General features: G+C 40.0%; 3 protein-coding genes across 7 annotated transcripts; 2 read left to right on the top strand and 1 right to left on the bottom strand.

Annotated features, from left to right (window-relative positions):
* Window positions 1–36801: 36801 nt before the first annotated feature.
* mthfr (methylenetetrahydrofolate reductase (NAD(P)H)) lies at window positions 36802–85365 on the bottom strand. Of its 5 annotated transcripts, XM_062392372.1 has the most exons (14): window positions 85216–85362; window positions 85019–85098; window positions 64601–65538; window positions 61575–61836; window positions 60976–61214; window positions 57822–57932; window positions 57541–57734; window positions 48821–49071; window positions 46912–47046; window positions 46525–46705; window positions 41534–41716; window positions 39495–39596; window positions 39294–39413; window positions 36802–39074 (listed from the first exon to the last, which is right to left on the bottom strand). In XM_062392372.1, the coding sequence occupies exons 4-14, from the start codon at window positions 61820–61822 to the stop codon at window positions 38859–38861; spliced, it is 1980 nt and encodes a 659-aa protein (XP_062248356.1). In that variant the 5' UTR covers window positions 61823–61836; window positions 64601–65538; window positions 85019–85098; window positions 85216–85362; the 3' UTR covers window positions 36802–38858. The 5 variants fall into 5 exon arrangements, with proteins under 5 accessions (XP_062248356.1, XP_062248352.1, XP_062248353.1 ...); XM_062392368.1 differs by lacking the exon at window positions 64601–65538 and having other exon boundaries at window positions 85019–85121; window positions 85216–85365; XM_062392369.1 differs by having other exon boundaries at window positions 85019–85362.
* Window positions 85366–87770: 2405 nt separating this feature from the next.
* On the top strand, window positions 87771–102637 carry efhd2 (EF-hand domain family, member D2). The gene is made up of 4 exons (XM_062391293.1): window positions 87771–88225; window positions 97004–97151; window positions 97245–97379; window positions 98578–102637. The coding sequence occupies exons 1-4, from the start codon at window positions 87939–87941 to the stop codon at window positions 98707–98709; spliced, it is 702 nt and encodes a 233-aa protein (XP_062247277.1). The 5' UTR covers window positions 87771–87938; the 3' UTR covers window positions 98710–102637.
* A 9054-nt stretch (window positions 102638–111691) lies between these two features.
* On the top strand, window positions 111692–120798 carry LOC133956278 (uncharacterized). The gene is made up of 15 exons (XM_062391194.1): window positions 111692–112876; window positions 112967–113189; window positions 113323–113350; window positions 113442–113524; window positions 113664–113840; window positions 113982–114089; window positions 114196–114252; window positions 114478–114585; window positions 114761–115006; window positions 115190–115258; window positions 115354–115448; window positions 119238–119364; window positions 119520–119637; window positions 119712–119788; window positions 120127–120798. The coding sequence occupies exons 1-15, from the start codon at window positions 112248–112250 to the stop codon at window positions 120238–120240; spliced, it is 2259 nt and encodes a 752-aa protein (XP_062247178.1). The 5' UTR covers window positions 111692–112247; the 3' UTR covers window positions 120241–120798.
* Window positions 120799–121896: the final 1098 nt, after the last annotated feature.

The following is a 121896-nucleotide window of genomic DNA, read 5'->3' on the forward strand; positions in this document are numbered from 1 at the left end:
ACATTGACAATGAAGACATAAGATTACCGTGACTTTTCGTCAAACGCCATATGAATGGCATGGCATTAAAGTTCATCAACTCGCCGTGAAACACGAAATTGCTGTAACTTCAGTGTTCATGATTCTATCTCTCTCAAACTACATGTGTGTAACATCAGCCCCCCCCTGAAGATATTCATATGGTTTTAAGAAATGGGCGTGGCAAAAAAACTGACCAGCGCCCCCTATAGGGCAACCCCGGCACTACGATGGCCGACATTTATACAAATCTATCGGGACATGTGTCGTTTCATAACAAACAAAAAAATATCTTGGATAGGTATGCTTGACCAAACAGGGAGGCCGCCATTTTGGATTAAGTGGCCATTTTTTTTCCATATTCCACATTTTTACTTGATGCACTTGTCCCAGGGCTTTCATCAGATTAACTTCAAATTAAGATCAGTGCCATCACAACAAGATGGAGATAAAAAGTGATTAAGAGATTGACCTTTCGTCACACCGTGTGACCGTGGCGTGGCGTCTTGAGTTTGATTAAACGCCATCAAAACACGAGGTTCTGTATCTCGGACATACATTGTCCAATCGAGTCCAAACTAGACATGTAAGACAAGGGTGCCATCCTGATGACATCTACACAGAAATTATGACTTGAAATTACAGCGCCCCCTGGTGGCTACAGGAAGTGACATGTTTTATACTTTGATGAACTGCTCCTGGCTGATTTACAATATACAGCTCAAATCAGATCAGTCAAGTCATTAGATCATGGTCAGAATTGTGACGTTTCCTCAAACCGTGTAAACATTGATGTGCGGCGAAGGATTTTCCTTCGCCAAAGGACACGATGTTATCATAACTCCACTGTGCATTGTCCTATCATTACAAAACTTCTGTCACATGGTCAGAGTCCAAGCCTGAACAGCTCTATGTGTCAATATTTCCTCAGTGTCATAGCGCCACCTACTGATTCGCCAGGAAACAGGAAGTACTTTGTTAATCCACTCTGCATTATCCAACCGGCTCCAAACTACTGACCTATGATCACAATCCTGAATAGAACAGCTCCATATATGAATATTAGTTCAGGATCATAGCGCCACCTATTGATCAGTGTGAAAATTAAGTTGCTGAAACATTGTCCAATTGACACAAAATTTCTCACGCTACATCAGAGCGCCTACTTGAACAGATCTATATGTCTGTGCGTAATAATAAATAAACATTGATGTTTGGCGAAGGATCATCCTTCGCCAAAGGACACGATGTTTTCATAATTACACTGTGCATTGTCCTATCACTACCAAACTTCTGTCACATGATAAGAGTACAAGCCTGAACAGCTCTATGTGTCAATATTTCCTCAGTGTCATAGCGCCACCTACTGATTCACCAGGAAACAGGAAGTACTTTGTTAATCCACTCTGCATTATCCAACCGGCTCCAAACTACTGACCTATGATCACAATACTGATCTGAACAGCTCCACATATAAATATTAGTTCAGGGTCATAGCGCCACCTACTGATCAGTGTGAAAATTAAGTTGTGTTAACATTGTCCAATTGACACAAAATTGCTCACGCTACATCAGAGCGCCTACATGAACAGATATATATGTCTGTGCGTAATAATAGTGATGCCGCCACCTACTGGCAAACCTACTGCCGCAGAGCGCAAAACGCATGCAACGTGGAGAAGTGCATGCTCGATCGATGATGTGCGCTTGGTCATCGATCGCTCTCTCCATCGACCGCAACAGGCTTCAACGTGCGGGTGCTCGGGCCCGCAAGTGCTACAACGTAGCCCTAGTTATTATTATTTTTCTTAGCTTAAATGAATTGGCTTTTTGAGGGCTTTAATGTGCTCAAAAAGTTGTAGGAGTTTGCAGTAAATTCGAAGGCGGCGTAAAATTACGTATTCTGGAGTATTTTGAAAAGGGCGTGGCAAAATGGCTCAAGAGCGCCACCTACGGAAAAGCCCCTCATTTAGCATTCACCGATCCTCAAAAAAAACAAAGATTATTGTGTATCATGACTAGATGCACAAAAAAGTCCATCAGTGCATTATGAATAACGCAACAGGAAGCCCGCCAGTTTGACTTTAGTGGCCATTTTGGTCATATTCCATATTTTTTCTTTGATGTACTTGTCGTACAGCTTTCATCAGATCAACTTCAAATTTAGACGATCGTCATCACAACAAATTGGAGATCTAAAGTTATTGAAGGATTACGTTTTAGCAAAACCGTCTGACCGTGGTGTGGCGTTAAAGTTTGATGAAACGCCATCAAAACACAAGCTTCCATATTTCATACATATTTTGTCCAATTGAGTCCAAACTAGACACATTCGACAAGAGTCGCCACCAGAAGACATGGGTGCAGAAATTGTGACTTACAATCACAGCGCCCCCTGGTGGTAACGCGAAATGTCTTGTTTTGGTACGTGTTATGTTTTTATGTACTACTCAGACAGCTTTCATCAGATCAACTTAAAAATTAGATGAGACTCTACAAAACAAGATGAAGATCTAAAGTTATCAGAATTTAAACTTTTCATCATACCGTGTGACCGTGGTGAGGTCTTAAAGTTCGACTAAACGCCAATATAAGCGAGCTTCTGTAACTTAGACATATTTTGTCCAATCGACTCCAAACTACACATATAAGACAAGAGTCGCGACCGGAAGACATCTACCTAGAAATCATGACTTAAAAGGAAAGCGCCCCCTGGTGGCATCAGGAAATGTCTTGTTTTGGTCATCTTACTCTTTGATGTATTTCCCTCCAGCCACTTTACTAAACCATGTCAAACTGTGTCAAATTGGTCTCAAGATATTGATAATGTAGGCATAACATTATTGTGACTTTTCATCATGCAGATTGTTAATGGCGTGGCATCAAAGTTCATCAGCTCACCATGACCAATGAATCCCATTTTAACAGAGTTACCCTGAACGCAGCATGAGACCGCTTTCGGTTTGTTACGTCTCACACTTGGATGAATTTCTCCTCATTCACTTTGCTAAACCATGTCAAACTGTGTCACATGGGTCTCAATATATTGATAATGTAGGCATAACATTGCTGTGAGTTTTCATCATGCGGATTATTCATAGCTTTGCAGCAGACTTCTTCAACTCGCCATGACAAACGAAGCTGCATTTAACACAGCTGCAAGTGAACGCCTCATGAGACTCTGAAAGAAGTTACGTCGTCACAAGCTGCGGAGCTGTGTATCACGAAGAACCGGAGAACGGTTGGCGAGTCTGGATGAGAGGACGGCGGCGGAGTCACTGTGGACGTTGTTCGCTCAGCAGGTTAGAGTGTGGGACTCAAAGGTTTTTGTCCCCTCTCCCGTTGTGTCTTTTCCTGTGTGAACTCTGCCGCTCTCAACAGCAGCACTGGCTATGAGCTAGCTCCTGCTAGCTCCAACGAAGCATCTCTCAACTGCTACGTAAGTTAAACGGACACTTCTGACTGACTGTGATGATAAGCAAAAGAGACACTGTGGATGTGTGATGTGTTGTACTGCATTTGTTTGATCTGTTTACTAATACTAGCTCTAATAAATACTGTATAAATTATATTTTGCTCCTGAATTGAACTGTGTTAAAGGGGTTCACATGGAAAATATATGTTCAATTATGTAAAGGGTGAATTTTGTTACTATTATACTAATGGAGATTTAGCACTTGCTACACATTGTAAGAGCAGCTGTTCAAAGGAGCACTACGTCTTTTAAGGCTCTTTATTCAGAGTCACGGTGTTGATGTCCTGTCACGTGTTACAGTGAAAAATAACCGTGTCTCCCACCTTCAGTATTTAAATCGTTAATCTCAGACTGACTTCACTGAATTCTTTTGTTAAATATGAGTAAGTCATAGCCTTGTACCTTTACTAGAACAGACAGTGTCATACAGAGTTGTGGGCTTATATGCACTACCTATTTCCTAATCTGAAATGATTATGCTCTGATTAACTTTGAACTAATATTTTATTTTTACCATTTAAAAGTCTGTTAATTACTTAACCTGGCCCATGTATGACTTTACATATCTGTGTATTGGTTTCATGTTCCTCTAGAAGGTCCAACTTGACACACAACTTGAATCCAACCAGACTGAACACTGACTCCAGGTACAGACCTGATTTCATTACTTAAAAACAATCAAAGTATTGCACATAATACATAATGTATTAAATTATAATGCAATACTTTTAATGTGAAATAGCTCCATTAAAAACATTCATTGTCATGGTAGTGCACGTTTTAATCCAAAAGCATATTCAAATACACAGTTGAATATCCACAGAAAATAAGATTACACACTTTGTTCATATGTAACTCTTCCTCTACAATAATGACGATCACTTTCATGTTCCCTATCATTTTATTAGGGACAGACGAGCCTGAAGGACACAGCTGTGATGACCATGTTCTGTCTCTTATGGCAAAGCAGAAATATAAAACACTGGGTTCTTATCTAAAGTGTTTCAAATCAGATCTCCACCATGTTGCTGCTGAGGACATCAGGTGCTGCAGTTCTTCATCTATGAAGAGAAAAAACGCACTGTTAAAGAATGTTTTGTGTTGTGTATAAAGCACAACAGATTTCAGATAGAACTGTTGTACTGTGGTCTTGGTTTATATCCTCATGGTGAAATGTACATATTTTAAGTCCCTTCTGATAAAAGTGCTGAAAGAAATACAACATTGTACAAATACATAAAATGTCTTTCTACCTCATCAGTACTATTCAAGGTGATAATCTCCCACAGACCTATTGATAACAGTCCAAATCAAGTCTTTCCACTTCTCTCAGTGTGAAAACATAATTCTATAATTAATTTGAGAACTGTTTACAACACTGATGTGTGGAGATTAAAATCATACCTAAACTGTCTAATTCACTGTAAAACTCCATGACATTCGCAGGCCATCTGTAGTTAAGGGAGCAACGCATGGAGTGATGTGTAGATTACTAGTTTGATGATGCATGAGGAGAGGCGGTGGTCGAGTGGCAGAAACTTGGACTATGGGCAGAGAAGGTCTCTGGTTCGTCTTTGGTTCGACTCCATGGAGAGACAACAAAAGTCGAACCTGGATTGATCTGTCCAAAAATCCAAGAGTCTCCCTACCCTCTCTAGTGCCCATGAGCAAGGCACCTCACTCCCCCAACATCTGCTCCCCCGAGCGCCGTACATGGTCGCTCACTGCTCTGTGTGTCCTGCACCAGATGGGTAAAAAGCAGCGATTAAATTTCCCTACCTGCATGAGTGTGCCTTTGCATGTCTGTGCATGTGTTTGGGATGAATAAATGGATTTTAATCTTAATCTTTTAATCTTAATCAGTTGTCTTCCAGTTGACCAGCATGAAGCTGCAGATCTCCACCATGTTGCTGCTGGGGACATCAGGAGCTGCATTAATGAGGAGCAGAAGCGTACTGTTATGAATGTTTTGTGTTGTTTATGAAGCACTACTTATTTCAGCTAGAACCGATGTACTAGGGTCTGGGTTTGTATCCTAATGGTTAAATGCACATACTTTAAATCGCTTTTGATAAAACGTGACAAAGAAATACAACATTGTACACATAGATAAAATGTCTTTCTACCTCATCTGTAATATTCAAGGTGATGATCTCCCACAGAGCTGTTGATAACAGTCCACATCAAGTCTCTCCACTTCCCTCAGTGTGAAAACATAATTATATAATTAATTGGAGAAGTGTTTACAACACTGATGTGTGGACATTATAATGTTATCACTACTGTCTAATTCACTCTACAACTCCATGACAGACTAAATAAACAATGTGAAAATAGTAATGGCGGATATACCATCCTGTATCAGAATATTGGTGAAACAGTTACTATCACATGAAACGTACACGTGTAGCGTATTGATAGTAACTCATTAAAAAAAATAATGTCACAACCAAAACAAGACTGTCGAGTTATCTTGCTTCAATCTGTTCATTAGACGTGATAAATAAACGGTAACTTTTATAACAATTACATATTACAAAAAACTTGAGGCATGTAAGCATATGATGATAGATAAAGCAATAGGTTATGTTGGATAGTTTCAAGGTTACTTACCTCTAGTTCAGCACCAGCGGCTGGCCAGAAGAAGTGGAGCGATCTTCCTTGCCGCACAGGGCAAACGCAGGCAATGTGGAGACGAGCGCTTGGTCATCGAACGTTCTCTCTTCCCCGACCGCAACAGACTTGAAATTGCCTGTGCTCGGGCCCGTTAGTGCTACAACGTAGCCCTAGTTAGGGCCCGAGCACCGAAATCGGTGGGAGGCCCTATTGAAATTGAAATGATTATTATTATTATTATTATTATTTTTCTTAGCTTAAATGAATTGGCTTTTTGAGGGCTTTAATGTGCTCAAAAAGTTGTAGGAGTTTGCAGTAAATTCGAAGGCGGCGTAAAATTACGTATTCTAGAGTATTTTGAAAAGGGCGTGGCAAAATGGCTCAAGAGCGCCACCTACGGAAAAGCCCCTCATTTAGCATTCACCGATCCTCAAAAAAAACAAAGATTATTGTGTATCATGACTAGATGCACAAAAAAGTCCATCAGTGCATTATGAATAACGCAACAGGAAGCCCGCCAGTTTGACTTTAGTGGCCATTTTGGTCATATTCCATATTTTTTCTTTGATGTACTTGTCGTACAGCTTTCATCAGATCAACTTCAAATTTAGACGATCGTCATCACAACAAATTGGAGATCTAAAGTTATTGAAGGATTACGTTTTAGCAAAACCGTCTGACCGTGGTGTGGCGTTAAAGTTTGATGAAACGCCATCAAAACACAAGCTTCCATATTTCAGACATATTTTGTCCAATTGAGTCCAAACTAGACACATTCGACAAGAGTCGCCACCAGAAGACATGGGTGCAGAAATTGTGACTTACAATCACAGCGCCCCCTGGTGGTAACGCGAAATGTCTTATTTTGGTACGTGTTATGTTTTTATGTACTACTCAGACAGCTTTCATCAGATCAACTTAAAAATTAGATGAGACTCTACAAAACAAGATGAAGATCTAAAGTTATCAGAATTTAAACTTTTCATCATACCGTGTGACCGTGGTGAGGTCTCAAAGTTCGACTAAACGCCAATATAAGCGAGCTTCTGTAACTTAGACATATTTTGTCCAATCGACTCCAAACTACACATATAAGACAAGAGTCGCGACCGGAAGACATCTACCTAGAAATCATGACTTAAAAGGAAAGCGCCCCCTGGTGGCATCAGGAAATGTCTTGTTTTGGTCATCTTACTCTTTGATGTATTTCCCTCCAGCCACTTTACTAAACCATGTCAAACTGTGTCAAATTGGTCTCAAGATATTGATAATGTAGGCATAACATTATTGTGACTTTTCATCATGCAGATTGTTAATGGCGTGGCATCAAAGTTCATCAGCTCACCATGACCAATGAAACCCATTTTAACAGAGTTACCCTGAACGCAGCATGAGACCGCTTTCGGTTTGTTACGTCTCACACTTGGATGTATTTCTCCTCATTCACTTTGCTAAACCATGTCAAACTGTGTCACATGGGTCTCAATATATTGATAATGTAGGCATAACATTGCTGTGAGTTTTCATCATGCGGATTATTCATAGCTTTGCAGCAGACTTCTTCAACTCGCCATGACAAACGAAGCTGCATTTAACACAGCTGCAAGTGAACGCCTCATGAGTTACGTCGTCACAAGCTGCGGAGCTGTGTATCACGAAGAACCGGAGAACGGTTGGCGAGTCTGGATGAGAGGACGGCGGCGGAGTCACTGTGGACGTTGTTCGCTCAGCAGGTTAGAGTGTGGGACTCAAAGCTTTTTTCCCCCGTCCGTCGTGTCTTTTCCTGTGTGAACTCTGCCGCTCTCAACAGCAGCACTGGCTATGAGCTAGCTCCTGCTACCTCCAACGAAGCATCTCTCAACTGCTACGTAAGTTAAACGGACACTTCTGACTGACTGTGATGATAAGCAAAAGAGACACTGTGGATGTGTGATGTGTTGTACTGCATTTGTTTGATCTGTTTACTAATACTAGCTCTAATAAATACTGTATAAATTATATTTTGCTCCTGAATTGAACTGTGTTAAAGGGGTTCACATGGAAAATATATGTTCAATTATGTAAAGGGTGATTTTTGTTACTATTATACTAATGGAGATTTAGCACTTGCTACACATTGTAAGAGCAGCTGTTCAAAGGAGCACTACGTCTTTTAAGGCTCTTTATTCAGAGTCACGGTGTTGATGTCCTGTCACGTGTTACAGTGAAAAATAACCGTGTCTCCCACCTTCAGTATTTAAATCGTTAATCTCAGACAGACTTCACTGAATTCTTTTGTTAAATATGAGTAAGTCATAGCCTTGTAACTTTACTAGAACAGACAGTGTCATACAGAGTTGTGGGTTTATATGCACTACCTATTTCCTAATCTGAAATGATTATGCTCTGATTAACTTTGAACTAATATTTTATTTTTACCATTTAAAAGTCTGTTAATTACTTAACCTGGCCCATGTATGACTTTACATATCTGTGTATTGGTTTCATGTTCCTCTAGAAGGTCCAACTTGACACACAACTTGAATCCAACCAGACTGAACACTGACTCCAGGTACAGACCTGATTTCATTACTTAAAAACAATCAAAGTATTGCACATAATACATAATGTATTAAATTATAATGCAATACTTTTAATGTGAAATAGCTCCATTAAAAACATTCATTGTCATGGTAGTGCACGTTTTAATCCAAAAGCATATTCAAATACACAGTTGAATATCCACAGAAAATAAGATTACACACTTTGTTCATATGTAACTCTTCCTCTACAATAATGACGATCACTTTCATGTTTCCTATCATTTTATTAGGGACAGACGAGCCTGAAGGACACAGCTGTGATGACCATGTTCTGTCTCTTATGGCAAAGCAGAAATATAAAACACTGGGTTCTTATCTAAAGTGTATCAAATCAGATCTCCACCATGTTGCTGCTGAGGACATCAGGTGCTGCAGTTCTTCATCTATGAAGAGAAAAAACGCACTGTTAAAGAATGTTTTGTGTTGTGTATAAAGCACAACAGATTTCAGATAGAACTGTTGTACTGTGGTCTTGGTTTATATCCTCATGGTGAAATGTACATATTTTAAGTCCCTTCTGATAAAAGTGCTGAAAGAAATACAACATTGTACAAATACATAAAATGTCTTTCTACCTCATCAGTACTATTCAAGGTGATAATCTCCCACAGACCTATTGATAACAGTCCAAATCAAGTCTTTCCACTTCTCTCAGTGTGAAAACATAATTCTATAATTAATTTGAGAACTGTTTACAACACTGATGTGTGGAGATTAAAATCATACCTAAACTGTCTAATTCACTGTAAAACTCCATGACATTCGCAGGCCATCTGTAGTTAAGGGAGCAACGCATGGAGTGATGTGTAGATTACTAGTTTGATGATGCATGAGGAGAGGCGGTGGTCGAGTGGCAGAAACTTGGACTATGGGCAGAGAAGGTCTCTGGTTCGTCTTTGGTTCGACTCCATGGAGAGACAACAAAAGTCGCACCTGGATTGATCTGTCCAAAAATCCAAGAGTCTCCCTACCCTCTCTAGTGCCCATGAGCAAGGCACCTCACTCCCCCAACATCTGCTCCCCCGAGTGCCGTACATGGTCGCTCACTGCTCTGTGTGTCCTGCACCAGATGGGTAAAAAGCAGCGATTAAATGTCCCTACCTGCATGAGTGTGCCTTTGCATGTCTGTGCATGTGTTTTGGATGAATACATGGATTTTAATCTTAATCTTTTAATCTTAATCAGTTGTCTTCCAGTTGACCAGCATGAAGCTGCAGATCTCCACCATGTTGCTGCTGGGGACATCAGGAGCTGCATTAATGAGGAGCAGAAGCGTACTGTTATGAATGTTTTGTGTTGTTTATGAAGCACTACTTATTTCAGCTAGAACCGATGTACTAGGGTCTGGGTTTGTATCCTAATGGTTAAATGCACATACTTTAAATCGCTTTTGATAAAACGTGACAAAGAAATACAACATTGTACACATAGATAAAATGTCTTTCTACCTCATCTGTAATATTCAAGGTGATGATCTCCCACAGAGCTGTTGATAACAGTCCACATCAAGTCTCTCCACTTCCCTCAGTGTGAAAACATAATTATATAATTAATTGGAGAAGTGTTTACAACACTGATGTGTGGACATTATAATGTTATCACTACTGTCTAATTCACTCTACAACTCCATGACAGACTAAATAAACGATGTGAAAATAGTAATGGCGGATATACCATCCTGTATCAGAATATTGGTGAAACAGTTACTATCACATGAAACGTACACGTGTAGCGTACTGATAGTAACTCATTAAAAAAAATAATGTCACAACCAAAACAAGACTGTCGAGTTATCTTGCTTCAATCTGTTCATTAGACGTGATAAATAAACGGTAACTTTTATAACAATTACATATTACAAAAAACTTGAGGCATGTAAGCATATGATGATAGATAAAGCAATATGTTGTGTTGGATAGTTTCAAGGTTACTTACCTCTAGTTCAGCACCAGCGGCTGGCCAGAAGAAGTGGAGCGATCTTCCTTGCCGCACAGGGCAAACGCAGGCAATGTGGAGACGAGCGCTTGGTCATCGAACGTTCTCTCTTCCCCGACCGCAACAGACTTGAAATTGCCTGTGCTCGGGCCCGTTAGTGCTACAACGTAGCCCTAGTTAGGGCCCGAGCACCGAAATCGGTGGGAGGCCCTATTGAAATTGAAATGATTATTATTATTATTATTATTATTATTTTTCTTAGCTTAAATGAATTGGCTTTTTGAGGGCTTTAATGTGCTCAAAAAGTTGTAGGAGTCTGCAGTAAATTCGAAGGCGGCGTAAAATTACGTATTCTGGAGTATTTTGAAAAGGGCGTGGCAAAATGGCTAAAGAGCGCCACCTACGGAAAAGCCCCTCATTTAGCATTCACCGATCCTCAAAAAAAACAAAGATTATTGTGTATCATGACTAGATGCACAAAAAAGTCCATCAGTGCATTATGAATAACGCAACAGGAAGCCCGCCAGTTTGACTTTAGTGGCCATTTTGGTCATATTCCATATTTTTTCTTTGATGTACTTGTCGTACAGCTTTCATCAGATCAACTTCAAATTTAGACGATCGTCATCACAACAAATTGGAGATCTAAAGTTATTGAAGGATTACGTTTTAGCAAAACCGTCTGACCGTGGTGTGGCGTTAAAGTTTGATTAAACGCCATCAAAACACGGGCTTCTATATCTCAGACTTATTTTGTCCTATCGAGTCCAAACTACACACATAAGACAAGAGTAGAGATATGAAGACATCTATACAGAAATCGTGACTTAAAGTGACAGCGCCCCCTGGTGACAGCAGGAAAAGTCTTGTTTTTGTCACGTTTTATGTTTTTATATACTAGTCGTACAGCTTTTATCAAATCAACTTAATATTTAGACGACTGTCATCACAACAAAATGAAGATCTAAAGTTATTGAAAGATCGACTTTTCGTCAAACCGTGTGATTGTGGCGTGGCGCTAAAGTTTGATGAGACTTCGGTGAAACGCACTAAAACACGAGCTTCTGTATCTTGGACATATTTTGTCTAATCAAGTCCAAACTAGACACATAAGACAATAGTTGCGATATGAAGACATCTATACAGAAATCGTGACTTAAAATGACAGCGCCCCCTGGTGGCAGCAGGAAATGTATAGCTGACACTCTGATGTATTCCTGCTCATCCAATATGCAAAACCATGTCAAACTTTGTTTAATGGGTCTCAAGACATTGATAATGTAGCCATAAGATTATTGTGACTTTTTATGATGCGGTTTATTAATGGCATGGCTTGAAAGTTCATCAGCTCGTCGGAGAGAGTCCCATTGAATCCCATGTTAAAATGCCCAATTTTAGAGTAGAATTAAACCTGTTTACAGCATTATTCAAACTTTGGTTTTAGTCTCAATCGCTATGTTCTTCCTTCATTAAAACTCTGAGGGGGTGAACTTTTTCGTAACTACCTCTATATCGCTATAATAAGCGATATAGTGGTTTGAAATTTACGTGACGTCACAGTGAGCTGCGCCCTCCCTTCTCCTTACTTTTTCCTGTGTCATTGAACACAACTCGAGACTTTCGAAACCTCCCACTCAGTATCGGATGAATAACACAGTTTGATGTTTTGCTTGTTCTGCTGACGGACACGTTAAAGACGTCTGCGCTCCCGTTTCTGTGGTAAGTCAAGCTCAGTATTTTATTTAGATGTGTAGAAGTGATTCGCAGGGTGTTTTAGTACCATGCATTCGAGCTAACGTCCGTTAGCATGGAGGCTAAATACGAACTCCGATCTGGGGCATTAACTCCTGTTTAATGCGAACGGCACTATTACCGACACACACCGATATGAACCGACATGAGTAGGTCCGCCCAGCAGTGGCATGCGTTAGTTTATGAGGTTAAATCTGAGACAGGAGACTGTGTGTGTCCGGTGAATTAGCTCCATCAGGATATCTATTGCTATAAAATGGTTTCACTCGCCAAGGCATTTGACTTGACAATGTTACACAGTTAGTTATTCTACTGAAACAGACTTACAGTGATCAATTGAAACGTGCGTATTTAAAGTCACATCTGTATTTTAAGAGCAGATGTTTAAAGGGGAATTCAACTTCCAAAGCTCTTTATTCAGAGTATTGTTATGATGTCTTACAGAGAAAGCTAAACGTTCTGCTGCCTGCACTGTTTACATTGTAATCTCAGGCAGATTTCACTGAATTGTTCTGTTAAATATAAATAAATTATAGCCTTGTATCTTTATTAGAACAGACAGTGTAATAGAGAATTTGATGCTGATGTACACTAACTATTTCCTAAGCTGAAATGATTATGATCTGTTTAACTTTGAAGTAATACACTTCCTTTTTTACCATTTAAAGTGTGTTAAGGACTTAACCTGGCACATGTATGACTTTACACATTTGTATATTTATGTTGAAATTTTCTCTAGCATGTCCAGCATGAGACAACTGGAATTCAACCACATTGAACACCGACTTCAGGTACAGACCTCTTTTCATTAATTACAAACAACCATGGCAAAGTACTGCACATAATACATTGTGTATTAAATAATATATGCAATACTTTGAATGTGAAATAACTCCATACTGTACATTCATTGTCATGGTAGTGCACGTTTTAATCCAAAAGCATATTCAAATACACAGTTGAATATCCACAGAAAATAAGATTACACACTTTGTTCATATGTAACTCTTCCTCTACAATAATGACTATCACTTTCATGTTTCCTATCATTTTATTAGGGACAGACGAGCCTGAAGGACACAGCTGTGATGACCATGTTCTGTCTCTTATGGCAAAGCAGAAATATAAAACACTGGGTTCTTATCTAAAGTGTATCAAATCAGATCTCCACCATGTTGCTGCTGAGGACATCAGGTGCTGCAGTTCTTCATCTATGAAGAGAAAAAACGCACTGTTAAAGAATGTTTTGTGTTGTGTATAAAGCACAACAGATTTCAGATAGAACTGTTGTACTGTGGTCTTGGTTTATATCCTCATGGTGAAATGTACATATTTTAAGTCCCTTCTGATAAAAGTGCTGAAAGAAATACAACATTGTACAAATACATAAAATGTCTTTCTACCTCATCAGTACTATTCAAGGTGATAATCTCCCACAGACCTATTGATAACAGTCCAAATCAAGTCTTTCCACTTCTCTCAGTGTGAAAACATAATTCTATAATTAATTTGAGAACTGTTTACAACACTGATGTGTGGAGATTAAAATCATACCTAAACTGTCTAATTCACTGTAAAACTCCATGACATTCGCAGGCCATCTGTAGTTAAGGGAGCAACGCATGGAATGATGTGTAGATTACTAGTTTGATGATGCATGAGGAGAGGCGGTGGTCGAGTGGCAGAAACTTGGACTATGGGCAGAGAAGGTCTCTGGTTCGTCTTTGGTTCGACTCCATGGAGAGACAACAAAAGTCGAACCTGGATTGATCTGTCCAAAAATCCAAGAGTCTCCCTACCCTCTCTAGTGCCCATGAGCAAGGCACCTCACTCCCCCAACATCTGCTCCCCCGAGCGCCGTACATGGTCGCTCACTGCTCTGTGTGTCCTGCACCAGATGGGTAAAAAGCAGCGATTAAATTTCCCTACCTGCATGAGTGTGCCTTTGCATGTCTGTGCATGTGTTTGGGATGAATAAATGGATTTTAATCTTAATCTTTTAATCTTAATCAGTTGTCTTCCAGTTGACCAGCATGAAGCTGCAGATCTCCACCATGTTGCTGCTGGGGACATCAGGAGCTGCATTAATGAGGAGCAGAAGCGTACTGTTATGAATGTTTTGTGTTGTTTATGAAGCACTACTTATTTCAGCTAGAACCGATGTACTAGGGTCTGGGTTTGTATCCTAATGGTTAAATGCACATACTTTAAATCGCTTTTGATAAAACGTGACAAAGAAATACAACATTGTACACATAGATAAAATGTCTTTCTACCTCATCTGTAATATTCAAGGTGATGATCTCCCACAGAGCTGTTGATAACAGTCCACATCAAGTCTCTCCACTTCCCTCAGTGTGAAAACATAATTATATAATTAATTGGAGAAGTGTTTACAACACTGATGTGTGGACATTATAATGTTATCACTACTGTCTAATTCACTCTACAACTCCATGACAGACTAAATAAACAATGTGAAAATAGTAATGGCGGATATACCATCCTGTATCAGAATATTGGTGAAACAGTTACTATCACATGAAACGTAAACGTGTAGCGTATTGATAGTAACTCATTAAAAAAAATAATGTCAAAACCAAAACAAGACTGTCGAGTTATCTTGCTTCAATCTGTTCATTAGACGTGATAAATAAACGGTAACTTTTATAACAATTACATATTACAAAAAACTTGAGGCATGTAAGCATATGATGATAGATAAAGCAATAGGTTATGTTGGATAGTTTCAAGGTTACTTACCTCTAGTTCAGCACCAGCGGCTGGCCAGAAGAAGTGGAGCGATCTTCCTTGCCGCACAGGGCAAACGCAGGCAATGTGGAGACGAGCGCTTGGTCATCGAACGTTCTCTCTTCCCCGACCGCAACAGACTTGAAATTGCCTGTGCTCGGGCCCGTTAGTGCTACAACGTAGCCCTAGTTAGGGCCCGAGCACCGAAATCGGTGAGAGGACCTATTGAAATTGAAAAGATTATTATTATTATTATTTTTCTTCGCTCAGTGAATTGGCTTTTTGAGGGCTTTAACGTGCTCAAAAAGTTTCTAAAGTGTACAGTAAATTACAAATGTGCGCAAGTTTACGTTTTCTGAAGTATTTTGAAAAGGGCGTGGCAAAATGGCTCAAGAGCGCCACCTACGGAAAAGCCCCTCATTTAGCATTCACCGATCCTCAAAAAAAACATAGACTATTGTGTCTCATGACAAGATACACAAAAAAGTCCATCAGTGCATTATGAATAACGCAGCAGGAAGCCCGCCAGTTTGACTTTAGTGGCCATTTCGGTCATATTCCATATTTTTTCTTTGATGTACTTGTCGTACAGCTTTCATCAGATCAACTTCAAATTTAGACGATCGTCATCACAACAAATTGGAGATCTAAAGTTATTGAAGGATTACGTTTTAGCAAAACCGTCTGACCGTGGTGTGGCGTTAAAGTTTGATGAAACGCCATCAAAACACAAGCTTCCATATTTCAGACATATTTTGTCCAATTGAGTCCAAACTAGACACATACGACAAGAATCGCGACCAGAAGACATCGGTGCAGAAATTGTGACTTACAATCACAGCGCCCCCTGGGGGCAACAGGAAATGTCTTGTTTTTAAGACGTGTTATGTTTTTATGTACTACTCGGAGAGCTTTCATCAGATCAACTTAAAAATTAGATGAGACTCTACAAAACAAGATGAAGATCTAAAGTTATCAATATTTAAACTTTTCATCACACCGTGTGACCGTGGTGAGGTCTCAAAGTTCGACTAAACGCCAATATAAGCAAGCTTCTGTAACTTAGACATATTTTGTCCAATCGACTCCAAACTACACATATAAGACAAGAGTCGCGACCGGAAGACATCTACCTAGAAATCATGACTTAAAAGGAAAGCGCCCCCTGGTGGCATCAGGAAATGTCTTGTTTTTGTACATCGTGCGCTTTGATTTATTTGTCGGAGAGCTTTCATCACATCAATTTAAAATTTAGACGGGTGGCATCACAACAAGATGGAGATCTAAAGTTATCAAAGAAACAACTTTTCGACACACCGTCTGACTGTGGCGGGGCGTCAAATCAGCTCACCATGACACACGAAACCGCTTAAAGGGGACATATTCGCTTTAAAGGGGACATATTATTTCCATTTCAACACAGTTGATATGGTTCCTTGGGGTCTTAATGAAATGTCTGTAAAATATTTTGGTAAAAATACCCCAAGGATAATTTAAAACAGCACCTTTTTACTCTGTCTAAAACAGACCTCCTCAGATCAACCCGCCCCCATCTTACCCCACCCCCTTTCACCCCTCTCATCCCTCCCCCTTCTCACCCCTCCCCCCTCTCATGGAGGTGTAGGACATGTGCTTGAATGTGTTCTCACTACAGAATGCATTCAACATCTATAGGGCAGATTATGGGCCTCGTGAAAATTTACGTAATCTGGGGTATTTGGAAATGGGTGTGGCAAAATGGCTCAACAGCGCCACCAACGGTGCTTTCCCTCATTTACGGAGAAACACCTCATTTAGCATTCACTGATCCGCACGAAATTGAAGACAGTTGTGTATCATCACCAGATGCACAAAAAACGCGCTCGGAGCAATATGAAAAACGCAACAGGAAGCACGCCATTTTCGATTTCGTGGCCATTTTGGTCATATTCCATAATCTTTTACTTTGATATACTTCTCGTACAGCTTTCATCACATCAACTGAAAATTTAGACGAGCGTCATCACAACAAGATGGAGATCTAAAACTATCAAAGAAACAACTTTTCGTCACACTGTCTGACTGTGGCGGGGCGTCACATCAGCTCGCCATGACACACGAAAACGCTTTAACTTCCGTGTTCATGGGTCCATCTCCCTCAAACTACATGTGTGTATCATCAGCCCCCCTCCCTTGAAGATATTCAGATGGTTTTAAAGAATGGGCGTGGCAAAATGGCTCAACAGCGCCACCAACGGAGCTTCCCCTCATTTATGGAGAAACACCTCATTTAGAATTCACTGATCCTCACGAAATTGAAGACAGTTGTGTATCATCACCAGATGCACAAAAAACGCGCTCGGAGCAATTGGAAAAACGCAACAGGAACCCCGCCATTTTCTATTTGGACCATATTCCATGTTTTTTATTTTCAAGTACTTCTTGGAGAGCTTTCATCAGATCAACTGAAAATTTAGAAGAGTGTCATCACAACAAGATGGAGATCTAAAGTTATTGAAAGATCAATTTTCCGCCACACCGTGTGACCGTGGCGAGGCGTCAAAATGTGACTAAACGCCATCAAAACACAAGCTTCTGTATCTTGGACATATTTGGTCCAATCGAGTTCAAACTACACATGTAAGACAAGAAGCGCGACCTGATGACATCAACAAAGACACCATGACTTAAAATCATAGCGCCACCTGCTGGCTACAGGAAGTGAAGCGTTTATATCGCAGCAGTGCGCAAATGCATGCAACGCTGAGACGAGCGCTTGGTCATCGAACGTTCTCTCTTCCCCGACCGCAACAGACTTGAAATTGCCTGTGCTCGGGCCCGTTAGTGCTACAACGTAGCCCTAGTTATTATTATTTTTCTTCGCTCAGTGAATTGGCTTTTTGAGGGCTTTAACGTGCTCAAAAAGTTTCTAAAGTGTACAGTAAATTACAAATGTGCGCAAGTTTACGTTTTCTGAAGTATTTTGAAAAGGGCGTGGCAAAATGGCTCAAGAGCGCCACCTACGGAAAAGCCCCTCATTTAGCATTCACCGATCCTCAAAAAAAACATAGACTATTGTGTATCATGAGTAGTTGCACAAAAAAGTCCATCAGTGCATTATGAATAACGCAACAGGAAGCCCGCCAGTTTGACTTTAGTGGCCATTTTGGTCATATTCCATATTTTTTCTTTGATGTACTTGTCGTACAGCTTTCATCAGATCAACTTCAAATTTAGACGATCGTCATCACAACAAATTGGAGATCTAAAGTTATTGAAGGATTACGTTTTAGCAAAACCGTCTGACCGTGGTGTGGCGTTAAAGTTTGATGAAACGCCATCAAAACACAAGCTTCCATATTTCAGACATATTTTGTCCAATTGAGTCCAAACTAAACACATACGACAAGAATCGCGACCAGAAGACATCGGTGCAGAAATTGTGACTTACAATCACAGCGCCCCCTGGGGGCAACAGGAAATGTCTTGTTTTTAAGACGTGTTATGTTTTTATGTACTACTCGGAGAGCTTTCATCAGATCAACTTAAAAATTAGATGAGACTCTACAAAACAAGATGAAGATCTAAAGTTATCAATATTTAAACTTTTCATCACACCGTGTGACCGTGGTGAGGTCTCAAAGTTCGACTAAACGCCAATATAAGCAAGCTTCTGTAACTTAGACATATTTTGTCCAATCGACTCCAAACTACACATATAAGACAAGAGTCGCGACCGGAAGACATCTACCTAGAAATCATGACTTAAAAGGAAAGCACCCCCTGGTGGCATCAGGAAATGTCTTGTTTTTGTACATCGTGCGCTTTGATTTATTTGTCGGAGAGCTTTCATCACATCAATTTAAAATTTAGATGGGTGGCATCACAACAAGATGGAGATCTAAAGTTATCAAAGAAACAACTTTTCGACACACCGTCTGACTGTGGCGGGGCGTCAAATCAGCTCACCATGACACACGAAACCGCTTAAAGGGGACATATTCGCTTTAAAGGGGACATATTATTTCCATTTCAACACAGTTGATATGGTTCCTTGGGGTCTTAATGAAATGTCTGTAAAATATTTTGGTAAAAATACCCCAAGGATAATTTAAAACAGCACCTTTTTACTCTGTCTAAAACAGACCTCCTCAGATCAACCTGCCCCCATCTTACCCCACCCCCTTTCACCCCTCTCATCCCTCCCCCTTCTCACCCCTCCCCCCTCTCATGGAGGTGTAGGACATGTGCTTGAATGTGTTCTCACTACAGAATGCATTCAACATCTATAGGGCAGATTATGGGCCTCGTGAAAATTTACGTAATCTGGGGTATTTGGAAATGGGTGTGGCAAAATGGCTCAACAGCGCCACCAACGGTGCTTTCCCTCATTTACGGAGAAACACCTCATTTAGCATTCACTGATCCGCACGAAATTGAAGACAGTTGTGTATCATCACCAGATGCACAAAAAACGCGCTCGGAGCAATATGAAAAACGCAACAGGAAGCACGCCATTTTCGATTTCGTGGCCATTTTGGTCATATTCCATAATCTTTTACTTTGATATACTTCTCGTACAGCTTTCATCACATCAACTGAAAATTTAGACGAGCGTCATCACAACAAGATGGAGATCTAAAGTTATCAAAGAAACAACTTTTCGTCACACTGTCTGACTGTGGCGGGGCGTCACATCAGCTCGCCATGACACACGAAAACGCTTTAACTTCCGTGTTCATGGGTCCATCTCCCTCAAACTACATGTGTGTATCATCAGCCCCCCTCCCTTGAAGATATTCAGATGGTTTTAAAGAATGGGCGTGGCAAAATGGCTCAACAGCGCAACCAACGGAGCTTCCCCTCATTTATGGAGAAACACCTCATTTAGAATTCACTGATCCTCACGAAATTGAAGACAGTTGTGTATCATCACCAGATGCACAAAAAACGCGCTCGGAGCAATTTGAAAAACGCAACAGGAACCCCGCCATTTTCTATTTGGACCATATTCCATGTTTTTTATTTTCAAGTACTTCTTGGAGAGCTTTCATCAGATCAACTGAAAATTTAGACGAGTGTCATCACAACAAGATGGAGATCTAAAGTTATTGAAAGATCAATTTTTCGCCACACCGTGTGACCGTGGCGAGGCGTCAAAATGTGACTAAACGCCATCAAAACACAAGCTTCTGTATCTTGGACATATTTGGTCCAATCGAGTTCAAACTACACATGTAAGACAAGAAGCGCGACCTGATGACATCAACAAAGACACCATGACTTAAAATCATAGCGCCACCTGCTGGCTACAGGAAGTGAAGCGTTTATATCGCAGCAGTGCGCAAATGCATGCAACGCTGAGACGAGCGCTTGGTCATCGAACGTTCTCTCTTCCCCGACCGCAACAGACTTGAAATTGCCTGTGCTCGGGCCCGTTAGTGCTACAACGTAGCCCTAGTTATTAGGGCCCGAGCACCGAAATCGGTGGGAGGCCCTATTGAAATTGAAATGATTATTAGGGCCCGAGCACCGAAATCGGTGGGAGGCCCTATTGAAATTGAAATGATTATTATTATTATTATTATTATTTTTCTTAGCTTAAATGAATTGGCTTTTTGAGGGCTTTAATGTGCTCAAAAAGTTGTAGGAGTTTGCAGTAAATTCGAAGGCGGCGTAAAATTACGTATTCTGGAGTATTTTGAAAAGGGCGTGGCAAAATGGCTCAAGAGCGCCACCTACGGAAAAGCCCCTCATTTAGCATTCACCGATCCTCAAAAAAAACAAAGATTATTGTGTATCATGACTAGATGCACAAAAGAGTCCATCAGTGCATTATGAATAACGCAACAGGAAGCCCGCCAGTTTGACTTTAGTGGCCATTTTGGTCATATTCCATATTTTTTCTTTGATGTACTTGTCGTACAGCTTTCATCAGATCAACTTCAAATTTAGACGATCGTCATCACAACAAATTGGAGATCTAAAGTTATTGAAGGATTACGTTTTAGCAAAACCGTCTGACCGTGGTGTGGCGTTAAAGTTTGATGAAACGCCATCAAAACACAAGCTTCCATATTTCAGACATATTTTGTCCAATTGAGTCCAAACTAGACACATTCGACAAGAGTCGCCACCAGAAGACATGGGTGCAGAAATTGTGACTTACAATCACAGTGCCCCCTGGTGGTAACACGAAATGTCTTGTTTTGGTACGTGTTATGTTTTTATGTACTACTCAGACAGCTTTCATCAGATCAACTTAAAAATTAGATGAGACTCTACAAAACAAGATGAAGATCTAAAGTTATCAGAATTTAAACTTTTCATCATACCGTGTGACCGTGGTGAGGTCTCAAAGTTCGACTAAACGCCAATATAAGCGAGCTTCTGTAACTTAGACATATTTTGTCCAATCGACTCCAAACTACACATATAAGACAAGAGTCGCGACCGGAAGACATCTACCTAGAAATCATGACTTAAAAGGAAAGCGCCCCCTGGTGGCATCAGGAAATGTCTTGTTTTGGTCATCTTACTCTTTGATGTATTTCCCTCCAGCCACTTTACTAAACCATGTCAAACTGTGTCAAATTGGTCTCAAGATATTGATAATGTAGGCATAACATTATTGTGACTTTTCATCATGCAGATTGTTAATGGCGTGGCATCAAAGTTCATCAGCTCACCATGACCAATGAAACCCATTTTAACAGAGTTACCCTGAACGCAGCATGAGACCGCTTTCGGTTTGTTACGTCTCACACTTGGATGTATTTCTCCTCATTCACTTTGCTAAACCATGTCAAACTGTGTCACATGGGTCTCAATATATTGATAATGTAGGCATAACATTGCTGTGAGTTTTCATCATGCGGATTATTCATAGCTTTGCAGCAGACTTCTTCAACTCGCCATGACAAACGAAGCTGCATTTAACACAGCTGCAAGTGAACGCCTCATGAGACTCTGAAAAAAGTTACGTCGTCACAAGCTGCGGAGCTGTGTATCACGAAGAACCGGAGAACGGTTGGCGAGTCTGGATGAGAGGACGGCGGCGGAGTCACTGTGGACGTTGTTCGCTCAGCAGGTTAGAGTGTGGGACGCACTCAAAGCTTTTTTCCCCTCTCCCGTTGTGTCTTTTCCTGTGTGAACTCTGCCGCTCTCAACAGCAGCACTGGCTATGAGCTAGCTCCTGCTAGCTCCAACGAAGCATCTCTCAACTGCTACGTAAGTTAAACGGACACTTCTGACTGACTGTGATGATAAGCAAAAGAGACACTGTGGATGTGTGATGTGTTGTACTGCATTTGTTTGATCTGTTTACTAATACTAGCTCTAATAAATACTGTATAAATTATATTTTGCTCCTGAATTGAACTGTGTTAAAGGGGTTCACATGGAAAATATATGTTCAATTATGTAAAGGGTGATTTTTGTTACTATTATACTAATGGAGATTTAGCACTTGCTACACATTGTAAGAGCAGCTGTTCAAAGGAGCACTACGTCTTTTAAGGCTCTTTATTCAGAGTCACGGTGTTGATGTCCTGTCACGTGTTACAGTGAAAAATAACCGTGTCTCCCACCTTCAGTATTTAAATCGTTAATCTCAGACAGACTTTACTGAATTCTTTTGTTAAATATGAGTAAGTCATAGCCTTGTAACTTTACTAGAACAGACAGTGTCATACAGAGTTGTGGGCTTATATGCACTACCTATTTCCTAATCTGAAATGATTATGCTCTGATTAACTTTGAACTAATATTTTATTTTTACCATTTAAAAGTCTGTTAATTACTTAACCTGGCCCATGTATGACTTTACATATCTGTGTATTGGTTTCATGTTCCTCTAGAAGGTCCAACTTGACACACAACTTGAATCCAACCAGACTGAACACTGACTCCAGGTACAGACCTGATTTCATTACTTAAAAACAATCAAAGTATTGCACATAATACATAATGTATTAAATTATAATGCAATACTTTTAATGTGAAATAGCTCCATTAAAAACATTCATTGTCATGGTAGTGCACGTTTTAATCCAAAAGCATATTCAAATACACAGTTGAATATCCACAGAAAATAAGATTACACACTTTGTTCATATGTAACTCTTCCTCTACAATAATGACGATCACTTTCATGTTTCCTATCATTTTATTAGGGACAGACGAGCCTGAAGGACACAGCTGTGATGACCATGTTCTGTCTCTTATGGCAAAGCAGAAATATAAAACACTGGGTTCTTATCTAAAGTGTATCAAATCAGATCTCCACCATGTTGCTGCTGAGGACATCAGGTGCTGCAGTTCTTCATCTATGAAGAGAAAAAACGCACTGTTAAAGAATGTTTTGTGTTGTGTATAAAGCACAACAGATTTCAGATAGAACTGTTGTACTGTGGTCTTGGTTTATATCCTCATGGTGAAATGTACATATTTTAAGTCCCTTCTGATAAAAGTGCTGAAAGAAATACAACATTGTACAAATACATAAAATGTCTTTCTACCTCATCAGTACTATTCAAGGTGATAATCTCCCACAGACCTATTGATAACAGTCCAAATCAAGTCTTTCCACTTCTCTCAGTGTGAAAACATAATTCTATAATTAATTTGAGAACTGTTTACAACACTGATGTGTGGAGATTAAAATCATACCTAAACTGTCTAATTCACTGTAAAACTCCATGACATTCGCAGGCCATCTGTAGTTAAGGGAGCAACGCATGGAGTGATGTGTAGATTACTAGTTTGATGATGCATGAGGAGAGGCGGTGGTCGAGTGGCAGAAACTTGGACTATGGGCAGAGAAGGTCTCTGGTTCGTCTTTGGTTCGACTCCATGGAGAGACAACAAAAGTCGAACCTGGATTGATCTGTCCAAAAATCCAAGAGTCTCCCTACCCTCTCTAGTGCCCATGAGCAAGGCACCTCACTCCCCCAACATCTGCTCCCCCGAGCGCCGTACATGGTCGCTCACTGCTCTGTGTGTCCTGCACCAGATGGGTAAAAAGCAGCGATTAAATTTCCCTACCTGCATGAGTGTGCCTTTGCATGTCTGTGCATGTGTTTGGGATGAATAAATGGATTTTAATCTTAATCTTTTAATCTTAATCAGTTGTCTTCCAGTTGACCAGCATGAAGCTGCAGATCTCCACCATGTTGCTGCTGGGGACATCAGGAGCTGCATTAATGAGGAGCAGAAGCGTACTGTTATGAATGTTTTGTGTTGTTTATGAAGCACTACTTATTTCAGCTAGAACCGATGTACTAGGGTCTGGGTTTGTATCCTAATGGTTAAATGCACATACTTTAAATCGCTTTTGATAAAACGTGACAAAGAAATACAACATTGTACACATAGATAAAATGTCTTTCTACCTCATCTGTAATATTCAAGGTGATGATCTCCCACAGAGCTGTTGATAACTGTCCACATCAAGTCTCTCCACTTCCCTCAGTGTGAAAACATAATTATATAATTAATTGGAGAAGTGTTTACAACACTGATGTGTGGACATTATAATGTTATCACTACTGTCTAATTCACTCTACAACTCCATGACAGACTAAATAAACAATGTGAAAATAGTAATGGCGGATATACCATCCTGTATCAGAATATTGGTGAAACAGTTACTATCACATGAAACGTACACGTGTAGCATATTGATAGTAACTCATTAAAAAAAATAATGTCACAACCAAAACAAGACTGTTGAGTTATCTTGCTTCAATCTGTTCATTAGACGTGATAAATAAACGGTAACTTTTATAACAATTACATATTACAAAAAACTTGAGGCATGTAAGCATATGATGATAGATAAAGCAATAGGTTATGTTGGATAGTTTCAAGGTTACTTACCTCTAGTTCAGCACCAGCGGCTGGCCAGAAGAAGTGGAGCGATCTTCCTTGCCGCACAGGGCAAACGCAGGCAATGTGGAGACGAGCGCTTGGTCATCGAACGTTCTCTCTTCCCCGACCGCAACAGACTTGAAATTGCCTGTGCTCGGGCCCGTTAGTGCTACAACGTAGCCCTAGTTATTATTATTTTTCTTAGCTTAAATGAATTGGCTTTTTGACGGCTTTAATGTGCTCAAAAAGTTGTAGGAGTTTGCAGTAAATTCGAAGGCGGCGAAAAATTTCGTATTCTGGAGTATTTTGAAAAGGGCGTGGCAAAATGGCTCAAGAGCACCATCTACGGAAAATCCCCTCATTTAGCATTCACCGATCCTCAAAAAAAACAAAGACTATTGTGTATCATGAGTAGATGCACAAAAAAGTCCATCAGTGCATTATGAATAACGCAACAGGAAGCCCGCCAGTTTAACTTTAGTGGCCATTTTGGTCATATTCCATATTTTTTCTTTGATGTACTTGTCGTACAGCTTTCATCAGATCAACTTCAAATTTAGACGATCGTCATCACAACAAATTGGAGATCTAAAGTTATTGAAGGATTACGTTTTAGCAAAACCGTCTGACCGTGGTGTGGCGTTAAAGTTTGATGAAACGCCATCAAAACACAAGCTTCCATATTTCAGACATATTTTGTCCAATTGAGTCCAAACTAGACACATACGACAAGAGTCGCCACCAGAAGACATCGGTGCAGAAATTGTGACTTACAATCACAGCGCCCCCTGGTGGCAACAGGAAATGTCTTGTTTTTGGTACGTGTTATGTTTTTATGTACTACTCAGACAGCTTTCATCAGATCAACTTAAAAATTAGATGAGACTCTGCAAAACAAGATGAAGATCTAAAGTTATCAATATTTAAACTTTTCATCATACCGTGTGACCGTGGTGAGGTCTCAAAGTTCGACTAAACGCCAATATAAGCAAGCTTCTGTAACTTAGACATATTTTGTCCAATCGACTCCAAACTACACATATAAGACAAGAGTCGCGACCGGAAGACATCTACCTAGAAATCATGACTTAAAAGGAAAGCGCCCCCTGGTGGCATCAGGAAATGTCTTGTTTTGGTCATCTTACTCTTTGATGTATTTCCCTCCAGCCACTTTACTAAACCATGTCAAACTGTGTCAAATTGGTCTCAAGATATTGATAATGTAGGCATAACATTATTGTGACTTTTCATCATGCAGATTGTTAATGGCGTGGCATCAAAGTTCATCAGCTCACCATGACCAATGAAACCCATTTTAACAGAGTTACCATGAACGCAGCATGAGACCGCTTTCGGTTTGTTACGTCTCACACTTGGATGTATTTCTCCTCATTCACTTTGCTAAACCATGTCAAACTGTGTCACATGGGTCTCAATATATTGATAATGTAGGCATAACATTGCTGTGAGTTTTCATCATGCGGATTATTCATAGCTTTGCAGCAGACTTCTTCAACTCGCCATGACAAACAAAGCTGCATTTAACACAGCTGCAAGTGAACGCCTCATGAGACTCTGAAAAAAGTTACGTCGTCACAAGCTGCGGAGCTGTGTATCACGAAGAACCGGAGAACGGTTGGCGAGTCTGGATGAGAGGACGGCGGCGGAGTCACTGTGGACGTTGTTCGCTCAGCAGGTTAGAGTGTGGGACGCACTCAAAGCTTTTTTCCCCTCTCCCGTTGTGTCTTTTCCTGTGTGAACTCTGCCGCTCTCAACAGCAGCACTGCCTATGAGCTAGCTCCTGCTAGCTCCAACGAAGCATCTCTCAACTGCTACGTAAGTTAAACGGACACTTCTGACTGACTGTGACGATAAGCAAAAGAGACACTGTGGACTGACTTTGCAGAGTCAATTCCGTAGCGACATTGAGACTGCATGCTGGTGCACGTGTGATGTGTTGTACTGCATTTGTTTGATCTGTTTACTAATACTAGCTCTAATAAATACTGTATAAATTATATTTTGCTCCTGAATTGAACTGTGTTAAAGGGGTTCACATGGAAAATATATGTTCAATTATGTAAAGGGTGATTTTTGTTACTATTATACTAATGGAGATTTAGCACTTGCTACACATTGTAAGAGCAGCTGTTCAAAGGAGCACTACGTCTTTTAAGGCTCTTTATTCAGAGTCACGGTGTTGATGTCCTGTCACGTGTTACAGTGAAAAATAACCGTGTCTCCCACCTTCAGTATTTAAATCGTTAATCTCAGACAGACTTCACTGAATTCTTTTGTTAAATATGAGTAAGTCATAGCCTTGTAACTTTACTATAACAGACAGTGTCATACAGAGTTGTAGGCTTATATGCACTACCTATTTCCTAATCTGAAATGATTATGCTCTGATTAACTTTGAACTAATATTTTATTTTTACCATTTAAAAGTCTGTTAATTACTTAACCTGGCCCATGTATGACTTTACATATCTGTGTATTGGTTTCATGTTCCTCTAGAAGGTCCAACTTGACACACAACTTGAATCCAACCAGACTGAACACTGACTCCAGGTACAGACCTGATTTCATTACTTAAAAACAATCAAAGTATTGCACATAATACATAATGTATTAAATTATAATGCAATACTTTTAATGTGAAATAGCTCCATTAAAAACATTCATTGTCATGGTAGTGCACGTTTTAATCCAAAAGCATATTCAAATACACAGTTGAATATCCACAGAAAATAAGATTACACACTTTGTTCATATGTAACTCTTCCTCTACAATAATGACGATCACTTTCATGTTTCCTATCATTTTATTAGGGACAGACGAGCCTGAAGGACACAGCTGTGATGACCATGTTCTGTCTCTTATGGCAAAGCAGAAATATAAAACACTGGGTTCTTATCTAAAGTGTATCAAATCAGATCTCCACCATGTTGCTGCTGAGGACATCAGGTGCTGCAGTTCTTCATCTATGAAGAGAAAAAACGCACTGTTAAAGAATGTTTTGTGTTGTGTATAAAGCACAACAGATTTCAGATAGAACTGTTGTACTCTGGTCTTGGTTTATATCCTCATGGTGAAATGTACATATTTTAAGTCCCTTCTGATAAAAGTGCTGAAAGAAATACAACATTGTACAAATACATAAAATGTCTTTCTACCTCATCAGTACTATTCAAGGTGATAATCTCCCACAGACCTATTGATAACAGTCCAAATCAAGTTTTTCCACTTCTCTCAGTGTGAAAACATAATTATACAATTAATTGAAGAACTGTGTTTACACTGGTTGTCACATTAGTTATTTGTGGGATATTAAAATATTATCCCAATATATGTACAAAAATCAAACTAACCATGTCATTTGTCTAAATGGTTGCATTTAATGGACAAGTACTTCAACATTACATATGTAGTCTGCGATTGGTATGAATTAGTTCAGTGGTGTTTCTACATTTGGAACACCAGATGTAGATGGCGCTGTTGTGAAGAAAGTCCAATACATCTGTCCTTTGTGGAAAACTATATTTATTGGATTTTATATGCAATATAGCATGAATGTGTGTGTGAATAAACTTGACTTACAAGCTTTACAGTCTTGTTTTGGAGTCTAATATTTTGTGTGGTTTCAATCAGTGTTCTTGCTCTGGGAAATGAGCATCTCTCTTGCCGTCCGTCTCTGCTCTGTCCCTCTCTATTCTGGGCGCAACTGCACAAACTCAAGCGTTTTGTCATGTAACCACAACTAGGCATGAATCACATTGTCCAAAGTGAACTTTGGCTTAGGGGGCAGAGCTGAGACACCTTCAAATTGCCGCATGAAATCTGCCTAGCAACTACAGTGCCATGATGGAAATGGGACTCCATCTGCGAGCCTATTGACTGCTGGGTTTCATCTGTGTCAACAGGCTAACACCAGTGAACAGTCAGCTGGTGTTGTCATCATAATGTCCACTTCATTAAGATGGCACTGAGTCCTGACATCAGAAGTTGTCAGATCCATTGACAACATCAGGAGCCACTATCAGGATGTATGGCATACACAAATATGAGAGCAAGGACAACGCTGTATTGTTTTAATGCATAAAACATTTAATTTGAAGAGATTACATATATGACATTATAGGCACTTTGTATTTGCAATAATAAAAATCAGATGACACATGTCTTCGGATGTTGTAGTGAATGGACAAACGATTAATATGTCTATGTAATATCATGGTGCTTGTTTATTGAAAAGTCATTTATGTCTATAGAAATCAATTACATTTACTTGAATAACAGTGTGATTGAAATGATATGACCGGTACACTGGGGTCATCATCATCAAGTTCTCTACAGTAAAATGCCATTGCGTTACCACAACATTGTAAGATCCACTGTCGGCATCTGAGAACACCATCTTGACAAGACAAAGAATATATGATTAAAAAACACTTCAATATAGTTATTGATCGTACAGAGTTATTTTGCAATGCATAGAATTACAACATTGTACAGTGTTGTGTAGTAAATTAACTATTATGCCAGTTGAGTGACCGTGGTGAGGCTTATAAGTTTGATAAACAAAATGAAAACACCATGTCTGTATTTCATTGTGTTACATTCTCAAAACTGTCTCGTTACTTGAGCAGCACAGGTTGGCGCAACGCGAGCCTGTATGCACGGCGCACCTCTCTCTCTTGCTCACTCGCGTGCCCGCTGCCTCGGGAGATGTGCAGGTCCAACGGCGTGGGGGGGGGGGGGGGCGCGAGACCCCCCTCGCGCGAGACCCCAGCGTCCACAGGTTGGTCGTGCTGCCTTGGTCGACTGGGGTCAAGCAGGCTGTACCGGTCATGATCCCTCTGCAGGTTCACCATCAGGAACCCTGTTACGAGATTGACTTCCTCTAGATTCCAGTTTGATCGTCTTCTCGACGCTCCGACTCTGGCAGGGCCGATCCGAGGACCTCACTAAACCATCCAATGAGGAATAGCGATGTGTGTACAAAGAGGAGGGACTTAATCAACACCAGCACATTCCCCATCCATTTATTCCCTTTATAATGATTCAGGTTCTCCTGCAGGAGCTCGGTTCAGTTCAGCTTTTATTATTCGGTCTGAAATTTGGCAGCAAAACGAGACTGTCCAGTGAGTTTTTCTTATTTGTACTAGCAAAGTGCAGCTGTTAACAAAAGAGAAACTATCTTAATTTGTGTGCCTAGAACTTGTTTCCGGTTACTGAGTTATCAGAAGGGGCATTGTGTATCACTCCTGCTACTGATGAAAGATCCAGGTTTTGTGATATTTACAGAATGTTTTAGTTGTTATACTGTGGTTTATTAATGTTCTTAGGCAGACACAAGAGGCACTTGTTTATTCTGTTGTGTTGATTCTTTGTTGTCTCTAGAAGTTCAGATGCACTGGTCCATTACTATTTGAACCTCAGTATCTAGGGTTCAAAATTTGTAAAATTATAGATTATATGCATATTGTTATAATTTTTCAGTCAGTTGAAATAAATCTTGAGGAGAAACATTTTTGGTAGTTTTCTGTCTGTATAGACTATAAAAAGTACTTTAGATTTGTAATTTTGGTACTTGTACTTTTGATACTTAAGTAAATTTCAACACCAGATACTTTTAATACTTAAGTACATTTAATATGAGCTAATTTAAGACTTTTACTCAAGTCATTTTCTGACGGGTGACTTTTACTTTTACCAAGGTCACTTTCAAGTAAGATATCTGTACTTTTACTCAAGTATGGCTTTCAAGAACTTTATACACTGGTTTTAAGGTTACTTACCTCTAGTTCATAGAGCCACCTGCTGACTACAGGAAGTGAAGCGATATTGCCGCAATTCACAATCACAGGCAACGTGGAGACGAGCGCCATTTTTGATTTAGTGGCCATTTAGGACATATTACATGTTTTTTACTTTGATATACTTCTCGTACAGCTTTTATAAGATCAACTAAAAATTTAGACGAGTGTAATCACAACAAGATGAAGATCTAAAGTTATCAAAGAATTAACTTTTAGACACACTATCTGACCGTGGCGTTGCATCAAAGTGTGACGAAACGGCATGAAAACACGAGCGTCTGTATCTCAGACATATTTGGTCCAATCGACTCCAAACTAAACGTAAGACAAGAGTCCCGTAAGACAAGAGTCCCGACCTGAAGACATCAACACAGCAGTCATGACATAAAATCACAGCGCCCCCTGGTGGCAACAGGAAATGTCTATTTTTTGGTACTAGTTATATTTTGATGTACTTCTCAGAGAGCTTTCATCAGATCAACTACAAATTTTGATGACTGTCATCACAACAAGATGGAGATAAAAAGTTATCAAAGAAACAACTTTCTGACACACCATCTGAATGTAGCGGGGTGGCAAAGTGTGATGAACGCCATGAAAACACAAGCTTCTGTACCTTGGACATATTTTGTCCAATCGACTCCAAACTACACATATAAGACAAGAGTCGCGACCGGAAGACATCTACCTAGAAATCATGACTTAAAAGGAAAGCGCCCCCTGGTGGCATCAGGAAATGTCTTGTTTTTGTACATCGTGCGCTTTGATTTATTTGTCGGAGAGCTTTCATCACATCAATTTAAAATTTAGACGGGTGGTATCACAACAAGATGGATATCTAAAGTTATCAAAGAAACAACTTTTCGACACACCGTCTGACTGTGGCGGGGCGTCAAATCAGCTCACCATGACACACGAAAATGCTTAAAGGGGACATATTCGCTTTAAAGGGGACATATTATTTCCATTTCACCACAGTTGATATGGTTCCTTGGGGTCTAATGAAATGTCTGTAAAATATTTTGGTAAAAATACCCCAAGGATAATTTAAAACAGCACCTTTTTACTCTGTCTAAAACAGACCTCCTCAGATCAACCTGTTTTGAAGGCCCCGCCCCCCTCTCACCCCGCCCCCATCTTACCCCACCCCCTTTCCCCCCTCTCATCCCTCCCCCTTCTCACCCCGTGGCAAAATGCCTCAAGAGCGCCACCTATGGAAAAGCCCGTCATTTAGCATTCACCGATCCTCAAAAAAAACAAAGACTATTGTGTATCATGAGTAGATGCACAAAAAAGTCCATCAGTGCATTATGAATAACGCAACAGGAAGCCCGCCAGTTTGACTTTAGTGGCCATTTTGGTCATATTCCATATTTTTTCTTTGATGTACTTGTCGTACAGCTTTCATCAGATCAACTTCAAATTTAGACGATCGTCATCACAACAAATTGGAGATCTAAAGTTATTGAAGGATTACGTTTTAGCAAAACCATCTGACCGTGGTGTGGCGTTAAAGTTTGATGAAACGCCATCAAAACACAAGCTTCCATATTTCAGACATATTTTGTCCAATTGAGTCCAAACTAGACACATACGACAAGAGTCGCCACCAGAAGACATCGGTGCAGAAATTGTGACTTACAATCACAGCGCCCCCTGGTGGCAACAGGAAATGTCTTGTTTTTGGTACGTGTTATGTTTTTATGTACTACTCAGAGAGCTTTCATCAGATCAACTTAAAAATTAGATGAGACTCTACAAAACAAGATGAAGATCTTAAGTTATCAAAATTTAAACTTTTCATCATACCGTGTGACCGTGGTGAGGCTTAAAAGCTTGATGTGCAAAATGAAAAGACTTATTTTCATTTCAACCATGTCTGTGTTTCATGGTCTTATACTGACCTCTAGTGGCTTTATATTGCCGGCACACCTACTTGTACTGCAATATTTAGTCACTAGATGGCAGTGTCAGACCACGGTTTGTACTGGCAGATGTGCTGCAATATCTAGTCCTTAGATGACAGTGTAACCCCATGTATTGCTCACACACCAAAACTTCCTTCCCAAGGCTTAATAATGTCATTCACATACTTCCATATGATTGTCTGAACTGTACAATATACAGCTCAAATAAACACACTCAACTCATTGAATCAAAGTCATATTTACGCCATTTCCTCAAACCATGTAACCAATTAGATTTGCCCATGGATCATCATTCACCAGACAAACATTGTTTACATAAGTCCACAATGCATTATCCTATCACTACCAAAATTCTGTCACATCATTACATTACACGCCTGAACAGCTCTATGTGCCAATAAAACAAAAAATAATTTGTTATTCCACTGTGCCTAATCCAACAACCTCCAAACTACTGGCCTCTAATCATAATCATCACCTGAACAGATCCATATCAACATACTACAGTTCAACTCACAGCACAGCCAATTACTCAGTGTAAACATTACATTGTGGTAACATTTACAATTATCTGCAAAATTACTCACGCTACATAAGAGCGCCTACATTAGCAAATCACATCTGTGTAATAATCATAATTCCAAGACCTACTGCCAACATAACATACAATTACTTACTTATTTGTGGATTATTCATATATTATCCCAATACATTTCCTCACATCAAACTAACCATCTCGCTGGACTCAATAAATGCATTTAACTGACAGGTAATTCAACACTACATGTAAGGTCAACAATAGGTGTGAAACCGTTCAACAACATGTCTTTATTAGGGACTCCACATGTAGATGGCGCTGTTGTGCAGAACGTTCATTACATCTGTCCTTTGTGTACTAATATATTTGATTTGCTTTTATATGCAAAGTACCATGAATGTTTCTTCGCATAACCTTGCCTCACAAGCATTATACTCTTGATTTGAAGTCACTTGATTTGCATGCATTTCTGTCTGTGTTCTTGTTCTATGAAACAAGCTTCTCTCTTGCCATCCGTCTCTGCTCTGTCCCTCTCTACTCTGGGCTCAACTGCCCAAGCTTATACTGTTCACATGGACACACCACTTGCATGTCACATTTGCATTTTACAAACAGCTGTTTCCAGTAGCACTACGTCTCCTAAACCTCTTTATTCACAGTATTGATGTTGACATTGATGTGAAGCTTTGTGTCTGTCTAATCTTTTCACTTTGTTGCAATCATTTTACTTTAATGCTGTATTAAAACACGTGCATTGTCAATGACATTGGATTTCTGCTCCCTGCTGGCACTCAAAATGCAGCCCATAGTATATCTTACTGGTCTATATAGGCCTACTGCTTATAATAATCAGCTACCTCTATTTTTCTGATAGTGACATGATATCATACAAAATTCCCACACCCGAAATTTCAGGGCAAAATCGCCACTTTAGTAAATGCAACCAGCATCACGCGTCACATATTCACAATCCAACATCTGAAATCATTGTTTGTTGTTACCTATATCTATTGACAACATTAGGACTCACCATCACAAACACTGCGATACAATGAATATGAGCGCAACAACACTGCTGTAATACATCACTGCTTAAAACACTGCACTTATTGAACGACCAAAAAAAAAATCACATAATAAAGCTTGTCACACAAATTCAGCTTTAGAAGTTATTGTCATTTGTCTATTACAGACGAAAATGTGCTGCCTGCAAATGAAACTGATTGCCCCCAACCACTTGCCAACACAAGCATGATTTAATACATGACATCAAGTCATCAAAAAAAATCAACTTTTCGTCATACTGTCTCACCCTGGCGTGGCTTCAAAGTCTGATCACACGCCATCAATCACAACAACTGTATCTTGGACATATTTGGTCCAACCAACTCCAAACTAGACATGTAAGACAATACTTGCGACCTGATGACATCTACAAAGACACCATGACTTAAAATCATAGCGCCACCTGCTGGCTACAGGAAGTGACGCGTTTATTCTTGCTGCACAGCTTAAAACGCACGCAAGGCAAAGACATTCGCTTGTTCATCAATCGCTCTCTCTTCCCCGACCGCAACAGACTTGAAATTGCCTGTGCTCGGGCCCGTTAGTGCTACAACGTAGCCCTAGTTATTATTTTTTTAAATCTATATATATGAACACCAGAGTTGATGATGGTTACTAGACTATCATCCTCTTAGCCAAGGAGTAGTCGGAAGAGATGTGTCTTCAGCCTGCAGCAGAAGATGTGTAGACTTTCTGCTGTTCTGATGTCAATAGGGAGCTCATTTCACCATTTAGGAGCCAGGACGGCAAACAGTCCTGATTTTGTCGAGTTGTCCCTCGCAGTGAGGGAGCACCAAGCCGATTGGCAATGCAGAGCGGAGTGGACTCGCTGGGTTGTAATTTTTAGGGCCCGAGCACCTCTGGTGAGAGGCCCTATTGAAATTGAAAGGATTATTCTGAGAATTTTTAACATGCTCAAAAAGTTGTAAAAGTTTGCAGTAAATTAGAAGGTGGTGTAAATTTACGTATTCTAGAGTATTTGGAAATGGGCGTGGCAAAATGGCTCCACAGCGCCACCTATGGAAAAGCCCCTCATTTAGCATTCACTGATCCTCACGAAAATGAGGATAGTTGTGTATCATGACAAGATGCACAAAAAAGCCTCAATGACCATTATGAAAAAATTAACAGGAAGCCCGCCATTTTGGATTAAGTGGCCATATTCCATATTTTTACTTTGATGTACTTCTCGTAGAGTTTTTACCATATCAACTTAAAATTTAGACAAGTGTCATCACAACAAAATGGAGATCAAAAGTTATTGAAAGATAAACTTTTCGTCACACCGTCTGACCGTGGCGTGGCGTCAAAGTTTGATGAAACGCCATCAAAACACGAGCTTCTCTATCTCAGACATATTTGGTCCAATCGACTCCGAACTACACATGTACGAGAATAGTCGCGACCTGAAGACATCTACAACATATTGTGACTTAAAATCACAGCGCCTCCTGGTGGCAGCAGGAAATGTCTTGTTTTTGGTACATTTTACACTTGGATGTATTTCTCCTCATTCACTTTGTGAAACCATGTCAAACTGTGTCTAATGGGTCTCAAGACATTTGTAATGTAGGCTTACGATTACTATGACTTTTCATCATGCGGATTATGAATGGCGTGTCATCAAAGTTCAACTCGCCATGACACACGAAATTGCTGTAACTTCTGTGTTCATGGGTCCAGCTCCCTAAAAATACATGTGTGTATTAACAGCCCACCCCTGAAGATATACAGACAGTTTTAAGGAATGGGCGTGTCAAAATAACTGACTAGCGCCCCCTAAAGGGCAGCCCCGGCACTACGATTGGTCTACATCTACAAAAATCAATAGGGACATGTGTCTTTTAATGACAGAGAAATAAGTCTCTTGGACAGATATGTTAAACCACACAGGAAGCCCGCCATTTTGGAATTGGTAGCCATTTTGGCCATATTCCAAACTTTTACTTTGATGTACTTGTTGTAGAGCTTTCATCAGATCAACGTGAAATTTAGTTGAGTGTCATCACAACAAGATGGAGATGAAAAGTTATAAAAAGATTGATTTCTTGTCTCACGGTGTGACCTTGGCGTGACGTCAAAGTTTGATTACACGCCATTAAAACATGAGCTTCTGTATCTTGGACATATTTGGTCCAATCCAGTCCAAACCAGACATGTAAGACAAGAGTTGCGACCTGATGACATCTACAAAGACACCATGATTTAAAACGATAGCACCACCTGCTGGCTACAGAAAGTGAGGCGTTTATCCTTGCTGCAGTGCTCAAACGCATGTAACACGGAGACGAGAGCTTGGTCATCGAACGCTCTTTCTTCACCGCCCGCAAAAGACTTGAAAACGCCTGTGCTCGGGCCCGTTAGTGCTACAACGTAGCCCTAGTTTTATTTGAATTGTCTAATTTTTATTCAAATAGAACATTCTTGTCAGCTCGATCTGTTTTTAAACAATGAGTGTCAAAACAAAGCTGGTTTATTAATCATTTCTTTATTCTTGCATTTATTTGAATTTACAGGTTAAGCAAGCATTGATGAGACCATCTCCAGCCATTTTTCCCCTGAATCTTATCACTCTCAAAAAAACCATGAAACCCTGATAATACAGCTCGATTAGATACATTGACTGAAGATGCAAGAGGAGCCTTTAGAGATGATAAGCAATGAAGAAGAAATGGAAAAGCAAAGATCCAGGTAGAGCCCTAAAAAAAAAGGAAAGGCCAAGGAGGAAGAACGTCAAGGGCAGGCGGGGTCCTTGAAAAATAAAGTGTGGAATAAAAAGATTTTGATGCTGGAAACAAAACGTTTTTATTGAAATGTTCAGTTAGTAGGCACCAAAAAATATACCATTATGGGGATTTTGTCTCTCACCTATAGCTCAACACAGGCTTGACCTATAGAGGTTTGTGTAGATATAAGATGTAATCTTGACCAGATTCTAGGTATCCCTTGGTCCAACATCCACCAACTACTTTTAAGTATTTTCTATGTAAAAAATTTTGAAGAAAACGTTTTTATAAACTCTTGTAGAACCTGACCTTGTCAGACAAAGCTGTGGCGTGCTCCAACCTGATTGCAGATTCTGTGGCTAGAAAGTAATAATTCCCTCATTGTCTACTCGCCACTATGCAGATGGAGGGGTGGGTGAAGTGTGTCTTAGTCCACAGAATACCTCTGGAGTTTCAGGGGTAGACAGTTTTGCAGCCAAATCCAATACATTTGATGTAAATTGTGGTTTCCAGGATTTCCACAGGCCAGAGCAGTCTCATGCCCTTACGTGTCCATAAGCCATGCTAATTGGGAATTACTGGCAAGCACTTTCAATTTACGGAGATTCATCAACAGGGGCAATGGAGGGTCAATAGCAGGAAAACCCCCCTGCCTTAACTTTTTTGATCAGTGTATTTTGTAGGAATGCCACAGGATACCAGGGACAGGAACAGTTGTCGACCAGAATTCTGATGGGAAACCAGGGACAGGTGATGACCGGACTGTCAATGGGTAACCAGGCCGGACTGCTGACTGGAGGAGAGTGGCAAGTGTCGGCCAAACTATCGACTGGGGACAAGGTGCAAAAAAAGGCCACACCGCTTACTGAAGATTAGGGGGATGCATCACATCACATGGTTGCCAAATATTTCACTAGTAACAAACTTTGCTAAAAGGCAGTAAGTTTTCAGCAATTCATTTTTGTGTGTCTGAAACTGCTAAGTGGATTGCGTAGTTATATTTGGCAAAGCTATCTAGGTGATCTATATTATTTCAAAGTAAGGCGTCTGATATGTGTAGTGGTTGGAAAATTTGACAGAGGGGCCGGGGCCAGGACCAGATGGATGGAGTATTTTTGTGAACTAATATAAATGACATTGAAAAATCATTACATGAAAGGATTTGACCTTTAACAAGTAGCAAAGCATTTATTTATTTAGCAAAGTGACGGCTGATGTTGTACTCCTTGAAAACTGCGACAGTTTCTCGGCATATCAGGCATGCAGCCTTCGATTAGATTTCATGGACAAAATATTTTGTTGTTCACTCCGTGTTAAACACTCGGCACTCATTGTCCACTTCTCGTTTCCGGATTAAAAGTTCGGTGAGCTGGATTAAAAAGATAAACGGGCCGTATATGGCCCGCAGGCCGTATTTTGCCCATATCTGTTCTATATACATCTATATTATAGTATTATTCAGCAGCGCCCTCATCTGAATATTTGTCAAACTATAGAGTATTTCCGGTCAAGCATGGGCGGTCTGGTTGACACGCGTTCCTGGTTTCCGGTCAATAGTCTGGCCAACACCTGTACCTGTCCCTGGCTTCCAGTCTCGTTTAGGGAAGAAAGAAGAATTTAATTCATCATATTTCCGTTCACTCAAATGTTAAAAAAATATTTAGAAAAAGTCTTTAAAAGTACTGTTAAGTACACCTACTCCATGCTCTACACTGTAAATAGCAACTTTCAGACAATGCATAAACAATTGACGGTTCCATAGTGCTCCTACTTTCCTTAAAAGTAGTTTATATTTTTTTTTCAGGATGTTCCGTCGTTGAGTGGATCTGGAGGAGCATCAAGCATTTCAAACATATCTTCAATGACCCGCCACAGACAGTTCTCTAGAGGAAAATCATTGTCCACAAGAGTGACCAGGAAGTAGTTGTTGTGAATATACTTGATGATCATCCGTGAAGGAGACTCTTCTTCATAGAGTTTTGCCCACTGCTCAATCCACAGGGCAAAAGCCTCATCCTAAGGAAAACATGAAAAGAAGTTTGTAAACTTCAGCAGTCACAGGGATCATTGACTAGCATTCAGGGTAATTTAATGTTAATTAAAGCTTATAACATATTGCTACATTAATAGAATTGGCAATTTACCAACTTCACTCAGCTGTCAACATATAATCTGCCAATAAATAAGCTGTATAATTGTCATTCCCACACAATAGTACGACAATCTTGATCTTACCTTCCAAGACATAAAGCTGACTGGGTCCACTACAGTAGGTTGAACAATCTCCCTTCCAGGGAAGATCCCCCAGGTCACAGCGTTAGGTTGCAAATCAGGGGCATTCGTCAGGTTACGCCCCTGCACAAACATTTTTCATTGCGACATATTAATAACTTAAACTCAAATATAAACATGGAATGTGCTTTTTGTTAAACTTACGTGAACATTAACAATGTGGTAGTTGACACGGGGCTCATACTTCTTCAGTACTTTGAGGAGGGCAGTCACATTTTCACTGGAGGTGAAAAACTCCAGATAGGCCTGGGATTTATACAAAGACGATTAAGGCAACATCTCAACATAAGGGTTGCAATGGTCTCAGCAGTCTAAAAACAATTCTATTTCACAAAATTTCTAAATTGGTAATATCCATTCGAAATTGAGGAAGTATGCACATAACCTTTGGTCATTCTAATTTTTTAACATGGACTCTTGATATGGGGACTTCTTTTGTGTGTAAAAGTGTTTTTTTAATCTATTTTGTATACTGGTATGTTGTTTTTATGTTCTTGACTTGCCTTAGGACAACGGATGAAAATTAGCAATTAAGCTAACTCCGGCATATTTATATTGATGCTCTGGCTGACATATTGATTAATGTGCACTGTCCTAATCAAATAAATAAAAATAAAAATAAAAATTAATTATGGGCGGCTGTGGCTGGGGGGTCGAGTGGTCGTCCTACTACCTGAAGGTTGGTGGATTGATCTCCAGTTGGACCCATCTGCATGCCGAAGTGACCTTGAGCAAGATGCTGAACCCCGAATGGACCCCAATTGAATAACAAAGTGTTGCGAATAGATGCACTGTATGAATGTGTGTGTGAATGTAAAACTCTACTGTAAAGCGCTTTGAGTGGTCATCAAGACCAGAAAAGCGCTATATAAATACAAAACATTTACCATTTACCATTAATTAAGTGAACTTATAGTAGGGCTGGGCGATATGAGTCCAAATCAGAATTATTTCTTTTACCCTCATTATGATTAGTTAACAATTGTTATTTTATGCTAGCCATCCCCACTGGTGGGCCAGATATTATTGCAGGTGGGCCAATTATGACCCTACGGCCGGAAGTTTCTTCATCACTGCCGTACATTATTCAAGGACATAGCAGAAGGAACAGTGCCCCACCCCCACTGATGCAAGGCGCTGTTTCCCGGTTCATTTAAATTTAATTGATATTAAACTCAAAAAGAAATCACATCAAATTTATCACTGGACTTTCTTGTACCTCCTAACAATACACATGCCAAATGCAAAGCCCATATGAAGAACGGTTCAGAGATATGCAACAGACTGAGACTTTTTTAAATTAGTGGATATATTTCCTTAAATAAGCCCCTCCCTCCCAAGGCCTCTCAAAGTCTAACAACTACTAATAATGTCTAACAATTGGATGAGCTGTCAGACTTCTGTACCACCGGCCTGTTCGCTCCTACCGTCGGGGAGGTGGAGCACGTGCGATAGGACCCGAAAGAGGGTGAACTATGCAAAACGCAAATCAAATTTTTTCCCCGCGTATCCCCTGAGCCACTTCAGTTTGGAACTAGCATTAATTAAGCAAGTTCTCCATTTTAAGAACTTAAAAACTCCATAGTGGTGAACGCTACAGATAAATGTATTAACAATAATGATTTTTTTAACCTAAACATTATAGATGTAGCTTTGAAAGGGCAATTTCAGTTAATATCTGGGCCTCATTGTGAAACCAGTCCTGGAGTAAACTTGGGCCTCATATATTTACCCTGTATGAGCACATTAGAGAATAATCACAATAATGGTAGCCCAGCATAGACTAATCGATTGAAAGGACAGAATATTACTAAAACTATATAACTATATATAAAAGTGGAAATGATACGAAAGTCAGTTTACACAGGTCACTTTCCATCATTGAACATTTGTCAATTAATTCATAAACCTTCACAATATGAGGAAAAGCTCTGCTCTGTCCAAAATTGTAATTGATTTTTTTGTTATTCCAGTTTTATCAGTTGCTAAAATAGTAAAATGATCCTTGCTGCTCAAGTACAATCAAAGCCAACTCATAACCAAATAATTTGCTGTCCATAATAAATTTTTCGATGAGGCCTGTCAAAGAAACAAATAAAACACTTTGTTTTTGTACTAATATCAGACAAACGTACGCTACTCACTGCTGCCAAACGCACAAACAACATAAAGACTCTTCCTACCTTCTGAAAGACATAACCTCCTGAAGGTCCCCAGCCCACTATAGGGTCTGTGGAGGGTTTGCCGTTGATGTTGGGTTGGGAGTTGATGGTTAGGACTCCTCTTCTGTTCACTTTCTCCAGCTCATCCTTCAACAGGTTTGTCTCTGGGGCAAGAGGCTCATCATTCCATGGCAAACACATCACCTGTAATAATAATAATAAAAATAACTATCTTTATTTTTACAGCACTTTCCCTAAAAGTTTAAGTTATATAACCTTATAACCATTATGTCATTGTTTAAATTGTACAGCTTTTTAACAAGGAATTATAAACATGCATTTTGTACTGTTTTTCGAGACGTTGCGACTAAATTTGTATTATTAGGCACACTAGTGATTCATCCAAATATGCACCACGTTTTATTTTATTTTTTTAAAGAGCCGATATTTTACACCTTTCTGGGATTTAATTTGAGGTGTTGGTACCACCAAGATGATATATCAGTGGTGTAGTGGAAAAATAACTAAGTGTGCTCGAAACCTATTTTGCAGTACTAAAGTACCTGTACTTTTTATGACCTGAACTGTTTATGATCTGAACTTTTATGACCTGAAACCTTTATGACCTTTTTATCACTTCTTTAGTCTCTAAAGAACTGAATGTATGTCTGCTCTATCTCCAAAGGAAATATATGTAAATCAGTGGTCTGTGTTTAGATTCCTCTCTCAAACTGCACCTACAGAACCAGTCTGACCTGGCTCAGAGAGACAGCCTTAGTTCTCCTATATAAGATTCTTGTATTTTACTGTCCTGTATACACTCTGAGACCCATGTGACTCTCTGTGTTGATCCTTTCTGCCCCTATTAAAATACAGACAAATTTGTTGTTCCAGCCTCTTGCAATTTTCAGATTTCTATCACAATTTGGTGTCAGAACTGGGATCGCACGACTGGACGCATTTGAACTCAGTGTCTTCGGTTGAGTGGCCTTCTTGGGAAAGTAGGTTCCAACCTTAACCTTTATACCAGCAAACACAGTGTTGCGGAGAAGTTGGTCTAAGGCGATTGGATCCTCCGATGGGTATGCGGAACAGGTAATTAAACCTGGAGAAAAGAAGGTGAAAAGAGAGACTGATCTATGAAGCCTCACGGACAATGTTCAGAGGTACATTGCGGATGCAAAAGAAGAAGATTTCAAGGAAGAAGGTGAGCCGCATGTGGAATGATGATCCAGACGTTTGTTTTCACTGTGGAGAGAAGGGACATTGTGCAAACAATTTTCTGAAGAAGCAGCAACCTTACAAGGCTGATGGAACGGAGGCGGGGATGGAGGAGAGGGCGGAACCAGCAACTTTGAACAGAGAACGAAACCATGAGGAACACCTCACACATCAAGAGGCTGAATGCACCACACTAACATAAAAACACGAATGATAGGAACATATGTTAAGTATCAATCAGATGCATATGCTAATATGCCAATACACTCACTCACAGTGCTCGGGAAAGAGATTACATTCTTTGTAGATTCAGAAGCAACACGACTGATCCCATCATCAAGATCGATATGTTTGACACACATCCTAAAATGAGTTGTTAGATCTGTTGGGGCTTCAGGAAGCACCGTGGTTGAAACATTCACAACTCCCTTAATACTGTATGTAATGATAGCATCACTAAAAAATGTATTTTTTGTGTTGATTTTTGCTATCCTCATGTTGTCCAATTCATTTGATGGGAAGAGATGTAATGTGTCTTTCGGGCATTTCTCTCGTTTCCACCCCATCAGGAATCATAGTGGTCTGAACTGCTGATCTGGATCCACCACAGAAGTATAATTCTGATTCACTGTTATAGATTAAGATTAAGATGCATTTATTAGTCCCAAACACATGCACAGACATGCAAAGGCACACTCATCCAGGTAGGGAAATTTAATCTCTGCTTTTGACCCATCTGGTGCAGGACACACAGAGCAGTGAGCGACCATGTACGGCGCTCGGGGAGCAGATGTTGGGGGATTAAGGTGCCTTGCTCAGGGGCACTAGACAGGGTAGGGAGACTCTTGGATTTTTGGACAGATCAATCCAGGTTCGTCTTTTGTTGTCTCTCCGTGGAGTCGAACCAGAGACGAACCAGAGACCTTCTCTGCCCATAGTCCAAGTTTCTGCCACAAGACCACCACCTCTCAATCTATGAATGGAAGTTCTGTTCATCTGTTGTCACATCCATCAACCCTGATCTAGTGGATAAGGCACATTCAGTCACACTAAGAACAGACACCATGTTTATGCATCCAGAAGATTTACACTACACTGCACTCAAACACAAAGGGAAATTTGTGTGAGAGATAAGTAAACACTACATTGCGTGTTCTGGAATGAACATAGATGTGCTGTTTCTGTAATTTTACGCAAACCAGAAAATAAGTCACCCTCTCAGTTCCTGCACAGATGTTCAGATGCTGCTTCCTTTTTTGATGTTCCTGGTTCACACCCACATGTCTCACTGTCATAGCACAAAAATGATGAATGGCAACAAAAAAAATTCAGTAGTTCAGTATAATCCATTTTTGAAAGTGTATAGAAAACAACTGTGTAGTAACAATAAACTAAGTTTGTTCCTCCAGAAGGAAACACCGTTGCAGAATCCAGACTTTTAACTGTTATTTACCCTCCAAAGAACTGAATTTATGTCTGCTCTATCTCCATGTAAATCAGTTTTCTGTGTTTTGATTCCAAGGCGTCAAGTCTTTTTTTTCCTGCCGGCGTCGAGCGCATCGTGCCAGAAAACACGCTGAAAATGATTTTAAACTACATAAATTACATTATGTAGGATATAAATGATCAAATATGCATCCCATACTTTAAATTCCCCTTCTGTTGTCCTGGAGTTTCAATATCCCAGATTTTTCCCCCTCTCATTATTAAATTTCCCCATCTGGCCATCCACTACAACACACATGCAGACAGACAGAGAGAGAAAGAGAGGGGGTGCTATGAAGACAATCATCATCTACCCCCAAACCCCTGCATTGAACGGGTTACATACAACAACAAGCAGAGAAAGCAGAACTGTGGTCTGACGGGCGTTGTGAAATGCACGTCCGGTGTGAACAGGGAGAATGGCGCTGCCTTGCGCTGCACTTCTGCATCTGGGGTGAACTTACATTACAGTACAAGGTTTCACAACGGAGATTCAACCGAAGTGACCGGAGCGATCTGGATACATGATGCGCCACCATCAATTAATAACTAAATACATGATCGTAAGTTTGGCATCTACATACCAACCCGTTTACTAGGGTTAGATAGACAGGTACACTTTATGAGTTACACCTTTCTAGTACCGGGTTGGACCTCCTTTTGCCTTCAGTACTGCCTTAATCCTTTGTAGCATAGATTCAACAAGGCCTGGCGTTTAAACAATGCTAAATTGGTACTAAGGGGTCCAAAGTGTGCCAAGAAAATATCCCCCACACAAGTACACCACCACCACCTGCCTGAACCGTTGATACAAGGCAGGATGGATACAAGGCAGGATGGAGCCATGCTTTTATGTTGTTTACTCCAAATTCTGACCCTACCATGTGAATGTCGCAGCTGAAATCAAGACTCATCAGACCAGACAATGTTTTTTCAAACTTCTATTTTTCCAATTGTGGTGAGCCAGTGCGAATTTTAGACTCAGTTTCCACTCCAGCTGACAGGAGTGGCACCCGGTGTGGTCCTCTGCTGCCGTAGCCCATCTGCTTCAAGGTTCGACATGTTGTGCGTTCAGAGATGGTATTCTGCGTACCTTGGTTGTAACAAGTGGTTACTATAGTTACTGTTGCCTTTCTATCATCTCAAACCACTCTGCCCATTCTCCTCTGACCTCTGACATTAACAAGGCATTTTCTTCCACACAGCTGCCGCTCACTGGGTATTTTCTCTTTTTCGGACCATTCTCTGTAAACCCTAGAGATGGTTATGCATGAAAATCCCAGTAGATCAGCAGTTTTTGAAATACTCAGACCAGCCCATCTGGCACCAACAAACATGCCACAGATGCCAAATGTTTAATATTTATTCAACAGGAATTTTTGTTGTTTTGGTTAGTTTTATTCTGGGACAAAGAGCATCCTAAAAACATTGCCAATTTTGGCCCATCAGTCTCCTCATTGTAGCAGGCAAGATCTTCTTTAGCATCATAGCCAAAAGGCTGACAAGTTATCTAGTAAAAAAACAAGCAGGTGGATCGGTCCAAAAAGCACAAATTCCAAGATTCTCTGGATGTTTAGAACACACTAGCATGATCTGGCACCAAATCCAATCAACTATAAGTGAGAAGAGAGATCTAGTCGTCATCTTCCTTGATCTCGTTAATGCATTAAGGTCAGTACCACATAGTGTCCTCTGGGCTGCTTTTGAATTCAAGGTACCAGATCCCATCACATATTTGATTAAAGCCTACTTCAAAGATCTACAATTCTGCCTCACCACACCTCCTTTTACCACCATATGACAGCGTCATAGCGTCTCGAAGTGGGCCTCTTGGGTGGCTCCGCTTTCTCCCCATTAGTGTTCACTGTGATGAACACTAATGGGGTTCATCACAGCCTCAAAATGAATGGGAGGTCGTGAGCGACAAAAGTCGGGGTCAAATTAACATCAATCAGGGCTTACATGGACCACATGACAACCCTGAATAAAAAAGCACTTTGAAAGGAATATGCTCTAATATATCATTATTTCATTGGTATGAAATATTTTTGCAAAATGATTTCAATAATATTTATCCAATAAACATTCTGGGACAATATATGTACTGCACGACCAGGATTGGGCTGACCAAACCGGCCTGAGGTCCCTTTGTGTTGAGCAGTAGAGAAAAGAGATGTGATTGCTAAACCAAACTGGGGGTTGTTTGTGAACAAGAGAATAACACACAAGAATACACACTACCTAAAGTCTTGTATTAAGAATATTGTAGAATTGTGATCAAGAATTCACTGTTCCATCCCATCTACCTTATGTCCACTGCGATTTGGCTGGGCTGTGATGTAGCTGGTGAAGACCTCATAGACACTCTCTTCATTCATCAGCTCCTCACCCCACATATGCAACAGGGCATCTTTAGATGACTTGCTCTTCAAGTAGAACAGGTAGTAATCATTTAACTCGCCAAAAGCTGGGGATGAGGAGTTTCCCCTAAAGACATCAACACTGTTATTTGACATTGTTATTGGGATTTACCATTGTACAAATATGCTTAAACACCTATTCACATTACTCTATTATTCAAAATCAGAAGTGTACAATTGTAATTAATTCTACATTATCAAATAATTAAAATCCATAAGTAAGGAAGATGCCATTGTATGTCATTTGTTAAGTTAACAGGTATTGAAGCTTGCCATCTGCCGTTGGGGAACTCATCCCAGTCCTGGGTCCTGTAGATGTAGCTCTTGGGTCTGGATGCCCAGAAGATAGGTCTAACATCTTCTACTATCCGTTTGGGATGGGCACTTACTGCCCAGGGAAGAGGCCGCCTGTTGGGGAGAAATTCAGATTTATAATTTCAGTTGAACAGAGAGCAGGGACCCTTTCCACAAAACAAATTCAACCTCCTTTGACTCTTTTTAAGATACGTGGCTTCACAAATCTTAATGTTGGTGGTCCTGGTTAACTTACAAATTTATAGAATTTGCATATTTAACAGCATACAGCTAAATTAATAATTTGAGCTTATGTGTTAATTAATTGCAGCAATAGCAAATACAAACACTTAAAATCAAGAATGATTTCTTGAGGTGCAAACAAATTAAATAAAATTACAATACAGTAACATAAGAAAAACAAAAGTAAAAAGGTTCAAACAAATCTCTACAAATATTAAATATAATTATTTTGACTTGAATTCAAAATTAATGTTAATAATATACTCATATATAAATAAAATAAATCACCCACATAACCACAAAAATGAATGAAATGGACAGTTTACAAAAATTGGTCTTGATTAAAAAATATTTTTTGAAGCATATATGTGGTAAAACAAACCTTCTTGTTTATGTTGCTCTACAAAGATAGAAAAATGATAATCACATTTATTAAATCGGTGTTGTCGAACTATAAATCCGGGTAGTTCTGGTCACTTTAACCCCAATTTCCTGGATGTGTGCGTGTCATGTTGTGTCTGGCAGGTGAGCTTAGTGTACAGAAAATGTTGACTTTTTCCAATGTGTTTAAAAGTGTGCCTCATAAATTATTGAGCTTATCAAATGAACACAAAGTAAACCTTAAGAACTGTATGGGTCCTTATAACTTCTGATCAGTGTTGGTGTTTATCGTTAATGTGAAAAGTGAGCACAGGCCAGAGGAAGTAAAGAGTGTAGAGGAAGCGCACATAGACAGGAGACTACTGCATGGTACAAACCAACTGGTGATCCAGATTCTGTAGCAGCATCAGTAATAATTCTGGAGTGTTGCGCCGTAGTGGAAACAATAAATTCCCTCTTTTTGTTGCCAATAACAAATTCAACATACCGACATATTTGCGATAATGGGTTCTTCTCTAATATCTTAAACTCAATTTGTTTTCACTTCATCTCCGGCTGGTTCACTCTCTGTTTCTCTATGTTTGAGTGTGTGGATGGGGCTGGCATATGTGGTTGAGGGTAAACTCCGCCTTGCTCCATGACACGGAGGAGCTGAGAGAAGCAGCACAACTCACCAAAATGTCAGCGTCATTCTTATGTGAGCATTGAGGACAATAAGGTATATATTCTATCTCTTCATTTTACAAATTGATATCAGATCATTCAACTAAAGATCTATTTAAAGAATGAAATAGATTCTTTTTTTTTACCAAGAAATGGTGTGACACAAAATTCCACCTCATCGGCCTAATGGAGCTAAAATAAGCCTTTAAAACAAACAAAAAGCTTGAAAGCTTTGATTGCTACAGCAAATAAACCCACCTAAAAAAATAGACTACACACCAGGTATTACAATCTCACTTTACAGTGGCATTATCATTGTATTATTTTGCTGGCCTGCATCACTCATAATTATAAAGTTTGACCAATTTTTTCATTGTAGCAATTAACAGCACAATATTGATGCTTCATCATTTAAATAATTGTTTACAAGTTGAATATTTACGACTGCGTGCGCAAATTTTAGCATCTCTCTGAATGCATTATCATCGACTAACTTGTTAACTAAAGTAAAAGAAGTAACTATTTATTGCCTAAAAATCCATGACTACTGACTTCAGATAAAATGACCAGCATTCTGTAAGGAGGCACGGGGATAACTGACCTTGGGTCTTCTATCCACAGGCCCAGCTGTCGGAGCACCTCCATGGTGGCGACCTCTCGATTCAGTGTGTAGAAATGAAGGCCTGGTACCTTGCCACTGTCCAGCAGCACACGGCACATCTCTATGGCCTGTTGGATTCCATAGTTACGTATAGCAGCATCATTGTCTTTGATGGGCTCGATGACCTTGGTGATCTCCTCTGGTACCTCAAGTTTTGACAGCTTGACCAGCTGACGCAGGGACTGGTAACCCTAAGGGAAAGCAGGTTATAATCCATCTTTATCCTGAACTGTTCAATAGATTTTTATAAAAGATATAATAAATTCCTTAATGAGAGACACAGAGATCCACAGGTTGGCTGAAAATAAGGATTTGGCTTAAGTCCATCAATGCAGCCCAGGAGGGAAAGGGTTTTCCATTAAATACCTTGATTGATGGGTATAGTATAATTTGTCTCACCACAGTTTCATACTGATCTGGAATTTTTTATATTTCTCATGATAAAATAAAAGTAAGGATGCTCCATTTGAGACCACTTGGAGGTGAGATGGCTCACTCATCCTTTTTTCAGAAAATACTTTGGTATTCTTACTTAGGTAGTTATTTGATGACTCCTTTTTAGTTTTTTACTGGAGCTGATGGTGGAAATAGCTAACAAGTGAGGCATCTTGCCTCTCTTCTCATCTTTTCTGAGAGTTGTACATCCGCAGTAACTATTAAACATGACAATGAAAACTGCATCATGGGCTCCGCTGGTCTAGCAGTTTTACCAAGTGCCTGACATGTTTAAGCAGCAGTTTGTGTTCCAAAATAAAACCAGACTCCTTTTATAATTGTCGTGTATATTCGTTAGAGTAGACCATGTTGGGACGTGTCTTAAACACAAAGACAGGCTTATATACTTCTGGACTCTCAGACATTCTCGGAGAGTCCTCCAGGTGTTCGTGTTATTTGCACTCTGACTTTTTGGGATTACTTTTGAATTAGGGAATTATCTCTGACCAGCTAATGGATGGGTTAAGAAGGAATGTTCCTGACCTGTGTGTCTTCATGTTCGGACACAGAAACAGGCCCTTATTTAGTCAGAAATCCCATGTGGGATGTGTTTTACCTGAAGTCATGGGTGGAACCAAACTCCCTATATAAATGTGTGTAAGACCCCAGCACGTCAGACTTTCACTATTGGCTGTGTGTCTCCGGGTATCTAGATGCCTGTCCCGACCTGTAATTTCTTGTAATAAACTTTGTTACACTGAAACTACTGGGTCCCCGGAATCCTTCCTTCATCATCAACAACTTCTACAACATCATTGACCTCTCGGCTGCATCAAATATACGATATAACTTGACGTCGCGAACTGAGATGATTTGAGGCCTGCTGCATCTCCAGATGACTTCAACCAGGGTGAGCATTTCTCACTAGGCTGTTCAGTGTCTGCTGCAAGGTCACACCGTTAAAAGAACCTGTTTTTAAGGAAATGTCTTGTTGTGTTGGTGTTTGAAGTGAATCTCCGTGCTAAATTAGATTTTATTTGCGAAGTGCACATCGCAAATAAAAAGGGGGGAGTGTTAAAGAAACTAAATAACAGTGAATAAAGGAAAGAGAAGTACTAAAGGTACAGGACATAGTTTGGAATAGCTTAATTGTAATGATAAGGTGGTTAAATGACATTGTGCAAGATTATAAAAGACGGTACCTCAACTTTTTAACAGTAAGACATGTGTGTATTAATCACTGCATTTCAATTGGCTAAGGCATAGCCAGAAATTGAGTTAAAGAGAAAAATTGGGATAAACCTGGATCCAGGGAAATAAATGTAAAGTGATAAGAGACAGAGAAATAAGAGTAAGGAAATGATCATAGGAAGAGCCGCAAATTTGGATAGTGGAAGCCCTCAGTGAAGGAGCGTTAGTATGGGCCGTAAAAACCTCACCACAGGTCAGTTTAATAACTGGAGATTGTAAAATAAAAATCCAATTGACTGTTCCCACTCTGACATTTGTTGACGAACAGTGTCTGATGCAGCCTCTCATTGGATGATTTACATCTCAAAAGGTAGCAAAAATTAAGATAATGGAAATAGAGAAATAGCGGCAAAAAGCATGCTTGGGGTGTGAATGAGAGCCTTGGCTAAGAGAAAGTGTGTGCGTCTGTGTACAGGGCGTCGTGGGGCTGTGTGTAACAGGAACAGCCCCCCCCCCTCTCAAGCAGTGGTTTGTGTGTATATTTTGTTGTCTCCCGGTCAAGGATTGAATCAATATAACTGAGATAAATATATGTAAGGACTGATAAAATATGAGCCTTGTAATATCACAATGAGCCTCTATTTAAGGGGACTTGAAACTATGAGCTGTTCTTATAAAACAGACGTAATAAAATAATGAATCTTCTTAGGAGGACTTAATTAATATAACCACACCTTTGATTCCTTCCAACTGATGCACATTTTTTCCATGTGCTGGTGTGTGTGTGATGACTGTGGACATCGCTGTGTTTCAGCTTTGTAAGAAATGCTGCAGTGCTGGTGTTTGTGTGATCTAAAGTTAATAACAAAAAGGTTTTATGATTGATTAAATATATATACGTTATGGTTACAAACGGGAAATTTGATAACTTATAAGGACAGATATTTTGTTCTCTGTATTAGAGAAAGCAAATAGCCCCTTTCAGGGAACTATTGCATTAGTCTGTCTTCCCTTGTCGTCACAACCCCCACCTTTCTGGTGTGTGTGTGTGTCTCTCGTGCATGAACATGACTCTGCCTGTAGAAACGTGAGGGGGATTTTCATTGTGATAACAGCCTTCTGTGAGACACAGGGACAGAGTCAAAAAGTGTTTTAAAACCAATTCTTTAATGGGGTTTTTAGACAAAGCTAAAAAGGACAATTTGTTTCTTTGTTTGTTTGTGGGAAAGCGAAATTGTGCAGACAATATTAGGAAATAAAGTTGTTTGTTTGATTCACCTAGATTGGATACGTCTGTAGTTCTAAACAAAATATTTCACTGTTTGAACTTTCTTGTTTCATTTGGTTTTCATTAAATTCGACAATACTTAGTTAAGGGTTCACTTTTGGAACAAATTGGGTTTAATTTGACATTTTTGGCTTTAAATGCTGGATAATGATAATTTTGATAGGAGAGATAGTCAGAATTTTGTTTTAAGGTGATGACGTAAACAGATTGTTTGCATTGACTAGAGAATGCAAATATGCTTTTATTAAGAGTGTTAACTTCTCCACTATGGGCTGATATAAAATAAGAATAACATATCTGTTTTTCCTCACTGGGTGTGACAAATGTGCAATGCACAGACGGAGAATCATTAATTTATATTTGTTTACGAAAGGACTGCTGAGTTTTGAGTACAGCCGTGAATAAATAATAAACTATTGAGAACTTTAAAGATATTATTAGACCGAAATAAACTAAATCATACGTCTGTTGACCTAAATGCCGGCAAATAAAGGGTGCAAATGTGTGCAAATCATACTGAATCGCTTGTGTTGATGTTAAAAGGATGTAAAGATACTAAATCATTGTCTTTTTCTTTCCCTTACGATGGGTGAGAATTGAGGTGGAGAGCCGAAAAGACAGCTGGCCGTTACAGGTCACGGCCTGAGGCTTGCTGACCACTGCGTGTGCTGCTTCTATCTCCACTTTGATCAAGGCGGGTAGAGTCTATACACAAACTCTTTAACAAAAACCTGCATCTTACATATTTGTATTTGTTTTCATTTATAGTTATTATTGCTGATAACCATTTTAGCCTGCTTTCATTCATAAGCTATTATAGGAGATTGATAGAGCACATTCATCTGCTTACATACACATGAAAAGCTACATGCTGTAGTCAGTCAAATATGAGGATTGACAACAGACTGACCAGTTAATGCATTTAATTAATTAATGGAATGGGATTATTTGGTTTAAACTCTGCTGAGAGTTGCAAATGTGAGTTTCACTGTTTGTGTTTGGTTTATTCTGATCTGAGCTGTGTTGGTGATACACTATTGTTACTTTTTGATGATCTGAGATAAAATAGGTGGTTGTCTTGTTGCAATTAGGAGCACATTTGGTGACAGTCAGTCACTTGTGGGAGCATGGGATCTTTTTGTCAAACATTATAAGCAGATTTTGAGTTGTGATATTACATTGATGAGCTTTTTGATTCCTTTGGAGTTGGGAAGTCAATTTCATTTCTATTGGCTGCAGTAAATTAGTGGTTTTACTACATGATTTATGAATTGATTAATTTGTTGAGCTGTTAAGTGCTTGATTGATTTGTTGATTAATCAATTCCTAAAAGGGGGGAGGAGTAATCTAAAAAGCTTTAAGTAGCTTTAAATCTTAGCAAAAAGGCAGCTGATACTATGGGGAAATAGGACACTAAAAGTCCAAAAGTAATTACTCCTGTTGATGTAGTACAGAAGAATAATCCTTTAGTTAAAGGCATTGCAAAAATATCGGAAAAATGGCATGAACGCTGGGCTAATATTGAACGACCATGGCCGGTAGAGGGAACTATGAACCCAGATGTAATCAGAATAATGCGAGTACTTGTATCCACATACAAGGCAGCGCAAAAGATTGGCAAAAAGGGACGCAGAGAAAAGAAACAAGTGGAGCTTGGCATTCTCCAGTTGTTTGAAATTGAGGGACAGAAATTGATCAAAGCTGCAAACGATAAGAAAGATAGGGACATAGAAAATACCAGACAAACAGAAAGACAAATAACACTGAAGAACCAGGTAGAGGAGTTGCAGAAAGAAGGCTATCAACTATTGTGCATGAAAAATGCTTTGCGCTCAAGAAAACAGTTGACACTCAATAAAATGCTTCCAGTTGTCGTCCGAGGGCAGAATTTGGAGTATAGGCCTTGGCAGACTACAGATATGTCAAACATAATTGAGAAGTTAACGATTCTTCAAGATGGAGCACATTCTTGGATTTCAAAGTTGGAAGAGATTATGGTGGGAGAACAACTTGCAATGGGAGATATTAAGAGACTCTTGGCTAATCTCCTTGGAGTTCATGCTATGGGAGAAATTCTACAGAAAGCAGGACTTAATCAATATGTGGGAACTGCTGTGAATGATTCAGAGCTGTTTTGTGCAAATAGAGGTCGAGTGTGTAGAGCGCTGAAAGAGACGTTTCCGACAAATGTACATCCTGACAACATTCTTATTCAACCACTGGGACAGGAAGAAAACCCGAGAGCCTATGTTTCAAGAGCTCATCAAGTGTGGAGAAATGTCACAGGAAATTACCCTGATTTGAATCAAATGGAACAGTCAATTTTGAGAGCCAAAATACAGAAGGGGTTGCCCCTAACAGTGGGAAGAAAACTGGCAGAGGTGGTTGGTCTGGGAAGCATGGAAAAAGGTGTTTATACAGATCATATAGCCCATCAAGTGGTGCTGTACAGGAAAAAGGAACATGACCAGAAGGAACATGACAAGGATGTTCTTAGAAAACTCAATCAAATACAACTGGTGGATAATAAGAAAATGAATAAGCAAGCTCTGGTTAAACAGAATCAGGCTCCACTAGAACAATCACTACTACAATCACAGCTGAACCAGGTTCAGCTCCAATCGTTCCAGCCATCATCAGTGGTTCCAGTCATCTCCTACCAAGAGTCAGCATTTGATCAAGCACAGAACTGGAGAGGAAGGTTCGATCCAAATTTTGAATAGCATTCAGAAGAATGTTATGATTGTGGACAGTTTGCCTGTGAGTGTAACAGCTGGAGAGAATATGGAGGAGGAGAATACTGAAGAAAGTAGTTCATAAGAAAGGGGAATACATGACCCAGCAGGAAAACGCTGGACGGTCTGCAAATGCTTGGTTGCAAGAGAAATTAGGACCAATAGGAGCAGTTTCTTATTATATTAGTGATGTGTTTCCAGGGGGGAAATGGACAATGGGACTTATAATTTCACATTTACTTATAGAATGTTAATCTGTATTTTACATTTTAATTTGTATCTGTTTTGTTGTGCAAAGATACTGGTTTTCTTTTCTTTCATTCTAGAAGATATTGGGGAAAGATCACTGAGAGGGTGGTTGATGTTCAGGGACTCAGACACTTCAAAGAGGAAAAATACGGATGGACTGAAGGACTCTGAACAAAGATAAAATATCCAGATTCAACATGTCATCACTACAACTGAGAGTCAATGCTCCTGAGAAACTGCAGTGTTCTTTATTTTTATGTTTTCTCCGTAGATGTAGAAGTGATATTAAAAATGAATTATATTCTTTGAAATGTTAATTACTTAGAAAATTACATTTTCTAAGTAATATACTGGGATATCAGTTGTTTTCTTTTCCGTTATCTTTAAGGATAGTGGTGTTAGGCAGGGAAAGGTCCATTGGAAGCTCCAATGGGGCAACCAGGCTGACTTTGGACATTATTTTGTTTTTATTTGCTGAGAGTCCCATATATGTATTTGCTTAAAGTAATTTCCTTACAAAATTTGTTAAAATTTCTAATTTCAGTAGCATGGAGTATGACGTATGGCCGCCTGGGCAGAGGGGTCGTGAGAGAATTTTCCTGTCTAGTTTGTTTGATGGATATTTAAGGAAAGATAGCTGCCTGACAGGTTTTTCACTCTCACTCCTATACTCCATAACTGTTGCTATATTGTTAAATTATAATGTAGACAATGTGTTATTTTTGTCATGATCATATACCTGTATGTTTTATTCTTTTGATTGTTTCGAGACTTTGTTTAGTCTCGAAGGGGGGTTTATGTCGTGTATATTCGTTAGAGTAGACCATGTTGGGACGTGTCTTAAACACAAAGACAGGCTTATATACTTCTGGACTCTCAGACATTCTCGGAGAGTCCTCCAGGTGTTCGTGTTATTTGCACTCTGACTTTTTGGGATTACTTTTGAATTAGGGAATTATCTCTGACCAGCTAATGGATGGGTTAAGAAGGAATGTTCCTGACCTGTGTGTCTTCATGTTCGGACACAGAAACAGGCCCTTATTTAGTCAGAAATCCCATGTGGGATGTGTTTTACCTGAAGTCATGGGTGGAACCAAACTCCCTATATAAATGTGTGTAAAAACCCCAGCACGTCAGACTTTCACTATTGGCTGTGTGTCTCCGGGTATCTAGATGCCCGTCCCGACCTGTAATTTCTTGTAATAAACTTTGTTACACTGAAACTACTGGGTCCCCGGAATCCTTCCTTCATCATCAACAACTTCTACAACATCATTGACCTCTCGGCTGCATCAAATATACGATACAATCATGCACTTTTTAGAGTTGTTGAGTGAGGAGAAACTTTCGAAAATGCTGTTTACAACTAATTCTTAAAAATTAGAGCCTTCTCGTAAATTCGGCAAACTTTATAGATGAAGTTATTTCTTTCTGTGTGTAAAAAATCAGAACAGCTGCATGGAGTGAACAATATTAATGCCTTTCTTTGTCATCTTTCTGTGATGTGGAAACATCTGATTTCCAGTCACAGAAAGTTAGAAAATAAGTTTGTGTACTGCTCATTTAGTTCAGTTAAAACATCCTGCACATCGTGCAGGATAGTAACAAATTGACAGTAATAATGGACATTTACTGACAAAATGCTGAGTATGTTTCAGCCTTGTTTGTTTCAACTGAGATGAGAAGGAATTCAGATTCAGTCCGATTATAAGAAGTCACTTAGATCACCCAAGATGCACGTTAATCAGGCATAAACAGGGCCCTAGAACCTCTGAGCAGCAATGGCTGATACTACTTCAAAAGAGTGGCGATCAGCCCCCAAAATTCCTGACCTTACATAAAAGACTTTGTCCCATGTTTTGATCGTAAAGCAGTTTGCATCTCCCTCTCTCTCTTTAAACATATTGACTAATGTGTCATAGTTGAACTGGCCATCAGCAGAGCAAGAAGTCCTGCCGCATGGATGGACCAGTGGCCTGTCAAAACATTGATCAAGTTTGAACTCCTCGGCAGGCTGGCAGAATTTGGTGTATCAGTAAATATTAGATTTGTTGCATGTGTCCTGTAACAAGCAAAGATCCCAGCATGCACATCTCTCCCCTCTGTGAACCTGGTACACATGATAGCATGCTGAATGCATCTTCACATGGCAATCAAAATAATCAATCAGTGCCTTTGTGCTGTTCTTTATGCAAATAGGCATGGGTCCAAACGTGGGCCTACCCAAGTTTGCAGCCCGCTCACCATAATTTGTTCTATGCACTTCATTATAACAGAGGTAAAATGACAATCTTGGCAGTGGCCACAAGCAAATCAATGAATAGGCACTGAGAAGAGCAAAAATGCCTTCATTGTGAAACAGTAGCATATGAGAGGACTTCAATGTGACCCAGGATGCTTTGCAATAACAAAGCTAAAAGAATGTTTCCATGTTCAATTCAATTTTATATTTATAGTGCTAGATCATAGTATACTTTATTTCAAGGATCTTTAGAAAGTAAGGTCGAGACATTACAAATTATAGAGAAACCCAACAGTTTCCACTATGAGCAGGGCTCTTTGTGACTGTGGAGTGAAAAAAACTGCATCCCAGACCCTTCCCTTATGTGGTCAAAACTATGAAAAGGACTAGAGATATAGAAATTGCTTAAGTATATTTAGTTTAACAGGACATGCTTGAATTTCTCAATTTAACTGTGATAGACCTGTTTCACATGATGATAATAACAGTATTCTGGTTCCTTATGGCAGCAGTGAGATACCTGAATGGGGAAGATTCCAGGTAGGATGGGACACATGATACCAATTGCTCTGCAGTCATCCAGAAACTTGAGGAAAGTGTCTGCCCTGAAGAACAACTGAGTGATTACAAAGTCTGCTCCAGCATCCACCTTCTCTTTAAGGTGTCTAAGATCGGCCTCATAGCTCTCTGCTTCAGGGTGGCCTGTGGGGTAGCCTGGACATAGCAGCATATTTGGATATAAATTCACTGAACAATACCACCTTTTAGTATCAACAATTAATCACATGGCTGAAAACATACCAGCAACACAAATGTCAAAGTAGTCATCAAACTCTGAACGGATATGTTTAACAAGGTCGATGGCATAGTTGAAGCCTTCCTCCTCTTCTTCCCAGTCTACTCCCATTGGGTCTGTGGAGATATCAGGAAAGTGAAAGTCTTAAAATTAGTAAAAACCAAAAGACAAATACATGCATACACACAGACCACGTACTAAGTATAAGTGAACTTTGTCATTCAGACCATAGAACAATAAGTGAGCAGTAGAACGAAATTGCGTTTCTCCTAGCTCCATGTGAAAATATAAAAAGGCAAGAAACTTAATACAACAAAAAGACCTAAAAGAAAAACTAAGGCATAGATTTTTTGGGGTTTGAAAACGTCCACTTCATCTCACAGTGGTTGGATTATTGCACAGAGTAACCATAAACACTGGTAATATCAATAAGGTGCTTGAGTGGCGCACATTTGATTATTTCACATAAAATAGCAGCAATAATTGGGGCTAGACATCCATTCCAGGGTGTGAGGATTATGACGTTATCTCCTCTCTGATCAGTCGTCCTAAGTCCCCTTTGCTGTGGAATCTTTGTTGATACTCATCAACCTCTAGCTATTATAGCAGTTTGTTTTTGCAGACATTAGAACACTGAGCTAGTAGTTGTTTCTCAGTTAGCTTGAAAAAGCTACTTAACGACCATTGACGCAGACCCTGGTGACCCAACTACTTAACGTCAGAGCCGGTATGATTCTCCTAGTTATCCTTTCACTCATGAAGGTAATCAGGTAGCATTCACAGTCTTGCTTAAGGACCAACACAAGCCACTCTGACAGTGATAGCCTTTGAAAGCATGATGATTTTGTATTGCAATCAATTTATCTAAAATTGTATTTAATACTGTTGCACAGTATTTTTCAACCAAGTCAACAGGTGCAGTATCTATGATTGAATACACTGCTCCAAAAAATGAAGGGAACACTTAATCGTCACAGTATAACAGCATTAAACTTGAGATATCAATCTGTTAGATTAGATTTATTAGGCATAAGTGATTATGAATCAATCTTACCTGCTATGGTCCAAATGAAGGTGACAACTATCATGCATAGAGAGGCGGAAGCAAGAACCCCCCCCTCCCTACCCACCTGAAATGATAATGGTTTTGCATGTGGTGTTCACAGACAGTTGCTCTCTCCTTATCCTTCCTGACTAAATCTTCTCTAGTTTTGTGTTCTGCTAGTGTCCTTGTCACTACTGGTAGCATGAGGTGGTACCTGCAGCCCAATCAGGTTGCACAGGTAGTCCAGCTTCTCCAGAATGGCACATACATACAGTTGCAATCAGAAATATTCAACCCCCTCACCTCAATAGACATTAACAGTTCCAGTTCCAGTTTGGTTTCATCAGTCCATAGAACTGTCACCCAAAACTCTGTAGGCTTATCCAAATTCCTCCTGGCATATTCTAGTCGACTTTTGATGTTGCTTGTGGTCAAGAGCTGAGTGCTTCTTGGAGCCGGCCATTAAGTCCTTTATTATTCAGTGCATGTCTTATAGTTGCCACTGCAGCACTTGTACCAGCGTTCATCAGGTCATCCTGTAGGTGTCTTGCAGTCACACAGGGGTTTCACTGAGTTGTTCTGACTAAGTTGCTGAGGGTCCTTGATGAAATGCTGGGCTTTCTTCCATGGCCAGGCATGTTTGTAGCTGCTCTATCAGTTGTAAACTTCCTTATAATGTTCCCAATTGTGTCTCTTGAAATATAATTTTTTGGGGAATTCTTCTTCTACCCAAGGCCTTTCAGTGTGATGAAATAATCTCCTCTCTCAGCTTTTGTGTAAGCTCCTTTGTCTTTCCCATGATTGCAACTCACCTTGAATACCTTCATGGGTGGGGTTTATATATGCATCACAGCTGAAGCAAATGAAGGATCAGTGTAGAGTTCCCAAAGAATTAATAATGTTTCAACTCAACTTTAGGACAAAAAAAAACTGTCAGACAGCTTTAAAAACAACAATATTATATAGGGGTTGAATAATTGTGACATGGCTATCTTAACAAAATATACTGCTACACACAAATCCAACATCATGCATTTTCCGTGTTGATTTTCTTTATCATTCAACTCATAAAGAAGGCATTCGAAGCAGAATCCTGATCAAAGAACAAGATTCTGTCTACTTTAATTGATAAATCCTTAAAATCTTTGGGGGGTTGAATATTTCTGAATGCAACTGTATGTGCGATGACAAGAAGGTTTACTGGGTCACCCAGCACGGTCTCAAAAGCATGGAGGAGATACCCGAAGATCAGCCGTGACAGGGGGAGAGCTGGACAGGGCTGTAGAAGGGCATCAGTAGGATGACTATGACCAGTGTATATTTTAAAACTTACTCAGCAACAACAGGCAGTATGTGGTCAGTAGCAGTTCATCATCATTATACGCATCATCATTAATCAAACTTTAGCCGGATTATTAAAGACCCCTTTCACACCAGCCAAAAACATTTTTGCCTGCTGCCGTTTGGCCGACGGTACCGCAGCATCCGGGCCCGCACCACCAGGCTCAGAGACAGTTTCATCCCCCAGGCCATAACACTTTTAAACTCATATGAACTGCAACAATAGCACCGTGACATATTTGCAGATTGCACTATTGTTGTTTTATTTTCTGTTCAGCTGTTTATCTATATATATATATATATATATATATATATATATATATATATATATATATATATATATTTTACATGGTGATATTCTATTTTATACTATTTCTATTTTATTTTATAGATTGTAATTACTTGAGCATTGCTAGAAGAGAGCCTGTGACTCAAGCATTTCACTGCCAGCGACTGCTTAATGTTATTGTTGTGCATTTGATAATAAAAATCTTGAATCTTGGTACTGAGAGTATTTCATATGGTTTTGGATCACAAGCATAAAGCCACAGTGTTTTAAAGGGGACTGCATTATTGTTACTACCCCCTGACTGGTCAGGGATGGCAAAGGTCTGTCTCAGGGTGCTGAGGTTGAACATCACAGCAAGGAAGTACAAACTCATAGAACTAGAGTTACATCCAAAAAATGCTATTTCCCTAACCACTTTGAAACACTAAAGAGAGAAGGAGACAGTCCTTTTATATAAAAGATATACAAATGTCAGCTCTCCTACCTCCTCTGAGTGACATGATGTTCTTGAGGCCCAAGTGCTTAGCTTTGGCCAGGTAACCAGTAATCTTTTCTTTGGTCTGATTGCAACAGGTCAGGTGGAGGATGCTCTCCAAGCCACAATAGTTGACGGCTGTGCTAGCAATCATCATTGAAGAGGTCTCCTTGTCTGAGCCTGGATCCCCTGCTGGGTGCCAGGTAATGTCTATGAACAGGGGGCCACCAGAACCCATCCGGTCAAATCTGAAATACAGTGATATGACTTAAGATTTGGTCCAGCCATTTGGTTACAATACTCAATTCCAGAAGGATTAGTAAAAATGTTGTGATCATTAACAGAAGAGCTTGAGAACTTTGGCTAAATCAAAATAGGTTACTGTGCAACTTGAGCTGTTTCACTGCAATGATAACAAAGAACGTCTTGTCGGCTACAGCTGTAATTGACAGTTTGTTCTGTTAGAGCAGACATTAACAAGTTACAAGTTAATTTTTTCCTAAATTATTTGAAAACATTTATGTCTCTGTGTTTGGGCTTTGATGAGTCTAATCACTACATCTTTATTATATCAAATGTTATGTTCATTCCAGCTTGATCTCACATGCCTTGAGATGAGGTTGACCGCTCCACTGGCTGTGCGAGGAGGAAAGAATTCCAGTGAGAACCAGTGGTCTCCGGACTCCATCCTCCTCCGCATCTTGTCCCGCAGCCTGACCGACCGGTCTGCGTCCAGCAGCGGCGTGGAGCACCGGGAACTCTCCTTGGAGCTCTCCCCGCTGCTGTTGCTGGCTCCGCTAGAGTCACTCTTAAATGGCTGCAGAGTAGCGTCCACTCGTTGATCCTTGTTCACCATGATGGTAAATTGTACTGAAAAGTATGGAGGACGAAACATGACTTAAGTATAAATAAATGTATAAATAAATACATAAATAAATGAGGAAATAAATAATGAAATTAGAAAGTGGTGGTAAAAAGGTATATATTCTGGAGTAATTTGACATGGGCATGGTAAAATGGCTCAACAGCATCCCCTGTGGGACGCAAACCCTGAGTACACATTGACCGATCTTCACAAAAATCAATACTTTCAGGCGTGTTGGTTTATCCTAAATATGAGAAGAGCCGGACTGGTCCAATTTAAATATTTATTGAGATGCAATGAAAGTTGAACAACATAGCTATGGACAATTATCACAGCCTAGGCTAATTAAGTTAGCAATAGGTAGTTAATAATGGCTCCGAACAAAAGGGGTTTGATATAGTTATAACAGTAGATTTAATATGATTGGTTATGAAAGATTGAAGGGGAGTCACCGCAAATCAATTTGGTTCTCCCTTGTTGGTGCACAGGCATGTCCACGCCTCTTGGCACAGAAATCCAGGAAGTGACAAGAAGCCGCTCTCTGTGACGCTACTACTACTCTGATAGTTGCTAAGCAAAATGTTCTCTTCATGAAAGGCCTTGACACAGCTGATGCCATGTGGGCCATTGGAGAAAGGAATATGATGTTCCTGCTATATTCAAACAATGTCCTGTTGATGTAAACATTAGGATCCTCGAAACCAAAACAACGAGACAAAACAATGTCAACAAAGTCACTCTGTCCGACCTCCAGAACTTTATCAGACAGCTGCTTGAAATATATTTGTGAATGACTCTAATGGAATAATGGTTTAATACCAAAAGTTAGAATTCAGAACAATTATAAGATTCATTATTAACAATATGCAGCAAGGGTTATTTATATATCATTTATATAAAGGCCTTATATATGACCCAACTGCTCATGCTTCCCCCCCCCCCCCTTTAGTTGCAAATAGTTTCAGTCAGACCCAAATACCATCTAGAATTTAAATTCCTAACAATCCCTCTTTTCACACCATTTTCATGGTGTGAACAACTTACTGGGGACATCCATGTACCCCTAACCACCATCCCATCCAGTGCTGTTCGGACATAGGTTTAAGAGTCAATGATCTTGGATTTTAGCCTTGTTGAGATCCTTTTGTGGAATTAATACTTTCCGTTTGTCAGGTTGCAAGAGGTGCAGCTGTCACCGGATGGGAGTGGGTTGTGGAGACATGGAGCCCAGATCCCATAGATTGAAAGGAAACAAACAGAAAAGTGATTAATATGCTCCAGTACGTAACTGAGTTTAAAGTTGATTATATAAACTTATATTTGCAAAGGAAAATAAACAAGTAAACAAAAACAAGACATACAGGTAGACCCTTCTTTTGAGGTCAACAATTTCTTTAAGATTTTGAGGAGTAGTAGCCTAATAAGTGGACATTAAAAAATAAAGATTCAAAAAGTGGCAGAAGAGTGACAAAAATCTTTGGCATTTCATGAAATATTAAATGATCAACAAGCTAAATTTCAATAAGCAGCAGATATGACAGCGTTTGAGTATTTGTGTTCAAACCATTCTCCAAAAATCATCTGACTGCTTCTATACATGATAATTCAGAAGCTTTGACTTCAAATTGCCCTGTGTTAACACAGGAATCACATACATAGGAAAAATGTGTTAGAAATGAGATTCAACAAACCGTTTCAGAGTTGACAGCTGAAACAGATTAAATAAAAGTTATTCTGACACACTTTTCTTTCACGAAAAAATAATAAAAACATAAGTAGAGCTTAACAACACCTTTCAAATTAAGAGCATTGGATGTTAAGATAATTGGTGAAACCAAAAACTAAAAACCTTCTTCCCTGGAAATTAAGAGTGTGTTGCAACAAAATTTAAATATAATTATAGATATGGCATTCAATAAAGTGTAAACAAAGGGCTTGTATTATGGTTTGTGCTTTTCATTTAAGATGAAACACGTTATGAGTTAAAGTGTTTTAGACCTCTGATCCTTGAATTGGATTCAGATTTATTCCTCTTTAAGTGGTGAAACATATTTATTTTAGGTCTCAAGAGTCTTACAATACTTAAACTGAGGATGAATCAAACTCCTATTCTAAATTGCCCTGTACTCTGTGGTCAGCGCTTTGAATGGCGCATCAGAAACAGGGAAACGGCCCATAGGCATTTGTATGGTCTTTTAAGTGTTGTGTGAATTGCATGTATCGTATTTGTGAAGTTCTCTACCAGAGCTGTCATGTGTTGATGCCACCAGAGTATTTCTATGTTCTTCTGAGTCTGTTTCATACTGATGTGTGTGGGTCCAGGGGCCTGTTTGAGAAATATCTGGGCTAGTTTGGATTGGAGATCTTCTCTGAGTTTGATCTCTTCTTGGGAGAGGGCCTCAGAGTTATGTGGGGCGTGTGTCCGATATCATTCCATTGGCCATGTTGATGGGTTTGGATCCTTCAGGTGATGTCAGGGTGTTTAAGCACCTGAGCTCTTTTGGTTTGTCGGGGCCGGTGTAAAGGTTATTTCCTTAAAGTTCAGAACTGCAGTGATGCCGTGGTTCGAGTTGACTTTTTAGGGGGTGACATATAAAAATGTGGCTATAATGTCACCTATAATCCAGGTGACTGTTTTTCCTAATTCAATGGCGGTGAGGGTTTTGTTTAAAAGTGGGTATTGGGCTTTATTTATACATGATAAGGGGATGGACTCTCCATTAGTTTTAAAAGGTCACTATGGGGTCTAATTCGGGTGTATGACGTTACCTTCTGTGGACACTGGGCAACTTCATTGGTCATAGTCGTTGCTGTGTTCCCCGGCGGCAGTTGGCATCTGGTGTGGGTGCAGGGGGCATGCCTCTTCCTCGGCTTCGTCCTGGGGGTCCTCCGTGATGGGGGCCTTGTCCTCTGTAGGGGTTAAGGTTAGGGTTAGGTGGTGGTCCTCTTTGTCCCTCATAAGGGCAGTCTCGGACACAATGTTCAGATTGGCCGCATATGTAGCATCCAGTATTGGAGTTTCCTCTTGGTTGACCTCTATACTGACCACGGCCGTACCCCCCTCTTGGTCTGAAGGGAGGGGGTTGAACGAATGAAGGCATGGTTTGATTGTCTCTTTCGATGTTCCTAGCCTGCACTACTGCGCCTGCTATTTCCAAATGTAATCCTGACACGGCAGCCATCTGATTAAGGGGCTCCTCCCATGACCGACGATTCTGCAGCTCTTGAAGTTCTCTCCGAACTTTCAGTCGTGATTTTTCCACTTCTCTGAGGTTGTTGCTTAGCTCAGCCACCTCCTCCTCAAACTGTCGCTTCATACTAATTCTTTCGGTGTCTGCACTTCGCAGACTCCCTCTCAGTTTGGTGTTTGATCGGCTGAGAGTGTCCCGCTCTTTGCTGACCTCACTGAGGTTGCGTTACAGCTCCATACTCTCTTTCCTGTGGTTTTCTGCTGCGTCCTGACTTTGGTTGGGCTGGCGTTTGCCGTTCATCACATCCCGTCTCAGTTGGTCTCTACTCTCCTCGTTCTCTGCGAAAGAAGCTCTGCACTGGTGCAACTGTTCAAGGGCAATATCAGCACGTGACTGAAGGTCGATACTTATCTCTCGTAGACTCTGGATTTGACGTTCGGCCTCGCAGGCTGCGTATTCCAGCTGAGAGAGAAGCTGCAGCAGGGTGGTGGGGGTCTGGACAGGGGCGGCGGCCATCTTTCGGGATAAAACACACTGTTTTTGACAGGTTATTATTTATTCTTTAGCCTGTTAATAATAATACCTCCAGAACAGCACACTTCATCAGTATTCCAAGCAGAAGGGACAGACTCAGAATAAACCAGATCCTCTACTTCAGCCACTCAATGTTTTTGTAGCGCTGTGACATGTCGATGAATGTGTGTGTATTTTGGTTGGTCGGTGTTGGTCGTGGTGGTATGTCAGGGGTGTGTATCTCTGTCTGTAAAAAGTTAAAATCAGAATCCGACTCAAAATTCTAATTCAAAATCTAAATCTAAATCCAAATTAAAACTAAAAATTAAATTAAATTTAAAATTAAAATTGAAACCAATAACAAAGACAAAAATAAAACAAAACAAACTTAATAAAATATTAAATAAAACCTAATTTATTATACAATTAAACAAGCAAATCCAATGATGTCAGTTGTAACCTGAGCTTTAATATCTTTAGTTTTCCCCAGGTGTAATACCCTTTATCAGCAACCAGTTGGTGTATAGAGGCCAAAATGGCAAAAGTATTAATTCAAAAGGTCTAAATTTTTCTATTTTGATAATTTCAGGCAGCACAGAATTAAGTTGAAAGTTTAGGTTGAATTTCTCATCCTCATGACTGATTTGGTTTATCGCAAGCACATGAATGACTTCAGCTCTAAAAAATATAAGTCAGTATTAGAGCATTTCCACAAGACTCAAACATTCATCCCTCTTTTGAAACAATTATCCTTTGCTTTCACTTGATATGAAACAGTTGTTAGATTATAATTACAGACATAATCGATCATTGTTTAAACATAAATTGTTGCGAAAAAAAAAGATACAAAATAAAAATGGGTGGAGTATCGATTTATATTCCAAAGAGATCAGATCGATTTTCCCTTCTCATCAAACTCGAGCAGAACAAGCAGACCAGCTCTGTCTAGCTTCACAGGGCTCATTGCATCAGAGAATCAAGTTCTCCATACTAAAAAACAAAAAAAAAATTTGTTTCATTGTCACAAAACCACAGTTGAGGATGACACTTTTCAAGGGTGTAAATGGCTAATAAATATCAAAAAACAAAGAAAGAAAAATCAAAAAACATAAAATTTTGACTGTACTCAGAGATGGACTTTTAAAGGACACATTAATGTGATTTTGTAAGGTTGGTTAATCACTCCTCCTTGAAGTTATATTATGAATCAAATTAATAAATTGTGAAGTATTAAACTGGTGTCTACTTTTATCCCTGCTGTCGGGTAAAAAATAAGATATTAAATGATCTGATTTTATGTAGAAATGTGGAGGCCTAAACCTTTTCTCCTTTCCTCTAATGGATAGGATATATTTGAAAAATCTGAAACCACAAATTTGTGCCTACAAAGTATAATTTTAACAATTAAGTTTGGAATTTATTACTTCTGAATGTAGCAATAGTAAAAAACAAACAAACATACAAACAAAAACCACACAAACAAACAAACAAACAAACAATCAAGCCTCCTAATGATGTCAACGCCAGATGCAACCTGAGCTGTAAGGCCCTCTGGCTATTCCCCCGATAGCTTCCTCTCCCCCAAATACCCTTTATCAGCTACCAGACAGCAGGCGTATATCTGCCTCTGTCTATTTTCCTATTTTTTCTAGGAAAAAGTTGTTTTCCTGTCAGTCAGTTTTTCGCTCAGTCAGTTTTTTCTGTGTCTCAGTCAGCAGTGTGACCTTGACTCTTTTTCCTCTCCTCCTCTCTCGTTTTCATAGACATACTTTTTCATTCAACCTAGATTTAGTATTTTTTGTGATTCCAGGCAGCCTAAAAATAAATTGAAAGATTATTCCCCTATTTTGTCCCAATTTAGTTTGAATTTCTAGTCGCTATTTTGTTTATAACAATAGCACAAAGTTAAATCTGAAATCAGGTATATTAACTTCCCCTCAGAATAAGCTCTTTAAGCCAGTGATTGATAATAAATAAATGCCCTGAGAATAAACTCAAAGTTTAATTCAAACTAGGGCTACGTTGTAGCACTAACGGGCCCGAGCACAGGCAATTTCAAGTCTGTTGCGGTCGGGGAAGAGAGAACGTTCGATGACCAAGCGCTCGTCTCAGCGTTGCATGCATTTGCGCACTGCTGCGATATAAACGCTTCACTTCCTGTAGCCAGCAGGTGGCGCTATGATTTTAAGTCATGCTGTCTTTGTTGATGTCATCAGGTCGCGCTTCTTGTCTTACATGTGTAGTTTGAACTCGATTGGACCAAATATGTCCAAGATACAGAAGCTTGTGTTTTGATGGCGTTTAGTCACATTTTGACGCCTCGCCACGGTCACACGGTGTGGCGAAAAATTGATCTTTCAATAACTTTAGATCTCCATCTTGTTGTGATGACACTCGTCTAAATTTTCAGTTGATCTGATGAAAGCTCTCCAAGAAGTACTTGAAAATAAAAAACATGGAATATGGTCCAAATAGAAAATGGCGGGGTTCCTGTTGCGTTTTTCAAATTGCTCCGAGCGCGTTTTTTGTGCATCTGGTGATGATACACAACTGTCTTCAATTTCGTGAGGATCAGTGAATTCTAAATGAGGTGTTTCTCCATAAATGAGGGGAAGCTCCGTTGGTTGCGCTGTTGAGCCATTTTGCCACGCCCATTCTTTAAAACCATCTGAATATCTTCAAGGGAGGGGGGCTGATGATACACACATGTAGTTTGAGGGAGATGGACCCATGAACACGGAAGTTAAAGCGTTTTTGTGTGTCATGGCGAGCTGATGTGACGCCCCGCCACAGTCAGACAGTGTGACGAAAAGTTGTTTCTTTGATAACTTTAGATCTCCATCTTGTTGTGATGACGCTCGTCTAAATTTTCAGTTGATGTGATGAAAGCTGTACGAGAAGTATATCAAAGTAAAAGATTATGGAATATGACCAAAATGGCCACGAAATCGAAAATGGCGTGCTTCCTGTTGCGTTTTTCATATTGCTCCGAGCGCGTTTTTTGTGCATCTGGTGATGATACACAACTGTCTTCAATTTCGTGCGGATCAGTGAATGCTAAATGAGGTGTTTCTCCGTAAATGAGGGAAAGCACCGTTGGTGGCGCTGTTGAGCCATTTTGCCACACCCATTTCCAAATACCCCAGATTACGTAAATTTTCACGAGGCCCATAATCTGCCCTATAGATGTTGAATGCATTCTGTAGTGAGAACACATTCAAGCACATGTCCTACACCTCCATGAGAGGGGGGAGGGGTGAGAAGGGGGAGGGATGAGAGGGGTGAAAGGGGGTGGGGTAAGATGGGGGCGGGTTGATCTGAGGAGGTCTGTTTTAGACAGAGTAAAAAGGTGCTGTTTTAAATTATCCTTGGGGTATTTTTACCAAAATATTTTACAGACATTTCATTAAGACCCCAAGGAACCATATCAACTGTGTTGAAATGGAAATAATATGTCCCCTTTAAAGCGAATATGTCCTCTTTAAGCGGTTTCGTGTGTCATGGTGAGCTGATTTGACGCCCCGCCACAGTCAGACGGTGTGTCGAAAAGTTGTTTCTTTGATAACTTTAGATCTCCATCTTGTTGTGATGCCACCCGTCTAAATTTTAAATTGATGTGATGAAAGCTCTCCGACAAATAAATCAAAGCGCACGATGTACAAAAACAAGACATTTCCTGATGCCACCAGGGGGCGCTTTCCTTTTAAGTCATGATTTCTAGGTAGATGTCTTCCGGTCGCGACTCTTGTCTTATATGTGTAGTTTGGAGTCGATTGGACAAAATATGTCTAAGTTACAGAAGCTTGCTTATATTGGCGTTTAGTCGAACTTTGAGACCTCACCACGGTCACACGGTGTGATGAAAAGTTTAAATATTGATAACTTTAGATCTTCATCTTGTTTTGTAGAGTCTCATCTAATTTTTAAGTTGATCTGATGAAAGCTCTCCGAGTAGTACATAAAAACATAACACGTCTTAAAAACAAGACATTTCCTGTTGCCCCCAGGGGGCGCTGTGATTGTAAGTCACAATTTCTGCACCGATGTCTTCTGGTCGCGATTCTTGTCGTATGTGTCTAGTTTGGACTCAATTGGACAAAATATGTCTGAAATATGGAAGCTTGTGTTTTGATGGCGTTTCATCAAACTTTAACGCCACACCAGGGTCAGACGGTTTTGCTAAAACGTAATCCTTCAATAACTTTAGATCTCCACTTTGTTGTGATGACATTCGTCTAAATTTGAAGTTGATCTGATGAAAGCTGTACGACAAGTACATCAAAGAAAAAATATGGAATATGACCAAAATGGCCACTAAAGTCAAACTGGCGGGCTTCCTGTTGCGTTATTCATAATGCACTGATGGACTTTTTTGTGCATCTACTCATGATACACAATAGTCTATGTTTTTTTTGAGGATCGGTGAATGCTAAATGAGGGGCTTTTCCGTAGGTGGCGCTCTTGAGCCATTTTGCCACGCCCTTTCAAAATACTTCAGAAAACGTAAACTTGCGCACATTTGTAATTTACTGTACACTTTAGAAACTTTTTGAACACGTTAAAGCCCTCAAAAAGCCAATTCACTGAGCGAAGAAAAATAATAATAATAACTAGGGCTACGTTGTAGCACTAACGGGCCCGAGCACAGGCAATTTCAAGTCTGTTGCGGTCGGGGAAGAGAGAACGTTCGATGACCAAGCGCTCGTCTCAGCATTGCATGCATTTGCGCACTGCTGCGATATAAACGCTTCACTTCCTGTAGCCAGCAGGTGGCGCTATGATTTTAAGTCATGGTGTCTTTGTTGATGTCATCAGGTCGCGCTTCTTGTCTTACATGTGTAGTTTGAACTCGATTGGACCAAATATGTCCAAGATACAGAAGCTCGTGTTTTGATGGCGTTTAGTCACATTTTGACGCCTCGCCACGGTCACACGGTGTGGCGAAAAATTGATCTTTCAATAACTTTAGATCTCCATCTTGTTGTGATGACACTCGTCTAAATTTTCAGTTGATCTGATGAAAGCTCTCCAAGAAGTACTTGAAAATAAAAAACATGGAATATGGTCCAAATAGAAAATGGCGGGGTTCCTGTTGCGTTTTTCAAATTGCTCCGAGCGCGTTTTTTGTGCATCTGGTGATGATACACAACTGTCTTCAATTTCGTGAGGATCAGTGAATTCTAAATGAGGTGTTTCTCCATAAATGAGGGGAAGCTCCGTTGGTTGCGCTGTTGAGCCATTTTGCCACGCCCATTCTTTAAAACCATCTGAATATCTTCAAGGGAGGGGGGCTGATGATACACACATGTAGTTTGAGGGAGATGGACCCATGAACACGGAAGTTAAAGCGTTTTCGTGTGTCATGGCGAGCTGATGTGACGCCCCGCCACAGTCAGACAGTGTGACGAAAAGTTGTTTCTTTGATAACTTTAGATCTCCATCTTGTTGTGATGACGCTCGTCTAAATTTTCAGTTGATGTGATGAAAGCTGTACGAGAAGTATATCAAAGTAAAAGATTATGGAATATGACCAAAATGGCCACGAAATCGAAAATGGCGTGCTTCCTGTTGCGTTTTTCATATTGCTCCGAGCGCGTTTTTTGTGCATCTGGTGATGATACACAACTGTCTTCAATTTCGTGCGGATCAGTGAATGCTAAATGAGGTGTTTCTCCGTAAATGAGGGAAAGCACCGTTGGTGGCGCTGTTGAGCCATTTTGCCACACCCATTTCCAAATACCCCAGATTACGTAAATTTTCACGAGGCCCATAATCTGCCCTATAGATGTTGAATGCATTCTGTAGTGAGAACACATTCAAGCACATGTCCTACACCTCCATGAGAGGGGGGAGGGGTGAGAAGGGGGAGGGATGAGAGGGGTGAAAGGGGGTGGGGTAAGATGGGGGCGGGTTGATCTGAGGAGGTCTGTTTTAGACAGAGTAAAAAGGTGCTGTTTTAAATTATCCTTGGGGTATTTTTACCAAAATATTTTACAGACATTTCATTAAGACCCCAAGGAACCATATCAACTGTGTTGAAATGGAAATAATATGTCCCCTTTAAAGCGAATATGTCCCCTTTAAGCGGTTTCGTGTGTCATGGTGAGCTGATTTGACGCCCCGCCACAGTCAGACGGTGTGTCGAAAAGTTGTTTCTTTGATAACTTTAGATCTCCATCTTGTTGTGATGCCACCCGTCTAAATTTTAAATTGATGTGATGAAAGCTCTCCGACAAATAAATCAAAGCGCACGATGTACAAAAACAAGACATTTCCTGATGCCACCAGGGGGCGCTTTCCTTTTAAGTCATGATTTCTAGGTAGATGTCTTCCGGTCGCGACTCTTGTCTTATATGTGTAGTTTGGAGTCGATTGGACAAAATATGTCTAAGTTACAGAAGCTTGCTTATATTGGCGTTTAGTCGAACTTTGAGACCTCACCACGGTCACACGGTGTGATGAAAAGTTTAAATATTGATAACTTTAGATCTTCATCTTGTTTTGTAGAGTCTCATCTAATTTTTAAGTTGATCTGATGAAAGCTCTCCGAGTAGTACATAAAAACATAACACGTCTTAAAAACAAGACATTTCCTGTTGCCCCCAGGGGGCGCTGTGATTGTAAGTCACAATTTCTGCACCGATGTCTTCTGGTCGCGATTCTTGTCGTATGTGTCTAGTTTGGACTCAATTGGACAAAATATGTCTGAAATATGGAGGCTTGTGTTTTGATGGCGTTTCATCAAACTTTAACGCCACACCACGGTCAGACGGTTTTGCTAAAACGTAATCCTTCAATAACTTTAGATCTCCAATTTGTTGTGATGACGATCGTCTAAATTTGAAGCTGATCTGATGAAAGCTGTACGACAAGTACATCAAAGAAAAAATATGGAATATGACCGAAATGGCCACTAAAGTCAAACTGGCGGGCTTTCTGCTGCGTTATTCATAATGCACTGATGGACTTTTTTGTGCATCTTGTCATGAGACACAATAGTCTATGTTTTTTTTGAGGATCGGTGAATGCTAAATGAGGGGCTTTTCCGTAGGTGGCGCTCTTGAGCCATTTTGCCACGCCCTTTTCAAAATACTTCAGAAAACGTAAACTTGCGCACATTTGTAATTTACTGTACACTTTAGAAACTTTTTGAGCACGTTAAAGCCCTCAAAAAGCCAATTCACTGAGCGAAGAAAAATAATAATAATAATAATCTTTTCAATTTCAATAGGTCCTCTCACCGATTTCGGTGCTCGGGCCCTAACTAGGGCTACGTTGTAGCACTAACGGGCCCGAGCACAGGCGATTTCAAGTCTGTTGCCGTCGGTGAAGAGAGAGCGTTCGATGACCAAGCGCTTGTCTCCGTGTTACATGCGTTTGAGCACTGAAGCAAGGATAAACGGCTCACTTTCTGTAGCCAGCAGGTGGTGCTATCGTTTTAAATCATGGTGTCTTTGTAGATGTCATCAGGTCGCGACTCTTGTCTTACATGTCTGGTTTGGACTGGATTGGACCAAATATGTCCAAGATACAGAAGCTCATGTTTTAATGGCGTGTAATCAAACTTTGACGTCACGCCAAGTTCACACCGTGAGACAAGAAATCGATCTTTTAATAACTTTTCATCTCCATCTTGTTGTGATGACACTCAACTAAATTTCATGTTGATCTGATGAAAGCTCTACAACAAGTACATCAAAGTAAAAGTATAATATAATATGGCCAAAATGGCTACCAAATCCAAAATGGCGGGCTTCCTGTGTGGTTTAGCATATCTGTCCAAGAGACTTATTTCTTTCTCATGAAAAGACACATGTCACTATCGATTATTGTAGATGTAGACCAATCGTAGTGCCGGGGCTGCCCTTTAGGGGGCGCTAGTCAGTTATTTTGACACGCCTATTCCTTAAAACTATCTGTATATCTTCAGGGGTGGGCTGTTGATACACACATGTAGTTTGAGGGAGCTGGACCCATGAACACAGAAGTTACAGCAATTTCGTGTGTCAGGACGAGTTGAACTTTGATGACACCCCATTAATAATCCGCATGATGAAAAGTCACAGGAATCGTAAGCCTACATTATCAATGTCTTGAGACCCCTTTGACACAGTTTGACATGGTTTCACAAAGTGGATGAGGAGAAAGACATCCAAGTGTAAAATGTACCAAAAACAAGACATTTCCTGCTGCCACCAGGAGGCGCTGTGATTTTAAGTCACAATATCTTGTAGATGTCTTCAGGTCGCGACTACTGTCGTACATGTGTAGTTTGGAGTCGATTGGACCAAATATGTCTGAGATAGAGAAGCTCGTGTTTTGATGGCCTTTCATCAAACTTTGACGCCACGCCACGGTCAGACAGTGTGACGAAAAGTTTATCTTTCAATAACTTTTGATCTCCATTTTGTTGTAATGGCACTCGTCTAAATTTTAAGTTGATATGGTGAAAACTCTACGAGAAATACATCAAAGTAAAAATATGGAATATGACCAAAATGGCCACTTAATCCAATATGGCGGGCTTACTGTTAATTTTTTCATAATTGTCATTGAGGCTTTTTTGTGCATCTTGTCATGATACACAACTATCCTCATTTTCGTGAGGATCAGTGAATGCTAAATGAGGGGCTTTTCCGTAGGTGGCGCTGTTCAGCCATTTTTCCACACCCATTTCCAAATACTCCAGAATACGTAAATTTACACCACTTTCTAATTTACTGCAAACTTTTACAACTTTTTGAGCAGGTTTAAAAATTCTCAGAATAATCCTTTCAATTTCAATAGGGCCTCTCACCAGAGGTGCTCGGGCCCTAACTAGGGCTACGTTGTAGCACTAACGGGCCCGAGCACAGGCAATTTCAAGTCTGTTGCGGTCGGGGAAGAGAGAACGTTCGATGACCAAGCGCTCGTCTCAGCGTTGCATGCATTTGCGCACTGCTGCGATATAAACGCTTCACTTCCTGTAGCCAGCAGGTGGCGCTATGATTTTAAGTCATGGTGTCTTTGTTGATGTCATCAGGTCGCGCTTCTTGTCTTACATGTGTAGTTTGAACTCGATTGGACCAAATATGTCCAAGATACAGAAGCTTGTGTTTTGATGGCGTTTAGTCACATTTTGACGCCTCGCCACGGTCACACGGTGTGGCGAAAAATTGATCTTTCAATAACTTTAGATCTCCATCTTGTTGTGATGACACTCGTCTAAATTTTCAGTTGATCTGATGAAAGCTCTCCAAGAAGTACTTGAAAATAAAAAACATGGAATATGGTCCAAATAGAAAATGGCGGGGTTCCTGTTGCGTTTTTCAAATTGCTCCGAGCGCGTTTTTTGTGCATCTGGTGATGATACACAACTGTCTTCAATTTCGTGAGGATCAGTGAATTCTAAATGAGGTGTTTCTCCATAAATGAGGGGAAGCTCCGTTGGTTGCGCTGTTGAGCCATTTTGCCACGCCCATTCTTTAAAACCATCTGAATATCTTCAAGGGAGGGGGGCTGATGATACACACATGTAGTTTGAGGGAGATGGACCCATGAACACGGAAGTTAAAGCGTTTTCGTGTGTCATGGCGAGCTGATGTGAAGCCCCGCCACAGTCAGACAGTGTGACGAAAAGTTGTTTCTTTGATAACTTTAGATCTCCATCTTGTTGTGATGACGCTCGTCTAAATTTTCAGTTGATGTGATGAAAGCTGTACGAGAAGTATATCAAAGTAAAAGATTATGGAATATGACCAAAATGGCCACGAAATCGTAAATGGCGTGCTTCCTGTTGCGTTTTTCATATTGCTCCGAGCGCGTTTTTTGTGCATCTGGTGATGATACACAACTGTCTTCAATTTCGTGCAGATCAGTGAATGCTAAATGAGGTGTTTCTCCGTAAATGAGGGAAAGCACCGTTGGTGGCGCTGTTGAGCCATTTTGCCACACCCATTTCCAAATACCCCAGAATACGTACATTTTCACAAGGCCCATAATCTGCCCTATAGATGTTGAATGCATTCTGTAGTGAGAACACATTCAAGCACATGTCCTACACCTCCATGAGAGGGGGGAGGGGTGAGAAGGGGGAGGGATGAGAGGGGTAAAAGGGGGTGGGGTAAGATGGGGGCGGGGTGAGAGGGGGGCGGGGCCTTCAAAACAGGTTGATCTGAGGAGGTCTGTTTTAGACAGAGTAAAAAGGTGCTGTTTTAAATTATCCTTGGGGTATTTTTACCAAAATATTTTACAGACATTTCATTAAGACCCCAAGGAACCATATCAACTGTGGTGAAATGGAAATAATATGTCCCCTTTAAAGCGAATATGTCCCCTTTAAAGCGTTTTCGTGTGTCATGGCGAGCTGATTTGACGCCCCGCCACAGTCAGACGGTGTGTCAAAAAGTTGTTTCTTAGATAACTTTAGATCTCCATCTTGTTGTGATGCCACCCGTCTAAATTTTAAATTGATGTGATGAAAGCTCTCCGACAAATAAATCAAAGCGCACGATGTACAAAAACAAGACATTTCCTGATGCCACCAGGGGGCGCTTTCCTTTTAAGTCATGATTTCTAGGTAGATGTCTTCCGGTCGCGACTCTTGTCTTATATGTGTAGTTTGGAGTCGATTGGACAAAATATGTCTAAGTTACAGAAGCTCGCTTATATTGGCGTTTAGTCGAACTTTGAGACCTCACCACGGTCACACGGTATGATGAAAAGTTTAAATATTGATAACTTTAGATCTTCATCTTGTTTTGTAGAGTCTCATCTAATTTTTAAGTTGATCTGATGAAAGCTCTCCGAGTAGTACATACAAATATAACACCTACCAAAAACAAGACATTTCCTGTTGCCACCAGGGGGCACTGTGATTTTATGTCACGACTGCTGTGTTGATGTCTTCAGGTCGGGACTCTTGTCTTACGTTTAGTTTGGAGTCGATTGGACCAAATATGTCTGAGATAGAGACGCTCGTGTTTTCATGGCGTTTCGTCACACTTTGATGCCACGCCACGGTCAGACGGTGTGTCTAAAAGTTAATTCTTTGATAACTTTAGATCTTCATCTTGTTGTGATGACACTCGTCTAAATTTTTAGTTGATCTGATGAAAGCTGTACGACAAGTATATCAAAGTAAAAAAAATGTAATATGCCCAAAATGGCCACTAAATCAAAAATGGAGGGCTTCCTGTTGAGTTTTTCATAATGCTACTTGAGGCTTTTTTGTGCATCTGGTCATGATACACAACTGTCTTCATTTTCGTGAGGATCAGTGAATGCTAAATGAGGGGCTCCCGTAAATGAGGGGAAGCTCCGTTGGTGGCGCTGTTGAGCCATTTTGCCACGCCCTTTTCAAAATACTCCAGAATACGTAAATTTACGCCGCCTTCGAATTTACTGCAAACTCCGTCAACTTTTTGAGCACATTAAAGCCCTCAAAAAGCCAATTAGTTTAGGGGCTGAAAATTATAATAATAACTAGGGCTACGTTGTAGCACTAACGGGCCCGAGCACAGGCACTTTCAAGTCTGTTGCGGTCGGGGAAGAGAGAGCGATTGATGAACAAGCGCATGTCTTTGCCTTGCGTGCGTTTTAAGCTCTGCAGCAATAATAAACGCGTCACTTCCTGTAGCCAGCAGGTGGCGCTATGATTTTAAGTCATGGTGTCTTTGTAGATGTCATCAGGTCGCAAGTATTGTCTTACATGTCTAGTTTGGAGTTGGTTGGACCAAATATGTCCAAGATACAGTTGTTGTGATTGATGGCGTGTGATCAGACTTTGAAGCCAAGCCAGGGTGAGACAGTATGACGAAAAGTTGATTTTTTTGATAACTTGATGTCATGTATTAAATCATGCTTGTGTTGGCAAGTGGTTGGGGGCAATCAGTTTCATTTGCAAATAGCACATTTCCGTCTGTAATAGACAAATGACAATAACTTCTAAAGATGAATTTGAGTGACAAGCTGTATTATGTGATTTTTTTTGGTCGTTCAATAAGTGCAGTGTTTTAAGCAGTGATGTATTACAGCAGTGTTGTTGCGCTCATATTCATTGTATCGCAGTGTTTGTGATGGTGAGTCCTAATGTTGTCAATAGATGTAACAACAAACAAGGATTTCAGATGTTGGATTGTGAACATGTGACGCGTGATGCTGGTTGCATTTGCTTAAGTGGCGATTTTGCCCTGAAATTTCGGGTGTGGGAATTTTGTATGATATCATGTCACTATCAGAAAAAAAAATAAATAGGGAAAAACAGGGAGCAAAAATCCAATGTCATTGACACTGCACATGTTTTAGAGTCGGCGCAACACAAAGATGTTGTCTATAATACAGCATTAAAGTAAAATGATTGCAACAAAGTGAAAAGATTAGACAGACACAAAGCTTCACATCAATGTCAACATCAATACTGTGAATAAAGAGGTTTAGGAGACGTAGTGCTACTGGAAACAGCTGTTTGTAAAATGCAAATGTGACTTGCAAGTGGTGTGTCCATGTGAACAGTATAAGCTTGGGCAGTTGAGCCCAGAGTAGAGAGGGACAGAGCAGAGACGGATGGCAAGAGAGAGGCTCGTTTCATAGAGCAAGAACACAGATAGAAATGCATGCAAATCAAGTGACTTCAAATCAAGAGTATAATGCTTGTGAGGCAAGGTTATGCGAACAAACATTCATGGTACTTTGCATATAAAAGCAAATCAAATATATTAGTACACAAAGGACAGATGTAATGAACGTTCTGCACAACAGCGCCATCTACATGTGGAGTCCCTGATAAAGACATGTTGTTGAACTGTTTCACACCTATTGTTGACCTTACATGTAGTGTTGAATTACCTGTCAGTTAAATGCATTTATTGAGTCTAGCGAGATGGTTAGTTTGATGTAAGGAAATGTATTGGGATAATATATGAATAATCCACAAATAAGTAAGTAATTGTATGTTATGTTGGCAGTAGGTCTTGGAATTATGATTATTACACAGATGTGATGTTTTAATGTAGGCGCTCTTATGTAGCGTGAGTAATTTTGCGGATAATTGTAAATGTTACCACAATGTAATGTTTACACTGAGTAATTGGCGGTGCTGTGAGTTGAACTGTAGTATGTTGATATGGATCTGTTCAGGTGATGATTATGATTAGAGGCCAGTAGTTTGGAGGTTGTTGTATTAGGCACAGTGGAATAACAAATTATTTTTTGTTTTATTGGCACATACAGCTGTTCAGGCGTGTAATGTAATGATGTGACAGAATTTTGGTAGTGATGGGATAATGCATTGTGGACTTATGTAAACAATGTTTGTCTGGTGAATGATGATCCATGGGCAAATCTAATTGGTTACATGGTTTGAGGAAATGGCGTAAATATGACTTTGATTCAATGAGTTGAGTGTGTTTATTTGAGCTGTATATTGTAAAGTTCAGACAATCATATGGAAGTGTGTGAATGACATTATTAAGCCTTGGGAAGGAAGTTTTGGTGCGTGAGCAATACATGGGGTTACACTGCCATCTAGTGACTAGATATTGCAGCACATCTGCCAGTACAAACCGTGGTCTGACACTGCCATCTAGTGACTAAATATTGCAGTACAAGTAGGTGTGCCGGCAATATGAAGCCACTAGAGGTCAGTATAAGACTATGAAACACAGACATGGTTGAAATGAAAACAAGTCTTTTCATTTTGCACATCAAGCTTTTAAGCCTCACCACGGTCACACGGATTGATGAAAAGTTTAAATTTTGGTAACTTAAGATCTTCATCTTGTTTTGTAGAGTCTCATCTAATTTTTAAGATGATCTGATGAAAGCTCTCCGAGTAGTACATAAAAACATAACACGTACCAAAAAACACATTTCCTTTTGCCACGAGGGGGCGCTGTGATTGTAAGTCACAATTTCTGCACCGATGTCTTCTGGTCACGACTCTTGTCGTATGTGTCTAGTTTGGACTCGATTGGACAAAATATGTCTGAGATACAGAAGCATGTGTTTTGATGGCGTTTCATCAAATGTTAACGCCACACCACGGTCAGACGGTTTTGCTAAAACATAATCCTTCAATAACTTTAGATCTCCATTTTGTTGTGATGACGATCATCTAAATTGTAAGTTGATTTGATGAAAGCTGTAGGAGGAGTACGTAAAAGAAAAAATATGGAATATGACCAAAATGGCCACTAAAGTCAAACTGGCGGGCTTCCTGTTGCGTTATTCATAATGCACTGATGGACTTTTTTGTGCATCTACTCATGATACACAATAGTCTTTGTTTTTTTTGAGGATCCGTGAATGCTAAATGAGGGGCTTTTCCGTAGGTGGCGCTTTTGAGGCATTTTGCAACGCCCTTTTCAAAAAACTCCAGAATACATAATTTTTTTGCCGCCTTCGACTTTACTGCAAAGTCCTACAACTTTTTGAGCACATTAAAGCCCTCAAAAAGCCAATTCATTTAAACTGGAGAAAAATAATAATAATAATAATAATAATAATCATTTCAATTTCAATAGGGCCTCCCACCGATTTCGGTGCTCAGGCCCTAATAATAATAATAATAATAATCATTTCAATAGGGCCTCCCACCGATTTCGGTGCTCGGGCCCTAATAATCATTTCAATTTCAATAGGGCTTCCCACCGATTTCGGTGCTCGGGCCCTAATAATAATAATCATTTCAATAGGGCTTCCCACCGATTTCGGTGCTCGGGCCCTAATAATAATAATTTCAATAGGGCCTCCCACCGATTTCGGTGCTCGGGCCCTAACTAGTTCAATTACACGAAGCAAAAAATAGGAATCTTAGTAATAACCCCACATTACCCTCCTAAAACCTTATATTTAACCACAAAACCTCTCCAGAGAGAGAGGAAAAAACATAAAACAAATTTTTCTGTTCACCTTTGGTGCAAACAGAATATTAATGTCTCGGTGACCTATAATTTGGGCCTGATTCAAGCAACAAATGAGTCTCTAGGTCACAAAAACATCCTTGAAAACTAATTCTATGATCAATGCGTTTTACACAGAGCTAATAGTGATTGCAACGATTTTAACAGGTTTTTATTTACAGTGTTCCCCTGCTTTTACGTCTTCAGTCACTGTCTGAAAATCTCAAATAAACTCTGATTTCTAAACGTAAAAGACACAACACAAAAAATAACTTTTACAATACTAAGCCAGAATAAATCCTCTCAGGTCTTTGTGTCATGAATAATAAACCACATAAGCCAAAACGGACATGGCATATATCCATGTACATGGATACATCCATGTACATGGATGTATATGGAAGCGTTACCGTGGCAACTGCAGCAACAGCAGCTCCACGGAGACAAAAACAAAACCGCAGACAGCTTCCTACGGTGATCAGCCACTGTGCTGAATCACCATAGATTTTATAAAACTAGTACAATTCAGGTGAGCATAAAATAATAATAAAAAATAGGAGCTTGGCGTCTTACAACTTTTTAGGCTAGACTCAGAATAACGGTAAAGTCTGCTAGTCAAGCTCCTGCCTCGTCAGCACAGGGGCTAGGTGCAGATTTATCATATTATTACCTGAGTCCCGTTAACTAATCTTAGGCACTTGATTCAAAGTTGCACTCTGGGTTGTTAAGCTTCAGATCCGTCGAAACTGATGCTGCGGTCAGAATACAATATTTTCACAGCCGTTATATCTAGAATTTAAATTCCTAACAATACACACGTGATTCATGAACAGAGCAAAAAAAAAGTCACAAGGGGCATTATGAAAAACGCAACTGGAAGCCCACCATTTTGTATTAAGTGGCCATTTTCTTTTACTTTGACGAACTGGTCCCAGGACTTCAAATTGAGATGAATGTTGTCTAAACAATTTGGTGATAAAAACTACCTCAAGGATTGTTTTTTCGTCTTCGGTGGGACTATCGCGTCACCATCAAAACACGAGCTTCTGAATCTTGGACATACATGGACCATGAATCCTTAGATGTCAGCATCATCAAAGGAGTCATGCAGGAGTCGAGTTGTTTGTTAACGGCTCAGCATCAAAGGCTACAACCAAAAACAAAGAAAGCTGGACTTCAAACCTGTCTCAAAGCTGTGGCAGCTGCTGAGAAGGCTGTGATATATGATGTTGTGATATGTGATATATGATGAACAAAAGACGAACCTGGATTGATCTGTCCAAAAATCCAAGAGTCTCCCTACCCTGTCTAGTGCCCCTGAGCAAGGCACCTTACTCCCCCGACATCTGCTCCCCGAGCACCGTACATGGTCGCTCACTGCTCTGTGTGTCCTGCACACAGATGGGTTAAATGCAGAGGTTAAATTTACCTACCATTGCATAAGTGTGTAGTGCATGTCTGTGCATGTGTTTGGTATAAATAAACATATCTTAATGGCTTTACTGGTGCCATATGCTTGGCCCTATTGTATTTCGAAGGATTTATATTTCCCTTATTACTATTATTATATGTTGGGACATGGTTTTGTGCAAACCACAGGCCTCCTTTCAGTCAAAACTTGAAACAAGCATGCAACATGTCCGTTTTGTTCTGAGAAAGTCAAGGAACTCCGTCTCCCAGTGGGCAACAGGCTCCTTTTGTTTCAGCAACTTCACGCATAGGTGTGAGAAGCCAAAAAAGTCAACTCCTCTACACCTACTTATCTACTTCCCCACTCCAGAAGAAAGGGGGGGGGGGGGGGGGCTGCAGGACCTGTGTGTTTGCGAGCTGTCTGGGAGCACACACACGCATACCTTTTGAAGACTGGCTAGGAATAGATTGCATCTGTCTGGATCGCTCAGTTGACAATCTTGCTCGAGACTGTGGTTAGGACCTCTTACCTCATTTACATATGGACACAGAAATACAGTAATTCCCCTCGCTCACAGCCAACACAAGCATTGACATCAGAGCTTGTTCATGTGACATAGAAATACATAAATGTGGAAATAAATATAAGACATTTATTTCTGTATCTATTTATTAATTTCCTTATGAATTAATTTATTAAATAATTGATACTTAAGCAATGTTTCGTCCCCCATAGGAACGAGATGAAGACACTAAATAAGTCAGACTCTAATCAGTCAATACTTTGAGGTATTATGGGTATAAAAACAAATACACGGTTACATCTCACGTTGACTACAACCCTCAGCACGAACACGTATACTTTAGAGGTTCTGTTCCAGTTTAACTGGTGATCATGGCAAATTGTGATACGTTTATTCCAGATGTTGCTGGTCGCTTGCAGACATCCTTTTCACGAAGCGCGTGTGTGTGAAGTGCGGTGATCTCTTCTGAAGGTGTCGTTCAAATAAACATCAAAACCCATCACGAGTTAATGCAATATGTCAGTGTCAGCATCACGTTGAGAAAACAATATAAATCTGTTACTATGTTATCTGGTGAGAGTCCGAACACAGAATACATGCTGAAGACTTAATACCAGGCTTCACAAACTGATGCTCATCGTTAATAGGAAACATGGGGAGTTATGAAGAATACACACGCGTGGCCAGCTCCACGCAAAGCGCTTTCGCTTGACGCTGGTGATCATTACAATGCGCACACACCAAAACTAAACAGGCAATTGAAAACGATTCACGAAACATTATCAATAAAGTGCCTTTTTGTATCAGTATCATCTTCAATTATACAGTATTATTATTGCGTAAAAATTCCCACGTCTGTCTGACGAGGAAAAGGAGAGATAAGAAAACACAAGACACAAACAAATCTTCAAAGATATCTGTATGAAGTGTGGCTATTATTTTAGTGAACCATAGAGGTTACAGAATCTGGAAATAAATGGGTAGTCTCTACATTAGATTAATTGAGCAAGTGAGCATTTGTGTTGTGTCTACACACTAAATAAAACCAGCAAACCATGACACACGAAAAGCTCTTACAGGCCTCTCATTACTCGTGGTTGTATTCTTGCTTGACACAACAAGGATATCAACGAGATCACGAAACGCGCACTAATAGTAAGCAAGCAAAATATTTGTTTTTTGCTTTGTCTGTGCGCTGGAGATAACAGTTTTTCATGATAAGCACACGGGCACAGCGGTGTCCGAATGTGTCTATTATGAACGATAATTCCGAACTTACGGTTAAGTTGTGACTGTCACATGTGAACCTGGACTTATTCCCTGAAACAATGACATATGGTAAGTGGTTTACAGGCTTCAGTCAGCGGAACATAGAGGTAACGCTTCCCCGATCAGTGGCGTAGTGGGCAGCGCCATTACGTTAGCGTGATGTGGACCACAGCGCATCGATTCCCGTGCAGGGATTTCTCTTATTTTGATTAAGCCCGACAACTAAGTGGTTTTGTCTTAAGATGACTTTATTTTTAATGATGATGTTTCCCGAAACGGCCACAATTACCTATATCACCACACCACATTATTATTTATCACTATCATTATAATTTGCCAGAGTTGTCATAGTTACACAGGGAACTTTATTTACTCCTTCGACTGATACATTTGCAGCAGGCACGTAATCATCACTAATTGCCTCGTCACACGTGTCATGTTGACAACACACTCGACCCACTTCTGTTGATTGCACACAGATCAACTTTAACCAGCAGCGACAAGAGCACACATGAAGCTCAAAACATCCAATAAAAGCACTTTCACCAGATTTGCTCACAAAAACACCGCAAAATCTTCCACCTGGTTGATGTGAGGGATGTTTTCATATGACACTTGTTAGATGTGTGCGCAGTGTAATGATCACCAGCGTCAAACCAACGCACTGAGTGGAGCTGGCCACAGCCCTGGTATTAAGTATGCAGCGTTTATTCTGATTTCAGACTATCACCAGATAACATATGCATTACCTCAAATCACATCTGGTGTGATACAGCTGACAGAGTAAAATAAGACAGCTATGTATAGTAAAGTGCACAAACTTTCGAAGTTACTCGGTGGCGTAGTCTGATGGTCATCCGGCCGAAGGACAATTTAGTTGCGGCTCGTAGTCTCGAATCCCGATAAAGATTAAAACACAATTAACTTTTTCACCCATATGATTTATATTGTTGACACGGACACATTACATTAACTCGTGATGGGGTTTTGTTTGATGTTTATTTGGACGACACCTCCATTAGTCACCGCACATCACACACAGGCACATCGTGAAAATGACGAATCTGTGACCGAGTCTGCATCAGACCAGCAACATTGCATCAGAATACCCCTACAGCCACGTGGTCCGTCCTTTTACAGCAAAGCTTCAAAATAGATCTCATAAAGTTAAAGAGTTAAAAAGACGGTCGCTTAATATAACTTGTACAAGCACGTTCGTTTAAAGTCGGAACGTGTGTTTAGCGCCTACTACCTCATGTTGAGCTCAGCTAGCTACATGAGCGATATAAGCCAAGTGATGACTCACTGAAAACACAAAGGCAGAACCACACTACATCCGTACATCCGGAGGTAACCCATGTCCATCCCGTAGCAAATTAAGGCAAATAATGGTTCACCCACCTCCTTCGGACGACGATGTTGGGGTTTACCACTGCGGCAAGCGCTGTTTGGATCTCCGTAGTCAAACCAGCCACCGGATCCTGGAGTGCGCCCGTATAAACAACTTTATGGTAAAAGTTAATCAGACTTTATCAATCATTTCTGTCACTGTCTGGTACGGTCTATGGTCTGAAGACACGTGCTGCAGAATCACTGACCTGCCTGTACACAGGATGTGACATCGCTACGACCCCCAAAAACAGACAACGAATTTTAAATGCACGATGAGTACAGTATCAATATTAGATTCCTGAAGCACCGGAGGCTGCAGTTGAAGGACCACTGTTCCAGGTTCCTTGGTTTTTGACAACACCGCCACCTAGCGAGGTGGATGACATGTCGTTTTAAAGGTTTATTTCACCCAAATGAACACTGTCTCGCTGAGAGTTACACGTTGATAATTTGTGAAATCAGAATAAGTTCATTAAGTAAAACAATGATAGAATCCTATTGCCTTTGCAGTCATTAGATCTCAACCTGAAATATTCAAAGTTGGAGAGAAGCAAGTTAAAACTCCGGGGGCAAATTCAAGATTTGTATATATTTTTCACATTAAATTGTAAACAAGTATAAACACACATGAACAAAGATACAAAAATTCAAGTACTGAAGTAAAAAATGGTAAAAACATCACTGGTTTCCAATCCAATATGCATCTTTAAAAAAGCAGCGCATAATTGGTCAAACTGAACATTTGGAGATCATCTTTACAAACATAACTTTTCCCTCTAAAACTAATACAACACCAAAAAAAATACTTTTGCTTCTGTCCTGGATAGAGCTTAATTTTTTATCATTTGCGGGAAAGGTAACATTATAATAATAGATTTAACATCATAGTCATCAAGTGAATACACCTAGATGTTACATGGCGCTAAGGTGTCATTAAACTTGTGCACATTGTTTATCATAAACATAGAGATAACAAACTGTTTCAAATGCTTTGACTATCAAAGCTACAACTTCTCATACTACAACTAGCTAACGTTAACTTTGCTATCAATTCAATACAGCGGAATGGTCTTTTAACCCTAAACAAATAACACATGATTCAGATTCAGACACTTTTAATGTCTTCCATCATGAAGGTCTAACCACATTGGGAGAAGTGGTGGCCCTTTGTTATTCTATGGAGGGCCATTCAAGGCTTGTCATCATCCAATTCAGGCAGAGAACACACTGAGACGCGTAGTGAATAAGGACCACAGATTTCCGTGGGCCACGATGTGGCCCTCAGCTGGGAGACAGATATGCGATGTGCGATAGTCAAGCAGGAATTTTTTGTCACGTTCCGCTGTGCCACTGCATGAGATACATCAAGATTCTTTGTCATTCATCGTTTTGTATGTGTTTGCCTAAATAATGAATATGCATTTCTTATTAGATAGTTATATGATATTTTATAGTATTTATTTGGGATGGTTTGTTCTGTAAATATTTATTAATTGTGTATGCATATTTTTGGTAATAGTTTTGTGTAAATATTTATTGTATATTTATATTGGGGGTTATTTGCGGGGTTCTTGGAAGATGGTATGTGCTGTCTGAATTAATTGAAAGGCATCTCTAGATAAGGAGCCAGTCTGAGGATATGAGCATTAATCCAAAGAATGAAAGATCTGCCCCATCAAATAGGGGAAGTAAAGGTGAGAATTGTGTGCCTGTTCCTGTCATACTTCTCCCGCAACTTCTCCCCTCGTTTTAGAACATAAATTCATAGTTTAAAGAAAACAAAACCTTACGTTAGATGGTGTCTGCAGCAAAGACAAAAACAATCGTAATAGTCATCTTAGGTACATTTGCAAGGGGTCCATAACTCCTTATGTCAAGTTTTTGTGGAATTCTAGATCTGCTTTTTGGACTAAGAAAGAATTTTGATGTAAATGTTGTGACCCGGGCCGGTGCGCTCGCTACACACACACACACACACACATCTTCATCAATTTCACAACACAACACAACACATTACAGAAACGCACAGCAAATAGATAAACGCGCAGCAAATAGAGAAACACGCTGCAAATAGAGAAACGCTCTGCAATATGTAATTTGTATGATGTATTGGACATTTTTGTGTCTCCTGTGGCAGCAGTGTCCATCACTTTTAACTGTCCTCTGGAAACTCTTCCGTTGTCGTTTCGCCTCTATTTGCAGCGCGTTTCTCTAAATGGAACGCAATTCTCTATTTGCAGCGTGTTTCTCTATTTGCTGCACGTTTATCTATTTGCTGTGCGTTTCTGTAATGTGTTGTGTTGTGTTGTGAAATTGATGAAGATGTTTTCCTACTTTGTTTGTGTTTTGTCAACTTGCATGTGTTTTCTTAAGTTTCTGTTCATTGAGCTCTCAGGGCCACCGTATTACGATGCCCGAGTCAACTTTGCTACCACTGTAAGGAACTCTTTTGAATACCACCGACTTGATAGCTGGATCACTAGAATATTGTTTATTTTTAAAAAGCAATGTATGGACATTTTTTAAATACATTGTATGGACTCCGCTTTCTGAAGTATTTTTCTTATAATTTAGTCTGTGTTGTATTGATGTCTCTGTACATTAATAAATAAATAAAGCTGCATTGTCTTGTCAACAAGTGTTTTCATGAAGGCTTTCAGGACTTTTTGATTGACTGGAGGGAAACCTCAGTCAGTGTCTCTTTAAAAGGTGCGGCGTGTGCGTGACACGACCACGCAAAGCTGCGTAGCTGATGAGCCGTGACACTACATCCTGAAGCCTGAGCTGTGTTGATGATCCCTGAACGCAGCACGAACACGCACACTCTCTGAGAGCAGCGCGACGTTTTGTTCAAACACCCTTTCAAAATTTGAAAGACTCGCAGCTTTATTCCCCCTCTCTCGTCGCTGAGCCACACCGCAGTCTGAAAATGGCCACAGACGAGTTGTCGTCGAAGCTCAGCCGACGACTTCAGATAGAAGACGGAGCCGAGGACCCTGTGGCCCTGGACCCGCCCGGACACCAGAACGGTTCCGTGGAGAAGCCGAGCACCGCCAACGCAGATTCGGAGCTGGGCGCCAAACTGTCCCGGAGAGGAGAGCTGAACGAGGGGCAAGTTGAGCACTGTCAGCCCAGCATGAAGGTCTTCAACCCCTACACCGAGTTCAAGGAATTCTCCCGAAAGCAGATCAAGGACATGGAGAAAATGTTCAAAATGTGAGTGTCACAGAATTCTCAACATGTCACACATGTTTAACGTGTGTTAATCATGCCTGCGGGCCACTGGTCCCATGTGATATGACGTGATTCAGTGCGGGAAGTCACGATGAGATTGCACATATAAGGAAGTCCAGTTGGCCCATCGCTTATGTAGGTCACAGCTGAATGAGCCACTCATACATAAGTGTACATCTGAAAATCCGGATCAGTGAGTAAACATAGAGACATTACTCTGAGCTCACTAACTCATCAAATGTTGAGTCAACTAAGCTAATAGATCCAATTGAAAATGTAGACATTGCAGGGTGGGGACCTCCCACCAGTCACTGATGAGGAACTGACACACAAACGTTTCTCAATCCAGGAACTGAAGTGAGTAATAGATAAAAAAAATTGATGAATTGACTTCTTCAGTAACCCTCTTTCTGTAGTAAATTGGGAAGCATTTCCAGTTTAAGTGTTGGTTTTGCTTTTGTGACAAGTGATGCAAAAATGTAATAACACTTTTTTTTACAAAAGCCTGATCATTTGATCATGATTGGACCAAGTTAGTCATGTGGCACACACAGTATGTTCTTCACTTGGACATGTTTATGGTTTAGGTGTGTTTTGTTAATTTGGGGGCCTCTCTAACCAAGGATGAATGTACATAGAGTAAGGTCAAGGTCGAATTCTCCAAATTTGTGTCATAAAACTGATTCTCATTTTCTCCATTGCTGTATCTGTAGGACCTAAGCTTTTTAGGTCCTACAGATGTGCAGGGGGGCAGGGCACTCAAAACAGGTTAATCTGAGGAGGGCTGTTTTAGACAGGGTAAAAAGGGTGCTGTTTTAAATGATCCTTGTGGTATTTTGACCAACATTTTTTAGACATTTCATTAAGACCCCAAGGAACCATTTCAACTTGCAGTAAAATGGGCCTAATATGTCCCCTTTAACAATTTTTTTTTTCATTTTTTTTAATCAACCTAAGTTTACTTTGAATGTCTTTCTTACCAAGGTAATTTTTACAAAGTAAAATGACTAGAAATACACTCATGAATATATAGGGATGCGTGATATGGCCGCTGCTATAAAAACACCAAGGACGTTTGTTCTTGATTAGACAGGTATGAATTATTTGCGATGGGGAGCTGGTTTTGCACGGAACTTGTTTTTTCATTGTCCCACTAATGCTAATAGAACACTTTGTCTCCAGTCACTATGACCACGAGTCGACAGCACATCCATTTGCTTATTTTTAGAAATAAAAAAATATTCACCTGTTTACCACATTGTGGTAAAACTTCAGTTCAACTTCAACTCTTTAGTTTTATGGCTTCAGCCCCATGGCGTTTCAAACAGTTTTACAAGATAAAAAATTTACCCATTTACAAAAAACTTGTTTTCAATTTACATAATAATAATAAATAATATTGTATTAAAGACATAATTGAACTGGGAATCTTAGCATTACTGGATGACTTCTGCTTATCTGCTGCCTCAACAATAAATATTAGCGTATAAAGGGCTGAAATGCAAAAGATAAAGAGGTGAAAGGATTAGATGTTACTATTGCAGCTGGACTGTCTTCTTCATCAAAAGAGTCGTCACAGTAACTGGCTGTCGCTTCCATTTGCTGGGTCGTCTAGTCTGGTCCTCACTAGGGCTGAGTATTGCCTACAACCTCATGATACCATACGTATTGCGCTATACGTTACTTTTGAATAATGTCCTGCACAGAATTCCCTCAAACAGCTGTTCTTTATTATTCTGTGTAACAGCAATGGCAAAGCTCTAAAAATAGTCACCGGCGAATTTACTCGTCGATGATTCGTTGGTTACGTCATAACACGTGTTTTTCGTGCCGTGCAGATGAATTAAACGTTGTTTTACCGGAGGTGCTGATGGAATTAGCTGAGGAGTGAGCCATTTCGCTTACTTTCTATCTCTGAAAGTCGCGCATGTGCAATAGCAACAAAACATGGACCGATGGCGGTGCAACAGCAACGCGTATCAGAAAGTCAAGTAAGTATGGGAGAACTTTGCCCTTAACAAAAAAACTACCTGCAATATTTGTATGGCGGACCTGCTTTCCATGGATCAGGATACAAGCATTTTAGGAGGATGCCCTTTTGACATAAATAGATGATGCAGACTCGCCTCGGTAAGATGTTATAACGTATGTGTGCAGGATTCTAGAATCCATTACAAAAATATGGTTTAAACTTTTTTTTAACGAGTTTAAAAGCGTAATATTATCCTATTGCCTGACAAATGTCTTTTTTTAATCACAATTATTTAGTCAAAGAAGACTGTAGTTTCGTTTGTAGTTAACAGGAAAAATGAACACTTGATTTTTTATTTATTTTTAGTATCAGCACTGGCATGGTTCACAGGAAAAAGGGAAACTTGAATTTAAATTATTTTTTTTATTAGCACTTTGCCTGTCCTTGGTTTTAAATGGACAAAAACTTGATTTGTCTTTGTTTTTGTGTCAACAGTATTATAATATGCAGCAAAGTTTATAAAAAGACATTTTTGAATGAAGTATCAATCTATATTGTATTTACTTTCAGTCATCAATTGCCTAGAGCCACCTCAAGCTAAATTTAAAAGCTGTTGGCTAAATAAGAGCAATTGAGAATTTGTGTCATTCATAATCCGATTAATCGATGATTAATCGACTACCAGACTAGTCGTCAATTGCAGCCCTAATCTCATAGCTACACCTGTCACAAGCTTGTGCTCTGGAAGATTAAGTGGCTTCTGCTTTTCAATCAGGGCATGGCTAGCAAATTGTGCTTTTCCTAAAGTATATACCACGTTGCCTTGAATTCTTCCCAGTAGACGGGAATCAGTGGGGGTCTTGAGTGCATGTAGTTTGGCCAAATTCAAACTCTGAGCAAAGCATTTCCCATGCACTAACTTCGCCAGCTGTGCCACGATTGTCATATTCGAGGCATTATCTGTCACCAACGCAGGATTCTTTACAACAAGCTCCGATTCATCCAGCATCCATTTCACCCAGTGGGGCTTTTAAACATAGCTCTGGTCTGCAGGACACGTGAGACCATTTCCCAGTCTGGAAAAAAATATGGTGCCTTTTTTTTTTTTTGCTTTTTTGCTTCACATCTGCATTCGACTGGGGAGTATAGATGAGAGAATGGATATTTCAACATGAAACTTTAGCAATATAGCATGGTTGTATTATTATTGCTACTATAAAAGTAAAACAGGACATTAAGGCTCAAATATTACCTATGCGATCATGGTCAACGACCTTTAAGTTGCAACAACACCCTGTATAGTATACTTGCTTCAACCATGGAATCTCTTGGCAAAAGGCTGGTTTAGGTTTAACTAGGTTTCTGCCAGTGTGAATACATTGGCACTTATTGGCATTAACCTCGTCACACCAGGGCGAACAGGGACGGAGGCTAATTTGAAGAGAAAAAAAGAGCTTTTAAGCAAGGCAACCAAATTGATGAGCACTGTTTAACAAGCCAACCTGTATGGAAAAATATCAAAACATTCCATAGGGGTCCCATTTTAAGTCACCAGCACCTCAGCTTTTACAGTAAAGTGACATTTGGTAAACATCCATACAAGTTAGACGGCCCCGGCGTCTAGTGTTTTTCCTGCATGCCTCAACATGCGGTGCAGTGTTACGTTGCGATATCTGCACAGATATTTAAGTTATAACCAGCAACTAAGCTATTCATGGTGAAATATTTTTGTGACAGAGCTTTCTGTTCATTCTGTTCTTTCTCTTAGTGTTCATGATAGGAAGCTAGACGCTGAGGTTTGGTTTTTCTATGTCCATGGCTTTTAGCTGTTTCTTTGAGATTCTCTGGCCAGATTTTTCAGGTTCCTCTCACGTCCGGGCTTGTCCAGACATTTTAATTGCACAGCTTAGTTGCACATATTTTCTGTACAGAAAACCCAAGCAGACTTGTATGGTTTGAGCAATCATCTTGTAAATTAAAGAATTTAACATTTGAAAAGACAGATTTTTTCTCCATTAGATATTTTTTGATTACAATGCACTCTATAAACTAATGCCTTATCTCAACAAAGAAAATCTACGCAACACTTTGCGTGGTTTTTTGAGTCATGGAAACTGATAAGAATTTACCTTTATCATGGCAATTTCTACAATATCACCTTAGCAAGGAGGAAACGAGACACAATTCTCTTACAGTATTGTCACACTTTAATGCTCAGAGCATGGTGCATACCACACCTTCAACCAACATTGAGTTGGGTCAATTAGCTTTTCCTCTGCAATGAAAGGTATTTTAAATTTCTACTTAAGAATTGTTACAATAAACACAAATGTTTAACTTGAATACTGCTTCTAATTAAGTTGTTCCAACTACTTTTTCCACATTATTGAAAGGATTTAAGTATTTTTTCCCCCTCTATTTTAATAGTTATGAACAAGGTTTTAAGTTGACAACCATTTAACTACATTCTTCAGTAGTGTTAGCTTTTTTAAAGTATTTGTTCTTCTAGCTTGGAAGAAATAAATTAATTCACAACAAATTTGTTTTGCAATTAACTTTTTTGACCTGCAGTTATATACTAAACTCTGAACATATGTAAAAGTCCAATGCTTGCCACAAACTCTTCGGTGTACTGGGAATCAAATGAAAAGATAATTTGGCATGTTCAAGATAATGAACTGGATGATTACTGGAGACATTTTACACTGTCACTGTAAGTGAATTCAGTTGATAGAGACATTATTTATTCTATTTAAACCCTTTAACAAACACATATACCCCATAATTCAAATGGCCTAAATAGATTCCATCAATAAACATGAGAAAAAATATTGAATCATGGTAAGAAAGCAGATTTTCTGTTTTCATCAAATTTAAATTCAGCATGTTGTATGACTAAATTGGCCCACTTAAAGGGGTAGTATCTACTTAGCGCTGTGCCGCTGGAGGGGCGGTGAAGTGTTAGTCCACAAAACACTTTTGGAGTTTCAGGGGTAAACAGTGTTGCATCCAAATTCAACACAATTTAAGTTTTGAAAATGTTCAAACATAATAAAACACATAAAATATAACATGCCTCCATACTGCTCGTGGGTGTCATCCAAGCTCCTAGCCCCGACATTCATATTCAACTCCAAACAGAATCATTTACATCATGTTTTAAGAATAAAAGTCCCCAACCAGAAGATGCAGTGCTAATGGATACAGCGATCAAAACGTGGACCCCATGCGTTTGGATGAGAGATGCTGTGCAGTGTGTGTGCGTGTGAACGTTAATGCAGCTCCAGAGGAAGATATCCCAGGACATTTAGGCTAAAACATTATGTAAATGGTGCCATTTCAGGTCGTATATGAATGTCGGGGCTTGCGGACACTTGGATAACACCACTGGAGAAGTAAGGAGGCATTTTTGTTTGTTTTCTGATGGTTTTATTACACCTGAAAAATGAATCACCACTACTTCAATTGTATTTGATTTGGTTCCAACACTGTTTACCCCTTACATACTGTAGCTTTTTTTTTTATTTACTTGTAAATAGATGATACGTTCCTTGAATGATCTCATCTTATTTTTCTCCTGTATAACCCGAATAATGTCCTCGGAGTTCATGCTCAATCCAGGGTTGATTTTAGTTCAGCAAAAACGTTTCTCTTTTTGATGATTCACACTACAGATGCCAAGATGTTCCACTGAGTAATAAACCGATTAACCCAGATATTTAACCATAGAAAACGGGGTAAGTTGAATCATTGTGTCTAAAGCATTTACTGAGTGAGATCTGTAACTTGAGATTGTGATCATCTTAACTCTACTGCTGCACTTTTAGCTTTGTACGGTGTTTAAATACCCAGACTGTGATAGTCCGCTGCTCATAATAATAATTTCATTAAGAAGTTTTTGTGCTGCTTTATTGTAAATAGTAAATGGTCTGTATATTTATATATATCTTTTCTGGTGTTCACTCAAATCACAACTTAATGGACAGTTTCGCGAATCACCCATTTACTCACATATTTAAACAATGCACCTATGAGCAGCATTTTCTCTATCAAACATAATTAAAGCTACAGCGCTCTGTACCTCTCTTTCTCCCTCTGTCTCTTGTTATTGCTCTCTCTCATTCTCTCTTAAATTTTCAATGTTTTAATAAGGGCTTGGCGATTAAACGATATTTATATAATTATCGCAATATAACTTTTCGTTGATAGAAATATAAGACTTGTCGATATAATGTCGATAGAACTCGTCCCGTCCTCCCAAATTTCAAAGTTAATTACTGGGCATCTAATCTGCATTGTGTGTCATATTGGACACACCATTAGTTATACAAATATGTCCCACCTGGTTAGGGATGGAGACAAATTTCTGTGCCTCTGTCTCAACTTTAATAGGTGTGTCAATGTCTTTTAATCCAACAGACAAAGGCACAATAACATATATTCTATGGCTAATCTCTAACTTGGATTGCCCTTCCTTTTCAGGTATTAGGAATGCATAGAAACGAAATTAACAAATACAATTTAAAAGGAAACTTGGACTTTTTATAAAGGTTAGTTCTATGTGTGATGATTAAAAAACATCACAGGAGCAGAGTCACATGTTGAACAGTGAAGTACTGTGCCTCAGTGCAGTGGTGCTGATTTTAGATAAGAAACTTTATTGATCCACACGCTTTCGCTGTGTGACACACGCTTTTGCATTTTTTCACACGCACTCCCGGGCCACATCCAATTTCTCACGCCAAAAAAACTCCGGATCTTTGAAAATAAAAACTATGACTAAATCTTGACGAGACGAAATTGTTGGTGGTTGACTAAGTCACAATAATTTTTTAAATCATCGTATCAGGCCATCATGAAGTACCAGGAGCGTGCGTGCGTGCGTGCGTTCGTGCGTGCTGGCGTGCGTGCTCCCCCAGGTAGCGCACCAGTCCGCCCTTTTCACTTGCTCAGAGAGACACAGTGAGATCAGATCTCGTTCACGTTGAGCAGCCGCTCAGTGACTGACTGCTTCTTAACTATGGAAACAGTGAAAACACAGAGTTTCTCTGGTCTCAGCTGCTAAGAGATCACCGCCTCAGCTTCTTGATCAGAGCAGAAGCTGCGGTTGGTTTCTAGCGAGCTTCAGTGTCTGTGTTCGCATCCAGTCTGACCTGCTCTTGCTTTTTGTTTTAATATTTCGCCAACTATAATATATATTTTTAAGCTATTAGGCTGCAGCTATATGTTTTTATTTATTTCAAAATAGGGTACTGATTATTTCATACATTTTCCACAAATATGGGGAGGACTCAAATAGCCCTACAAAGTTCTGTATTTAATTTATTCCAAAGTAGGCAGACACTTCCCTGTGTATTTTGTTTGTTTGTTATTTTGTTGCTTGTCTGTTTGAGTAGCTGGCTGAAAGCAAAGAAGTAGTAGGCTTACCTTTTTATTGGTATCCTAACTTTTACGGTTCATTGTTTCTGAAATAAGAGGCCTGACTGCCATGTTCACAGCAAACTTGAAAAAATATATAATATTTAGCCATGGTTTAACTGCACTATAGGCTGAGTCCTTGTTTACCTGAAATGTGCACTTCATAATTTGATTTTGTACTGCCCGGTTTGGCAATGTTTTTTTTTTTCAATAAAATAAAACATTTGCATAAAGCACACTTTCCATGTTGATAAGAGCATTAAAATGAAAACAAATTATGGAAAAAAAATAACTGAAGGGACATTTAAAATAGATAAAGATTTGTAATTAATAGTGATTCATTTTGAGTTAACTATGACATAAATGCGATTAATCGTAATTAAATATTTTAATCGTTTGACAGTACTAGTTTTACCCCTCTTGTTCCAAATTGTAGTCCTGCAGTTACAACGGCGACACATTTTATAGTTCCAACATAAACACAGGCACGAAAGTTTGGCGTCATGAGAGCGACCCTGTGTTTATCGGACGTTTTATCGGCTATAATTTTCCAATGTTTGTACGTAAGAAAATTGTTAATAAAAGTTATTCAAATATCATTTAAATGATATCATGTTATCCACTGATGTGATCAAATTATCTTATTTATTTTCCATAATGCCCAACCCGAGTTATAATGTTTTAAAACCAAATCCTCATCATCCTCATCAGCTCTCTCAGCAGGTGATACGACTCTGTTACTCTGTGATTTGAATCTGCTGCTGCTCATAGCAGACACTTTCATTAGCCTTAAATAACGGCAGGGACAGACTAAGTATAGATCATTTTTGATATGGGTGCTACCACTGATCAACCAAGTTTTGTCAGGGTTTCCCCAAGGTTTTCTTTTGGCACCCAGGCGTGGCAAACTGGCAATCACATTTATGTAGTTAGTAATTGATGGTGTTGTATCATGAATCCGGATCTTTGCAGTCACTTAAACTGATGTCCTGGCTTTGTGTGTCGTTTTATTGCGCACTTGCACAATATGTTTGACTATTTTTGTGTTGTCTGTTTATGGGAAATATGTTCCCAATCAAATAAACACAAAGTAAACTTCAATAAATGTGGTTGGTGTTTATTTCTAAAGTTCAATGTGAGTGTGGAGGGAGGACACTGAAAGGATACTTCAGCACTGTACAAGGCAGCTGGGCCTAATGTGTGTCTATCCTGATCCTGAAACAGAGACATTTCTTAGCGTAAACTCTGTTTAGGTCTATACAACCAACTACACGGCTCAGAAGTGGCTCAGTATTTGTTGATAGTAATTTAATCTTTCAGATCTGTTGCCAAGCTGTAACAAGGCATTTTTCATATTTGATTCTGTCAAGGTATGATTCTGGGAAAGACAACTACATTGACCTCATGGAGCTGAAGTTGATGATGGAGAAGCTTGGTGCTCCACAAACACACATTGGCTTGAAGAATATGATCAAGGAGGTGGACGAGGACCTTGACAACAAACTCAGCTTCAGAGAGGTGAAAAAAGGAAACCAGTTACAACTTAGTGAGATGATGTGTTATTCCTTCTTTCTTACATCTGTGTTCCTCTGCTTTTCCTGTCGTCTTTAGTTCCTGCTGATTTTCAGGAAGGCAGCAGCAGGAGAGCTGTCAGAGGACAGTGGCCTCTGTGTCCTTGCTCGCCTCTCTGAAATAGATGTCTCTACAGAGGGGGTCAAAGGAGCCAAAACCTTCTTTGAAGCTAAAGTAAGTTGAATCCAAAACGTTAGATATTAACACAGATAAAGTTTCATTGCAGTCAATAGACAAAATATTTAAAACTACACATACAAACAATCAGTTACTTTGAGACAAGCCAGCAACTGGAATTTGAGAGAGGGTTGATCATTCCCACCCTCATTCCAGCAGCATCACCACCCACCCACCTCTAATACCATTATAGTCTATTTCAAATTGTAGTGACACAGATATGAGTCTATAACAACCATTTCCAAATCCAGTGATATACAATGTAGACAAATCCAGGTCATGCTGTCTTGTATACAAAAGGAGGAATACGACTGTCACCAACAAGAGAGAATGAATGACGCTGATGAACGAGTGACACACTTTTATCATCATTTAAGTTCAATGTTTTCCAATCACAAAGCCAATCTTTGATGAATAGATAAAAAAACATCTTGAAGGTAATGTTGAGTGTTTATCAGTCTGCATCAACAGAAATATTCAAAGTAATAATTGGGTCCCCATCAATAAAGTTATGTGATAATGGTCATAATGCTGTAATATTGTGTATATATTAGGGATAGCATCATGGAAAGAGCTTCAAAATGATATGAGAACCTTATCTCTCAAAGACGAATGACCATCAGCAACACCGTGAGAAATCTCTGTGGTGTTGTTCGAAACCTCCTTGAAGTACTTCCTGTTCTTTGCCGACCTCAGCATAACATCTGCTGTAGTTGTTCACGCGAGTAAACTGTCTGCTTGTTCAGTTGGCAATCACAATAATCAACCGTTTTAAACAGAGCAGGCCTGCCTCAATTAGTCCTGTACACAGCCTATAAACTATGAGACCCGCGATGGAGAATAACAACTATAAGGGAATGCAGAGATGGTTCCTCTCTAGACCTGCCAGCTTTGTGAGATGCGTCGGTTTAAAACATAGAAAAATGTTTATTTACAGTTTAACTGAAAGTATTAATCAGTCAAATCTTATTGTCAGTTAATGGTTACATGATTTATTTATGAACATCCATTGTCAGGTGTGGATGAACTTTGTCCTGGGGTATATAAAGAGTGAGTTGTTATATAGAATCACTGTGAAATATCACCAATCCAGTCCACGTAAGAACTCTGTTTACGAGAGTAAATGTAACTCATTACTTCCACCCTCTTTGCTGCACTTCTATGCTTGACCATTAAGTGTCTTTCTGTTGAACAGGTCCAGGCCATCAATGAGTCCAGCCGGTTTGAAGCAGAGATTCGCCAGGAGCAGGAGGAGAAGAAGAAGCAGGCTGAGGACCAGAAACAGAGACGAGCAGCTTTCAAAGACCTACAGTCAGCCTTCAATTGACCACCGATCTCTCATCTCAGGACCTTTCACTCTGTGCTGCACTAAGTCAATGGGTGTTTTTTAATGCCCCATGTATGTAAGGCAGTAGAAGTCCTGAGTTATCTGAAAGTCCTCTACATGTTTATCAATAGTCAAATCCAATGGACTCGGTACAATGAACACATTACCACTGTCTATGCTTATGCAGATAATATATAGAAAATCAATGATTCAGCTGTATATTTAACTCACTAGCTCGGTCACGCCTTCTAATATTGATAAAAGTTTAGTGCAGGACTGTCGATAGAATAGTCTTTGCTGATCTAAATGAATGGTTCTCACAGTATCTTTTCATTAGGCATAGCGTCCCCAATTTCAAAGAATCTATTTTTACCCCAATATCTACTGTGGTGCACTGTGCTGGCACTTTGGGGCTGCTGACCCAGAGGGCTTCGGCAAAACAAAACGAATGATTACTTTCCAGGGTTTTCAAATCTGGTCTCATAGAGTTGTAAACGAGTGTGCAGTGTGTTGGCATCTAATAAACCTTAAAACTGTTGCTCAAATCAGCCTGTATTAGTTTGACAGTCTCCACTGTACCTGTTACGACAAGCACACACCAACACAGCTCCCAGTACCTGCTGTGTTTGGACAGATAGCGCTTAGATTATTCCTAAACTGTAGTTGAAATGACTCATTCCTAGTATTTGCATAGAGTGGTGATGAATGCACTTAATGCACTGTCTTGACTACAGTGTCAGCTTGCTTAAACTATATTTTATTAACTTTACTCAAGATTTCAATCCACAGTGACACTTTACAGTCTCATAATCAGCTTGCCACACAATTGAGTTAGTGTCGCATGTTAAAGAAATAGCTGAGCTCTGCAGTTTAAGTGTCACCAACTTCATTGCTAACATTAGGGGATGTATTGACCGGGGAGGTCCGGAGGCTTTTACTCAGACATTTGTGTTTACACACATAGCCCTTCTGGAGAAAGACTGGAGGTTCTGGGTCTCCCGAGTTCAGTGCATTCATGAAAGCAGCTTGAGTAAAACGTTCAATAACTGAAAGGAATGATCCAATTTTTGCTAAATAGTCCAAGGCGTTAGATTTTTTTTAAACTGCTCCCACTCTATGTTATCTCACCTGATTAACCTGGAGGTTTAACAAACAATATCACATGTGCCATTATAGCAGTTAGACTAGTGCCACTTACACTGTTTTACATTCTCATTGTAAAGTCATAACTAATGTGAAATCCTTCACCTGCAGTTGAAACCAGCATCTTCCTAATCACCCCCTTTTTCTGTTGCCCTTACTATGTGAAACCCTAGTTTTGTAATCAGGTAAATAATTTTTCAAACAAAGTTGTGCGTTTTGCACTAACTTGATAATTTCATTTAAGTGTCTTTATCAAGAATTTTGGATTAAACTTGATGTAAATGTTAAATTTAATCCAAGATTAAATGTCCCTGTCTTTAAAACATGGTGTTAATCCTGAAGATCGTGTGGAGGATAGGGCTCATAGATGCAGAGACGGCAAACCCGAGCTAATCAGTAAAATAACTGGTACTCTGTATTATCCAATAATACGTTGCCATTTATTTGTAATATAATCAGGGAACAGTATGGGATGTTTTAACATACATTCATCTTTAACAAATAAATGGTAAAATTACACCTGTTGGCCACTAGTTGGTACACATTTTAAAAAAATCTATTTTAAGTATGCAGCCTATGAGAACAAATAAACACCGATCAGACTCGGATGTTTTTAATATTTGAAACAAACATTTTTGTTTGTGGCTTTAACTGAATTAGCTTCTTGTTAGTTAATATACCAATGCACCTATACTGTACATGCAAGGGTCATTTCCTGTCAGTAGTTTTATATTTATAGCATATAGTATTGATTTTAGTGACGAATTGTTATGAACTGATCAAAACGTTGTATTTACATCAGTGAGTCCAAGCGACTAAATATAAAGCTTGAGTGTGATACACTTTACATATTATTATACATTGGCACCTTATGTATCAGAAATATATATTCTTATGAATGCTGTATCTAACCGTTATGACCAATCCCTTCATTTATTTAAAATGATTTATAAAACAAAGGCACAGTGTATTTAATGGGTAGATGATTTTAACATGATCTTCAGGATTACCCTAGACCAATTAAGTTCTTACAGTACCGATAAATGACAAATGCGGTATGATTTGTGTTGTGGAGTTGTAATCCTAAACTGAGAACTTGTACGTACATGCGCTCACCTTACTTTTTCTCACAAAAATACTGATCGTGTTGGTAAGTTCTCTGTGTATCCTTAAATTATTTTTACAACACCGGCAAAAATCGTATCTTTTTCTTCTACTTCTTTGAGTGTGCATGCAGTTGAGCTCTGTTGACAACAACTATGCGTCGCTTAACATACGTCACATACTACGTTGGTCTGATTGGTTGTAGGTCTATCCAATTGAGCAAAGAGGCATTTTTTTTCCCCTTGTTCGGTTGAAACACGCCCCATAATCACAGCCCAATGGAGCAGTATCAGACACATATTCTGACTAGAATTATGAGTATGACAACGTCAGGCTAGGATTACCCCATAATATAATCTAAAATTGAGATCTAACATTTTTGTATGATGGCATAGAGGGATTTCAAATCTTTTATAGAAGAGATCGTTATTTTAGCTTTTAAGCAACGTTGTAAATGTATTGGGAACACATGTTTGGTTAGTACTACAACAAATAATATGCAAGAGCCTTTAGTGTAGTTATTATTCTGTTGATGCATGGCAGCATATCTCAGCACTTTGTGGCTGAAATGTTCTTAATACATCAAAAGCATATCCGATTTTTCTCCACTGTATGAAAACACTACCTTTTCGAGGATGAAAAATTTCTCCTTGTTCATTGTTTAAACATTCTAGCAAAACCCAAATGTGGTGTTGTCTGGAGGACAGGCAATGAGTAGTTGTAACTGTGGGTATTGTCAGATCTGTCATATGTATCTCCTGGTTTTTATTATTTCTATAGTAAGGCTCATTGTTTTTTTGGTTTTGATCTGTCCCCAATGACATTGTTAGCTGTAATAGATGGGTAACTATATTGCTGTTATTTTTTTTGTAATATTTGAAAATTTTCAAAAGAGATAATTTCCATTTGGTTGTTTTTGTTGTTGCAAATATGCAAATGTTTTATTGATTGATTTTCCTTATTGATATTGTCAAGCCCACACTTAATTAGTAGTGGGGGTTTCAGAGGGAAAAAAAACATAATTTTTTTTATTTCATTCCACTGAACATTCCCTCATACTGATAGAGAACAATGAGTTGGAGTTGAGTACACACACTGTCATCTACTGAATTCTCCAAACCTATCATTCGGTTATGTCCAGGAAAGTGCCAAATGTTTAAACTACTGTAATGGGGCTTTTCATGCTACAGCAGCACAAATGTGACTGGAAATAAAATGACAATGATGAAATATTTGATCTTTCTATATTTGGAAAACTGTTGGCAGTGTTAAGTGGTGATCATGTTGTTGGTACACATCCAATCCTACCATTCATGTCATGGATACAATTTTATGCTGCAGTTCTTGCATTTTTCCACTTGGTCTGAGAGTTGCTATAAAAGTTGAGGACTTCACTATAAATGTAAACTCATGTTGTTGCAGTGCCCTCCCAGCTCACTGCTGGAAAGTTGACTGAACTGTGCTGAGTAAGACAACTTCAAAAGTGAGCTGGCAAGTCTGAGTAGTCTCTTGGCTGTATTACATTATCACATACTTTTTTTTTACCTGTACAATTGCTTTCCCTGCTATGGTTTGATTAAATTTCCACTTTCCTTGTTTTTGTTAGTTTGTAAAGTTGTACTAACAAAAGAGAATGTTCTAATGCAGTTTATGTTTTAATTTCAATAAAATGTCCAGTGTGTTTTAACAACGGCTTATTGTAAACAGCAACAAACAGAAAACATGACAAAACAGTTTGTTTGTTTTTTAAAGTAGAATTAGTCGTCCACTAACCTGAAGGTTGGCGGTTCGATCCCCGTCTCCCATCTTTTGGCAAGATGCTGAACCCAAAATTGACAGCTGTGCAGGCAATGTACGACCTATTTTTGATAAAGTGCTACGTTTAGATGCACTGTATGAATGTTTGAGTAGGTGGATGGGTGAAAACTGTACTGTAAAGTGCTTTGAGTGGTCATTAAGACTAGAAAAGTGCTATATACAGACCATTTATTATTGCATTTTTTTGGTGATCTTAAACTTTAACCCTGAATCTTCAGAGTTATAAAAGCTCACAGCTGTCTATTTGCAGCGCATTTCTGTAATGTGTTGTGTTGTGAAATTGATGAAGATGTTTTCTTACTTTGCTTGTGTTTTGTCAACTTGCATGTGTTTTCTTAAGTTGCTGTGTGTTGAGCTCTCAGGGCTTCCATATATTTCTAAGCAAATTTTACTGATTAAAGGCCGAATTATACTCGTGTTGCACGCACGCAACACGCCCCTTTCGAGCCCTCTGGCGGCTTGCGTACGTCCGCCAACTACACGACAAAACGACGCAAGCCTCACGCAGCCCGCAAGGCTTGTGATTGGTCGACGAAGAAGAAGAAGACGTCTCTTCTTTGTGTGTTTTGTTTTCGAAAAAAAAAGTTACTCCGCCTAGTGTTCTGGCGGTGAATTGCGTTGCAACACGCGCAACACGTTTAGGAAGCATAAACCAAAACGGATCCGTCGATGCAGCTGCGTGGCCTTCCGCGGTTGCAGTCGCAGGACTATAATAAAGCCTGAAACATGCTTCTGCGTTTTCACGGGCCCGTAAGCGCAAGAGCCCTTCCGGGTCCCTTACGTGCTTATGTATCCCTCCTTACGTGCTGACGGGTGTCGACCCCCTTTTCTAAAATTTACGGCAAAGCTCCGCAAGCTCCCTCAGCCCGCAAGGCTGTGATTGGTCTGCTCTACATCCCTTCTGGAGCTGCATTTCCGGTTTCATGCCCCATAAAACCGGCAGAAATCACGGAAGATTTAGAAGAACGAATATGGACCATATAGAAGAGCACTTGGCAGAAGATATCCGATAGTATGATCACTTGTATAACCTGTCACTGACTGGCGGATTTGTCCGCCAGAAAAAGGCTACGAGGAGCCGCAGTGGCTATGTAAATAAACAATCGACGAAGAAGAAAGAAGGCGTCTCTAAGGTCGTCTCGACAAAAAGCATTACTCCGCCTAGTGTTCTGGCGCGGAATTGCTTTGTAAGACGCGCAACGGTTGGGGAAGCATGAATGAAAACGAGTCTTGCGCCACAGCGGCGTGAAAAGACGCAGACGCAGTCGCAGAAGCATGTTTCAGGCTTTAGGCCTTAGCCTGGCCGAATTATACCTGTGTTGCACGGACGCACGCATGCACTCAAGACATGCAACACGCCCCTTTCGTGCCCTCTGGCGTCTTGCGTGCGTCCGTCGATTTTTCTAAAGGCCTAATTATAGTCCTGTGACTGCAACCGCGGAAGGCCACGCAGCTGCATCGACGGATCCGTTTTGGTTTATGCTTCCTAAACGTGTTGCGCGTGTTGCAACGCAATTCACCGCCAGAACACTAGGCGGAGTAAATTTTTTTTTCGAAAACAAAACACACAAAGAAGAGACGTCTTCTTCTTCGTCGAATGTTTATTTACATCGCCACTCCGGCTCCTCATAGCCTATCTCTGGCGGACAAATCGGCCAGTCAGTGACGGGTTATACAAGTGGTCATACTTTCGGATCTCTTCTGCGAAGTGCTCTTCTATTTCGTCCATATTCGTTCTTCTAAATCTTCCGTGATTTCCGCGTATTGTGGGGCATGAAACCGGAAACTAGACTCCGGACGGGATGTAGTCAGCCGACCAATCACAAGCCTTGCAGGCTGCGTGAGGCCCACGTCGTTTTGTCGTATAGTTAGAAAAATTGGCGGACGCACGCAAGCCGCCAGAGGGCTCGAAAGTGGCGTGTTGCGTGTCTTGCGTGCATGCGTGCGTCCGTGCAACACAAGTATAATTTGGCCTTTACTATATGACAAAACCACGCGAGCCTCACGCAGCCCGCAAGGCTCGTGATTGGTCGGCTGACTACATCCCGTCCGGAGTCTAGTTTCCAGTTTCATGCCCCACAATAGGCGGAAATCACGGAAGATTTAGAAGAACGAATATGGAACAAATAGAAGAGCACTTGGCAGAAGAGATCCGAAAGTATGACAACTTGTATAACCCGTCACTGACTGGCCGATTTGTCCGCCAGAAATAGGCTATGAGGAGCCGGAGTGGCGATGTAAATAAAGATTCGACGAAGAAGAATACGTCTCTTCTTTGTGTGTTTTGTTTTCGAAAAAAAAACATTACTCCGCCTAGTGTTCTGGCGGTGAATTGCGTAGCAACATGCGCAACACGTGAGTGAAGCATAAACCAAAACGAGTCCGTCGATGCAGCTGCGTGGCCTTCGGCGGTTGCAGTCGCAGGACTATAATTCTGCCTTTTCACTGCTGTCCCATAAAGGCGCTCTTCACCTCCACCTCAATAACAAACACCTCGATGTAAGTGTAAGAAAGTTTCACTTCTTCTGCACATCGCTTGATGCCGTGACTCCGTCAGGACTCCCGGAGGAAACCCATTGGTCAGGAGCATAATTTAATTGCGTTCAGGTGTGCCTGCGCACGGTTTCATAAATCGGAATTAGCTTTGGTGTACGCCATTTCCAGCTTTTGTGCGTACGCACACTTTTAGTAAGAATCCCACGCACTACTTTATAAATCTGACCCCAGGTATGGAAAGCAAGACAACTCTCTCAAAGTCTTCGCCACTGCCAAAACCATGCGACGGAAGCAAGCTTTTGCAAATCTGAATATGAGTGTGGTTGGTGGGGTCAATGACAAACTTATTATTGCAATCATAATGAGATCAACATGTTTCTTTAAAGTATTGTTCTAAATATAGCCAATATGGATGGAATAAAATGACATGTCTGAAATATTAATGTGTGTCAATAATAAAACTTAAAGTTAAAAATAATGTTGATATGGCACACTAACAAGAAAACTTCACATTGGCACTTATTGAGAAACAGGTTGCCGACCCCTGCTTTACATTATTTTACTTATAAATCAAGAGCAAATAGCTTCAGTAGGCAGCCCTGCCAGGATGCTTTGTTATTACAGGAGCAGTTAGTGTCACTAACCTTGCTGCTAAATGCTACTTTAATCAAGTGCATTGTGTATCTTCAAAGTTTATTAATAATGCATTGGATTATTGCACATAAATGAGCATTAACAATGTAACATTAGCATACTAGCTATCAAGAGATCAGCGGGTGTAACGGTACAGATTTCTTTTAAGGTTGTTTAATGATTTATTGAAAAAAATAACCATAATACATTCAAACGAGAGGGTTGATTTGTGAATATGGGCAATTCAAATACAATTTGATTGATGGGCTAAGGGTTCCATTAAGATACTTGAGTATGGACTCAGCTGAGGAGCACCACATTGTGGAGTTAACTTTTTACATCACATTTCATTTAGCTGACGCTTTTTTGAGCTTGTTCCACTATTTAGGAGCCAGGACAGCAAACAGCTGAGATTTGTTTGAGTGTTTAGCTCACAGTGAGGTAGGAACAAGCGGATTGGCAGATTCAGAGCGGAGTGAACAGGCTGGGGTGTAAGGTTTGACCATTTCCTAGATGTAGACTGGACCCAACCCGTTAACATTACGATACACATGTATTAATTTTTGAAACGGATGCAGTCAACCACTGGTAAACAGTTAAGGATGCTGAGGAGCAGAGTGATGTGAGTGAATTTAGGTTAAAGACCAGTCGAGCTGCTGCATTCTGTATGAGTTGCAGCGGTCGGATGGCACTAGCAGGTAGACCTGCCAGGAGGAAGTTACAATATTCTATATTATATTCATGTTCCCATGGACTGTAAAGATGCTGGTCCCTGTACCTAAAATACACACTCAAGAACCCTTAATGATTTCAGACCTGTGGCCTTTACTTCTATTTAAATTTACATTTTTGAAAAAAGACACACCCATGACCCGCTGCAGTTTGCCTACAGGCTTTACAGTGGAGTGGAGGATGCCTCACTCACTCTGCTCTATTTGCTTTTTAAATGCTTAGAAGGAAAGGGCTGTGATGCTCATCTTTTATTTATTGATTTCTCATCTGCTTTTAACTCAATTCAACCTCACATTTTAACCCGTAGGTTTTTAGAAGATTTTAAACTCAGTTTTAATCTTGTGGAGCGATGAGTCATTCCTCCAACTTAACATTTCAAAAACCAAGGATATGGTCTTCAATTTCAGAAAACTTGTCCACACACGTGAAGACTTAACAAGTCTTTTATCAAAGGTCTAACTGTGGAATGTGGGGAAGCGTATAAATACCTTGGGACTATTGTTGACTCCAAACTGACCTTTGAAGCAAACAGTGAAGCTTTGTGCGAAAAGGGTAACCAGCGTTTGTACTGTTTAAGGAAATTGTCCTATTTTAATATTGACAAAGCTGACACTATTTTATCATGCTTTTATTGAGTCGGTTTTATCTTAGTGAAATGGTCCAGTCGGCTGATTGGTGAGCCTCAGATGAGCCTTCAGTCCCTGTACTCCAGACAGTTACAGAGGATGGCCAGCTCCATTACCAATGTTTACTCGCATCCTCTGAACAGGGAATTTCAACTTCTACCCTCCTTACTGTAGTGGCTGTTCCACTCAGTTCCAATATGATGGCCACTTGATTGTGTCTGAGGAGTAATTTCTAAATATCAGACTCCGTCCCTTTGTAACCCAATGTTAAAAGAATCCAGGAAGCTGATTACACTTGAAGTGATGGATTTTATTTTCCTTTCCAGCACAGTTCAGACACACCGTTTAAACGATCCATTATCGAAGATTGGCATGCCGTAACTCCAAACTGGTGACAACTTCCCTTTTCTCTTATCACTGATATCAACCATCACTTTCCCGTCATCTTCACGTTAATGTCACTCACATTTCACGCACATTTCACATAAATGTCAAAGTCAAAACTTGTTTGAGTCTACTCCGACAGACTCCTCACTCATCACTCTTCTTGTGCGTCACTAACCCCTCGCGCTGGCTCCACCACGCGCCTATACGAAGAACCGCCTCACCTTCTCATGTCATGTTGGGGGCGGCACGAGCACTTAAAAGAAAGAAAAAAAAAAGAGTAATCTGGCCCGCGAAGCGGTTTTCTATTATCTATCATATCACTGTGTGTGGAATTGGCAAATTGGCGCCCCCTGCAACTGCAGCGCCCCTGCTTGATGCTGTGTATGAAAGGGGAAGTGGAGGGGGCGCGGGGAACAGTTCACCTCTGGGTCTCCCAGAGGTAACGGACAAGGGGGGGGGGGATCCACTGTATCATCAGCAGTGATTATCATCTCTTTAACGGCGGAGCAGTAAACAAATCGCTCTTTCGCCGTAGACAGGGGTATGGAAGTAAATCTGTGTCATCGGGATTTGAAACGACATTCACTTTTAACGGGAGAGAGAGCGGCGCACCGCGCTGTTAAAGCTCGTCTACAGCAGATAAACACAAACAAGTCAGGCAGGGATCATATAATAAGTATTATTTTTCCTATTAAATAGTGGCCCATCCAAAATTTAAATCCTGGCGTTACCCATGCCAGTCACTGGCCCGTTCGGAAAAAAAAACCCGAACGTCATCTCGTTTAAGTTCCACTTAGTTTATGTCCAATAAAGTCCGTGAATGTACACATGTCAGCTGTCTATTACTTCATCTTACAGAAACAAACTACACCGCTGGCATATAGAAGAGTTTAAACACTCATAGAAGCACCTCACGCACGCTCCCGATCTTGAATCTGGAATCGATTGCTCCTCCTTGGATCCCCGGATGTTGCAGTTGAATTTTTTGAGGTTGAATTTTTGAGGTTGAATTTTTTGCGGTTGAATTTTTGAGGTTGAATTTTTTGCGGTTGAATTTTTTTGAGGTTGACTTTTTTGCGGTTGAATTTTAAACGTTGAAAAACATTCAAATACATCATTTCCATGCATAAATATTCAGTGCTAGAAATTCAATGTCTTTTTTGTTTCAAATCCCGATGACACAGATTTACTTACATACAGGGGTCTGCAACCCGCGGCTCTAAAGAGACTGCGGTCAAGCCAGCCGACACTCGAGTCTCTGTGGTCAAATCAGCCGACACAGAAATTCTACTGCACCCATATACTGATACTTATGGTAAACGCATCCGGACCGCCCAGAACGGGAACAGGGATATTTCAAAGTACAATAAAAACTGTTTGCTCAATAATTACAGAGTGAGACTGATATGGCTGTGTTCAAGACTTCTCAGGCTACCCACACAATTAATATTAGACATTTTTACTGTATCGATTAACAGATTTTTCAAAGTAAAGTGCAACATTTCTACTGTGGAATATATAATTTCTGGATATTTCAAAGTACAATAAAAACTGTTTGCTCAATAATTCCAGAGTGAGACTGATATGGCTGTGTTCAGGACCTCTCTGACTACCCACACAATTAATATTAGACATTTTTACTGTATAGATTAAGAGATTTTTCAAAGTAAAATCCAACATTTCTACTGTGGAATACATAATTTCTGGATATTTCAAAGTACAATAAAAACTGTTTGCTCAATAATTCCAGAGTGAGACTGATATGGCTGTGTTCAGGACCTCTCTGACTACCCACACAATTAATATTAGACATTTTTACTATATAGATTAAGAGATTTTTCAAAGTAAAGTGCAACATTTCTACTGTGGAATAGATAATTTCTGGATATTTCAAAGTACTATAAAAATACTTTTCCCAATAATTCCAGAGTGAGACTGATATGGCTGTGTTCAGGACCTCTCTGACTACCCACACACTCAATATCAGACATTTTGACCGTATAGATTAAGAGATTTTTCAAAGTAAAGTGCAACATTTCTACTGTGGAATACATCATTTCTGGATATTTGATTGGCTAAGTGTTTAGTACATAATCCTAGTATTGAAGGAAATGCTGGAGATAACCCTGCAGCTCTGCCGTATAGCAGACACACAGCGAGTGTTAACAACAGAGAACCGACAGAGAGCTGATCTGCGGCCCAACCGCAGTCAGTGAGTCAGTCGGTTCCTAATTTAATTAACGAACAGTTTGAAGTTAAATCGACGGTCCAAAGCGGTTTTCTAAAGTCAAGGATGATATCTGTCTCTGCTTCCCGATGAGAGCGGGGTTAAATTCACTTCTGAGGTGTCACAGCCAGGTTCGAATGGAAAGTGCAGATTCCATACATATACACTTAGATATTTAATTAAAAGACACTTCCTTTGACAACTGAGACATAAGTTACGGGGTTGACTCGTTCAATAAAAAAGGAAAAATCTAACAAATAAAAAAAGTAATTTTTTTATTTACCTTTACCCTGATATCGAACTCGCATTTCCGCCGTTGTCTTAGTCATCATATATGCGACATAGTAGAACACGTTTTCAGTGCTGACCTTCAACTCGTCCGACAACTTTTGCAAACTTTGCAACTTGTTCATTTTCAAAGACATTCTCACTTCACAACAGCCTTGCTTGCGTTTCATCATATCGTATATCATATCATTATCAACCAGTTTCATAATTGGTTGTCTAGGACATTACATCTTCCCTCTTGACAATCAACATTCATGTACAAACCGTATAACCACAGTACAAATACTTTTGTGCATCCTTATTATTTTCTTAGTACAAAGTAATGCCAACTTTTTCAAATGTTCTGTTTATTTTAAAACAGGACAAGACTTGCTTGCTTACAAGGGACATTTTATTTTGTCATTATGCCATATTTTCACTGGGGTATTATTAAAAGATTTGGTGAATTCACTTAAAAATAATTAATGTTAAGGACCAATATCGCCACAAGCATGAACTTGAATGTGTATTTATTTTACAATCAGTAGACACCAAATATATTCCAATGAGTCTTTATGTTTTTTCCCATTTTAGAGTCTTGGTTTTTCCTGCCTTTGGAAAGGTGAGTCCTTTACAAATTAAAAAAATATATATAAATGACCCAAAAATTGAACTTGTTATTTCAATTTAAGTCCAGAAGAGTTTCCATTATGGCAGAGGCTATTGTGTTGGTCATAGCTAAGCTTCATGCTAAGGCTGAAGAAAAGGATGACACCACTTTCTGGGGTGAGGCATGCCAGGATCTGGGAATTGCTAACAGCAATATCAATAGGAAGAGGCTTAAACATGCATATCATCGACACAGACAGGTAATAAAGGTTGTACTTTCACCATTTCAATATTTATTAGTGTATTCTGTCTTCGTAAAGAAATCAATTCATTCCTGAGCTAATTATTCATTTCAAGGTTTTCCTTTGATGTGAAGAGGAAAATTCTGAGAATCACTAAAATTGTGTTTCAGATCAATGAAGCAGTGAGCCCTCCAAAAAAGGCAGGGCCAGTTTCCCCACAGCCTGATTTTGATATTTCATGGCCAGTTTCCCCACAGCCTGATTTTGATACTTCATGGCCAGTTTCCCCACAGCCTGATAAAATTACTGTAGGGCCAGTGCACCAACAGCCCAATACACAAACATCGACAACTCCAGCGGAAACTGCAGAGGTAAATATTGCAATGTCAATAATGACATAATTGTTATGATATTGCAATGTCAATAATGACATAATTGGATGATCTGAATTTCCCTCTGGATTAATAAAGTATCCATCTATCCATCTATCTATCTATCTATCTATGAAATACAGAATACTGTATCAGTTTTTCCAAATCATGGTGATAAAAAGTTCTACAAAAGAACTGTTAGGTATCCAGTAAATAATACCCTGTGACAACAATGGTTAACGTGCATCTATACTGTTATAAGGGCAACTTCACAACAACTTGTTCACTGCTTTTACTGTGTTTTAAAGTTCCATTGTACAACAGGAAATGGCAATGGCTCCACAACATCATCATCAGCGGATGAAAAAGAATATGAGGAACAATTCTTTTCTCATCCATTGCCTAAGCAACCCTGTTTTTTTTTTCTCACTGAAAATCCATGGAAAAAACTCAGGAGGACGCAGCGTAAACGGCGTTTCACAACACTGAACTGGACAGTTTTTATTGCTAATGGAATCCGCAGCATTCATCCACATTGCAGTTTTGCATTCAAGCACCACAATGTCCAATCGATCGGGTCGACTAGAAATGCACCTGTATTTTATTGTTCAGGCTACTGTCTTTTTAAAGACTGCCCTGTTAAAGTTCAGGTGACAGTACAAGATGAGGCATCACTAAGGCGGTTGTGACCTTTAGTGGAGACAGAGTGTGGCACCACAGCGAAGAACTGCAAAGACGTCCGGTGCGGGCAGATGAAAGGGATGCCATAGCGGATGTCCTCACCACCAAACTGCCAAGAACATTATATTTACAAAAATTGGATAATCTGGAAGACAGTGTTGTGGAATCTGGATGTCGAGATGACGTCCCTACAACCGGTGTCATGAAAACGCTCTCATGCAATAGCCGGAAAAAAAACAGAAGACACAAAAACGAAATGATTAGTTTAGAAATTATTCGGGAGGAGGAGCAAGAGCAAGATTCAGAGGATGCAGTTATCCAAAAAATAATATTGCAGCCCAAAAGCATTATGCTTTGGTGTGACAAGACTCTCAACTTGTTTTATGAGCGGTGCAAATCTGACATTGTTTATTTGGATGCGACGGGCAGCATTGTGCACAAAGGAAAGGGGCAAACTGCCCCATTCTATGTGTACGAAATGGTGGTGAGACATCCATCAAAAGGATCCTCCCCTGTTCCTGTGGCCACTTATCTGACAAACGACCACACCACAACATCCGTGTCATATTTCCTGGGGTCCTTTGTGACGGACTTAAGAAGACTCCACGGAAGAAGAGTGAATAAAGGGCCAGCAATGTTGATCTGTGATGGCTCCATAGTCCTCCTGCAGGCACTCTCCTACAACTTCTGTGAATTGAGCCTTCAGGAACTGCTGTGCAAGTACTATCACATTACAACCGGACAAGGGCAAGAGGACTCAATAGGGCTTCCGATTTTGCATCGCTGCTTGAGTCATGTGATGAAAAATGCAAAGGACCTATGCCGAAAACAGTGAGTGATTGCTGTATATGCTGAACATTTTCTAACATCATAACATGGGAAATATCTGTAAAACTTACTTTACAAGCTTTGTCCTTGCAGTGCCTCCCAACATTACCACCTGGCAATGCATGTGTTTGGCCTCATGACCCAGGCTACAACACTTGAAGACATGGATGAAGTTGTCATCAGTGCTGCCATGGTGTTTTCCAGTTCCCAAAGTGAGAGGAATGTTGAAAAACACTTCCAAAATCTCCAGAGGCTGTTGTTAAAAGCAGGACATACTGGCAGTGATGACACAAACATTGTGGAGCAAGACTTTGTGGTATGTGATCATTGTCTCAATTGCCACCCGTTTTATAGCAATAATTAATTGTTGTCTTGAGAAAGATGGGGATCCGAATGTCTACTTCAGCCCAACATTCATCCCAAACTTGCTGAAATACTTCCTTCCTCAGGCTGCTCTTTGGTCTGGCTTACTCCTGGGTTAGTCCTCTTCTATGGCATATGCTTTGATACATGTTTGTTTTAATAGCTTATTCAGTAAATAAATTAAAATTGCATTATCTTTTGGCAGGTGACCTTGGACGCCATGGAACGGGTCCTGTGTATGACAGGCTTACTCAGAAGTTCAAAATAACTGCCCGTAAACCCACACAGGTACTTGAACACAAAAGATCTGTTAGAAAAATTGAAAAACATTGCATTATTCAATCCTGGATATTACAGATTTGAATGCAAATAAGGTGAATGAAGCAATTTTTATGTTATATAACGTACTGTACATGTTGAACTCCAGAATTACACCAAAGACAACAAAACACAAGGGATAATGGAAAAAAGCCAGTGGGACCTCAAAAAGATCCGCTTTCAACAGAGACGGCTAACCAGACTGGACGATTATTTATATACATACAAGCTCACACTGAATGCCCTTCTAAGGGAATACAGTGACTCCATGAAGAGGAAGAGGAAGGTAAAAAATTGAAGCTCTGATATATAAACTATACATGAAACTCCTGGGATTGGTGGCTTTTTTTTAAGTGACGTTAAATGTACTTCAGCAGTGCAGTAGCTGAACTATTAACATTGATTTACTCTGTTTGATCAACTGTAGACACACCGTGTGGATCTGGAGCGGTGGAAACAACAACATCAGAAGAGGCGAGGAGTTTATGTGTCCCCTCTAATAAAGCCTTTTGTTTTCAAACAGCAGAAGAAAAAGGTAAATATTTTGTAGAGCTATCCATTATCATTCCATATGTTTAAATAGCTTAAAAATGTCATCGATAAAAAGTTTGTGTCATACAGAATCTTCTTGTGTTTCTCAGACAACACAGAAAACACACGGATTGTCAACAAGCAATCAGTTTCATGCTTCATCACAGGTAATCAATTGTGGCAAAGTTACACAAGGACAGGAAGCTAATCAAAAGCATTAATGTACAACAGCTGTAAATCAAAAGCTTATTGTTGTATTTTGTGCTTTAAACACTTCTGTGACTTAGTGAATTGCCATGACATGCAATTACCGAAACGTATTTCACCATGTTGGTGGTATGAAAGCATATAATGAAAAGCTTCCAATAATATCTAACAATTTCTATATCTAGAAACCAACAGACAAGGTCACTACCAAAATCCAATCAGACATGACAGGCCATCATGAGGAGGATACAAAGGGAAGCATTGTTCAAAGTCCAGTGGATGCTCCATCTCAGGTGAACTTAGTGTTCAAGTGTTATCAATACATCCAATGCAATCAATGTATCTGGGATGTAAATTGTACATTTCATTAAGTGCATGTATTCATACAGGATGTGTTTAACTTATCATCTGTAAATTATTTATTTATCTACTCCAGCAAATAACTTGTATTATTTTTATGACCCTCAGCTCAAGGAATTGTGGAAAAGAAGTGACACAGAAGTGGTTGTGTCTGTGGTCCCCTCTCAAATCAGAGGGAACAGCTTCATAATCCACCACAGTGAGCTACGGACACTTAGACCTCACCAGTGGCTTTTGCATCACTTTTCTAATGAGCTCCATTTGGAGAGAATGATTTATATTCTAAATCATTACACGGCTGGTGTGATCCTCTTTGGGAACAGAGAACAGATCAGGAGGAACACTTTGTCTAAGGTGACTTGTTTTTGTTTTGGGGATACATCCAGAAGTTTAATAACTGTCACACGTTAGCGGATGTTTGGTGGCTTTGTGTACAGTATGATACAATTCAACAGATCTGTTGTAACTATAGGATATTTACAAACACTTCAATATAAAATGTTTTTATCAGGTTGTTCATTTTTGGATGTGTTACAGATCAACTTTGACAACTATAAAGCAATTGTGTCTTTTGTGAACATACACAATTCCCACTGGAAGCTTCTGGTTAGTAATGATTATATTTATATTTATCTTGATTGTCTTTCATTTTCTTCTGGATGTCGTGAATAATCTTTGTATGATATTTAATGTGTTTCCAGTACATCAATGCAGCAGAAAAAAACGTGTATTTGGTTGACCCAGCACGCAGGTCCACAGAGCTGACAGACTCAGACCATGCTGCAAAAAGAATATGGTACTTACGCAATTTCAACCATTCAATCTATATAAATTATGTCAATTTATGTCACAATTCTGGTAGAGGTAGTAAAAGGAACGTTATCAAGGAGGCAATGGTCAGAAACAGGCTTACAGTATGAAGCAACATCCTTTTCTGATGAGAGCGTAACAGCTGGCTCACCAGTACATTCAAAATAATAACAGGCACGTGTTTAGCAATGCCAACAATAGCTTTGTTTTAAAGTCATCTTGTCTAACAATAGAAATCAGAATGTGTTATATTGGTGTCTTAGCAGTGAAATCCATTTTCAAACTCATGTGTAATCACTGATGCTGAGTGAACAGAAGACATTCCTACTGAAATCAAGGTTTGAGAGCAAAAACCATTGAGTGCTGATTATTCATTGCGGATATTTGAGGTTTCTTGAAAAGTTTAGAAAAAGTCTTTCACGGTATGAGTATAACAATGGTCTGTATCATGTCACCTTCAATTTATCATGTCCCGGTTACTGAGTAAGAGGCAGGAGGCTGAAGAAGCATGTTAGGAGTTTAATTGTCATTGCAAAAACAAACAAAAAACACTACAGCCAACAAGGCTTTCTAACTAAGTTACGAGGCAACCTTCAATCTATTATGTAGAAATAAAGAAATGAAAAGAGAAAAGAGGTAAGTGATGCATTTGTCTGGTACTCCCATGAAATAATATACAAGATTTAGTAAACAAAACAGTAATGGGGCTTATACATATGTTAGGAAACAGGTGAAGTCAATTATTAGACAAGGAAGTTATTGGTTCAAAGATTATAAATACCTCCCAAGCTGCTAACAGCTGCAAGATTAGTACCTTGGAGAGCGCTGCAGTGGGCTCCTCACAGATTTAAGCTCATGAATATATGATTGGACCCAAAACACTAACATCATGGCTTGGGAGGGATCTTTAGGAACCATCAATTGGATAGCAGTTGCATTGACAAAAAAACTTTGAGTTGCAACTTTAAGGAGATACACTTTGGTGTTATGTTGTAACGAGGCTGACCAGGAGGAGGGAGGGAGGGAGGGAGAGAGAGAGAGAGAGAGAGAGAGAGAGAGAGAGAGAGAGAGAGAGAGAGAGAGAGAGGGAGAGGAGTTTTTTCTTATATTGTACATACATTGTATGTGTATGTTTGTCACTCACTCATCGTCATCCGCTTATCCGGGGTCGGGTCGCGGGGGGAGCAGCTCAAGCAGGGGGCCCCAGACTTCCCTTTCCCGGGCCACATTGACCAGCTCTGACGGGGGGATCCCGAGGCGTTCCCAGGCCAGTGTTGAGATATAATCTCTCCACCTAGTCCTGGGTCTTCCCCGAGGTCTCCTCCCCACTGGACGTGCCTGAAACACCTCCCAAGGGAGGCGCCCAGTGGGCATCCTTACCAGATGCCCGAACCACCTCAGCTGACTCCTTTCTAAGTAAAGGAGCAGCGGCTCTAATCCGAGTTCCTCACGGATGACTGAGCTTCTCACCCTATCCCTAAGGGAGACGCCAGCCACCCTTCTGAGAAAACTCATCTCGGCCGCTTGTACCCGCGATCTCGTCCTTTCGGTCATCACCCAGCCCTCATGACCATAGGTGAGGATAGGAACGAAGATCGACCGGTAGATCGAGAGCTTTGCCTTGCGGCTCAGCTCTCTTTTCGTTACAACGGTGCGGTAAAGCGAACGCAATACCGCCCCCGCTGCTCCGATTCTCCGGCCAATCTCACGCTCCATAGTACCCTCACTCGCGAACAAGACCCCAAGGTACTTGAACTCCTTCACTTGGGCTAAGGACTCATTTCCTACCCGGAGTAAGCAATCCATCGGTTTCCTGCTAAGAGTCATGGCCTCAGATTTAGCGGTGCTGATCCTCATCCCAGCCGCCTCACACTCGGCCACCAGCCGATCCAGTGAGGGCTGAAGGTCACAAGCCGATGATCCAATGAGGACAACATCATCCGCAAAAAGCAGTGACGAGATCCTCAGACCACCGAACTGCAACCCCTCCCCACCACGACTACGCCTCGATATCCTGTCCATGTATATCACAAACAGGATTGGTGACAAGGCGCAGCCCTGGCGGAGACCAGCACCCACTGAGAACGAAACTGACTGGCTGCCGAGGACCCGAACACAGCTCTTGCTTTGGGAGTACAGAGATTGGATGGCCCTGAGGAGAGACCCCCTTACCCCATACTCCCGCAGCACCTCCCACAGTTTCTCCCGGGGGACCCGGTCATACGCCTTCTCCAGATCCACAAAACACAAGTGGACCGGATGGGCATACTCCCAGGCCCCCTCCAGGATCCTTGCGAGAGTGAAGAGCTGGTCCGTAGTTCCACGTCCGGGGCGAAAACCGCATTGTTCCTCTTCAATCTGAGGTTCGACGATCGGCCGAACCCTCCTTTCCAGCACCTTGGAGTAGACTTTACCAGGGAGGCTGAGAAGTGTGATACCCCGGTAATTGGTACACACTCTCTGGTCCCCCTTTTTGAACAGGGGAACCACCACCCCGGTTTGCCACTCCTTTGGCACTGTACCCGACTCCCACGCGATGTTGAATAGGCGTGTCAACCATGACAGCCCCTCAACACCCAGAGCCTTTAGCATTTCTGGCTGGATCTCATCAATCCCTGGGGCTTTGCCACTGCGGAGATGTTTGACTACCTCAGTGACCTCCACCAGGGAAATTGACGACGAAACACCATCAACCTCGAGCTCTGCCTCCAACATAGAGGGCGTGTTATTCGGATTCAGGAGTTCCTCAAAGTGTTCCTTCCAACGTCCGACGACCTCCTCAGTTGAGGTCAACAGAGTCCCATCCTTACTGTACACAGCTTGGATGGTTCCCCGTTTCCCCCTCCTGAGGTGCCGGATAGTCTTCCAGAAACACTTTGGTGCCGACCGAAAGTCCTTCTCCATGGCCTCTCCGAACTTCTCCCACACCCGCTGCTTAGCCTCCGACACGGCAGCAGCTGCAGCCCTTCGGGCCTGTCGGTACCCTGCAACCGAGTCCGGAGTCCTCCAGGATATCATATCCCGGAAGGCCTCCTTCTTCACTCGGACGGCTTCCCTGACCACCGGTGTCCACCACGGTGTCCGAGGGTTACCGCCCCTTGAGGAGCCTAAGACCCTGAGGCCACAGCTAGCCACCGCAGCTTCAGCAATGGAGGCTTTGAACACCGCCCACTCTGGCTCAATGCCCCCAACCTCCACAGGAATGCCAGAAAAACTCCGCCGGAGGTGTGAGTTGAAGATACCTAGGACGGGGGCCTCCTCCAGACGTTCCCAGTTCACCCGCACTACTCGTTTGGGCTTACCAGGTCTATCCGGAAATTTCCCCCATTCCCTGATCCAACTCACAACCAGATGGTGGTCGGTTGACAGTTCCGCCCCTCTCTTTACCCGAGTGTCCAAAACATGCGGCCTCAGATCAGATGACACAATCACAAAATCGATCATTGATCTGAGGCCTAGGGTACTCTGGTACCAGGTACACTTATGAGCACCCTTATGTTCGAACATGGTGTTTGTTATGGATAATCCATGACTAGCACAGAAGTCCAATAACAAACGACCGCTCGGGTTTAGATCAGGGAGGCCGTTCCTCCCCACCACGCCTCTACAGGTGTCTCCATCGTTGCCCACGTGGGCGTTGAAGTCACCCAGCAGAACTACGGAGTCCCCTACTGGAGCCCCATACAGGACTCCATTCAGGGTGTATGTTTGTACATTCAGGGTGTATGTTTGTACATATAGTAAATTAATACTTTCATAAATTATTGTCACACAGTGAATACTTCAAACTGAGGAGGACCTGCCACAGCAAGACTGACTGGGTGGACATCAAATTCAAAGGGGGTGTTCTGCAACACCCACTGCAGCAGGATGGAGATAGCTGTGGGGTACTTGTAATCATGGTAAGATGAATATTTATTGAAATGTTAAGATTTTCCAAAAGAACTGTATAAATTTTGCATTTAGGATTTAATCTGTTTTACAGTATTTCCAACCGCCACATTTGGCAGACTTTGAACATTATCCAAAGTACATAACTTATTGTGTCATCGTTTAGATGGCAAACGCAGTCATGGAGGCCTTTCCGAAAATACCAAACATTGCATTTGGTACAACAAAGACAGAGATGGAACATCAGCGTAAACATTACGCTCTGCAAATACTTAAAGCCTCAGGTGGGTGAGGAGTGTTTTTAGTCATATTGTGATATTTTAGTACTCAATGTCTAAAATGTGTATTTGTATTTAAGTGTTTGACATAGATAACAACTGTGCCATGTGCTCAGCGACAAAACCACCAGGTCCAGGGCCTTCCTTCACTAACTGGGTATGTTTATTTTTTTTTTTACTCTTGTCATTGTTTGTTTATGCATTTTGTACATTTTAGAGATGACAGGAAACAAGGGTAAAGATAGATGGGGAATTACATGATACAAAGGTCTCTGGCCGAAGTCATTCTCATAGACTTCATAAAAAGGTGGCTAAGTCAGCCTTGTATTTTCCATTTATAATTTTCTGTTAACAACAGCAATGTAGCATTTGGTTAAAGCATGGTAAAGCTCGTACACATGAATAAAGGCTGCTAGTTTGGTGAAACATTTGAAATGATTACTAAGCAATGAACCGCTGTCTGTATTAAAGGTGGGAAATTTGAATTTTTTACAGATTCAGTGTGACAGATGTAGCCGGTGGTTTCATGCCCAGTGCCTCCAGATGGACACAGCCCAGATTCAAAATGTGCAAACCGCTGACTGGAATTGCTGTCTGTGTCAAAAATAATTCCACAATCAGTATGTGCTATGTCTTTTTTTTTTTTATGTTCACTGTTTTCTTCGTCTGTGTATGAAAGAGTCGCCTAAAACACATATTTTGCCTTTCATAGTATTACCAGCTGCAAAAGCAACACTGGTATTGTTTTCACTTTGTGAGTCTGTGTGCAAGTCCCCAGGTGTTAATATTGCTATCTCTGTGTACAGATTTTCTCATCCCGATAGCAACCGTGAACGATGCAGTCACAAAACTTTACAGGTGTTTATTTTTTATCAAACTGAAGGCCGCGTTTGAAGATGGGTGTGGCCCAACAATGGCACCTGAATTACGGAATTAAAAGGAAGGGGTTGATCAGGACTTTACGCCCCTTAAACAATTTAGCATCATGGCCGTTTAGGTTTTTATAATTTTATTTTTCGTTTTAATAACACAGTTGAGTGATGTTTTGTGTTTTTACATAAAGGTTTTAGGTTCCCATTTTATACAAAATGACATAAAAAAAAGTTTTACGTTGTTATAAAGAACAAAGCTTTTGACAACTACTCCGGTGTTTTATTTATAAAACTATTTTTTCGCTCCATTGTTGGCGTTATGTATGTATTTTGTTATATGTTACCTGTACTTACAAGTTTTGCAATAGTGAAATGGTGATAAATAATCAAGCTCAAAGGGAGCAAAGGAGGCACAGTTGGTGCCAATTCAAAAAATATTATAAAAATACAACACTACTAATTGAACAGAGCATAATTCATAGGAAAACAAATGTTATTTGTAGTGTAAAAGGGTACCCCAATCTAACCTAAGCATTATCCCTATAAAAGGATAAGATAATAAACAAAATGCTCAACATAATTAACAAATACAAAGAGAGTCTTTCACGCTGCGATCAAGAAATTGAAATCAAGACATCGCTAAGGCAAGATTGATTTTTACATATGGGTGCGGCTGAAAGAGAGGGTAGGACAGTTAGAGATTCCAAGAAAAGGGACTAGTCATAGGTGTGGGAATAGAAGCATATCAATCTCACTGTGGAATTATTGGGCAAAGTATTTTTATAGTACTTTGAGATATCCAGAAATGATGTATTCCACAGTAGAAATGTTGCACTTTACTTTGAAAAATCTCTTAATCTATACAGTAAAAATGTCTAATATTAATTGTGTGGGTAGTCAGAGAGGTCCTGAACACAGCCATATCAGTCTCACTCTGGAATTATTGAGCAAACAGTTTTTATTGTACTTTGAAATATCCAGAAATGATGTATTCCACAGTAGAAATGTTGGACTTTACTTTGAAAAATCTCTTAATCTATACAGTACAAATGTCTAATATTAATTGTGTGGGTAGTCAGAGAGGTCCTGAACACAGCCATATCAGTCTCACTCTAGAATTATTGGGAAAAGTATTTTTATAGTACTTTGAAATATCCAGAAATGATGTATTCCACAGTAGAAATGTTGGACTTTACTTTGAAAAATCTCTTAATCCATACAGTAAAAATGTTTAATATTAATTGTGTGGGTAGTCAGAGAGGTCCTGAACACAGCCATATCAGTCTCACTCTGGAATTATTGGGAAAAGTATTTTTATAGTACTTTGAAATATCCAGAAATGATCTATTACACAGTAGAAATGTTGGACTTTACTTTGAAAAATCTCTTAATC

The sequence above is a fragment of the Platichthys flesus genome, chromosome 7 (genome assembly GCF_949316205.1).
Source record: "Platichthys flesus chromosome 7, fPlaFle2.1, whole genome shotgun sequence".
In the NCBI taxonomy this organism is placed as follows: domain Eukaryota; kingdom Metazoa; phylum Chordata; class Actinopteri; order Pleuronectiformes; family Pleuronectidae; genus Platichthys; species Platichthys flesus.

What these genes read in the sequence shown, in the direction of transcription:
- LOC133956278 (XM_062391194.1), top strand. Translation starts at nt 112,248, where the DNA reads ATGAAAACGCTCTCATGCAATAGCCGGAAAAAAAACAGAAGACACAAA. An exon ending in CTGCCCGTAAACCCACACAG is followed by an intron (nt 113,525 to 113,663) that starts GTACTTGAACAC and finishes GTTGAACTCCAG; the next exon opens with AATTACACCAAAGACAACAA. An exon ending in GGAGGAACACTTTGTCTAAG is followed by an intron (nt 115,007 to 115,189) that starts GTGACTTGTTTT and finishes GATGTGTTACAG; the next exon opens with ATCAACTTTGACAACTATAA.
- mthfr (XM_062392368.1), bottom strand. Translation starts at nt 61,822, where the DNA reads ATGGTGAACAAGGATCAACGAGTGGACGCTACTCTGCAGCCATTTAAG. An exon ending in CATCATGTCACTCAGAGGAG is followed by an intron (nt 57,933 to 60,975) that starts GTAGGAGAGCTG and finishes ATATCTCCACAG; the next exon opens with ACCCAATGGGAGTAGACTGG. An exon ending in GAGGTTATGTCTTTCAGAAG is followed by an intron (nt 39,597 to 41,533) that starts GTAGGAAGAGTC and finishes TATAAATCCCAG; the next exon opens with GCCTATCTGGAGTTTTTCAC.
- efhd2 (XM_062391293.1), top strand. Translation starts at nt 87,939, where the DNA reads ATGGCCACAGACGAGTTGTCGTCGAAGCTCAGCCGACGACTTCAGATA. An exon ending in ACAAACTCAGCTTCAGAGAG is followed by an intron (nt 97,152 to 97,244) that starts GTGAAAAAAGGA and finishes TGTCGTCTTTAG; the next exon opens with TTCCTGCTGATTTTCAGGAA. An exon ending in AAACCTTCTTTGAAGCTAAA is followed by an intron (nt 97,380 to 98,577) that starts GTAAGTTGAATC and finishes TCTGTTGAACAG; the next exon opens with GTCCAGGCCATCAATGAGTC.